Genomic DNA, 130,095 nt, shown 5'->3' on the forward strand with positions numbered 1-130,095 from the left:
CCAGACGATCCTCTTTGAGCAAGCACTTGGTGAGGGCGGGAAGGAAGAACACCCTTTTAACTGGAAGACACCTCTGGTTCAGGGAGGGGCAGCCGTCTATTGCGAACAGTTGGATGTGAGGAAAGAGGAAAAAAGAGACAAGGACAAAGCACGAGTGGAAAACCACGTTTTGATTTCACACAAGGCTTGAACCCCAGTCTGCTGGGTGAGGCTCATGTGTTTGACCCATTCATCCAACAGTACCTTGTCCCTCTTTTGCTTCTCCCACCACACACTAAGTATTTATTATGTCTTTCTCTCACAGTACAAAAGCTCTAAAGTCCTAACAAAGTGATGATCCTGGACTAATGTTATTTTGATTTAGGAATATTAGACACACAGTTATATCAGATAAGCCTAAAGAAAAGCACTAAGCTTAAATTTAAATCAGATACAGTATGTATAACCCAGTGTCCCATACAGATTGATCATAATTACCATAACAGGACTGGTTTCTGCCAGAATCAGGATAAGATAAAAACTGAAGAAACCTTTGGGGAATGATGTATACATGTGGAGAGAGATTATAATCCAAAGGGATTTTAACAGGTCCATTGCTGAAGTGGTAAATCCAGTACTGGAAGTTGAATAAAATGCACTGTGGTTGTGTGATTAAAAGTGGTGTCGTTGCAGTGCACAGTGCTGTACATACTCGAGCTCTGCCAGATGCTGGTCTTAACCTCAGACCCCCTGCAGATCTGAACAGAGGCGCCCAGCTACTGGCTAGACCATCTAATGGACAGGCTAAAGATTAAAGCACCCTGGGGTGCTGTCAGGCAGTGGATGGAGTGCGTTGACCGATATTAAAACTCATCAGCTACATTGGAGCTTAGCGTGGCCAGCCACCAAGCCAGCTTAGTTACTGGGCTAAAATAACTGCCTGTCACAAGGCACAGGGAAGCCTGTGCCCAAGGCGCATAGCAAGCAAACAAGCAGGTGGGCACTGTTCCAGCGGTGAAGGCAAAAAACCCTCACACTGTACTACTGTAAGAATTCAGGTGCTAGTAGCTGTTTACACCTAGCATTTATTCCCTCGTTCCCACTGTATTTTAGAATGTTTTAGTTTTGACAAGCTGCGTTAAGTGAAAACAGAGGTTTATTGTTGCTTTTATCTCCATAATTGTTAACGTCTCCTTTATCTCCTAGAGCCTATGCATGACAATGGCACCCAGACAATCAAGGCTGAAGTGGTTGAACCTATTGTTGAGGCCCAGGAGACATGCAGAGAAGAAGCCAACACCAGTTCCAGCTATTCACCCTCACCTAGAACAGTATACACCTGCAATGACGGCAAGGTATGTTTCTCTGAACTAAGAATTTCTGCGTATTTAATTGCATTTCCAGTTTTCCATTTTCGCTCCAACTAGTACACGAACAAAACCTTTATTATTAATTTGTGTAATTTCTTGTCTGTGCTGTTTCATGGCTGTATAAATCTGTCTTTTCATGCTGACATTAATTCTTTAAAGCAAAGTGAAAACAAGAGGATCTTGTGCACGAAAATTCAAACTGATGTCATAAAAGTGATTGCAAGGCTGTTAGCATAGTCCAGTTAATTTCATATTTTCTAATGTAGGAAAAAGAATTGCTCTTAAAGTTCACTCAGTAGTCAACAGGCCTGTTTTTTTTCAATTATTTTTACATATATTGAAGTGAACTTCTAATTTATAGTGTAGAGCAGAAAGGGTACTAGAACGCTGACTATGATGGTATCTTAATAACCAATTTTGAGAGCTTTGAATCATTTGGTCCCCTTTCATTTTTCCTTGTGGGTGGCTGTGAACAGTATCCTGATTTTACAGGAAGTGCTGTGTTTCCTCTTAACACCCGTGAACCTGGGAACATGCTGTCATAGTTGATCAGTCCTTTCCCCTAGCTGCCCTACCCTTGCAGGTAAACAAGGTTGAGAAGATTATTATTGTTCCTGCAAGCGCAGCCAGCATCATCGGTGTTTATTAGCCTGTTAGGGTTCTTTACTGCCCCCACTGCTGTAACTCAACCAGCGTCCTGTCGCTGATGACAGGAGGGGAATTGGTAGTACAAGCTCTGGGGCCTGCAGCCACTTCAAGCGTGAAGAACACTTGCAAATTAGAACTGTCCTACATGAGGGACCCCATATTAATTATTTGCACAAGAGGAATTTAAAGTGACTGGCAGGTTAACCCTACTGAGAGTGTGCTGGAAAGGGTGGGGAGGGGTGGTGGAAAAAGAAGAAAAAGAAGAGGCTTTTTCTATCTCGAGGGCAGCAAAAAGCTTGTCTGCTGGCCGGGGGCCTAAAGCACATTAGCTGCACAGGGAAAAGCCTTTTGGATGCTAGCCTAAAGACTTTACGGTGATAAGAGAGTAGAGAAGGGAACGAGAGTCACATATGCACCCCCTCCGGTGCAGTAGCTCACCTAGAAGACCAGGGCAGTCTGCCATGGCTGGCAATCAGCTTGAACTGTTTGGTCCGGGCTTACGCAATGTACAGTGACTGTGTAAAGAGCCACAGCCTAAGTTTGTAATGAAGGTAATCCACGCTACAAGAAGATAGTGGCCAGAGCTTGTTTACGTATCCTAGAGGGTGAAAGTGACCCTTCTTGGAAAGTTTGATTTAGTCTAAGCGGGAGGTGAAAGCTGAATGTGTCCTACCATAATTAGCATGTACTCTGTTTGTCTTCACACTACCAGAAGTTTACTAGTCTGTACAAAATCGCTGAGATTACACCATCGTTGACACAAGAAAAAGTAAAGCGCCATCAAGCTGCAAACACACACACACACACACAAACACACACATATTCTTCATTATATTTTGGGAAAATGATTAATGAAAAGCTTACGTTTTAAAAGTAAGCAGTCATTTAAAATCAATGAAAGGTTGAGGAAAGCTGTTCCAAAGTTTTTGGGCTACAACCTCAAAAGAGTGGTCCCCTCTGGATTTAAAATAAGAGCACAGAACAGTTAGGAGACCCCGATCAGATGATCGAAGAGGCCTACTGCTGTCAGTAGCTCAGGTATATATGCAGAGGCTTTGCCATGTTGGGCTTTATATCATATCAAATTTAAAAAAGGGGTGATGTGTAAGGGCCTGCTAATTTTTGTAAGCAGCCTAGCTACTGCATTTGGGATCAGTTGAAGGAGGCTGAGGAGGATGTATGTGTGTACTAAAAGTTCCAAATCATTGGATGGCAGTAAAGGTTTGATTTTTGTAATGTTTCTTGGATGAAAGAAACACGAGTAGATGAGCTCTGAGATGTGAGGTTTCAAACGCTGGTAAAAAATAATAGCAGGTCCTTAGCAGAGGGTTTGATATTGCCGGCGAGCGGCCCGATGTAATGACTGACCTCCTTAGAGAAGTTTTCAGGGCTGAATACAAGAGCCTGATGTCATGATGATGCCTAGCAACCATCTACCAACGGTCTAAAATAACCCATTTGTACCATTTACTCACCTATATCACATTATAAAAGCATTGTGTGATTTTTTTTTTGACTTCATGACAATGACTTCTCATCATATTATATCCACTGTCCACTGTTATTATGCATGATATATTATGACATCATGTTGCTTAGCAATCACCTACCAGTGGGCTAAAGGGACCCATTTATAGCATTTATGCACCTAAAATACATCAGTGACACCTTTCATTTCACAACAATAATATGTAACTTTTATAATTTTATAGTTATACAAATTTCATAGCTATGGGAAATTTGGGTGAGTTCAATTATATGTGCAAGTTTGTTATTTTTACAGAAAAATTATTTTTCTGCCCCAAATCATGAAAGACAGATTTTTTTTTAAGTTGTCTTCATGCTTTCCCGTTTGTCTTGTTTTTTCTCTTTTGGTCAAGAGCTATGAACATTTCTGTTCAACCATATCTGACTCAAAATCAAATTGCTGTCTCTTCCAAATTTGACCTGTAAAGAGTCACAGTTCGATCCTCAAAGTTTGATCCTCAGTTTGATCCTCAAAGATCTGGGTTTTTGCCCACTTTTTTCCCCACAAACAAACAGTTAAATAGATGTGAAGCTGTAATGTTCTTTATCTAAAACTAGTTGAGTGTCACAACAATAAATCCTGACACCGTGCTGGTGACAACTTACTGTTTGTTGTATAATGAGCTGTAGATGCAGAAGAAGAAGTTTCCAGTTATGCTTTTCACAAACCTTTGTTTTACGTCCCCAGGTACACCTTGGTGGTGGGATCTGGGTGGAAGAAGAGAAATGGCACCAGCTGCAGCGGACCCAGGGAGATTCTAAGTTCACAAAGAACCTGGCTGTAATGATCTGGGGCACAGAAACCCTCAAAAACCGCAGCGTCACTGGAGTGGCCACTAAAAAGAAAAAAGATGCCCTGCCTAAACCTCCACTGTCACCCAGCAAGCTGAAGATTGTCAGAGGTAAGACAAACTTTTCTTTTTTCTTTAAAATGTATATTTCAAACATTTGACAAACCCTTCTTTGGACGAGTTGCAAAAATGTTTTAGTAAAGGTAAATTCTTTAGCCTTAAGGCGAGGCCAAAATGAGCGTCTTTTAATTTGATGTGGTCTGATTACTCACACTCGCTCCTTCCCCAGAGTGTCTCTACGACAGAGTGTCTCAAGAGACAGCCGACAGTGCAGAGATAACGCAGAGATTGTCCAAAGTGAACAAATACATTTGTGAAAAGATAATGGACATCAACAAGTCCATCAAGAATGAGGAGCGGCGGGAGTCCAAGCTGCTCATCAGACAGACAGTCAAGATGGAGAACTTCACCTACGATGGCATATAGTGATCAACTGTCACGCCAGCGCCTTCTGCCCCCGCGTGGTCTGCAGGATATTGAGGGGACTTGATATGGGTGGTCGGGGGATGCTGTAACCATTTCAGGAGTGGTCGTATTTCTTTGGCACATCGGATTGGTTGTTATTTGAAATGTTAAAACAAAGAGGCCCCTTCGCCCGCCCCTCCGTAAAGAACCATCATCACATTTCTGTGAGCCCGCTTTTCTAATTGGCCGACAGACAGCTTTACCCAGTGGTTAGAAACTGAACATGTGAGCTAGCTTGATATAGGCTGGTGTGAGTGTTTTTATAAGCTTTACAGTGGCAGAAATGCAGATTCTTGAGGTTTGTGCATGTGTGTCAAAAGAGAAATTAGATGTGATTATTACTTTATTGTTCTGTGTCAGAACATAATTGTTGAGTCCTTGAACTTTTAAAAAGTAAGAGATTATTTCCCTGGGCGAACGAATGATGCTAGTTTGCATTGGAGCGTCGATGCGTGAGAGGTTGACTGTTATGGTGACTACTCAATAACTGCTGGGAGTTGGTGCGATTGGTACTTACTGCATAGAATGGGACATCAGGGTCTCAAATGCACAAGTCTTAATTAGTAACAGCCATATTTCATCTTGCAGCAGAGATTCTGTTGCTCCTAAAGAGATTAATTATGGGCGTGTGCTCCCACTTAACCGTATAACTTTATTATAAAGACAGCTTACTGAGATTAAATGGGACTCTGTCGAGTCTCTAGAATGCTGTATTTGTTTTTTATGTTTTTTTAATGTTGATCTTTATGAATATTTGCCATCCACGAGGGAGCACAGGAGACGTTTTGATTGGATATTTGTGTGTTACTTTAAGGAAACTTGACTGTTGAGTTGCAGTGGTACAGGCATGTTGACACCTAGAAAGGCCTTAAATGGATCTGGCAATCACCAGGCACTGATAGGCTCCTGGGTTTTCTAGTATGCTGTGATTGTAAATGTATTGTAAGCTGAAGTCACGATGCTTCATCTGCACTTTGCTGTGAGAATGTACGAGGTGGCCAGGTACTATTTTCTGTGTAGTTCACACCATTAAGTTTGGCTGAGCCGGACCGCTGCCCGGATGAAAATCGAGGCACAGTTCTGGTCATCGTCTTGTGGAAGCGGTGTTAGCTATGGGTAAAGCTGTCTGGAATACTATTTTGCTGCTGAAGCTGTCTGGCCCTGCTGAACCCCATAATAACCCCCTCTTGTTTAAGGCACGCCACTGGGGAATTAAAGTAAGGTTGCTCCAGTGACAACTTTCCCTGAGCTATGCCATCAGAACTTAGTCTCTTTCTTGTTCTTTCATGTTTTTATTCTCCTCTTCTGTTCTGTGTGTGTGTGTATATCTATGTATACACACACACTTTCTTTTTCTTTTTTTTGGATCCAAAATGGCTTGGGTGGCAATCTGCAGGCTGGAACTAAACGCTGCAGATTGAAATCTCAACTGTGACCTAGCTGTGGCTAACTGTGAATCTACTGCAGAGCTGCTCATCAAGCCTTTCTCCTCCTCACAGTCTAGATTCTCGTTTGTCTGTTGATTTATTTTTCTGTATCATATCGTCCGTCTCGGTTTTTGTTATTTCAGAAGTTCAGATCAGCCTTTTCTTAAGCTACTTTATTTCAGTGTACATAAGCAACTCTTTATTATTATTTTTTTCCACCAAACATTGATATTTCAATTTGTAGTCTTGTTACAGTTTCAAGCTTCTGGACGAGTTTGGTTTAGCAAATTGATGTTGTAATTCCACGTTACCTATCAATTTCTTGTGTTTCTTTGTACACTTTTTTAATTTTTTTTATATGAATTGTTGGCTTTAAGCTTGACGTTGTAATCGAACTTAGATCAGCTGAGTCTACAAACATATGTTTAAAAAAAAAAGTATCCCTCTCTCTTAGCCAAAGCGATCTCTGGAAAATGAGACAAGGCTTTTCTTAACACCCGATTTCAGCCGAGCCCGTACGTTATATTTACTATATCTGTTATTTGGCAAACCTCACTTAGGATCTACCTGATGATCACGCCATAGTAAGATAAAATTCTGTATTGTTAAACCATTGCGCTCCAACGGTTGAGATGCAGTAGTTAGATCAACACAAATCATTTACATTGAATGCACTTTAAATGGGCAAATTCTTCAATCTTAAAGAAATGTTTTTGTGGTATTTGTCCTTCTTTTTTTTTTATTATTAAACAAACAAACAAACATGTCCTCATAGATTAAGGCCTAACAATCATTGTATTATCATGAAGCACCTTAAGACATTTTTTTATGGTTTATTATGGCAAGAATGAGTTTTGGTACATTTTGATTCATTAGTCAGATTTGCCGCTAACATGCTTGATAGACTTTAGGGCTGCCCCACCCCCACCCCTCCAGAAGTCGGAACATTCTTGGTCGACCTGAAAAGGAAACACACACTTTACAGGAAGTGTCAGTCAGTCATTGGAAACTTTTTTTTTTCTCGCTTTTTTTCACACACAAAATCCAAAGCGTAGGAAGGTGACAGATAAATATTTGTCTGTCAGTCGTCAACCTCAAACATTGGTTTTTGTTTCAAATATGCAAGTAGGCGAATGTTGGCCACTTGGCATGGCCGCCGTCTTTAGACAGTCTGCTTACTAGTGATTGCAGCACAATCAGAATAATTACCTCTTTTGCTGCTGTTTGTAACAGGCAGTACGCTTTGTCCATGAGTTTGTATAATTTTTTTTTCTCTGATATGTAGCACGGTGTTAATGGTGTTACTTACAATGTTCTGTCTCAGCTTTCAAACCACTTTGTCGTGCTTGACAAAACACATGTTAAAATATGTTAAAATATATTTTGGATTAATTAGATCACTGTCACAAAAACTGTTCAACTAGGAAGATCTTTGGTCAGGGGCAGCCCTAATAGATTTAACAGGTTTCTTTAAAAAACTGCATTTCAGTAAGTTAAATTATCTCAGTAGTTGACTCTGCAACTCCGTCATGGCCTCAAAAGGAAACGGTTTAAAAAAAAAAAAAACTTAGTTAGAAAATTGATAACTACTACTATCTGCAAAATGTGATTCACCAGTATAAAAACTGACCAATGAAATGTGCAAGCTGACTGGAATATGTGCTTTAACCTGATGCTGGTAATGTATAAATATGACTCCTATAGAAATAATAGAGTATTTTTTACAAATGAGTGGTAATTGTGAGCCAAAGTATTGAATGCTGAGATCGAGCTAAAGACGGGGTTTAGAATCAGCAGGGTTTGCACAAACAAAACAAATTTTAAAAAAATGGCCCCGGCTCCAGTAACTGAGCGTAACGAGCCACCTTATAACGGCGATGTGTTATTGTTATACTGTTTGAGGGGGTTCCCTAGAAATTTCCCTTTTTCGGTGCCCTCTGATTTCTCGTTTTGTTTTTCCCTGTACAAAGGTTTATGTGCGCTAGGCTGTGCATTTTAAAAGAAAAGATTTCTGCTGTGCAAAGTACCTTTGCTAAAATTCTAAGACATTGTCGTGTATTGTATTTGTGTTTGTTTCTTTGTTGTTTATGCCAAAAGGGGAGGGGTGTGGTTAAAATGATGCTTAAAGAAAGACCATTAATAGAGCTATTACATCATCAAAAATGTTAAGGCCTGTTTCCTGGATGGCCATTAAGCCTAATCCTTTAACTAAAACCACCTTCAAAGGATGAAAGCTGTATGGAAGTACTGTATGTTTTTAACCCAGATTTGGCTTAATCTGTAAAGGCAAGGCCAATCTTTATCAAATGTACCGAGTCACTTGCAGAAGAGCGGTTTGGGTTTTTAGCAGCATATTAGTAACATACTGTACCGTTTTATTCACAAGCAGAGCCATTAATTTTGGCTTCGCGTCACGACACCAGACCAGTCGGTGCTTTCACCGTTACACTTAAGTAGTGATAGGCAGGAAACGCAACCTCGGTGGCTTTGCGATCGTCTTTTTATGCCACCTTTAGTTCTTTACTCTCCTGACATTCGTATGGACGATCCTGTCCTCCTCGCTGTTGTTTTGGCTTATGTTGTAAACACCTGTTTAAGCTGCAGAAGTGAAGAAGCTTTGTGTTGCTTTTTGACAGTTTGATTGAGGAAAAGGCGATCTGGTTTTAGCTTCAACGTGCGGAACAAGATAAATGGCTCGGTGCCACTGTTTTCAGAGCTAGGTGTACACGAGACACACGTTTGAGCCACAGATACAATGTCAGACTTGGTTTAAAATGAGAAAACGGGGAGGAACACATAGTTAGGCCTATATTTTTATTACAGTTATCAGAAAATTTGTATACAATCCACAAACCGGTTCTACTTCATCTAACTTCACCGTCCTACCTCATTGTTACTCTGGTGTTTGTTTGTCAGTGACTGTAAACTATGTGTGTATATTAAAAAAAAAATCTATAGGAAAAGGTATACCTGGTTACTCTCAACATGTACAGCATATTAAAAACTTGTAAAACACCTCAGTACACAAATATCATTCTTAGGAGGAAATCAGTTTTATTACCTGCTTAAAGATGCTGCTGTAAAGGGGTGTCTGTGTGAGGGGTCGTCTCCGAATATATATCTCCGCTCTTTGCTATGTTGTGCAGTTGATCAGTGGTTGTGTTCTGTCTCTGTATTGCATTCTGAGATTTTTACTGGTTGACGGTGCTACCAGCAAACAGTTCGAAAACTGATCTATCGGACCTCAAATGGTGCTGTTTTTCTATGTTTTTATCGTCATACGGCTATGTTTTATTCAGGTGTGTCAACCGCCACTATCCCCTCAGCTAACTCGAATTCTAAAGCCAAAATATTTCACAAAAATCGATAACCCTGCTTTTACTGTATCAACTATATGCTATCCATCCAAATATTGTAGATAGTGATTATATCCTCAGCTGTGAGTTTCAGAAGTACCTCAGAAGTTGCCGATTTCAAATGGATGCATCTGCTTTTAGCACCTGTTGTCTATCAATTTACATTGTTGCAGTGTATTTTCGGAAATATGCATTTTTACTGGTTAGATCAGGTTACACTATAGATGGTAGATGATTATTAGCTCACACTCAGATGTCGACGATGTGAAAGTTAGAGGAAGCCGCTGTTCACTGGTCGCATGCCACGCGGGAAATCTCAGTCGGACTGGGACGATGGAGTAGAAGAGGTCCTCAGCAAAAATCAAAACCGCACGTTAAGTTTGAGTCCATGTTAACCTCAGATTGTGTTATAGAAGAGTGATGGAATAACAAAATACCCACGTAGAGGAATGTGTCAACTTTTAAAATTTGGACCATGCCAAAAATGCGATCAGGGTATATTCATGAAGACTGTTTTTCGTCGACGTTCCTGTCCTCTTGAATAATTATCTGTGATTCCCCTGTTGCATCGCTTTTCCCTCACCGTCACTTAAATGTAACTTAAATGTTAAAATTATGCATTTAGTGTAAGAAAGTATTAACGATTGACTTACTGTGAGTAATTATACAAAGTGCATTATATTTTCTTTTACCCTGTACCAATGGAATCTTTTCTGCACCAAAGTGTTTTTTTCTGTTTTGTTTTTGTTTCTTTTATTGAGAGAAAAGGGTTGTGTCCCTTTTCAGTATGTTTCTGTGTTCTTACTGATGGTTATTGTTTTCATTTCCAACCGTGCTGGTGAACATGAAATGTGCTGGTACCTCTCTACTGTGGAAGAGCGTGTGTTCAGATACACAGCAGTCGGTTTCACGGAAGCACTTAAGCCATTCGTTGGACTGTTTTAATAATAGTTCAATTGTAAGCTTTGCTCTGGTCCAGGGTATTGACCCAGGGAGTTTGTGTGTAATTGAATTCCTATGCAGGTGTTGAGTTACTTACCTGGTACCACATCACTGTCGGGTACAGGGCCAACTGCGGAGATGGAAAACTGGGCCTTGAGATTGAGTCAAAGGGGACAAAGGCGACGTGACAAATCCATACAGACCTATTAATGACATTTTCATACTTGTATTAAGTGAGCTATACAGGGCTGCTTGGATATCTACCTGTCTGTACTAGGTATAAACGCATTGCAGTGATCATTAGGGAAAGACAGGGTTATTACTGTATGGAGTATTTCCAGTTGGTATGATAATGTGAAAAGAATTTCAAGACTTTTGGAGTTGACACTCCCTCATTATTATAGCCTCCCAGAGGCAACCCTACATTTTCAGAAAATGTTATAAGTATATGCGATAGAGAGTGTACATGTCTTTGCTAAACCGGCCACACCTCTGCTATGCGAGCAAGTCTTTGACGCTTAGCATCCTGTTCTGTGTTTTCTCTTGCTGCATTCAGGAACACCTGTTTAATGTATAGATAAACAGAAATAAAATTGAGACTTTTATTCTATCAGCACAAACCTCGTGTCTGTGGTTTTTTGGGTTGTTTTTTTTTTTGTTTGTTTGGTTGGTTGGGGGGTTTTTTTTGCTCATCTTCCTTTGAGGAAACTGTCAGATAAGACTGAAGAAATGCATCCCGATCCTTGTTACAGCCCTTTCTTCATTTTGTATTTATTTATTTTTTTCTTTTTTAATATGGAGAGTTTGTTTTTATCCATGCTAGCAGCATCACTACACCAGTTTGGTCCATGCACCCACATAAAATCTGGAAAACTGGAAAGCTCCTTGAGAGGCAGGCCACCTAGACCAAACAAGTTCAAGTATCTTGGAGTGTTATACACAAGCGATGGAAAGGCGGAGCGTGAGCTGGTGAATCAGCAGGAATGTGGGCATTATACTGGCCTGTTGACATGATGATGAGCCAAAAACCAAAGTTTTCAATTTACCCACTGATTTATGTTGCATCCCTCACCTATGGTCATGAAATCTGGGTGGTGACTGAAGGAGTCGGCCGAAATGAGTTTCCTCTGAAGGGTGGTTGGGCTCAAACCTCCGGAGGAATCTTGGAGTAGAGCTGCTGCTCCTGCTGGTTAAAAGGAGCTAGTTGAGGTGGTTCAGGCATCTGGTTAAGATCCCTCTTGGGGCGACTACCCTTGTAAGTGTTTTGGGTAGACCCAGAAACTGCTGGAGAGATTATATTTCCAGTCTGGCCTGGAAACACCTCAGAATTCGTCAGCAGGATCTGGAAAGTTTGGCTGGGGAGAAAGATGTGGCGAATACCCTGTGATCCCACTTAGGAGAAGAGAAATGGGGAGATAGATGTACTACAGGGTTGGTCCACTGTTGAACCTCAGAACTGCCTTACTTTTCATGGCATGGATTCAAGTTAGATGCTGGAGGGATTCCTCAGAAATTTTGGTCCATACTGACATGATCGCACCCTGTCTGCAGATTCATTGACGGCACATCCCTAATACGAGTCTCCCGCTCCACTACATGCCAAAGGTGCTCTATTCGATTGAGATCTGGTGGCTGAGGAGGCCATATGAGTACAAGTGTCATATCCACGAAACCAGTTTGAGATCAGCTAAGGTTTGTGACATGGTGCTTTATCCTGCTGGAAGCAAATGGGTTCTTTATTTTAGGTTTTTTGGGGGATTTTTTGCATGCAGGTGTCAGAACCTACAGCAATGAAACTGCAGTGAAACCCCTCTTCTTCTTCTTCCTCTTTCAACTGACCCTCTCAGGGATCACTACAATGGATCATCTGCCTCCATCTCTTCCTAGCATACTCCTCTGTCACATCAACCGTCTGCATCTCCACCTTAACTACATCCATAAACCTCTGAAATCTTGATGTAGCCACTTTGATGTCACCAATCAGTTTTGAGCTTCACAGCTAGAGTTTCAGTGTTGATATTATGTTTCCAGATAAAGGAAACTCCAATAGAGAAACATGTCAGTCGTAAAGGCCACTCCCCTAATTAAATTATCCAAATGGGTGAGTTCATCCCAGTCAAAATTATTGACTCAGCCCAAACCTTTTGGGTTTTAATGCTGGGAAGTTGGGAATTTTAACATGGAAGTCTGTAGGAATTAACTTTCATTTGCAGCCAGCCTCTAGCGACACCTGCAGTTGATGTCACTTCCACATTGGATTCATTTTTCAGCTCTGGAAGTTGCCTCTTGGCCACCGTGTTGTTCACTGGCACATTTTCAGAGGTTGGAGGTAAACTACTGAATCAAGGTTAAAAATTTCCCATATCTTGAGGTGTAAACTTAGATTGAGTCTTAAAGGTGTTATTTTTACGCTGCAGCAGCACATAATTGATGTCAAAAGAGTTTCTCCATTTTCAAATTGGGGGCTGTGTATGCGGAGTGATTCTCATAAAACCTGAATGACCCTTAGGCTAATGCAAATTCATCAGCACACAGAAACCTAGCCAACTTTTAATTTAAATGGAAAAAGGGACATTTTTAAATTTAAGTTGGTCATACAATAACAGAGATTTACATTTAAAACATGTCACCCACGAGTTTAACACGACTAAGACTGAGAGATTTCCAGACAGACAGAGGCGGCGGATGAAAGTGTGATGTGTAGCTTCACAGAGGTGTGTAACCGTTTAAGTTCTTTGTGCCTTTTCACATCATACCTAACATTAGTTTTCCATCCTCACAGGCTGTGTAATGGACTTCCGTCACCACACAGATCAATCCACTCGCCTGTACATCTTACACTTTTATTTTAAGTTTAGTGCGTGTGGGATTAACACACAATGTTTTCAATATCATAAACGACATAACAGGATGATACAGGCTGCCTTGTGCCACATGACATGCCGATGATTGGCAGCTCTGTCTCTAACGTGTCACATGCCCAAACCCTATTGCGTTACCAGCTGAGCTGTATAGACCGAGATAACACAGAAATGGGGTGTTGACACATCAGACTGATTGTAAGATGGCTCTTTTTTTTTTTCTTTTTTTTGCAGATGAATCTAAAACGAACATTGTCTCTGAATGTCCTCCTTTTGGTATAGTCCACAATAGAAACTGATAGGAAAAGTGCCTCCTTTCTTTATAGACAGACTCCTTCATTTCTCCCTGTCCCTCTCTCTTGTCTTGCACACTGAAGCATTTCCATACATTATTGCCTCTGTAAGCAAGTGTGTCACGCGCCCAGGCTTTTCCTACAGCCCAAGAGGACTTCTCAATGTCATTATCGCTAAAGCCTGCCACATGTCTATAATGTATTGCTGCCTTTCTTTATTGGCAGCGCGATGATTCAGTAGTGGTGATGATGGATTAGTGCCGGCTGGGTCGAGCTGGGCTGGGCTGAGTCCGTCCAGACTGGGCTGGGCTCTGCAGCCTGGCTCTCTGTCGCATAAACACCATGTCCTCCTCACACACTGCAGTATAGAGGGAGACATATTGTATTTATGTCACACACACAGTCTAATGAATATGGTCATTTCGGTGCTTTTATGGAGCTTCTTGGAACATTGTCTGATTCATCGTGTTCACCTTTTGCATTTAATGCAGACATGGCGCACGCAGCAGCTCTGCATAATAGGTGGCAGTAATGCATTCTCTTTATGACATTGTTAGTGTTTTGAATGGGGAAATATAACCGCATTTGCCTCGTGGAAGGGGAAGTTCAGAGAGGGTGCGCTGTGTGCATATGTTACCTCAGAGTAACAAGGTTTGTTTCCATGATCATAAACACGTACACACTGGGTTTAGAGGAAGGACGAATAGTGGCATGTTTTATTGCTGAATATGAAACACACTCCACAAAGCACATCCACGCAGACTGAACTAAATTTAACGGCACACTGGCCACCAACTAAAAGTCTAAACCCAACGCTCAGGACTTGATTATAGGATTTTGAGTCTCTCCACGCCGGCTTCCTGTTGTTCGCTGTCACGGCAGTTTGGCTTCAGCTGCAGCACGAGAAAATAAATGGACATTAGTCTTAATTTCTTACCGCTTGCAGCAGTATCTGACCATCACCACTGCTGCTGTAAATCTTTCCTGCGTCAGCAGACAGAAGAAATACATCCCGATCCTTGTTGCAGCTCATCACAAGCACGATGGAAATTTGAGCACACATGCAGCAGTTAACATTTTCAGTATTGTTGATCAGGCCCCATATTAATTTTGTCCATCAATGACTGATGCAATATATTGACTTTGATTCCCTTTGCACTAAACCGACTTATTTCGTTTATCCTGCAATATTTTCTCCCCAAAGGCATGGAAGGTTTTTCTCATTATGGGAAACAATTAAAAAAGTAACAAAGGAGCTGAATTTATGCTTTTCTGATTGATTCTCATTTGTGCTGTTGTTGTGACTGTAGGTGAAGGAGTTATTTGTGTTTTTCATTTAGAGCAGTTTGGTAGTTTTATCTGTGTACCACTTATTTACACCATGCAGAGTATTTAGATATATATATAGTCAAGTAAAATATGCAAGTGCCTTCATTGCCATCTCTGCTGCTTTGTTCATTTCAAAAGTTATTGCAGGCGTGACATCAAGTTGGTACTTTAGCAATTCTGCCTTTGGTCTTTGCACACATTGATGAAGCACCACCCATACCTTCACCCATCTGGGTGTTCATACATTGTCAGTTAGCTGTACGATAAGATACGCTGGAAGGTTTTGACTGTTAAACTCCTCTTTGCTGCCAGCGATGTTCGGAGGTCCTTATCGTTTTTAAGGAGCTTATTTTGCTGCTTCAATGATAAAAACTGGGAAAGTTTCGAGTCCATCAGCCCCTCCAGTAAGTGGATGCAAAACTCTGCTCTTCTACCCTACACACATTCATGCACATGCATACATACCTGTGAATGCACACACACACTGGCACATGCATACTTAAATACGGAGCATCCAAATGGCCTCTATTAATGCAGATGGCTCTCCCAATTAACAAGATTCAAAGCGATGATGAATTTTTCACTCTCTGAACAGTTAAGCTAATTATGGCCCAAATGAAGCAGGTTCCAGTGAATCGCCATGGCAGAGGCTGCCAATGGGAGACAATGTCACTGTCACAGTGCCACTCTGCAGCACCACCCTAATCGCTACAGCTGCTTAATATTCATCTCCCACTGCTCTCTCGTCACCTCCATCCTTCCTGACTCACCTCACCTCTCGTCTCGTGTATCCTCTCTTCATTTCTCCTCCCTCCTCTCATCTCGCCTCCAGCTTTCCTCCACTGCCCTCCTTACACGAGTCCCTACCATAACCCCTCTGCACCCACCCACCAACCCACCCACCACTTTGTGCCATAGATGTGTTGTTCATAATGGAAATCAACTAATTGCGCTAATAGCATTTTAATGATAATTTAATGTAGTAAATAAAACTTGTTACAAGCTAAGCAATTTTGCTGGATTTCAAGGGCAATCAATCTGTGTCCAATACAATCTGCTCACCTCCTTGATGATGGGTGTTGGATGTCAAGAGCATGTTTTCTCTCATGCAAGCTACAGATCAAACTACTCTTGTCTCGGCAGCTACAGATGCGCAAAATTCAGCGGAAAAGCACAAAAAGTGAGCCATATGTCTTAAAACCATCAGTAAAGCGTGTTCGTATTAGTTCCTACTTTCAAAAGAGTAAAGGAGCAAAAAAGTAAAAAAAAAAACTTCAAAGTCTTAGGGTTGTATTAATGTTTTTAACGTTGTGCTTAAATCGGTGCAGATATTACACATATCCTTTAAACTAGTGGCTCTAAAAACGATCTGATAACTGCTACGAGATAACTTCCACATACAGTATGGACCCCAGAGGTCTTTTTCCTCCCTCTGTTGCACTTTGTGTGTCATTTGACATTATCCCTTTTCATCATAAGGTCTTTTTTTGAAGCAAACTTTATGCCCGGTGGTTACTCGTGCCATTTTCTTATTTGTTGTCGATTCAGATTATAATAATCAATTCTCCTCAAGAAATTAACATACCTGAGTCGTTTCAAGTCTGCTTAGCTCTGTGAGTCATTGTTATCCATTAAAAGAGATTAGATTTGCCTTGTAATCAAAGATGAATGCTTCATTTTGCATTTGGATTCTTCTGCATATTTTTTTTTATCAAGCATACCCCCCAGACTAAACAAATTAAAAATGATGAGGAGCCTTAGCTAGAAAGAGAAAAGAATAAAGTGAGAAAGAAAAACAATTTATTTTCTCTTTTTATGTTCTACCAGTGGTCATTTAGCTAGCCTCTTTATTTAAATGGTAATGTGAAGCCGACTAAACAGGCACGACGAATCAGCCCGAGAAGAGAAGGAGACTTCAAAAAAAAGAAAAGAAAGCTGTGGTCTTTTCAGGCTCCAGGAGTTTATCTGGGTCTTTCCTCCTGTCGTCTGACTGAATGAGGAGCCGATTGAGCGACAAGGATAACTCTTCTCAGTGCTGGACTATAATTAATTAGGTGGGATAAATTATAGCATCTCTAGCGAACGCTGGCACACATGCACACGGAAGCACACTCGCAGCAAATGCACTCTGTGCACACCGTCGTGAAAACACACATACATGCTTAACCAAACGTGTTAGTATCGATGAACATTGGAACTGAAAAAAATGAAAGTGAAAATAAACACATTTGACAGTTATGATTCATTTCTATTCTCATCACGCCTACGGTTGTGTAGCATACTCCCTTTATGCTGCTTTAAAAAATAATTATATATGGATGAATATGTAATTTAGTCATAGAATGAAGCTATTATTCATAGCAAAGTGTGGAGGATGAGTTCAGTAGTCTCACAGCCTGAGGAAAGAAACTGTTTGGAAGTCTGGTGGTACTGCTTGCCAGATGGTAGCAGGTTAAACAGGCTGTGGTTGAGGTGGGTATTCTGTTTTGGTGTATTTCAGGCTGTGCCTCACTTTATCTAATCTGTCAGAGAAAAAGCACATTCTATCACTTTAACAAAGGTGAAATACACATGCTGCGAGTGCTCAGTGTGCAAAAGCCCTATTTAAGCATTATTATCGACCAATTTCTGAAACAAAAACTTGTTGTAATAAAAAGATGATCCCTCAACTTTCTTAATAAATGTGGATTATTATGTCTAAGTATTATTAAATGTGTTATTTTCATTAGAAGCAACAGTATTGTTGGTCTCTCGTTACCAGACAATGTGCCCTCTTTACCACCTGCACGCCCTAAAAGCCCCTCGATAGCAAACAAGCTTTTATTTATGTCTGTAATGGCAAAAGTAGAAGAAGTTCAGGCTCTGCTTTAGCAACATCACCACATAACTCCTGCAGATGGATTAAACAACCGTCGCTGCTGCTGCTGCTGCTGCTGCTGCTGTAAAATGTCTCCACTCGTCCATCAGCCTCTAACACCTCACATCGGTGCTTTGTGCCGCGCTGCTGTCTGATGGGATATGTGGCTGAGGAACAAACTGACACTTGTCTTCTCTGCTCACCGTCAACCCAGACCCCAAATTCGTGGCTATGAATTACAAACACACACCACGCAGACACGCGCAAACGCCCTGCCAGCAGGTGCTTTTAATGGCCTGGTGTTAATGAGAGTCTTGTTTAGAGCTGTCAGATGACCCTAGGCCACGCAGGCTGACACTGACTCCATGTTCACAGCTCTGGAGGTCACCGCACAGTTTACGCAAGAGTGTGCACGGATCAGCGCGTGTGTGTTAGTGCTACACAGGAAATCATTTATCAAACCTAATTGCTTTTCAAGTCAGTATAATAAAGTTATATTAAAATACCTTCGTTCTTTAAGTTTAATATTGAGTCATTACTGTTGATGTAATCATTTAAATCTTATCTATGGAGTCTGTTCTCATTGTTTGATCCGCAGGTACCTCAAGCTAACAAGAACAATCAAGACACAGGCTCAAAAAATAAAGAATAAATGATAAGAGTAAGAATAATATTTGCCAGCGTAAGTTTATAACATGATTTGATAAAAAGAAAATTGTACACTTTATAGAATCAGTTCATGTTTCTCAGAGTTTAACAGTAATTTCATCCAGATTTAGTACAGTATATTTATAACAGCCACAAAATTAAGTTGTAATGGTGCCTTTATGAATCCTCAAACAATGTTTTTCTGAAAAAATACAAGAAAAACTGCTCATTGGTAAGTATTCAGATCCTTTGCTTAAGCAGTGTCATAGAAATAAACGCTCTACATTAAAAGAGTATCACCAGTAAAACTGACTAATTATGAGTACAAAGGTAATAACTATCAAGAGTAAAGGCTCTCGTTATACAGCAAATGGCTGCTTTTCTACTATTATTGTTATTGAGGCATGAATGCTTAAGTAGATTTTTTATGTTAAGGCTGGTGTACGGTACACAAAGCTCCTTATGTAACTTATTTATGTTACACAATAAATGAAGTTATAGCAACATGTTGCATTTTATAAGCTCATTGCAGTTACAAGTAACTAACTACATCTGTTTAATGAATCTAGTGGCGCACGTGAAGCCAAAATGCAAAGTGGCATCTGCTCAGAAATTCCTAAATAAAAATCGATGATAAAAATTAAATATATATTCCATTGATTGTAAAATAGGTTTGTAAAAGTATTTTTTGTACTGTCTCTGCTGTCTTTTTTTAGCATTAATTCAACTTCATTAATTAATTTTTTATAAAATCAATAGAAAACAATCATGAAGAAGTAAAATTTGACGGGATGAAGACAAATACTACCCTCTGTTTTTGTGACTGTATGTATATGTATGTGTCTGCACGGCCCTAAAGAAAATATCAGTGTGGCTGAAGCACATGAATGCATGAAGATTTTAAAACGCTCTTTTTGCAGTTGCAGTGCTTTTCAAAGTTTCACCCTGATATAATCAATTTTCTCCTTTTTTTTCTGTCTCTGTGATATTTTCCTTCTGTATCTCCAGCCAGTGTTTTCCAACCTTTAGCACACTTGCTGTTATTCTTCCTTTATGTGTTGACAGTGAAAGTGTAATCTAGCTCTGTGTGGAGACCAATTCACAGATTGGGAAGCGCCTGTGTGGAAGCCCAGCTGTGTGTGTGTGTGTCTGTGTGTGCATATGTGTGTGTGTGTGTTTAAGTAAAGGAGACTCAAGCTGACAGTTTGCCAGCAGCCTTGCACCTGCACACAGCTAGGTGTTGATCTCAGATGGGGGGGTGAAGCGGGAAAGCAGGAGGGGAAGACAGGCGGAGGGAAAAGGAGAGGCGGGGATCCAGCGCGAGGTGTTGGGGATGGATTAGAAAAGACTAGTGAAGAACACAGGATAGGAACTGTGAGAGGTGGCGTAGCTGTGACATGTAATTCCTGTTTTTATGTCTCTTCTCTGTACACGAGCGCGCACATGCCACAAGTGGAGGGAAAATGTGTGGCTGTGACAGGCGGGGCAGGAAAGCCAATTGGATTGATGCATTCTTTCATAGGAAACTGCCAAGTCCCGAGCGCAGTCAGGGCCTCATTTGTCAGACTCAAGGAAATAGCATTACGGCGTGATGTTTCACTCTGTCTTTGGCACACACATCAACAAACCTCTGCTTCAGGATTGAAGAACTGTGCAGCTGATGTTACCGAAACCAGGCGCGAAATTTAATTGTGGGTTAAAGTGGCAGCAATGGGATGTAAGCGTCTATATGTCATCTCTCTACTCGCAATGTATTGGCAGATGCTGCGTGGTACTCAAGTGGTGCACTTGGAAGATCTTTGGCTTCTGTGATAGGTTTCTCTGTTTTACATTCACTGACTTGTTAACCTTTCAGCAGCGGCGGTGAGTTTGCCGCTGCCCACAGAGCAGATAAACTTAGACAAGCTCTCTGGAAGAAGCTCGGGAGTAAGACAGGGCAGCTCAGTGACACTGTCAGCGTGACGCACTGTTGGATAACCTAAACAGGAAGTCTGTGTCACTGATAAATCAACCCACTAGATCTTATAAAATCAAAAAAAAAAATTAAAAGTGCAAAGTGGAAAAAAATGAAAGTTTTTCAGGTACAAAATGATTTAATCCGGCGTCCTGTTCTGTTCCTACTGTAGTCGAGATCCTGCTAGTGACAGGAAGTGTGACAGAAATATAAACATACAGACGGGAGAGGGTTAATTTGAGCTGACATGTGTCCAGTGTTTGTGTGTCCCCGTATGCTTGTGGTGCCTTGTTTGCTCCCTCCATCATCACTGCTATCAAAAACCCATGAAAGGAAGATACCGCTTGTTGCTTTAGTGTAAAATAATAGATGCAAACTTGTTTCTTGTCTTTAACGGTTTGTTTTCTTCTTCTTGTTTAATGCATTGTGTTTCCCATGTGTCTGCATGGGGGGTGGGTTAACTGTTAAAAAGTAATCAGTAACCTCTTACCAAGTACAAAGTATCATGCCGTACAATTGGTCGGCGTCATAAAGTAAGTTTTATTCAACCAGAGAGATTACATTAATTCTCTCTGTCTTGCTCACTGTGTCATTCTGTCCGTCTGGTCATTGGGGTGTGTCCCAGCAGGCTTGCCGTAGACTGGCAGAGTGTTGATCTGAGTGTCAGTGGGACTGGGGGTCTCCTTTCCCAGCACTCTTCTCTTCCACCAGCTGACAGACAAGGTCAGGGACTCATCCCGCCTGTCTTTCTTGGCTCCTGACAGCCTTTCCTCGGGGAGACAAACCCCAGACAACCCTGCACTGCCTGGCACGCACCATCACCAATTAATATTGCATCACCATTTTCCAGCCCACTCCCTTTAGGATCCGCTTCTCGGGGTGCGATTGGGCCACCTGACTCGCTTGCTTCTTGACCTGACTCGGCCTCCGTGAGTAACGGGGAAAAAGCAGATTGGTCCACATGTTTTACTCATCTTTGCTGTTGATGATGATGTTAGAGCTAATGAATATTTAGGTATGTTTTAAATTAAAAAGGACTTATTTTCACACAAAGTGGATTTATTTTATCCTCACCTATTTCAGAGATGAAGGGTTTACTGTACCGATGCCCTTTACATTTTTTTTTTCAACTTTCTAGCAGCATTGCTCGAGGGATGGCAATGTCACACAGCGGTCAGTCCACCACTTTAGATCAGACCAAAATAGCTCAACAGCTCTTCATTAGAGTGCCAAGACATTTTATTCTGACAACACTGTGGCCAGCCAATGACCTTTACCAGTTTTGGTGATCCCCTGATTTTTTTCCTCAAGCACCAGCAAAAGGTTCACAAAAAATATCTCAAAAAGTTTTGAATGATTTCCTGTTAAAGGCCTTGATCTGGGTGAACTTTTAGCTTTTTATCAATCACCAACTTTTTCAAGTTTATGATGAAGTTCAGACAAAGCTAACAGCACTTTCATGTTTAATGCTAACTGCTGAATTTGTTTGCATTGCCATTGTGTGCCGCTTAGTTCAATTCGACTCTATTCAGTTCAGGTTTATTTATATAGTACCCGTTCACAACAAGTTACCTCAAGGCGCACTGTGGAGTAAAGATCCTGCAGTGATCTGGAGAAAACCCCAACAATCAAGCAACACCTCTCTATGAGCAAGCACTCAGCGACAGTGGGAAGGAAAAACTCAGTTTTAACAAGAAGAAACCAACCAGGCTTAGGGAGGGGCGATGTATTGGGGGAATCAAGAGAAAGAGTAAAGAGGGCACAGGGAGACAGGAGACAGAGATCTGATGACAAGCTGTAGTGGTATATAAAACTGTGAAAGGAGATGAGTGGAGAAGAAGTGATGAGGGCATCACATGAGCCTATAACAGCATAACTAAGGTGTGGTTCAAGGTCACCTGATCCAGCCTTACCTGTAAGGTTTACCAAGAAGGAAAGTTTAGCACATCTTCAAAGAGCCACAAGCTGTGGCTTACTGTAGACTCTTACTGTCCCAATACCTGTTTAACTATATCCTTAGTATGTACGTTACGTGTAGTGAATTTTTACTTTTAAATACTACATAAGAGAAATTGCAGAAATCTGTATCTACTGTTAATATACAGTAAGGGTTAAACCATTCTAATCACAAAATTTATAAAAACTAGTTAATTGTTTCATCTAAAAAAAAAAAAGTTACAACCTCAGGATTGAAAAATGTTTGTAAAAGTCATATCAGAAGAAATACCCTTCATCTCTAGGGGGACAATAAGGTTGTTTTTTTCAATAAATGTTCTCTCAAACAGTACACAGTTTGTACTGTTAGTAAAATATAGCACAGCATCCATCTTTGTCTGGCGTGTGATGCCTCGGACAGACCCATCAGAGGGAGATTATTTTATGGATTTCTTCACCGCGTTGCCACGTTTTATCATTCTGATTGTGGAGCTGCTGTTTCGGCCTTGTAGCTCCATTCTTCAAACTCTGAACTACTTGCGGTGAGAGACATAACGCCTCCTGCGACCTTAGCGGATGACTTATCCTCCTACCTTGGGGACTGAGTAATGTGCTTGTGGCTCTGAGAATAGCTACAGTGCTGTCCATCTGGGCTGGGGTCGGGAGCGGCGCGGCGTATTTGTCTGAATCACAGCTCCTGGCTTGCCCGTTTGACTCGTCCTCTCATACGTAGACACACATGGAGTTAGCTGACATACCGGCACACATGCTACTGATCAGTATAGCGTGATAGAAGAGCGCGGGGCCCATGTATGACACCTTGGCTGCTAAAGCACTCACCTGGCTTCTCCTCGATACTGATTTATACTGGCCCTGCAGGGGTGGCAAAAGCACACACGTGGACCGATTGTGCTCTAGATCACTTGTTCTGGGTGTGTTTCTTGAAAAACTTCAGCCAGGAGGGTGTGAAGGAGAGGGAAAGAACAGCAAAGGAAAGTCAGCCTGAAGTTATGGCTACTTCTCGTATCCCGTCACAGGAGACGGTGGGAAAGATTTTCAGCAGAGGAGCTGTCTATGTGTTTCTGATTTTATTCACAAAGCTGACTTCTTCTTCTCAGCTCGTGTCTGTGTGTGTCTGTGTGTGTGTGTGTGTGTGTGTGTGTGCGTACGCACGTGTGAGCGTTGCACAGATCGCTGATCTCTCTGAAGTCCTGTTTGTTCTCCAGGTTTGCCCCCACTACAAACATTTCCCTGATCAAAGCTGCTGAAAAGGCCTGCCACTTCAAACAAAGTACACACACGCACACACGCAAACACACGTGCGCGCATCCATTCCAACGCAGCCCTGCACGTTGTCATGGCAACCTCGTTAACTCTACACCCACCGTCACGCAGTTATTGCATCAGGCGAGCCAATCGGGAGTGGGAGGAGAAAGACGCGAACGGGCGTCACGAGCGCAGTTACAGTTTCAGCTGGTTTCATTTCACATGTGCAAGTTTGTTTTTTCGCCGTGGGTGTGAAGGCGGCCACGCAGCTGCTCTGAGCTGCACACATGTGTCGCGGGTTTCATTGAAAAAAATTCACTTCCACTATTCGGTTTCACCGCAGCAGCTTTTTTACCCTTTCAGCAGTTACACAACAGTCCAAACATTTTTTAAGACATTCTGTAAGACATTTAATTTCCAGAGATAAGCAGCGATGTTATCTGAGACATTTGATGTCAGCTTTATCGGGGAGTTGTATTAACAGCAGGTGATACGCTGCGTTTAAATCCTTTCAAGTTAACTTACAGAGAGATTAGTGAAATGGATAACTGTTAGATTTTTTTTTCTAAATCCTACAAACAAAACCAAAACTTGTCAGTTTGCCCTGTGGATAAAATTAAATCTGTTCTTTTATATTTACTATGCTGATATTTGGACTAGAATGCAGAGTTTACCATCAGTGTAATTCAAGTATGCTAATATATTCAGCCTGGGAAAGAAATTGGTTACTACTGTACAATCATCTTGTTTTGATTATTCTGTTTCAAATTGTTTATCTATGGACTGGATTCCCACATTAATGGAGGAGGCTGAATGCATTCGTTATCCATTTTTAATTAAAGGAAAGCAAATGAATAAAGGATTTTTTTTCATCCTTATGTGTAATTGTAGGAGTAGTAAATGGTGCATAATGGAACCCCGCACCTTTCCAGGCCCCTCCCGACCTGGATTGGAACACACTCAGTCCAGCTTGGATCATATTTTCTTTTAAAGATTTTGCTAAGCCTAAAAATGATCCATTGTGCGTCTTTATCCTGTCAGCAGGGATTCACGATCACTAATATTCTCATATGAGACTCTGACTACATTTCCCTGCATCAGCATCAGGCTCCATCAGATTATGTTTGAACAAGTGTCACATTTTTGGAGAAAACTTTAACGTTATTACACGTTAACTGCAGCAGTAGATAGCGTGGTGAATTCATTTGGCAGCTACTGGATTGACAGACGTGCCATCGCACCACATTGATTTTTCTCCCCTCCTTTTCATTAAACAACAGTGGCTTTTAAAGTAATTTGCGCTAAGGGCAACCAGTGGGAATGTTGATGCCAAATCAGGATCACAGCGATCAATGAGCCAGACTCATCAAACAACTGGCAAGATGGCAAATCCCAAACGACAGCTTTAAAAATGTTAAAGATTCATGCAAAATCTTTCCAGCATCCAAAAACGGACCGCTTTCAAGAGGTTGACAGGAGCGCGTGCGAGTATCTGTCTGAAAAGCGGAATGAAGAAATGCCTCTAACTGGAGCTGATATTCAGCTGAAAGCTTTGGAAATCACTAAAGAGCTGAACATACCCACAACCGAGTTCAAAGTCTGTGTAACCGATTGATGCGCCGAAATGGACTGTGCCTCCGTTGCGAGACTTCTTGCCCAGAACTTCCTCTAAGACTTCAGAGAGAAGCTACTGATTCTGATAGAAAGATGATTCTCTTTGAGATGTTAAAATGGAATTAGAAAAGCCTGCAGGCTATAGTTTGGCAAGTTTGCTGTTTTTATTTAAATAACTCGGTTGGAAAAATGCGATTATTATTATATATCAAGCAATATTTACTCATATTGATTTATTTTTATGCTTATATCTTGTTGTACACTTTACCTTCAGATTGTTTGGGGCAGCGGCATTCATAAATAGTAAAACTGCACTTTTTTTAAACATAGATTACAATTTAAACTGAGCAAACTCTGAGTAAACTGCTTTTTCTCCAGTGTTTTGGTGCCTTTGCCGTCCAAGCTGTCTTTACAAGCTGCAGATGTAACAATAGCCCGTTTGTCTGTGTGGACAGCTCGCTGTTTAAACCAGTGCAGCAGAGTGCATGTCACACAGTTTGTTTTTTATATGAGAGGAGTTCAGCCAACTAAGAAGAGCAGACTGCAGCTGTTAAAATGGAACACACAACTAACTGTCAAGGATAAAAAATGCCAGAAAGTGTACGAGCGGAAACAAAATACTGCTGTTGGGAACAAACGGAACATATTTATTTTTGCTCTCTTTTTTATTTTTGTGTGTGTGTGTGTGTGTGTGTGTGTGTGTGTGTGTGTGTGTGTGTGTGTGTGTGTTACTCATGTTGTGGGGACATAAATCTTTTTACTAAGTCAAACCCCGGGGAGCTGCCTCTCTCATGTGGACAAAAAACAACTCCCACAATGAAAATCATTAAATTTTAAAATGAACGCTTGGTTTAAAGGGACAGTGAGCCCAAGAATCACACATATATATATGAATGTTTTTACGTAGTGCTATTTTCCCCTTGAATTACTGGAAATATCTGCTTTAATAGATAAACACTTCCTTTGGTGGGTGTAGTTCGGTGGAAAGAAAAATTGACAGACAGATTGACAAAGGGGTGATTCTCCTTTTGCGGCACCATTTCATGTCCACATAATTCACTTACCCGGATTTTTTCTAAAATGTGCCAAATATTTACAACACAGTAATTAAATTATGTGTTTAAGTGTTTGCCATTATGTTAACATAAGTGAAATGCATTTCAAATATTATTTTTTTTATTTTACACACCTTTTTGGTGACACACGCTCAATTTCATTGTGTCCCACAGTGCCGTAATCAACTTCCTCCAGAAGTATATGTCATAAAATTATATATATATATATATATGTATATCAATTTGATAGACTATACTAAGCTTTATTTTATTATGCAATTGAATCTGATAAAACTTATTTACTTATTTACTTTTTTCTTCATACTGGACTTGTCCCAGTAGTAATTTTCCACCCTGTTAGAATGTGCTTCCTTGCCTTAAAAAAAAACTACAATTCCATAAAAGGCATTTACAGGAAGTGGCAACATTTGTTTTTGGAGGGAATTCAACTGTGGAAAATGAGGTAAGCTTTAACTGTCACTTCCACTTTACTTTTTTTCATCTTAAACATGTTATACCTGTATGGGTCAACCTCAAGGTTCCACCCTGTTAAGGTCAATTAAGGAAAATGTTAATTAAGTAGAATATTTTTAAAAACATATTGGATTTAGTTATTAAAGGTGTGTTAATTTATTGATGGTTAGCTGGCTAAATGTTGATCAGCTAAAGAGCTACAGCTAGATTAGCTAAAAAAAATTCCACCCTGTCGGGTTCCAACCTGTTAGGTTCCTATCAGGGTGGAAATTCTAAAGAGAGAGCAATAATTATTATTCTTATCATTAATTAATAACAAAGAGAGGGAAGATAGTCAGAACTGAGGGGATCAAACTACCAGAAGGCAACATTGCAGACATAGAGGACCGCTACAAGTACCTGGGGATCCCGCAGGCAAATGGGAACCATTAAGAGGCTGCTAGGAAAGCAGCAACCACCAAGTACCTGCAGAGGGTCAGGCAAGTCCTGAGGAGTCAGCTGAACGGTAAGAACAAGATCCGGGCTATCAACACCTACGCCCTGCCCGTGATCAGGTACCCTGCTGGGATCCTAAGCTGGCCAAAGGAGGAGACAGAAGCCACTGACATCAAGACCAGGAAGGTCCTGACCATCCATGGAGGGTTTCACCCCAAATCCAGCACCCTGAGGCTGTATGCTTAGTGGAAGAAAGGAGGCCGGGAACTAGTGAGTGTCAGCACCACAGTCCAGGATGGGACAACGAACATCCGCAAATACATCAGGAAGATGGCCCCAACTGACCGCGTGCTCAGTGAATACCTCAGGCAGCAGAAACCCAAGAAAGAGGAGGAAGAGGAGGAACCATCATGGAAGGACAGGCCCCTGCATGGTATGTACCACCAGCAGATAGCGGAGGTGGCTGACATCCAGAAATCCTACCAGAAGCTGGACAAAGCTGGACTGAAGGACAGCACAGAGGCACTAATCATGGCAGTACAGGAATAAGCTCTGAGCACAAGATCCATAGAGGCTGGGGTCTATCACACCAGGCAAGACCCCAGGTGCAGGATAGACCGCCTGCAGGGGTGAGAGAGGAATTTTTATGTGGTACTATGGTGTGTGTCATAATGTTTATATTCTGATGTACTTTTTAATTAACAAATATATATCAAACAAAGATGAACCATAGATATTTACTCTTTTAAAATCTAACCGTAGATTTTAAAATCGGAAACACTGATTTTCCACCCTGTTATAGTCTGTTCCATCCTGTTATGTTCCATTCCACCCTGTTTGGAAAAATGTTTTTTTAAATAATTGAATAGAATCATTAAGTCTTGTGAAAATGGTTGTGCCATGTTGAAAAGTCAGGAACATTAAATGCACAAATATGTATATGTTTTTAAAACTTCAAGTATTTTCCATGCTGTCGGAAAAAAATGGGTTAAAAATAAATAGTTTTTTGTATAACACAGACCTATAGCATTTGTTTCAGTTTCAAGAATAAAACATTATATTAACAAAAGGGCCATACTCTGTCTAAGAAAAAGTTACTATTGATCAATATTTACATATTTAACTATCCCTGGTCAATATGTAAACATCCCTAACAGGGTGGAACACATTCAGAGGCGATGTTTAATAAAAACTACCTGTAATTTCTATTTTATCCATCCCTGAGCTTGACCATAATGAATTGCATATTCAAACATGTCTGTATTGAAACAAATTATTAAAAAATATATTTTAAAAAAATCTTTTTTTTTCAAAAGTTATAAAGCTAAAATGTTGCCACAAAAAGAGAATCACCCAAAGGTTTGTGAATCAGTGCGGTCCAATTCATAAATGCAGACAGATTAACAACACTGACAAAAAGTGAAACGTCTAAACATCATTTAGTTGAATTGAAATTTTATATTGTCGCAATCGAAAATTCAGTTTTCTGGTTTGAAACTGTTTTTTTCACTTTACCTAAATTTAAAACTCACTTACCCTAGAAAAACCAACAGAAACAATTTGCCCCTAAGTAAATATCTTTAAGTCAAAGGTGATTGTGTCACGTGACTCACATTCCTGTGTCCCCCATTACCTCACTTCAGCAGTGAACATACGCCAAAGTTCCAGACCTATACTCTTAAACACACCTTTGATGCACTGCAGAAACTGTTCATGGAGATAGAACCAAAGACAACGACACGAGTCTGTAGTCTCAGTGTCAGCATTGGCTCAGCCAGAGAGACGTGCACACTGCATTTTTTTGTTTGTATTCAGAAACACTCGAGAGAAGTATAAAGAATTTCTGTTAGATTGTATTGGTATGGAACAGATTTAATTTGATTTGAGAGATTTTTCCCCTCCATTGTTCAAAGGGTTCTGTGTGTTATCTTCATTTTATTTAGGAAGCCATGAGTGAGCACACACAGTGTTAGAAATGTTCATGTTAATGGCTGTTACATTACCAATTTAAAGGTGAGCTGTTCAATTCGGCATATTTTTAAAGAAGTTTAAAAAGAGGGGTTTGTTGGGGGTTGGGAAAGGGAATCATTTTACTCAATTTTGTCTGGTTTGTTTTTGTTTGTTTGTCTTTTCGCCTTTAGCAAATGTTGTGTTGCTAAAAAAAGGTAACATAAAAAATTTGGTTCTTCAAAGGAGAATTTATCTTCATTTCTAACAAGTTGATTGTGAAAAAAATCTTGGTTTGAACTTCAAGAAATCAGCTTTTTTGTAAAACCACAGCTTTTGTTTTATTACGTTTTAAGGAATAACATAGATTTTTGTGAAGTTTTATTAAGTAAGTTGAATGAAGACATAATAAACCAATTTTCAATTACGTATAAGTAGAAATGGTATTTCATTACACTGACTAAAAAGTATAAGTTGAAAGAACTTAAAAAGTTGCATGTAACAAAATTAGAGTCAGGTTTTCCCAAAGCAGTTAGTTTGTTTCCATTTACATTTATAATTCTGAAAAAATAAACGTTTTTTAAATACAAATTTACATTTTCAATCAAATCAAAATTGTAGTCTGAGTAAAACTAATAAATTTAGCTGTAACAAATTAGACTGATTTTTTAAAAGTCGTTTCAAAGGAACAATTTTTTCAGCGAACATATTTCTGCACCAATAACCATAGCCTTCATGCTACATGTCTCTTTGCACTAGGGGACTCAGTTCAGCTGGTTGCTAACTGGTTGTATTCTGGTTACATGCTTATATAACAGCAAAGCTGCCAAACACCTGTGTCAGTTAAAACCTGTCCTGCAGCAACTGCGTCACTTTTTGTGGAGGAATTTCTGAACTTGAGTTTCAGATCAATTCTCGCTGCACTTTGAATGTAATTAGTTATCATAGATTGCATTTAATTGCCAATTTGATTCAGTCACAAAAGGATAGCAGACTGACTTTATCTTATCGTCATTTTATTGTGGTTTTGATCCACCAAAGTCATTTTGAAGACAGCATCTGTGGTCACAGACCAAGTCCCCCTTCAGATCTACATGGATAAAGGTGCAGACTAAAGGGATGATATTTTTTTATGGGCCATGTCTGTCATGTTTGGGTAAGGTTTAGGTTAGAGCATGGTGGTAGAGTATTTAGCACTGTCACCTCACCTCAAATACAGTCTGGGGCCTTTCTGTGTAGAGTTTGCATGCTCTGGCTTCTGTGTGGGTTCTCTCCTGGTTCCTGGTTCCTTCCACAGCCCACAAACATGCATGAGGGTTAGGTTATAGGGCCGCAGGGTTATAGGGCTGGTGATACTAAACTGAATTTGTTTTTCTCGATGGGTGTACCCCACCTCTCGCCCTATCCTAGCTGGGATAGGCTCCCCCACAACGAAGGATAAGTGGAAGAGAATGGATTGATGGTTGTCAGCCTCTGTGTGTTAGCCCTGCGACAGACTGGCGACCTGTCCAGGGTGAACGCTCTCAACCTCTGGGATAGACTGCAAATCTCCAGCATGGTGGGGTGGGAGAGTTACCCCTATTTACTTTCTCGGTGAGTTAGATGGCACATTTACTGCAATTTTACAGACTAACAGCTAAGGATCTCTCTACAAAGAGATTAGCTTAGCACAGAGGCTGGAAATGGGTGAAAACATCTGTGCAGGCCTTGACCAAAGCTCAAAAAGACACTTGTCAGCACCTCTCATGTGACACACTTTGTGATTTACAAGCATCAGTCACTCACGGTCTGATCATCAGAGTGAAGTTGGCAGGCTACCAGCAGAAATGTGGCACATAAGCATTCGGGGAAAGATAAACTCTTGTTAAACTGTTTTTTTTGTTTGTTTGTTTGTTTTTTTACCTTATGTCTAAATTTTATTTTGCCATGTTTATTATATTTTATTGCTGCTATTGTTCTCGTGTTATTGTAAGGTGACCTTGAGGGTCTGAAAGGCGCCTATAAATAAAATATATTATTATTAAACTTGCCTTTTCAAATACAAACCAAGCAAAAGAACAAATAAAATGCAGTTTGCAAATATCTGGCTTTTGGAGTCCCAGCGGTAGTACTAAAAAGACTAATTGCAAGCTGGTACTACTGTTAAATCTATGTGTTTGTGTATTTGCATGTTCCAACGCAACCATTCCAGCGTTGACATGCTAAAATATTAGCCTCCTAAAAGAACTGAGCAGCAATAGCAGCAAAATAAAAGTGCGTCTAAATATTATGATCATATGCAGAAACAGTGGTTTAATCTTAGACGTTTGCTGCATAAAGTGGAGTCTCTTTGTGTTCTTTCCTTTCATCTTTGGAACCGTCTCATTTAAATTGGTGACGCTAACTATGATAGAATATGGTTTTAATAAAGAAAAAGGGCATATTATCTCTTTGTCTGTTATTTTGTTATTGTTTTTCGTGTGTCCCAATGGCCTGTTGATTTGAGACAAGCACTAAGTGGCTGTTAATGGCACAAACATGGCTGTGCTTTTAAAATAGCAGACCGCCCATTAGACTGGTATTAACAAGGTAATGGCCTGTTACTAAACTGCTGAATGACATTGTCGCTGCCGCCAATCCGAGCTGATGGCCGCAATGCACACATGATCACACACACACACACACAAAGCCTGCATATATTTCTTCCATAAACAAAAAAGGAATGCGAGTGATTTGCATGCTGTGTGTGTATGTAAGCAAAGTTGGAGAGGAGTGAAAGTGATTTACAGTAACTTTGTGTTGCTGTCGAGACGTGAGGAGAAAAAGATGAGAGACAAGAAGACAGAATCTAAAAGAAAGCGAAGGAAAAAGACAAAAAGAATGAAAGACATAGCTGGAAGGTGTTATGGTAGTTATTAAAGCTGGGATGCACTACGGTTGTTTACCTCAGCCTGACTGTATTGTTGTGGCTCAGAAATTATTGATAGGTACGAAGAGACAGAGTAATAAAGAACTACACATCAGTCCTGTCTGTACATCTGACTGCCTGTCTGTTCTGCTTGTCAGATCGGTTTTAGTAACAGCTTCTCTTAAAAGCAACAGTGGCCCGAATGACATTTGAGAACAAACTCTGTCCTCATTGTCTCTTTAGAGCTCGAATGTAGGCGGAGATGTTCACGTATTGCATGTTGGCTTGCGCGTCGTATGTTGCATTCTCCGAATACACGGCCGTGTACAGTACACACACACTCTTACGCTGCGGTGCAGCGATAGGGCAGCGCAGTAGGGGGTATATCCCTGGGAAATCATTTCTCCCTCTCCTTTCTTCCTATTTGTAACTTGTCCTTTCAAGCAAGACGGCCCTTAAAGTTCAGTGGCGCATTCTTCAAAAAAGGCTATTACTGGCTGCCTCTGATTCTGTATCATGCCGTGCACAGACCAGCCATCCCTCCTTTTTATGTTCCTCTCCTCCTGTCATCATTTTCTGAAGCCAAGAGAGGAGAAGTCAGAGTTTCAGAAAGGCCCGCAACCAGTGCCTTTAAACCCTAAGCAGTCCCGCCTCTGACTTTGCGCCAGACGGCCATATCCTATCACTAAAAGGGCCTATTGCGTTTGATACATGAAAGAGCTCCCTCTTTGTCTCTCTCTTAGTGGATCTTTGTCTTGTCCTCTGTGACAACTGTCTATCGCACCCATGCTCAACACTTAGGGGCTTTCATAAAGCCGCGTGTGACTGCAAAGAGATACGGGCTGCTTCTAAACGGCATGAGAAAACCACGCTGTTGTTGGCCCTGAAGATCAGACAAAGAGTAAAATAGATCAAAGTGAAAACAAACAATGGTCATGAGGAAGGCTTTCTCAACCCTTTCTGGTCTATAAATGAATTTTTTTATCCCAGGATTTAAAAAAAAGGATGTCCTGTGTTTTAAAGGACATGATTTTGGAAAAAACAAATAGATTTCAAGCCAACAGATGCGATCAAATCTCCAGTGCAACACGGCACACACGTTAAAACCTCCAAACGCTGCCAGAAATTTTTACAGTGCATAAAATAGAAGAGTCATAGAGCGTCCACTTGAGTGCTCATTTGTTGCCAGAATGTGACCAGAGCTCACACTGGTGGCTCTCTGCTCTGTGGTCAATGATGACCAAAGGCCTGCATTTCACCACCACCTCTCAGTTAACATAATTAGAAAGCCCTTCAGCTCAGGCTTGAATACTGATGGCTGGCTAGCACCTTGTTTAGGACAGCACGTTTCCCCTCCGAAGCTCGTCTCCTCCCGTCAGCGTGTCTCACTCTGTCACTCCCATCGTCTGTGACCTCCACTGTCATCACGACTGCCCTTGAAGAGCAGAAATCTCTCCATTTCACAGGGACCAGCCATAAGGGGGCTTGATTGCAGCAAATTGATCCATAATCACACAGTGCTCAGTGCTTTTTATCCTGCCGCCTCTTCATCTCCACTTAAGAGGCGCGCCGTTGGCGTATTTACATGCTGTCTTCTCGAGGGTTTCCTCTGCTGCCACCACTCTGTCTCCCTCCACCCTTCATCCCTTTTATGATTCTCCCAATTTTCTTGTCTCTCCTTCACTTTGTCCCTCCCCCTTTCCCGTCTGGATGCGATGCCAGTCGGACTGACCGTTCCCGAGGCCCGTGCTGTCTCTCTGTAAAAGGCACACACACACATTCAGACACACCTCTGACCAATGCATCTCTGCTTTTGATTGGGATCGTCAGCTTCACACACACCCAAGATGGCCAAGAGGATGAAGGAAACAGAGAGGGAAACGAGTGCAGAGACGAGCAGACGACAGGATGAGTTCGTAAAGGGAGGATTCAGAGGTAGAGGCGGTTTAATCCAGCACATACTCTATCATACCATATGTCTTCGCATCCCCTTTTACCTTTGGCTCACTTGCCTTTGTCTTTCTGTCCCCCCGTCCAATTCAAAATTACTTTTCTCCAATTTACTGAGGGCTTTCAAACAGCAATTACGCTGTCATGTTGAGTAATACAATTTACAAGACGTAGCCCATAATTGAACAGTGAGCTCAATAAATAAAGCCAAAGGCAGCAATTAAAAATTTTGACCCACCATTGTAAATTTTCAGATAACACAGCAAAATAACATGTACGACAGTGGGACAGTTGAGCTTTTATGGAGGCAGCTAAGCTTTTGCTTCTCCCTTCCAGCTCAGCTGTCCCAGGAAGAATAGCAAACCATTATGAACCCTAAGAAGGGCTCCCTACTTAGTACGCAGTAACATTGATATTATGTACTTTATCAATGCTGCGCCACTCAGTTCTTGCTATGACTTCTTCACAAGCTTCTGACTCAGAGCCATCATATCGGTTGTGACATGAATCAGGTGCCAAAGAATTTCAGATCCGCTCTTCTCTACAAGACTTGGCCTGATTTACAGGAAAATGCCAACGAAGCCGTAGAGATGAACCCTGACAAAGAACCTGCCGGGCGACTTTTGACACATTTAGTAATTAGGAATTCATCCAAGTTGTTGTTATCGTTATGACCGCAGATTTCTTGATCTGAGGGTGAAGAACGATGTATTTTGTCTTTGTTTACAGATCATTAAACATGAAAATGTCAGCTAAGGTAAAAAAGCCTGACATCCCACTGTAACAGTTTTTAGGTGGCTTTTTCAGCCAAGGATCCCTCCCATAAGATGTCAGAGTGCAGCATGACTTTGACATATTTTCTGTCTTTAACTTCCCTGCTTTGATTTCTTCTTTAGTGGCATCATTAAGTGTAAGAGTGGATTTGGGAGTTTGTGCTTTCACAGATTACAAATAGCTTCGTATCGCTAGCCCAGCTACACTGGTAAACTAACTTGGGCAATCAGGAATTAATGCGAGTGTGTTTTTATGCAGCAGTTTATAGGCGATGCCCTTATGCAAGGATCTTATGTACTCGCTAAGCAAATTATAAAGTAGCTGAGTAAGGTTTCTTGTGTTTGTTTTCCTGGTTTTTGGCTTCTCTTTGTTTTCCTCTTTGCCTCTTGTCTGTTTGCTTCTCTGTCTCCCCCTCGCCGTCCTTTCTCCTTTTATCTTTCCAGTCGTCCTCTGTGTTTCCGTCCTCACACCTGTCTGTATAAATATCCTCCACTCTGTAGATTTCATTTCTTTGTCTGTTCAGAGAAAACACCAGGATTCCTTTTTTTTCATGACAATTAGTAACGTTCATACTGTTTTTCTCCTTTAGGCGTCTCTCCCCCCCCCCCCTTCTCACCTCTCTGAGAGTTTAGCTGTGTAATGTGTGGTGTGTGAAGCGACAGGGGATGCTTTATTAATGTGTGGGGAGGCCTTGGCGGTACCCCTGCCTCCCCACAATAATATGAGATGAATAAATCTGAGACACGCCACAGGCTCTCGAGCACCTACAGACGCAAACACACCCACATGCACATACACAGAACTTAAGTCGCGGACCTGGTCAATTCCTGGGGAAGAAAACAGCATCATAAAACTCTTATCACTTTAGAGCCCTCTGCTCTTCGGCACACACCACCATCTCTCTCTGTCTCCGTTTTTTCTTTTTCTTCCTCTCTCTCTGTCTCTCCGGTTGTCCTTGAGGTGGCAGAGGGGTGGTGTCAGCAGGTGGAGTGGGGTGGGGGTGAAGAAGCACAAAGCTTTGATGCTTGTTGGGACTCACTCAGCTGGGCAGTATACAGCACCGCAGCTCATCCCAAGGCTCTGTATAAATTCAACGCCAGTGACAATTTACAGCTCGCGCCCATCCTCAACGTGACACACCGAGCAGAGCGTCAAGCGTGTCTTGTTGCCATCTCACCAAAGAGAGGCTAATTTATTACAGTGTAAAATCCACAGAGCAGAGTTGGGGGGGGGGAAGGCAGAGAAATAGGGAGGCCTTGGTTTGGAGACTTGTTGTATAATATGCTTTTTTAAAAACTGTGTATAAGGAAAAGGGCTGCAGTATATGCTGGAGCACATTATCCCTCCCTGCAGTGTGCCAAAGTGTTTAGATATTCCATATTTCATCTGCTTTAATATAAAATCCAAGATGCTATTTAGTGCCCAGTAAAGTGGGGATAGTCATACAGCTTAGTGCCTTTTACGTCAGAAAGTTTGGACAACAATAATATTAAAACGCAAGCTAAGTCTACCTCTATCTCCTTGAATCAAATTTACTCTTAAAAAAGGGTAAATGTATTTAAATATATGCCATGTCTTCCAGAAGGTCTTGACAGGGCTTCCTTTGTACCCGTCGAAGAAGAATGATGAAGACGATCTCAGTTAATTACATCATGTCACAACTTATGAGACTGAACCCCAAGTTCCCGAGCCTGCTGTCACAGAAAGAGCTGACCAGCACAATCAGGGCTGACCTTCAGAATCCATTAGATTTATGTTGTTTTTCACTGGCACTTTCCTTCTCGCTGGTAATTTCCATATTTATCAGAGCTGATCATAGTTTGACATCCTTTAATTTTTTATTTCCTCCTGGCGAGCTGCGAGAGAATGAGCGGTAATGTGCAGTTCAGTGCGGCTCGTGACTTTGGCAGGTGAGAAATATGCTGAGGGAGCACTTTGATTTGGTAGCGTGGGCATAAATTTTGCCTCCGCTGCCTTCACTCACTCATTGTCAACTCCCCCTCCGCCCCCTGCTCAGCCGCCACCCTCTCACTGTAGCGTACGCCTCCATTCTCGTTCTCACCTAATTCTTAGATTTTTTTAGTCATGTTCTGAGCTGTTGTGACAGGCCAGTGGAGCCATGAAGTTAAAATTAAAGAGATTCATAATTGAGAAACATAACCTTTCAGGTGTAGGCACTCTGCCACGTCTCCATGGTGGGATGAAGAATTTACGTCACAAAAAAGGGCGCCTGATGGATCGCTAACATATGTAGGTGCTTATGTTTATATTGCGCGAAAATAAAACAACAGTCACGTCAAGGCGCTATATAGCAGAGATGAAACCCCAACAATACACTATGAACAAGCACTTGGTGACAGTGGGAAGGAAAAACTCCCTTTTAACAGGAAGATGCCTGCAGCAGAAGCAGGCTCAGGGAGGGGCGGGGCCATCTGCCACTACCGGCTGGGGTGAATAACAATAGTAATAACAATAATAAAACCACTCGTGACATAATATGTAAAATAATTGTTTACTTTTTCTTCTTCTTTGGGCTGCTCCTGTTAGGGGATAGAATCATCCACCTCCTTCTCATACTATCCTTTCCATCCCCTTATGTCACACCGACTCCCTGCATGCCTTCCTTCATCATATGTCCAAATCATCTCAACTTTGCCTCTCTAACGGTTTGTCCAAACCTCCGACATACTCATTTCTAACCACTGCATAATGGAAACATCTCTCATGCTGAAGACGCTTTGGCGCACCAGCCGTCTCATCCTTACACATGCTTATTTTTCTTATTTCCAGCACTATGTGATCATTTGCTATGGCTATGTATATTTTGGTTTGACAACGGCACTCCTAAGTGGCAAATTAGCAGAACCCCTCTTTTTTCCCCCTGCGTGTGGCTGATCTGTGAGTGCCAACATGAGACACAGAGGATAAAACTATCTGTGTGTTTATTTAGTATCACCATTTTTGGCCATGATTTTGAATTCAACCCAGAATAGTTATGAAATGTTTACTTAATCGGTCAATCAGCTGTCAGATTTTACAGATATTTGCACTCATTAATCCTTAAGTTAATGAGTTATGGTAAAATATAATGTCACCTGCTGGTTCCAGCTTGTCATATGTCTATATTATTTGATGATTTATATTTCTTTTATATCAGCTTTGTAATAAAACTATTAGTTTCAAAAAACCCATTTTGGCTTGTCAAACAACTGAAGTGAGAGTGATGCTAGTTTGACGTTTCCTACTCTTGAGGAAAGGCATTCATTGGTGAAGGAATGTTCTCTGTTTGTACTTCGATTCCTGAGAAACAAAAAGATTTTTCCAGGAAGGCGAATGAGATCATTTGTGATGCCTTAAGAAAGCTACCTTTCTTTCTCTTTCTCTTTTGCTTGTGTCTCCCAAGCTGCTCTTCCACTCTCGCTCCACAGCCACCCGGCTGCTGATCTCTACTGACACCTTGAGGTCAGGAGATGCTTCTGCACGACTATGCTCGACACTCAAACGAAACTTGACCCTAACCTTTGTGTTACCTTCGTGCGACACACACCTCAGCCCGATTTCCTTTTATGTATAACCTAGCTGTGGTGCTTGTATCCTCCAGGTTCCCTGCGGGTGTCAGTGTGCCTATGGAATAGCGGGACTTAATTTTGTGCTACAGTGCTTGGCTGCGCACAGTCAGATACAGAGGAATGCAGAGATACAGACACATAAACACAACAACTACTTGGGGAGCATTTGTGAGAGCCCTGAGGAGACATAGTCTCACACACACACACAAGCCAACACGCATACACACAGATACTCACAGAACGATGTGGGATAAACAGTACATCCATTGTAAGCTCCAGGAGCCTGCTGGAAGAGATTGTTTTGATGAAGCAGCAAGGGCACACTAGCACTGAGACTAAATGTAGCATGGCTATGATGGTTGAATTCCCAGACAGTCGGGACCTTGGCAGCTGCCTCCAGTTTGGCTCACAACTTTCTGGGTTCTTGGTTTTACTGTAGGGAAAATGGCTGTGTGCCTTTGCTGCTTTTTTCCCCTTTTCTGATTGCAGCTTTGCACTGTACAGTGAGTGTGTGTATCTGAGTGTGTGCGATGGCCGTGCTCTCGTATCTGGAGCCTACGCGGTGGCCCGGGGTCGAGGCCAAAGTAGAATTTGTAAGTGATGGAATTTCACAGACACCGAGCACCCAGCGGCCAGCGAAACCGCAAGCACTCACATTTACAACAAACGCCCTGCCCCGCTCCACGGAGACTCCTGAATGGCAAAGCCATTTGTCTCTGTGAAGGGCAGAGGGAGGAAAAAGCGAAATAAAATCAGAGGCAGAGTACTTAAATGGAACAATGCTTTTTTTGTTTACGACTCCAAACTACTCAGACAGACACGCGTGTGCTCCCACACGCAGAGAAGCACACACTCGTTGCTCTGAGGTTAAATTGGAATTAAAGAGAAGGAAAGGTGCATACCCTGTTGCTAATTAGCATTTTCTGTGCTCAGCAGAAGAGGTGGAAGAATCGATAAGATATTAAGTTTGTGTATCGCAATGAGGCACGCAATCGTTTTCTTCCATTAGCAACAGCAGATTAGAAGAGAAACACAGGCCAAGAAAACAGCAAAACTTTAACCTTTGTGGACTGAATGAATAGATCCTGTTTGGCTTTTTATGTTATTTAGCTTTTCTGTCGCTTAGTTTTCAATATGGGCAAGATAATCATGCTTGAGATGATTAAAATATAGTCATTCACACCACTGGTATGAAGTATGATGTTGATGTTTAACATCAAAAGGTTTAGTGGTCCTTGTGTATGCAAAAATACACCAGTAAAGCGGAAAAGCTCAAGAAAAGTCAAACACATCAGTGCAACACCATCTCCAAGGAGCAGGTGTGGAGCGTCGAGCCACAGAGAATTCCTTAGCAAGCCTGAAGTCTTAACTCAAAGAAGACCTCTATCAGGTCACACCTGTTGCAAGCAGAGCCTGACCCCTGTAGATGTATAATTCACCTTATCTGTTGAATATTGTGTGGCGTGTGTTGGTTTGATGATTGATTCATGTGTATCTGGCTGAAAATAGACTGTGAGGTCAGCCTGTGTTTTGACCCAACCTCTCACACCGGACTTTTATGGGTTACATGCATATCTAAGTTTAATACCAACTCTCAATTGTTATTTTGTGTCCGAGAATAAGTTTTTGGAGTTGCTCTACAGGTCTGCTAGAATTTTGTGCATTAACAGCACCACCTCTTTCTCCCTCTGGTACCCTGTCTTTACCTTTCTTCTCCTCCTCACCAACTCCTCTCACTACCCCTGTTTAGACCACATGAGTGCAGAACGGGAGAAGAAGCTGGTCTTTCTCACCGCCCGCGTTCACCCCGGAGAGTCTCCCGCCTCGTTTGTTTGTCAAGGTAAAGTTTTAATGTGAGGTCATTGATTCAAATGCAGAACCACTCACCTGTGTGCACAGCAGCGTATGTCAGCATGCACTGCACAATGCGGTACGTATACATTTTGCTGTTAGTAACCAGGATGTTTATGGCTACTGTTGACTCATATTTTACATCACTTTTTCAAAAATTCAAAATCATCGTTGCACGCCCTGAAAATGAAATAAAAGAATGAAGATTTATTTTATAATCCGTGGTTTCTCCTGATGATGTAACGGCACAAAATCCTTGTTTAAAGATCTTTCGTTTGTTTAATTTTTTAAAACTTTTTATTTCTATTAAAGAGCCCATTTACCAAATTATCACAAGACTCAGGAAACCAAATATCAAAAGTACCAAAATGTCTGGTCTCCAGCTGAGATTACATTATTATTACATTATACCTCATTAGCCTTTTTCAAACTGGAAAATTCTTTCCAAACATGTTAAATGTAGCACAATCACACTTGCAAAAAAAGTTGAGACACGGTGTAAAGTGTAAAAATTTAAATAAAGGTGGAACGCAAACATGTCAAATGTTGAAAACGAGAAATGCTGTTGTTGTCATCTCAATGGTCTGCTCCTTTTGTTGTATTTTTCATTTCATAAAACACTAAATACTTCCAGACAGACATGGACTGCACACAGGCTACCTGTGCTCAAGTGTGCAGTGGATAAAACATTAAACCAGATTAATTAACAGACTCGCTCATCGAACTAAAATATACAAAAAAAAGCTCAACATGTGATCAATAATGGCACATCTCTGATACTGTCTGGAAACTATACGTAATGAAAAGGGATGAGCAGTCCGTCCTTTCACACTTACAAATGAATTATAATTCTCACCTTGCACCTGAGTATAATATGCTTGAAACTTAACAGAACAGATACCTGAGCCTATATTTCTATATAACAACTCGAACTATAGTCCTGAAATACAATGGGGTTGCAGTGTCTTTGCTCCTGAGCTCTGGTAACTCAAAACTAATAAAGCATCTTGAAAAACTAGGAACCTTTGGGAAATTGTCTTTTAGCAGGATTTAATGGCTCTGTTGCTCCTTTCCATTGGCTCAGAGTGGTCAGGTTAGCTCCTTCTGGGTTCCTTTGTTTATAGGTAATGGGACTGAAAAGGAAAGTTAAAGCTCTATTCTATCTATCTATCTATCTATCTATCTATCTATCTATCTATCTATCTATCTATCTATCTATCTATCTATCTATCTATCTATCTATCTATCTATCTATCTATCTATCTATCTATCTATCTATCTCTCTATCTCTCTATCTATCTATCTCTCTATCTATCTATCTCTCTCAGTGTGCATATGCATCATCATGGATCAGATGAGCTGGCTTTTAGTCCGCCGTGTGCTGTCTCTTTTTCCAGCACCGTCAGCTCCATTCCATTTGTATCGATTTAGGCTTGACATCTCCTATTCCTCCCTCGATTCTGATGATGCCCCTCGCTGTCCTTCCTTCTCCTTTTGTTTCTCAAAACTCAATTAACTGCCAGCCTGCCTTTGGTTTTCTTTTCAAGTCTATTTTCCTCCGTGTGTGTCCGTGTGTGTGTGTGTGCCTGTGTTTCATAGGTGTGATTGACTTCCTGGTGAGCCAGCACCCTGTTGCTCAGATCCTGAGAGATCATGTGATCTTCAAGATAGTCCCCATGCTAAATCCCGACGGAGTCTACCTGGGCAATTACAGGTACACAAACATGCATGTTTTAATTCTTAATTTTAAACCGTCCCTACACTAAGTAGAACTCACACATTACATGGTTTTGTATCGCACTCTGTGGGGTTATATCCTCTTAACTCCACCTTTAGAGAGCTTAATGAATTCATATAGCTCACAGCAGTGCATTTGTTAGAAGATAGCATTTGGCTGTAGGGCTGTTCTCTTTGCCAGTCTCTCTGTCCATCCTCTCCTCCACTCTGTCTTTAACACTGCTGCTGCAGCTCTGTGGGCATCCTCCTCTCCTCTGTTTTCCTCTCCTCTCATTCCCTTCTTCATAATTGCCTTTTACTTAATAGGCTCAGCCCTCAGAATACTAATGCTCACCAAGATATGCAACACACTCCCACTGTGTTCATGAACGCCATCTAGTGGTGGTGCCTTGCTACTGTCCCCAAAATACATGTGCAGGGATTCTTTCGTTGCTTCCCACAGTGACAATCTCACTAATACCACTCAGTGCGACTGGTGATGGTTCAGGCTATATTTATTGGCTTGCTTTTGCACTGAGCGGTGATAACCAGAATATTGACTGTAGGTGAATAGTTATAGTCCTCATACGTGGACACAGACACACAGAACACATACACAGAAACCACACAGCTACCTCAGCAGGACGCAGTGGAGAGCAGACTGAAATGGATACATGCAGAGCAAATAATCAATTGCAGTTAACCTGGGATGAGTATTTTGTTCATGGCTGGCTGCGTTGCTCAGTTGCCCTGCAGTATCAGTAACTCCTGTGTCATTATCACTGGCTTTAGCAAATGTCAAAGATCCACATGTCACAAAGCACAGCAGATTAGGGTGCATCTTTAGATGTAAGCATCCCATTATGGCAATTTGACACTCCTGGTAACACTATAAGGTTGGGCGCCATAGCAGCCTAATGTTTGGGGCACGTGCCACATCATCCGTGGTTCAGCTCCCGGTCAACCGGACTTTGATTACAAGTTCATGCACTTCCCTCATTCCCAGTCTGCTTCTAATGTGTCTACCGTTTCTTACCAATAATGCATCATGTGTATTTGTTGCAAGGATTTTTTTCCCTCTTCAAACACTTGCCGAGCTGAATCTAGTAAGAATTTGTGACCTACATTTTTCTGTCCTGAATCAATCTCAGTTTACTATGTAGGGCATCATATTTAGCAGCTGCCCTTTGAATTTCGAGTGTGCAATAAATGCTAGTATACTCGTAGTAGAAAGATAGCCATCGTGATGCCACCCACTGGCTACAGAGCCCTCGAGCTGAGCGTTGGTGTTTTGCAACCAGACTGTGAAACCGAGGACACCACAAGCTGATTGGCTAATGAATTGTGACTGATAAATAGTTAGTTAGAGAATACACTTTACGATTCTCCTTTCTAACTTTAGTAGTTTTATTTAGTAAAAAGTGAAAAAGCCCTTAAAGTCATCAGAAAAGTGTTTACTGAGGTCACAGAGGCAAGGAGTCGAGGGCTGTTTTGTGTACAGTCAAAGCCTATTTGCAAACAGTGAAGTCGCCCCCTGCTGTCCATCAAAAAGAATGCACGTTTACACATTTTACAATTTACACTGATGCCGTTTCCATCTTTTATTCTGTGTTTGCATATTTGGAACTTTTTACAAAGAAACAAAAGTGCTGAAAAAAAGAAAAAAGATGACAATTTACAAACCTGAATTTTTTAAAAATTACTCAGTCATTTAAGTAAGGAAGTGATTTCAGGCACAGGGACACTTTTTTTATATCATTTTTATAACATGGCAGTCTCAGCATGTGATACTAAAACCATCTTTTAATTAGTGAAGAACTGTGTAAAAAAGACAACAGCTTACTTTGAAACTTTGAACATGTGCAACTTTGCACCGTTTGTGGCCACAAGGTGCCTTTAGTCATTTGTATTTTCCATTATCTGTGTGTGTGTGTGTGTGTGTGTGTGTGTGTGTGTGCGTGCGCACATGCTTGTGTGTACAGGTGTTCTCTGATGGGCTTCGACCTGAATCGACACTGGCAGGATCCCTCTCCGTGGGCCCACCCCACACTGCACGCTGTGAAACAACTCATAGTGCAGATGAACCAAGACCCGGTGAGTGTGTTCTCACACGCACACGAACAGACACAGTCCTCTGTTATGTGCTCAACAGTCCTTCTTCACAGTAGCGTCTACTGATCCCAAGAACAGTTTTCTTTTTCCCTGCTTGGTTCAGCATGTTTCTCCAGTCTGTGTTTAGGGTGTGTGCGCTGGGGAGCATGGAGAGGCCAGTCAGCACCTCCAGAATGTCAGCTAGGCTCTCCTGGCCATTCAAAACATATTACTGAAGCAAGACTGTGTGCTTTCAGTCTTTAAATCTACTGTAACTTTTTCCTTCTCTACTTTGAGACTTTCCGTAGGAGGAGCGCTACACAGGGAGGCTAGGGATTTTTCATCTTTGTTCCTGATGTTAATTATAAGCAGAGCGGCAGGTTGGTGGGATTACTGAAGGTCAGCGTGTGTCCTGGGAATACTCTGCCCTTTTGTACACTCCTCTAATCCTGATAAGAGAGGGAGCAGGCTGGGGCGGGATGCAGGGCAGGCCAGAGATGGGGTGCGGCGCGGGGCTGGCATCGGGCAGATTAACCTTTTCCCTCGACGCTGACACGCTGATCGATAGACTCTGTCATGGCAGGGTGATCCACTCATGCCTGTCATTCACACACACTCGCACACATACTCACACATACTCGCCTGAGCAAACAGACACAGAAAGTACACAAACAAACAGCCACAAAACTGCAGCACTGCTTAGAAACATGGATGAGTGAATGTAATGTGTTTTCATCCTGAAACGTGCGTTTTTATTCTCTGTCAGATGCATTAAAAAACAAAAGATACTATACCGAGTCTTTTTCGGCACATTTGCACACATTCATTCTCAAGCAGATACAATTAATGGAAGATTGTTTTATAATAAAATATGCTAATTGTAACAGCACTGCTGGGTAAATGAAGAGCCCAGTCAGTATCACAGAATTAGACCACATGTTTCCCGAGTCCACTCCTGCGGGTCAGAAGACTTCAATTCCTTCTCCTTTTCTATTGATAACCATCCCACCAGCACTTGTCGTGCTGTAGCCCCCTTCTCCCCGATGATTGCCTTCAGTCTTGCAGAGTTAATTTGGAAGCTTGGGCAACCTCTCCTCTTCTGTCTCTCTTTCGCCACAGCCAGTTAATCCCATCAGACACACTACTCATGTCTGGGGCTCCCAGATGCCAGTTTCGATGCCAACTCTGCAGCCAGGAGGCCCTGTGCTGCTGCCCTCCATTCATGCTCATCTCACTCAGCGGGCATAGAGTCTAATGAGGCTACCATGGTTGGAGGGCTCTGCTGGAGGACTCCATTAACAGGAGAGCAGCAGCAGCCACAGCAGAACAGTTGGGCTAAGCTAGCATACTGTATGTGGTCCATTTACTAGCTGGTAATTCTGTGTGGTTATTTGTTTAAAATACAAAAGCTAGAATAAGCTTGAAGACCTGGGAATCTGGATTATTCATAACACTACCACACAATTAAGCATTGATAACACTTAAACCATATTAAGGAAGCAGTTCAGAGACTGTTGAATTAATCAGTGACTGTTTGAGCCGCTGCTAAAGGAGCAATCACTAAAATATAACTGATTGCCCCTCTTAACATTACACAATCTTTGCTTGCTCTAAAGTATAAATTAAACATAAATATGCTGACCCACGCTCGCCCATTCTGTAGAGTATTCATCATCGTATAGCTTTAAAATGTCCGACTGGCTACATATTATATTATGCACCGCAGTACAGTCCCCCAAATTCAGCACGTCAGTCAAGCGGGTGGGTGGCAGCTGTCAGGGAATGCAGAGTCACAGCAAGTAAACTAAAAACAGCTTGAACAGCAGCCCCGGTTTGCCATTTTAATGTCGCTGCTTCATGTTAGCTGTCCAAAAAGGTGTTAAGAGTGTGGGTTTTTATAATGATGCCTTCACAGGGCAATTGCAGTAATGTTAACAGTGTCTGCTGGCTACAGATGACCTTTTAAATGGTAACGAGTTTTCCAACTCATAACAACAAACTCCAACATCAAAATTCAAAGAACTTAGGTTTGCTGGAATTGCAGATTCAACTTTCAACATGACATGAGAACATATAGTGAGCCCTATGAAAAACGAAGTATTCCATTACCATGGGACTTGAGGTAAGGAGCAACCAAGCGTTGCTAATGCACTTGATTAACTGATCAGCAGAGAGTGTAAGCACCTCGATAAAACCAGGAGTTTTAACAGTTTGCAGGTCTGGAGTGTTCAGGTGTGTGTTACCACAAACCCACACTGTTAGCCTTTGCAGTAATTTCCTTAGCTTAGTACTGCAAAATCAACAGTAAAAAACTCTAAAGGATGTTTGCAGTTTAGTACTGTAATTTGCAAGTAATTGTGGGAAAATTCCATGAGATTACATTATTTTTACGGTAACTCACCGTACTCATGGAAACAGCTGTAAAATACAGCAAATGTAACAATTGGTGATGTTCCTGAGATTATACTATTACACCATCTGGATTTCTCTTGTTTTCTACTGTAGATCTAAGAGTAATTACTTAAATCCTCATTCAGAGTGTATTACTATAAAATGCAATTCACTGTGAGAGTAGTATAACATATAAACTACAATATACAGCATCATTTTTAACTTAAGGAGTAAGTTGCAGCCACACTCAAATGGAATTTCTTGAATTGAACCTCATATATTAATAAATGTATTTGTTTATTCAAACAATGTGAAACATTATTACAGTCCACTTTGTATCAAACAACCAGTCTCACTCTTACAAAAAATAATATTTAAGTATAAGTATACTTTAAAAACTAGAAAACAAGCAAGTATACCTTTAGTTCACTTTGTATGTATTTTCTTGATTTTTTAGACCAAATTACATTTAAGCATACTTTAAGTACAGTTAGAAGTATACAGAAAAGTATAAGTATATTTAGTCTATACTTGTAGTATAGTAGTGCTAGTGATATACTATGTAGTTTGTAGTTTATTTGAAGTATACCTGAGGTTTACTAAGAAGTACAAGTAAATACCCAGCATGCATTGCAGTGCTTTAACTGTGAAATTAAAACAACTATGAAACAAATGATTGATGTTTTAAAACAAGAATCTGTCAAAAATTCTTGTGTAATGTCTTTTACCTTTTGAATAGAGTAAGTGGGGTAAATCATTAATTTAAAAAAGGAAATTGTTCAAACCGTGAGTGAAAAGGGTAAAAAGATAATAAACCTCAACTCTCAAAACACTTTCTCACCTGTTCACAACATAATTCTGCTACTTGAACTGTGAGTGTAGTTCTCTACAAATGAAGCCTTCTGATAGTTAGAACTGTTATCTTACTGTCTGGGGAATGAAGAGATTTGTTACATGTGAAAAATATGTTTCAATTGCATTTTAATTACTGTTTTTCAATCATTAGTAACTCAAATATAAACTAAAAAGTAAATTAATAGTACACTTGTAAGCTTAGTATTGTGATAGAGTCGAGTATATTTTAAGTATACTCTTATAGACTGGAAAGGACATTATGCTAGTACATTTATGGTGAACAAAAAGTACATCTAAAAGTTAATTTCAAGAATACTTTTATGTACTAAAACGGGGGCCAATGTAGTCCCAAGATTATTAGTATACGTACTAGGTAACGTATACTTGGGAAATATACTTGAAGTATACTTATTTTTTGTATGGCCAGCAACAAAAACTAATGGTTACATTTAGAGTAATGTTTACAAATGACTTCATTTAGCAGGGTGTTCCTTTTTTCTCTTCTTATTCTTTCTTATACTGGACCTTCATTTGTTTTGTATAAGGTGGTACTTTTTAAGACACCTCTGCCTAACTACAGTGAACTAACCAAAAGTTCACTGAAAAGAATATGCTGTGGTCGTCATTTTACACAAGTTCAGGTGTCACTTCCATGAAACCTACACCACTAACCAGCATCAGTCCTACAACTTCACTCTCAAATTTAATAAATTCTGGGACAAGCAGAAACTGTAGCGGTGCATTTTGTGGCAGGCCAGACTGCTATTAAATGCACTCTCCTACAGAAATAATTCCTTTGTAGCACCACTTCGTCTTGGTTCAGAAGAGATGTTCTGGATACACATGATAATGTAACACGGGTGTTTATGTTTGTTCATGTTTAGCGCGTTGGGTTGTGTTTTTAAAGCGTTTTTATGCGACAGGTGTGTGTAGCACTTGTTACACATCTCAATGGGAGAGCGATAGCCGACACCACACCTTCACCTGACGTACAACGTGACGTATGACGCACACGTTGGGTATTCACTTTCAAAACAACAATGGGGATAGGAAATATTGCTCGAGGTGGTTAATGCTCCTTTCGCTGGTTGCCAACCACTGTTAAATAACAACAAGAAGAAAATATTGATCTGCTTTTCTTAGTTTTGCACGTTTAAGACGCAATTCAGACTCAAACAAAGCTGCAAAGCAGGAGAACAACATGGCCATCAACTATTCTGTGCCACAGATCCAGTTCGCTGCAGCACAGAGTGATGATGAGATGGTGGAAGAACAACAGAGACAATTTACGGACCGTTAACATGTGCAACTTAGAAGTAGTCAGAGGTAACTGGATGGAGTTCAGTCAGGTTAAATGCACGGTTGATTGGATTATATCTGAAGATCGTATGCTATTCGTGACAACTCTGCTAGACTCCAAATTGCTCGTCCATGAGGGAGTATCTCAAAAGTAAATGAAACAACTAAACTTAACACTTTTTGCCTAAAACGGACTGACATGGGAAACATTAAAGTTGGATTGACACCAGCTAATCAGTCTGACGGTAAGTGTTTTTTCACTTATTCGAGAGAAGTCAGAAACGTGTTCTTACTGTTTGTTTTGACTTTTAAGCTACCCTGCCAGGTTATTTTCATTCAAATGCTAAGACAAAATATCAATATCTATGAATGTGGAGACTCCAAAGACTAGTTAGGTAACAGTTGCCGATGGATTTATGAGACTTGATGGAAACTTGGACGTTTGCAACAGGTGAATCGGTGAACTACCGAGGTTGCGCACAAATGCTTAAAGTTGTTAGCTGGTCAGTGTTTTCAGGTGTGCTTGTACTACCTGTACGGTGCGGAGTGCTGACTTAGTCAGGCTAAACCCATTAAAGCGTCGAGCTCAAATATCTTTTCATTTTTGTGCACTGCTCTCTTGTCTTTTGTCAGCACACATTTTCTGTTTATTGAAGCCTTTTGTGAATAATTTTGATCATGTAAAATCTGGGAATTGGTCCCTATTGACAATACTCTTATTTTTTTTTTATTTTTTTGCATTGCACATGTCATTTAGGAAAGGTAATTGATCATTGAACTTTTTGCAACTATGTGTATTTGTAAATTTTGTGGCTTCCGTGCACACAAATTTATATTGTTCAGTTTGCATGTTAAAAGCCACAAACATGTAGCTAACTACAGGCTTTCTTGTGGAACTGAGAACTGTCCTGCCACTTTCAGAACATTTTCTGCCTTTCATTCACATATGCCTACGAATCACAGAACAAGAAGGGAGACCACTGAGAGAAGTTCACGGGTGACCTCAGCTGTCAAGTTCCTGGATGTGGGTATGCTGCACAAAACTTTACAACTCTGTGCCCATCTCAGATTTCACATCAAAGACGGGAAAAAAGTATTATGTCCATTTGAAGATTGCTCTAAATACTTCAGTGTCCGAACATCATTTTCCAGCCGTATTTCTCGAAAACATAAGTAGACAGTTCAGCAGTCAAGGCAACAAGAAATTGGGGAATTTGCCATAATACAAGGACAGGACACAGTTAATCTATTAGAAGACAGTTGGCTTTGTGTAATTTAAAAATGCAGGCTAAAATGCTCTTGCCAACCAGCACTATGCAGAGCATCATAGAGGAATTTCAGGATCTTCTCAGCTGTGCAATGCACAATGTTCTTGCAATACTGTCTGACAAACTGTCTTCATGTAATATTCCACAAGCAGAAGTGGACAAAATCAATCAAGACCTTTTTTCATAGAGGACTATATATATCTGAGACACAGTAGGTTTCCTGACAAAGCTTTAAAAGCAAAACATCACTATTTGTTACATTATGCAGAGCTTATCCTTCACTTTGGACCACTCATTCATTTGTGGACCCTTAGGTTTGAGAGCAAGCACTCGTATTTCAAAGCATCTACAAGAACAGTGCATAACTTTGTCAACTTATGCAAGACTGAACGGCATCAGTTACTGCAGTCCTACCTCTCAGTGGGCCAAATGTTTCCACCTATAGTTCAAATCATTGGAGAAACAAGTGATTAGAATCCTCATCTTTACAACGCTCTCATTCAAGAAGCTGTGGCAAACTTTGGATGTGTCAGCAGTTGTCTACAGATTTTACTGAAAAGGGAGAAAGACTGGGTTGTGGACATTATTCACTACTAAGAAGCATCAAATCTAGAGTTGAACATGTTAATCGAGATAATACAACACATAGACTTCGTCAAACAAAGAGAACCAGGAATGAGGAAGACTGCTGTCCCAACAGTAATGCAACCTCACCTAAAAAAGTTAGATGCCTTGTTGATAGCTACGGTTGTATAAATTGGCAACCAGTTGAACTTCCTGAGGGGGAAACGCCAGCTTCTTTAGAGGAAAAGAAACACATCCTGTTAACAATTTTTAATTCACAAGGACCTGGAGCTGTGGAGAGACCTGATGTGGATGACTTCATGTGCCTCACATATATTTCTCAGCGCCAGCTTATCAACAGTTGTCCCTCACTTTCAATAGCTGAAATTCAGGAGCAGTGGCCATTCTTGTTTACTCGGAAAGGTCTTTCGAACCACTTTCACAAACTCACAGGCATCGATATCAGTGAGCGCTTAAGTCAGGCCCTCATAACCAAAGGCAGAAGGATTGTTAACTATTTCTCCAGCCAGAAGCTCAAATGGAACCTTGGTATAAGGACACTCATCCATCCATCCATCCATCCATCTTCATCCGCTTTATCCGAGGCCGGGTCACGGGGGCAGCAGCCTAAGCAGAGAAGCCCAGACCTCCCTCTCCCCAGCCACCTCCTCCAGCTTATCCGGGGGAATACCAAGGCGTTCCCAGGCCAGCCGAGAGATATAATCTCTCCAGCGTGTCCTGGGTCTGCCCCGGGGCCTCCTCCCGGTGGGACATGCCCGGAACACCTCATCCAGCAGATAGAAAGTGAGGGAGTTTTGACCAACAACAAGGTTGGCACAGCAGCCATACTTCTCATGATGAAGTATTACAAGGAAAATGAAGACTCCCTCTTTGTCTTAGCAGATGTAAGCTTCTTTAATACAGCTCTATGTTTAATGCTGTTGCTTGCTGTCCTGTTTTTTTGTTACATAAAATGTCTTGGTCCTTTTTCTGGCAGGAAACATCTACCAGGATATCCCTTGAAGCAGAGAGCAACCTGCCAATCACCCCAAGGCTGATCATGCTTGGTAAGAAGTCATTTTTGAAATAGAACTGATTAGACCATATTACAGTTTCTGTTTGGCAGACAGGTATCCAGTCTCTGTTTATTTAGCTCACATTTCTGTTATTTCCTTTATAAACCAAGGTTGTTGGACATGTGTCTCAGTGAATCCAGCAAGGTAACAATATCAAATTTCACATTACATATTATTGATCAACATGGTAGTCTAGCTACATTAACAGCAGAAATACTGAAGTCAATAATGTAAAGTTTAACAGCAGCACACACTATAAACTCCAAAATAACCATACAGTTGATGGAACTCAGTTGACGGTAATTTAATTGGGCTGACTCTTTGTTAGGTGTGTTTAATGTGCAGAATAATTACCAATTATGTACAATTCTAATATGTTAAGACGGACAACATAAGGCCATTAATAATTAACTGTACGTAGCTATTTGCTTTTTGATTATCTAGACAGTGTGAAGAAGTGAAGTATTGAAATTATTTTGTGTTGCATAATGACACTGTTGCCCCTATACATTTAAGGACAAAATTTAATGACCGCCACCTGCTGGAGGGTGAGTGCAGAGGGCCGTGTAATTGTTGAGCTGGACAAAGAGAACACCTTTGCTGATGCGATGTCAGTCTTCTTTGGTTCATTCTATGTATTGAACCTGGAATACCAGGAGTCAGCGTGTGCAACATTGGAACTGATTCAGAGCTATGTTTGAACAGTCAGCTAATTGTGATAGATGATGAAAGAATTATCCCTAAGTAGGTCATTTTTTCACATCACAACTCAATGTTACTGTATGTTACTATTTATTGTGGCATGTTTTAAGGGTTTTTGTAAGGATAAACCCTGAAGAGGGAACAAAATGTACCTCCAAGGTTGGGACAAGCAGAAAGACTGGGACCACTGTGAAGCGAAAGGTTGTTCGCATTAACCTTCATGTCACAACTTTCCTCCAGTGGCTTACTGAATTTGAGTGGAAAACTTCAAATTAGGTAACTGTTGTTGCCATTTTTAGTGAATTTCTTGTATAATTTAAGTGAACGATGTGTTGTTACCTGTGTCTCCACAGATGATCCATGGCCCATGCTTTCTGGACATTTACACAAGACGAACACCAATGAAGACAAGCTCTCTCACCATCTTGCAAGAAGCTGTCTCTGTCCAATAGGTTTTTTGAGTGCAACAGTTTTGATTTTTTTTTTTCTTCTTTTACCCGTTTGTTAAAAATTATTTCAGCTACTTGCACTTTAGTTGTCACATGTATTGGCTCACCCTACAAATCAATGAACTCAGTCCACAAAGCAAGGTCAGAGTTCAGTGCAGGTCAGTCAATTTCCTTCACACCACACACGCTCATCCATGTCGTTCTGGACCCTGCTTTGTGCATTGATTTGGTGGTGTGAGCCAGTATTTTGGACAAAGTGTATATAAAGGCAGAAGTGTGGGGCTTGATGTTATATTCATTTCAATTCAGTTTATTTGTATGGTGCCAACAAAATGAATGCAAGGCACTTCACATTGTAGGTTTAAGACCCTACAAAATATAACTAAGAAAACTCATCACTTGAGCATATGTTGGCCTTTATGATATGAATATGACATAATATCGTTATTGTTTGTACAACCATCTGAGGAAATACATGGGTTAAATGGTTTAGTAAAAACAAGTGCTTCCTCAATCAAAATATGTGTTCAGTTCTTTTCAGTTTTTGATTTTGGAAATGTGTATTTCTGCAGAGGAAAATCAGAACAGAAATAAAAAGTGGTGTAAAGCACATGAATTATATCTATCTATCTATCTCGATCAATGATCAATAGTGTGTATATATATATGTTTTTATATAAAAATATATATAAATAAATAAATGCTACATTTTTTATACAGTACAATTTTTTTGGAACCCTCAGTCTCTTACAGTATGTTACTGTTTCCTGAAATTGCGGTAAATTACGACGTGTTAAACAGTAAATGACCGCCTGTAGGAACACGGTATCCTCTAGCAGAGATGAATATTTTTGGTACTGATGATGCGTGATAACGGTAAGTTACTGGTAAATATATTGCAGTTTATTACCTTGCAGCGGGCTTACAGTGACATACCGTGAATAAACGGTAGTATTCCAATTTCTTAATCACAGTATGATGTTACTTTGTTGACGTAATTTACGACATAACGTAAAAAAACGTAAAAAAAAAAGCTACGGTGCGTTACCATAATTTGTCCAAGAGTATTATACCACAACAGCAAAAAACGGTATCATCCTGCAGAACGGTAAGCTACCGTAACACGGCGTCACGGTATGACGCTGGCAACAGTGACGCCAGTATGTTACCGTAAAGTGGAGACTAAAAGTCTAACAGTGCAGGACTAGACATCACAGCAAAGCTATATCAGACTCTACAGGCTTCAGGCTTCAGTTAGCATGTTAAATGTTAAGGTTTAATGTTTAGAAAGGTTGCCAGGAAAAAGCTCTTTAAAAAAAAAAAAAAAAAAAAACATGTGCAGCTTAGCTTTACAAAGTTGCATCTGAACAAATCACAAGAACTCTGGAGCAATATTTGTATGGACCAGACCAAACTGTAGATATTTGGAGGTAATGCACAGCGATGAAAAGCAAAAAGCAAACACAGCATGTCAGCACGGACACCTAATACCAGCTGTCAAGCACGGCGGTGGAGGAGTGGTGGACCCAGGCATGTTAAAGACATAGAGTCAGCCGTGAACACCGCTCTATACCAAAACATTATACAGAACTTACAGAACAAAATTCTGTAAGGTTTTTTTAGACAGACTTTTTTTTCTGTTTTTTTTTTCTTTTGAAATGACAGCAGATACATTGAAATCCAGGTTTGAGACACATATTGGACTTTTGAATATAAGATTTGAAGAGGTCAACAAATTATCTACATGATGTTAGAGCTGTATTAGCAAATCACCCAAATTAGACAAAATGTAAACAGAGATGTACACAGAAAAAAACCAAAAAAAACCAAAAAACAATTCGACTTAAAAATCAAATCCAGATATGCTAGCGGCAATAAGTCGGCACTTTAGGGCGTAGTTTATCATAAACAGTCTATACTTTTAAATCAGCATCATGACAGATAGCCAATAAATGTCACGATGGAAGAACGAAATGTCGTGAAACAAGTTGACAGTTCTGTCTCATCTCAGGTTGAAGTTGCTGTGAGCCATTACAGACATGAATCTGACCCCAAGGCTGTGTCACCACGACTTCTTTACTTCTTTAAACACCCACATTTCTATGCTTAAGGAATTATAATTCAAAGTCACACTGCCCTCTTTTGCACAAAGGAGCCTACCAGCATTCAGCTTCAAACTCCATCTACCGTTCTTGAGACGGATACCTTAGTCACTCCAAAGTGATTCCCAGTCATTGTGAATGCAGCAACACTCGCTTTCTGTTGGTAAAATAGCTTCCTTGTTCTGTTCAGGCAATGACTTCAATAACTGGCAGGAGGTTTCCAGACAAGTGCCATTTAAAATCAAAGCTTGTAGCAGAAGCAATCTACACTGCATTACCACTGATGACTGAAAACTTTATTTGACTGATATTTATGGAGAAATTCAACACTGCTCGGAGCGCACCCGTGTTTATGTAAAATCTGACCTAAACAAGAACTGATGTTTTGAAAATCAGTGACGTAGGTCCCATCAACCAGCTCACAGTTTCTGGTAACTGTTTTTATTGATCTATAAATGCAGAAAAACTGAACAGCAACAGTTTAGTGGGAAGGAAATAAATTAATTGCACCCAAAGAAATAGTGCCCGCATAAAAATGATGATTAAATATTCCTCCTGTAGAGGAAACTAAATCAAAGTCTACAGGTGTTTGCAGATATAGCGAAGCAGTGAATGTTTCATTTTAAAATAATCTATTTATCAAGCATAAACAAATACACTGTTTACCCCAGTTTGTACTTCCTCAGCATTTAAAAAAGAACTAAGGGTCGTCAGCCCATTTTTTCTGTGTGACCTCCAGGAGATGTGTGTTTACTGACACCAGTTTTACTATGCTCTAGTCACAGAAAACAGTGTTTGGAGAGGGCAGCACCAACACAATTCGAAGCTGTCGAAGACGGAGACCAGGTCTGCGATCGCTCGCAGTTAGTTATTATCTTCAAAGACAATTACAGTAGCATGCAGTAAAAGATTCAATTCACTCAGTTTTATTTATACAGCGCCAAATCACAACAACAGTCGCCTCAAGGCGGTTTATATTGTAAGGTAGACCCTACAATAATACATACAGAGAAAAACCCAACAATCATATGACTCCTTATGAGCAAGCACTTTGGCGACAGTGGGAAGGAAAAACTCCCTTTTAACAGGAAGAAACCTCCGGCAGAACCAGGCTCAGGGAGGGGCGTCCACGACCATTTGGGGATGGAGTCTGCTATCACTTTGCAATTAAATGGGATCAAGTTGAAAATTTCATGCATTTTTTTGCAATAACCTGGTGATTAACTTTTGTCAAGAACAGAAATATTTTCCCAAAATACAGACAGAGTTGCTGCAGGATAGCAATTTAGCTGCAAAATGACATGCATACTCACCAACCTCGGTTTCATATAGGAATATAAGGAGAGCTGACTTCCCTATTGCAAAAACACACATTACAGAAGACTGACTCAAATTAACTGTTATAAACGAGATGGTTATTATTTGAAGCCCTTCACTAATCTGTCTGAGAGTGACTGCAGACAGTCCCAGTTAGACCACAGTTATTTGGAGACAGGTTCCACCAGGCGACTTGTGCAATTGCATTACGAGTGAATGTGGTTGCCTCCATGTTAAGGGTGTTGCACAGTCAACCTCTGGGCGACCGGTTGTTTACTGCAGCTATTTGCAGCAGGGATTAGCAACCACTTTTTCGTTGTTTCAAGGAGGTTGCCATCTAATTTTCGCTCTAGTGTGACTGAGCCATTTGTGACCAACAAATGTAGGCAACATCTCGACCCTGTAACTAATGTTACTCTGTTTATTATATTAAACAGTGTAACAGTGTGAACTATATTCAAGATTTGAGGTATTTTTCCAGCACTATTTGCATGCTCAATCGGCTTAAGTAGATAAAATGTAACTTTTCTGTAAGGAGCCAGTCACTTGTTGATATTAGAAGCTAGCTTTGCACACTGAGGCACTGAGGCAAGGCACTCGGAAAGGATTCAAACAACACCATCTGAGTCTTTAACACAGAAATCACTCCACTGGCTGTTGTTGTCAACAAACCTGGGAAGGATCTCATTTTTTCGAGGTTACGCTACAATCTATTCACACATTGGCAATCAAAATGTGACACATTATTTTCAGTTAATTTGTTGACAGGTGATTAATTAGAAACCTGTCTCTCTATCCAGTGTAGAGGATTGTAATAAGATAGTTTAGCTTTCTGCCCAAAGGTTCTCAAAGGCTTTGCTCAGTTTTTTTTTTTGTTTTTTTGTTTGGTTGTTGTTGGGTTTTTTTAGTTCAGTATTGATTTAAATTACTGCCTGAGATTTTAAATGTCACTACTGATCACACTGAGAATCAGACACCTGCACTTCTTTGGTGCACTTTACATGATTGAATCAAAATAACTCTCACCAGATTCCTGAAGTAAAATCAAAGGGATGAGGTCTCACAAGCTGGATGTACCTGACTGGTTGTTACTGGGGTAAAACTCAAACCTCACATCAGTAAATTTAAGCCAACAATAAACGTCGATCATAATCACTCCAAAAGGTGCACGTCGTCCTTCACTGTCATCACCGTTGTGCTCTTATTTATGCTGCTTTGCTAATTTCAAACTGTCTCGCTGGGCATAATGATGGAGTTTCACACAGTGCAGTGGGGACAGTGTGGATCTTTCGTGTGCTCGCGGTGTCTTTGGGAAGTGCCCTTTATTGTAGCACAGGGAATATTGTTACCAATTAATCAGTCAAAGACTCCCATTTGTTTTAGGAGTTTGTTTGGTTAGTATTTATAAGGTAGCAGGAAAGAGGTCCCTACTTAGACGTGGAGATCACTTGCCTGTTTTATTTTTATTTTTTCAAAGTTCACTTGGCATCAGCTGTAAACGTGCGTACATAGGTGGACTGTAGTGTAGTGGGGTGCTAGGAGCCTCGGGTTCACCCTTTGGTGATAAAATTTGCATCGCTCAAACACAAGCAAACCCTCGCATACTCGTGGGTGCAGAATGTGTAGGACCACATTAAGATGCTCATGTTGTATTCTTGTAATAGTGTAAGGGTTTGTTCCTATTTAAGCCACAGGAGCAGATGATGAGCTGGTGATACATCACTGCTTCCAGTCGTAATTGCTCATATGCATCTGTGCGTGTGTGTTTTGTTTTTTTGACGTAGTAAATGTAATCGAGTAAAGCCCCTGTGCGAATGACACCTAAGCATTTGCTTATAAGCTGCTTGTAAACTTTCCCTCCATCCATCTCAAGGCATATTTGCTCAGACTGTTTCAGAAAATTCCATCATTTACCATCTGCAGCTGAACATTGGTCAGCAGGGAAAATGGCTGAAAGAGTCAGTGATGCAAGGAGCTATAATCTGTTCCCAAGCTACCCTGTTGTTTGTTTTGAAAATAGAGAAATGGAGAGGGAGGGGGGGAAAAAGAGAAGAGACCAAAGAAACAAATGGACCCATCTCCTCCCTAAAGCGTTGCTTTTCCAGCTCATTTATCAAAAGCAGAAGAAGAATTCTTTTTGATTGGCTGATTACCAGAAGCATTCATCACTGGCCGATGTATCCCCACCAATCTGATGTTGCCATTTTGGATAATTTGTTAAGGATGACAGAGAGGTCATTGTTGCTTTGGCTTATTTTTGACCTTTTTAATATTAGAAAATTAATTTTCTCCCCGAAACAAACGTATTAGGTCCTGTCACAGCACCCAGATTGATTTTGCACCTTGAAATCCTCCCTAATGCCCTCCTTCTACACTGACTGCTCCACACTCTCTCTTTCCACGTCTGTCTCTTTTGTTCAACGGTCAGAATCGCCTTATGTGTGAAGTTAGAGACCTGTGTGTGCGGTTTGCACATCTATTTGTCTTTCTCTTCGCCTCTCTGTCTTCTCCCTCCCCTCTCTCTGTGTGCGTTAAAACGTCCTCTGGTGTCAGCCAACCATTTCTGATCCATTTCTGAGATTTACGGCCAATTTTTCCCCATCATCCCTGCGTCGTTTCTATTCCTCCAACATCCCACTCTTTATTCTCCCTCCGTTGGAAGCTGAATTGTCTGCTTTTCACAGGAAGATACAGATGAAGCTCTCATACTCTGGCAATTTTTATGTGATTTTTCGCAACTTAGTTCAAAGGATTTTACCTTATCTTAATTTTTAACATAATATTTCAGATTATTCTTTCAGCGGCTCCCCTCTTGCTCTTCTCTACTCTCTTTTCTTATCACATTTTCCTCTCTGTACCTATTACGCTCCTTCGCTTCCCCTTCCTGTGCTTTCCTGGCAAGCCCTCCCAACAGATGTGACAGCTTATGTGGCACTAAAAGGGCTGAAGCAGAGAGCTGCCTGTGCCCGTTCAGCCTGATTACAAGTCACCTCTGTGTTCATAAACAGACAAATACCACCATCAATTCGAGAGCATGATGCAGACTGAGAGGGCGAGGGAGGAGAAAATCAGATAGATGGAGACAGACGGTGGCAGAGTTTTGTGTCATTTACTCTCATCCATGAAGCAGGTCATGCCATCTGCCATGTTCTGTCACTTCTACATCATTAGTGGGTCACTAACCATGTGCCCCTGTGACCTGAATCAGCTCCTCTAACTAATGAAATAAGGGTTAGACTTTTACACTGTTTAAGTGTCATTATGTTGAATCCTTTCATGCGGGAAACTTTCCCCAGCAAGAATATTTGGCGCTAACTTGGTTCCATAATAGAACGGTGCCTTCTTCATAAAAAATATGCTGTTAGGAATTGATTTTGCGTCCTGACTTGGGTTTGGAAATGACCATTTTCCAGAAAGACCTATCAAGTAAACTGGTTTATTCGATAAGGTCCTGTGTTGGAATCCAGCATCTAGCTGAGCCTGTGTCTGCGTGGTTTCTCTCTCGTTCACAGTCGAAAGGCATGTAGTTTGTGGGGTTAGGTTAACTTATGATTCGACATCGCCCATAGGTCAGAATGGTTGTCTGTGTTAGCCCTGTGGCAGACTGACCACCTTTCCAGACTTACCTCGCTTGGATAAGCGGAAAAGAATGGATGGGTGGACGTATCCAGATATAAGTAAGCACAGGAGGCCTCTACATTTTAAAGTAGTATGCAAGACACCACAAACAGAGACTGCTGGTGATGGTTTCCTATAGTGTTTTTTTTTTAAACATCTCTCATTGGTTTGTGGACTCCCATTTTACATAACAGATGCAGCCAAGAGGTCCATTTCAATGTTTCCAGATGACACCTAGCAGAAAGTTAGCAGTCTGGTCAAAATCCAACAATCAAAGTATCCAAGCTCCTGATAAATCCGCCGTTTGTTAAAATCTCAGAAGATGGAAATTAGGCTTCAGTCACAGAGGCCTAGAGATTGGTTGTTGACCCCTAGCAACCTCCAGAAAAAATGTCTAATCTCACACCGTTTGAGGAAAGGTTGCTGGAGGCTGCTGGCTGTCATTGAGTGAAATTGGTGGCAAAGAAGATGCTGCGTGACAGATCTCCTTGTGATTCCTTTGGTTGCTAGCAGATTACAGCGGTCGTCTGTAGCCTGCATGGAGGATGCTGACTTGTCAACACTTGCAAACTTCCTTAAAAGTGGTGGTGAAAATGCCGCACAAGTCAGAAGCAGAGATGGGTTGCCTTCAAACTGAGCTGTGGCTTTTGAAAAAAGCTGGTTGCAGCGCTAAGACTCAGTTTTTACTTTGAAGGCGAATCATCTCTGTTTCTGCTCAGTGAGCAATTAGCATCTTCCATCCAAACTACAGGCAACTCGGCAATCTGTTCTCAACAAGGACAATCTGAAAGAGGTTTTCAGTGCTGTGCTGCATACTCGTTTGTGACCAATTTCTCACAGCGACAACTACTAGCAACTTGCTAACCGGTTTGGCTAGAACAAAATCATTTTTTGCACCATTTTATTTAAGATATTTATTTCACTTGCTGGGCCCACGTCCTCATTTGAGGCTTGACAGAGTTTTAGTAGGTAAAGGCGAATGGCTTGGGCATGAATTGAACTGTGGTTTGGGGAAGGCCTCGAAGGGGACTGGCGGCGGCTCCCGGGCCTGGCAGATCCCCATGTACTAAATAGACGTGAAGACGTTAAAGAATTGGAGGAACATATATAGATGAGAACCGGGAGGAGCGTGTTTGGAGGCGTGGTCCTGCTCCTGAAATTCAGATACTTTATCTCCAGTTGCTTGTATAATGCTTACTTGTGCTGTATAGTTTAACAAGAGGAGTGGCTTCTGCTGGAGCCAGACTCAGGTCTCTTCTTTAGCTTTATTTTTCCGCCCCTGAGCTCACGTTTAAAGTTCCTTCATTGTTTTTGAATGAATCAGCTGTGAACCTGTCAAAGAGGCTAGCAACGTCCCTTTCTTTGTAACTGCCAGTGCTTCATATGCTGCCATATTGCAGACGGAAAAATGCACAACAGTCCTCCCACAGGTGTTATACTGGATACTTAATGTTGGATAAAATGCATTATACTAGTAGACTTGACTTTTTTTCTCCTGAACAAGCAGCAGTTCCCCTTCTCCCCAAAAGGTACGCTGCTGATGCCAAGAGCTTTATTCAGGAGCTTGTAATCCTGCTTCAATCAGCTCCTTTTTCTTTTCCGTGTAAAGATAAGCCCAGCATTTACGGCCCTCATCGCACCCCCGCACCCTGCTCTAATTAATATGCAGCAGATAAGTACTTGTCTGACAAAATTCATTCATTTGACCTTCTAGGTTTTACACTAAACTGTTTGCCGCCACTGCAAATTCACCGCAAGTTGAGAGTTCCCTGGAGTTTCTGCGGCTTTTGTTTCTCTCTGAGAGGTTTCATTTGGACACTCGCTCACTCTGTTTCTCTCTCTCGCACTCTCAAATTGTCTTCTGACTTTCTTTCAACAGTCTCTGTTTCTTAATTGCCCCTAATTGCTTAATTACAATTTCAAATGAACAATTTTGGAGGTCAGAGCGGGTTGTTAATTGAAGCATCAATCACACTGGTGGGGCCTTCAGAACCGTCTCAGTTTGATTGGCAGGGCATTAGCTGAACATTGTATTAAGCATGGACATGACATTGTGGGGGTGCCATGGCTGTTACTGCCTCTTTTTTAGTGTCCTTCACAATATAGTGTGAAGGAGACCTTTGTAGCATGTGGCAGCCATGTGGGTTTAGATCAGAGGATTGAAATGATAGAACTGAAGGTGATAGATCGATAGACAAGAGAACTAACTCCCCCTGCTAACAAACAGAAAGACAGACAAACAGAACCGATTACAGCTTCACTCCCTTTTGGGGAGAATAATATGTACACTATAAATCTAAGGAAAACAGCTGCATGAAGGTATAATACAAAAATATGTGTGGGATCATATGCCTGACAGGTGTGTTCACCTGTCACAGAATGAAGAGTTATTACACAGCTTTATAGCGCTTATAGATTAATCAGGATTATCTGGTTGTCTCACTTGGTGAACATGAATATGTGAGTCAGGTAACTCAGCTGCTCTCTTTGCAGTTTTCCTGAAGCTCAGTTTTTTCTTCCACGAGTCTGTGGGCTCGCTCTCAGTCTCCAGAATAAATTGGCAAGAGGAATCTAGAAAAGGCAGTCATGGTATGGTTTGTTTTTTACTCCAAAATTATGTTGCTGCAGATTAATAATCCCTACATGCATTTGCATTTGTTGTTGAGGTCATGGGGAGAAAGGAGCCATCGCAGCTAGAGTGAGCCAATTCATTCCAAGGTTAACACACAAAAACAGACATCTATCCACACCGACGTCGATGTATATACAGCCGGCTGTCATCAGATAAGCTAACGTGTGTGTTTGGGGAAGAGGCAGGATAGCAATAACCCAACAACATTTAAGATGAATTCTTAGTTGATAAGATAATATTTTGTCTTCTGGCCTCCAGAGACGTTGCCTAGAGTCAGCTGGGAGGCTGTTCAGAGTGTTATTTATAATTGTTTTTGCGTTTCCACATACATTTGATTAAAGTGTACACACCTTAGATTCACTGTGATTCCACACAAACATGTAACACCCGTTTAACCTCTAATCTGCACCCAATCTACCATTTACCTGCTTGCCCGCCCTCCTCCAATCTAGCCGTTTCTACCTCCTCCTTTTATTCCTCTCACTCCTCCCCCTCCACATATGGGGAGAGCCAGGAGATTCTTAGGCTGGTTTCCCCGGCTTTGCCTGGCTTTCTTTCCTGCTCTCTCCCTTTCAGTACTTTCTCCATCTTCCTCCTGATTTGCTTTTGAATTCTTTAACCTCTTTTATTTTTACTCTTTATTTTACTTTAAACATACATATGCATGTACATATACTTAATACACGTCTCCCTCCGCCTCCCTCCCACCACCACCACCGCTGCTCAGTTGGCTGCATTTACCTTCGTTCCCTCTTGCTCTTTTTTTTGTTTGTTTTGTTTTGTTTTTCTCTTGTTTCTCCCTTCCTCTCCCCACGCTCCCCCTACCCCACCCAACCCTACCCTCTCCTGCTGCTGTTCCTCTCCTCTGGGGCTCCATCCATCAGGTTGTCGGGGGCTGCTAGCGGCCGACTCCCAGCCACCATATTTCACCGCCAGCCAGCCAAGCAGCTGACAGCACAGCCACCGCCAGGAAATTGCTTTGGCTGTGAGCGGAATTTCAAACACAGGCACACTGCGTCGCTTGGGCCGCCCAAGCACTGCTTCCCTCTCTCTCTCTCTCTCCTGCCAATCTAGCTACACACATCTCTATGTCTCTCTCTATCTCTTTCTGTCTTTCTCTCATTTTCGCCCTCTCTCTGTTCATCTTTATATACTTATTCTCTCCTTTTCTCTCTCTTTCCACCCCCATCTCTGTGCTTTTCTGTTTTCCCACCACTGCCCGACTGTCTCTTCGCACACTCACACATACGCACAGCCATGCGCAGCGTTTTCCTTCTCTGCCTTTTGTCCATCTTTGCTGTTCCCTTCTCCTTTTGGGTTTTCCTCCCTCTGTCCTTCCCTTCTTCCAACCCTCATTCACTCCATACCCTCTTCTCTCTTTTTCCATCCTCTCATTCTTCTATCCCTCCTCCTCTTTACGACCCACAGGGAACAAGGTGTGGTAGGGAATCGTTAATGAGCCGAGTGGGAAGGAGGGAGGGAAAGAGATAAAGAAGGAAAAGAAGCAGAATGAAAGGATAAAAATAGGAAAAGGGGAACAATGTGATAAGATAGAGGAGGCAGAGAGGAGGGATGGCGCTGGCGGGTGTTGCTCTGGAGTTAAGGGTCTGGAGGTGTGTGTGGGGGGGTGGGGGGGTTGTGTGAGGGCTTGTGTGCTTGCCCTTGTCAGAACCAGTGTAAGATTGCTGAAGTGAGAAGGTTTTAGCCAAGTGAGGTCATATTTGCCAGTCCTCTCACCACACCTTGTTTGGGTTTAGGATTCCAGTGCAGGAATTATAATCTCAGTGTGAGATAAAAGCAGGTCTGTGTTTATTTTGAATTATATATAGTTAAATTATGCAGCATGTTGTCATTTATTGAGAGAAATGCAAAAACCAGATAAACAGCTACTGCCAGATAATACTATAAATACTACCATCCACATTTTGAATGCTGCTTTGGCAATTAGTGTGTACTAGTGTGTGTTAATAACTTGAAATGGCAGAAGAAAGAAAATCTGCAAGTCAATCACAGCTGTAGAAAACAAAGGTTTGAATGTGGAAAGAAGAAAAAATAGAATACTTTTACAATAATTATATACTTTAATGTTTCCAGGAGCCATCTAACTATTGTTCTCAGTTTGTAGGTTTTATATTACGAGACAATAACACCCATTAGCAGCGCTTTCAGAAATAGAGTGAATTTATTCTTTGTGTCACACTCAATTATTTTTCTGTGTGAACTTCATGTTGTCACGTGTTTTAATTAAACGCCATTTGAATTAGTGTGACTGCACTTCTTTAAATTGGCTGTTCTGATCTGCACTCTGATTGTTGACTCAAAAAAAAATCAAATCTTGTGACGTTGCACACAATAATGTTAAATCTTTCAAACTGGAAGGTTGTGATTCTCACAGCTGGTAGGTAGTGTCGGTGTTTGGCCAGTGCTTTGTGGGAGAAGGCATCTGGAGTAATACTCATGTATTATGATGGTCCAGCATCTTGTCATGTTATAGCGAGGGTTGTAGCTGGAGGTCAGAAAATATGCCATTTATTTGTATCATAAGATAAAAGTCTCTCTCTCGAACTCTGTGTGTGTGTGTGTGTGTGTGTGTGTGTGTGTGTGTGTGTGTGTAGACTGAGTGATAACAGAGTCAAGCTGGAGAAACAGATCTTATCAAATCCATTTTACACAGAGTGTACTAGAGAGAAAAGACATTACACTCTCAATATGAAGTCGGTATTAACCTGATAAATACGTTGGGTCTACGTGATGAATCTGCGACGTCCACCTGAGCGTGTTTGTGTATTTTCACGATATTGCTCTCGGCTCACCCGGCCATGTACGTACTGAAACCGTGCCCTTCAGAAGGACAGCCTGATGGAAGTTATGTGTGGGTGGTTGGCTCCTTTCAGGTATGAGCGTATTTTCGGTGTCTGGAGGGTTTTGTTGTCATCCCATGGGTGAAAGCCTCTCTGCGGCGAAGTATCCCCAGAGCCGAGAGAGGACTTTCCTTACTCCCAGTGGAGAATCTCTGATGTGGAGTGTTGCTCGCTGACAGAAAAGTATCCTGGCTAACCTGATGTTTTTTATCATCTGTCTGTTTCCCTGTCCCTCTGTTCTCTTTCTCTTTTCCTCCATCAGAGAGTCAGTTTGGAGTTCTACATTGATGTTCATGCCCACTCCACTATGCTGAACGGTTTTATGTATGGCAACGTGTTTGAGGACGAGGAGCGCGTCCAGAGACAGGCTGTCTTCCCCCGACTGCTGTGCCAAAACGCGCCAGACTTCTCCTTTGTAAGTGATACAGACAGACACACGCAAACACCAGATAAGTGGGCTCGGGACCAAAATTACACCAGCTTCGGCCTTCGGGTTAGCTTGAAATGAGAACATGAAATAGTCATATCTCAGCAAATTCTGGCAAGGCGGTGTTCACCGAGGCACTTAATTGCCAACTGCTGCAACCTTAGTGGCAGTCAGTTGAGAACTTGCAATGGGTACCTTTCTGTTTTTACTGCATGCCTTTGAGGTAAGATGTTGATTTTAAATAAAAGCACCTGCTTGGTTTTAGGTGAGAGGAAAACACAGACTACACACTTATTAATTAAGAGTGTGCTTTGTGCCCAGCAGTCACGAGCGAAAATATGAAAATATCCTCTGTATTTTTGCCTGCGTGGAGGATTTACTGGCAGGGGAAATCCACAAGAATTGCAGTAATTTTTTAAATGTTGTGTTATACGAGGTTTCAGTGCCTCAAGCAAAACAGACTTTCGTTTTAATCAGAAACGGTCAGAAATCTATTTAGATTTCAGTCAAATGGGATAATGCAAATTTGCTGCCTTTACTGAATGGAGGCTGACCGTACTCAGACCACAGAAGCCCACTCTGAGCATAGATCATATAAACGCATGCATTCCAGAAACGATTTTCACCTTGTCCAAGGATTAGAGGAAGGGTGAAGGGAAGGGGAGCAAAAAGAGGGAACGCTGAAGCATAAGGATTACGAGAACAACAGCTGGAATGCGTTTTTTGCGTAGCGTTTGGGTTTGTTGGAGTCCTAAAGAAGTAAAATCTGAAAAGAATTCTCAATTGTGTAAAAATGCATATACTTATAATGGTGAATGTGCATTTATGTTGTATCCAAGCACAGAACACAAGCAGAAGGTCATGACGAAGCACAGGACTGTAAGTAGGCCAGGAGACTCTGTGTGAGTGACGCAGGTGTTCTGCTAAAGCGCCCTCCTAGGTGGCTAAAACTGAGTTTATTTTGGACAGGAAGGATTGTGCAAACCGAAGGGGGTGAGGAGGAGAAACAAAGGACAACAGCAAAAAAGAACAGAAGGGCACGTGGGTGGAAATATTCACTCAGTGGCTGTGATGCTCCTCCACCCTGCTACACGTGCAGAACCTAATAACACCTTTTCATACACGTACATTATCCGCCAAGCTGATTCCTCTCAGCCCCGGGTCCCTTCCACTGACCTTCGTTCTCTCGGTGACAGTGACATTTCATAGCAGATCCACTTACACACATCATAAAGAATAACCTTTATTACCCATTGACACATAGGGAAGCCAGACAGGCAGATGTTCAGCCACACACATATGGAAATGTCACTTATTGTCAGCGTCTATACTCTATGCCGCATTACGAAGGACAAGTAAAACGCTATTTCTGGAGAACTTCTCTCTTTTCTCTGTATTGCTTGTGTGACAGCTGGCCCAGGGGTCATCTCCCTCACTGTGCTTTTGTCCCTGTGCCCATTCAGCACTACCTAAAACCCAGTGCAGCAGCAGCAGCAGCACAACACAATCATGGCAAAGTCCCACTGGTGGCAGCCAAGTCTGCATTTCAGCAAGGCAACTCTCAGTGCACCAGAGTGGAGTGACAGTGAATGGAAACTTTTTTTTCTATGCACTCCTCCCAAGACGGCATCATAGCCGTGTAGTATAGCTGACAAGCTCAGACCTAAAAATAAATGTAATTTTTTCCCCCTGCTTTAGCCATTTACAGCCAATCTTTGAAATGACATTGTACAAAACTACTTTAAAGAACTTCCGAGGCACAAACACTGAAGAGACTAATCATAGCAGCTTTTTTTTTTTATTTCTTTCATTGGTTACTTTAGAGTTGATATGACTCAACCAAGATATCTATGTAAGAAATGGTCTAACCCAACTTCTGTTCTACGTGGACATACCGCATTGACTAAGTAAAGAAATCACTAATAATAAAAGTAGTGATATTAGTGGGGCCTCCACTAGCTGGAATGGTATCCAGTATAAAACTCTGCCAAATCAGACATCTACCCACTGTGGCGACCCCTTGTAGCAAGGGAGCAGCTGAAAGTAGGAATATCATTGTCCAGTAGACACAATTCTTTGGATTCTTTGGTTTCTTTAAAAGTTGTTCTCTCCTGCTTAGCTGAATGAATAACAGAATGCCAGCCTGATAGTGATCCACCTATCATCTCACATTTGCGGAACTGCGACCTGGCCAGCGAATGGAGGCGCTGGCCCAAATGGTGGCACGCAGAGGGAGCAGGCGGCAGTGTTTCGGTCCGAGTGCCGGATGCAGCTAATACAAAATCTGTCAGCTCGGCTCGGGTCCTGGTCGACACCGTCGTCGGTGCTCCCAGTGACGTCCCTCGACTGCATGAGAGTGGCTGATGTCCGGTTTGCTCCGGCGCACCGGTGCCAACCCCCAGGGTGAGGCCAGCCAGGACACAGCCTACCTCCGCACCCGTACCCACTCTGCAGGTGGGAGCAGCTGGTGCCCGGCAGGTGCCTTCACCCGTTCCTGTTCCCCGGAGGAGGGCAGCCGAACAACCTCTGTTTCCACATCCTGCTCCTGTCTAAATAAATAAATAAATCTGGGTAAATTCCCAGATGATTAAACATGCAACTATTTTGCTGGTAATGCCTGAAATGAGTAAAGAAAATCAACAGCCTATTTATGCAAGATAATTCATAATTCTATTACGGGGGGTTATATTGGTTGGGTCTGATTATTGGGGGGGTCATAACCACCCTAACCCCCCTGGAAATTACGCCCCTGTCCCGCTCAGCCACCTGCTCTGCCGGAGCTGGGGGTCGGGGCGCCGGAGGGACGTGCTCAGCGTGCCAGGGATTCTGCACAGCTGGAGCCAGGGGTCAGAGCGCGGGAGGGACCTGCCCTGGCCGAGTCGGGGGTCTGCGCACCAGCTGGATCTGCCCGCTTCCACCAGAGGCCAGCGTGCGGTGCACGCCGGCTGCCTGCCAAGCCGCCTGTGAGCCTTGGCTCACATCCGCGACTGCTGCACCGCCACCGCTTGCCACGTGGTCAGCCTGCAGACCAGCTCCGTCGCCTCTGCTGGACACGCGGTCGGCCCCCGGATCTAACACATCCCTGCCACTAGACCATGGGCTGGGGATGCCGTCAGTCGTGGCTGATTCCCTCTCCTACTCGCGGAGGGGGGAGTAGGGGCCGTGGTCTGTGGCACCGCTGCGATGAGGCTGACACCGACTGAAGCGGCGTTAGCAATTACGCCTCACCTGGATTTCAAGAAGAATGAACTAGCTCCTGTTGTTGTTGGTGGTGTTTGTATGGGGCTGACAGCTGAAAAGCAGCAGCTGTGAGTTGTAGAGATATCAACCGGGAAATAAAGTGTTTGAAAGTGCGAATATGTGGTCAGGTCTGTCATGGGTTTGTCAAAGCCATTTAACCATTTCACATGATTTTTATTTGATTTTCATTAATGGAAGGCTAACCTGGTGCACAGGGTGTTAACTAGTAATACTTTTTATGTGGCCGGAAAAGTTGTGTTTAAAACACCATAGCACAATGTGCCACAGTTCAGGCTGTTTGTGCTGAATGTTCTCCCTCAGACTCCTATTAGTATTATTGACACTCTGTAGGAGATTTAATGTGCACAACCTTGTGACTGTTGGAAAAAAAGCACACTCCTCTGCTCCTGACCTGATGCCCTGCCTTGGTTTTGGACTCTTCAGCATTCATTTCACCCCCAGAGATGATTTTCGACATGAAGGTGTCATGGTCCTGGGTCTATTTTCGGGTTTTTGGACTTTCCAGTTTAGTTTATGTCAGTATTACGAGATTCCAGGTGTGCTTAGTGTTTGTGTTACTTCTTGTATTTGTTCCTGTTATTGAATTTAGTCTTGTTCTTGGTTCCTAGTTGCCTTAGTTTTTTTCCTCCCTCTGTGTTCCCCTCATCTTGTGTCAAATCCCTTGCATTAAGTTCATTCATGTGTCTGTGTCTTTACTTCCTGTTTTACTTTGGGTGTTTGTGTTCTTTGTGCTTTGCTTTTAGTTTTGCTTCCTGCGTCTTGTCTCCCGTGATTTAGTTCACCTGTGTCTCGTTCTCCCCAGCTCTTCCACTCCCATAACCAGGGGTGCACATAAGTGGTCCGCAGGTGCGCATTCGCTGTCAAAATAAAAGACGCGCACAAGATAAGAAGTTGCAACGTGCGTTTGCATACATAAGATTTTCTGGAGGAGGACAGACATTTGTTTAGAACTCTTAAAGATGTCGAAGAAACAAGCTCCTTTAAGCAATTACTTTGGTGTTCCTCCACCTCCAGAGAAATGTCAGAAGGTGTTTGAACCGCAAAAGAAGCGCGTATTGTCAGAAAAGTGGTTTCTCACTTGACAAAAACAGTGTCTTTTATATGTACGCAAATGCACGTTGCAACTTCTTATCTGGTGCGCGTCTTTTATTTTGACAGCGAATGCGCACCTGCGGACCACTTATGTGCACCCCTGCTCATTATCCCTTTTCTGTGTAAATATAGTTCCCGTCTTCCCCTTTGTCTTTGTCAGAGCGTCACTTCACTTTCTTCTCCTGTCTTCCAGCTCTAGTGCTCCTGGACACTAGATTTACTTCTCAGTTAAGGTTTGCTCTTGTACCCCATTTTGTATTTTCACCACCACTTTAATAAACGGCTTGATTTTAGTTAAACAAACTCTGCCTCTGCGTGTCTGCAAGAGAAGTTGCATTCATGTTTTGTGGACATTTAGGAACTGAGGTGAAATTTAAGATGTAGAAATAGTTAACTTGCAAGCACTTGCTTATTTCTTCATAAAGCAGACTTGGTAAAACATCAGTGTTTATTTTCTGACTCATTAAAGGTTTGGGGTGTGCGATTCTTCAACTGAATGTAAGGAATTAACTGTGATGAAGTTGTGCCAGAGATAGCAGATATGTTTTGTGCTGCAGAGCTATCTACTGAATTACGCTAACCAGCTAGCCTCATCTCATCTTCTCATCTCATACCACTTTGAGATAATGTTGAGATAGTAAATCACTAACATCCAGTCTGTCCTCGCTCCAAGAGAGGAAGAAATTGTGCTGCCCAGAGAGCTGCATAACTAGGATTGTTTTTAGCCCAACACTGGTTGCGTGCTTCAAACACTTCCTCAAACAGTCACACCAGGCAATGCAGGGAACTTGAATCCTCTGCATGGTTTCTCTAGCCAGTCATTGTGCTGTGTGTTGTGATTTTTTTTTGATAATTTCTAAGCTGTAGCCGTGTCTGGTTAAAACAGAACCTCTAAGGATCCATTAGAAACTACAGAGATGTACTACGCTTTTCAGAAACTGGTGACAGCAAACCAAAAACCAGCACATTGGACTGGAAGAAGGTGACTGTCCCTTCAGGCTTTTGAAAATAGTGTGACTACTTGGTCTCATGTCATACACCTCTTCTTTCCAGATGAGGTTTTCTAGGACTTTGGGAAACATTTTGTAGTAGAATTCTGTAGTTTTTATACTATTTGTTGCATTACAGACTTAATGCAACAAATGCTATAACAATCTCCAGACTCCAGCATCTCTGCCGACATAAAGACTTGAATCTAAACCTTTAATGAATCTCAGTTTTTTTCCATCTGTTTCTCTAGTCCAACACTTCCTTTAACCGTGACGTGGTGAAGGCCGGTACCGGTAGGCGTTTCCTTGGCGGTCTTCTCGACGACACGTCCTACTGCTACACTCTCGAGGTGTCCTTCTACAGCTACATGACAGCTGGCAGCACCGCTCCTGTTCCCTACACTGAGGAGACATGTATCCTTCACCGTGTGTGATCTCTCCGTGTGGAAGCTAAAGAAAAAAAATCTGTTTTCTCTTTAAAGTGAAGAGAACAGCAATAATGTTCTCTCTTTATTTCTCCCCTCTCCTCATCCAAAACACACCAAACAAACACTGTTTCCGCAGCAACAATCTCCCACTGAAATCAAGCCAACTGATCTTGTAATCACTGGAGTCATTATTTTAATGTTTGTGTTGTGAGTGTTACCGCATGTGTGTGTGTGTGTGTGTGTGTGTGTCAGGTCATGTGTACTCACTAGAAAAGCATGTTGATCTTTTGTTGCCTCTTGTTGCGACAGATGTGCAGTGACAGAATAGGGATGTGATAGCTGTGTCTATTGATTTCATTTACAAAAGAGAGAGGAGAAAGGGGCTCGCGTTGGCATATGTAGCACTGCACTTGTGTGTGCGCAGACGAAGCGGCGGTTGCTGTAAAACAGCGAAACAAACGGGATCTCTGTCGGCTACAATCATGAGCACAGCCATACATTTATCACGGAGACTGAAGGTCACAGGTGTCTTAATGGAGGCGGACGGGAGGAAGTTTTCCTTCGGCTGACCTTCTCAGGGCTGAAGAGCTCCTGAAACCTGGCCGATGGCGGTCTGATCTTACCGATAGAGTGAGTGAGAAGAGGGAGAAAGAGAGATTTAGAGAGTGAGATAAGGACCCTACATATGAAAAGTATGTGCTCCCCTACACATACTCCACAGGCGAAGGGGTGGGTGGATATAGATGCAGCCCCAGTGCCCTCTAGTGCCAATAACTAGCAAAATCTGCCTCGCCAAAAGAAGAGGCAAGTTACGATTCATTAACACATGGAAAGTTAGATATAGGAAGATCAGTTATACATATGCATCACTACTAGTCTTTATGGTAATGTTGTTTTTTTGTTTTTAAGTGACAGACGAGAGGCTGAATAAAAACAAGTCTTCTCTTCCTGCTTATAGAGGCTAAAAAATGCATATTGTGATGTTGCATGTGTGTTTTCCACAAAGGTTTATGACTTTAATGCTTTTGATAGAAACATCTCAGCTCGTTGCATTGCACACATGGAAGAACCAGCATGTGTATGCACACAGGGCAGCCGCAGAAAAAACATATGGTAATACACGGAAGAGACAAGTGTCTGGCTGTTATGCTAAACAAAATGCACATAACAAATTCCACTCTGTGTTTTCGTTTGAGGTGGTGGCGGCGCTGGGTTCAGAGCCTGTTCTGTTTGTGTGTGTCTGTGTGCCTTTATTCTGAAGGTCAAATTATGAGAGAACCCACGTCTGTTGGGAGGATTTCTTTCTTTGTTTTCCAAATGTGTGTGTGTGTGTGATGTAGGTTGTGAAAAGGGAGGGTTCCAAAGAGGAGGAGCTCCACAGGGTGGGTACGCAGCACAGGGACCTGGTGTAGAGTGGAGATTGAGGTCAGGCGGGTTGAAGAAACCGAGCATGTAAGTTTTTATGCCCCAGCAGTCAGCTCGATGGAGCGTGCAAATCATCAACAGAGACCTTTAGCATCTGCCCCCCCACCCACCACTCCTCCCCTTTCTTGTTTCTCACCTGACACAAACATACACACACACACACACACACATGCACAATCCCCTAAACTAATACATGACAAATAAATAATAACCTAGGCCCCTAACTCCTACCACCTTCCAAAAGTGCTGCCCTCGCCCTTTCATTTTTCCTGACTCTCCTCCACTGCTGTGACTTGTAGCCACCAAAATTGAAATCTTAACCTTTCTCACAGCCGAGACTTTGGTCACAGTTTGAAGGTGCTCAGAAAACAGCGTAATTCAATGTGTGTGTGTGTCTGTCTGAGTTTGTTTTTTGATTCCTCCTCTCCTTTCGTGTGTCTCCTCTATTCTGTCCTTTCCTCTCATCTCATCACCCAGAACATAACAGCTCATTATATCATCTAGTCAAGCTGAGAATCCTCTTCTCTGAAACAGCAGGGACAACCTCTATTGTGTGTCTGTCTTCTCTTTGTCCTCTAATCATTTAACACCTGTGAGCCAGTTTCCACGTGTGCATGCTCGTACCTCCTATATTTTCTTTATGCTTGCATGCTCTTCTTGCAGCCAGTTCCATCGAAGTAAATACCACACAGCAAACTCACAGTAAAAATATTTTAGCCTTGTTTATTGTCTGCACTTTCTTTTTTTTAAAAAGTAAAACTTCATTTTTTGCAGTTTTTTTGAGGGACCTTCCAGTTCACACCGTGGAAGTTCATCTGGAAGGGAAAGGGGATGAAGGTTGAGATAAACTGGGATCGTGTTCAAAACTCTGCTTGACGCTTTCTGTTGTGGGTTTGTGTGCGTGTGTAACATAGCTAGTGTGTCTTTCTTTTTGTGTAAGCTTTGGGAGCCTACTTACCTTGTGTGTGCGCTTGTGTTCTTTTTCTGTTTTATCTGAGCAACAGTGATCTCTTTGACTTTGAAGAATAAGTTTAAAATTTCTAAAGCCATTAAGAATTTGCTTCCCTGGAAGACTTTGCAGTTGTTTTTCCTGTTTTGAAGGGAGTGTCATTGCTTCTTCTGTCATAATACAGTCAGGGTTTTTTTTTTTTATTGTTGTTGTTTTTTAAAGGAGCAATGCACTTTTCTTTTATGTTCTCTTTCTGCAAGTTTTTTTCCTTCAGTGGAGAGAGATATGCAAAGAAAATGGCATTCGTCTCATCAAAGGTGGTCACTCCTGATTTAATCAAGCAACACTGTTTGGGTATTTATTCACAGCAGTAGGTTAGATGCACTGATACAGCATGGATTGACAGCCAAGACAGCTGACTTTGACTGGCAATAAAGGTACATATGTGCACGCTCTCAAACACACATGCATACGCACATAGACAAACAGGTGCTCCTCTTTATCTTCATGCGTATGTGATGTCTGTCTGCCAAAGCAACAGCACTCGACAGGCACCTCACCATAACAGTGGGACTCCATGAATACCAGAGCTGCCAATGGAACACAGTATGCATCAGTGAACCTGACACCCAATGGACAGGCTGTGACAAGTATGCAAATGATATAGCTTGGAGGCAAATATGCTTCACTACCACACATCATCCACATCACATCACACAGACACGCGCAAATGGATAGGTGCTCACATATGCAAGCCAGCGCACATAGACACCCGCATCTACACACACAGTTGATTGCACAAATGTGGTTGCCATGCTCAGATGAACAGGTGTCCTCATATGAGTACTCACAAAGATGCACAAACACATATGTACATCACCGGTGGTGTTGTGGTAGGTTTTTTTCTTTTTTCTTTTACATATGTTGATAAGGCTGGAAAGCCTAAGAAAGTTTGCAAATATTATTTGCACTAGAAAAGGCAACATTTCTGCTGAAATGTGGTGCTGCAAATGTGTAGTTGAAAACTTTTGAAGTACTAAAAGAAATTCAGTTTCAGTTCAGGTTCAAATACTGAGAGGAATCGAGGGCTTCAAAATACAGTGGAGCTGGACAAGTCAGCTTAGGTGCAGCTAAAGTGCTTGAGATAAAGGCACTGACATTAAATTTCAAATGTAAGAGCAACAGAAATCAGTCGAAATGAACTGAGAAGCCACAGAATCCACTGTTAATATGTGTTTGAAAATTTCTTAAGCCTTTGATTTAAGTCCTGAAAGTAAATAAGGAGAATGCTAAAGAAAGGAGACAAAGAATACTAGACTTGGCCATATATTTGTTTTGGAAAATAATTAAACATGACCTTTTACTTTATTTAGTAGCCCAACATACCGACACTATGTGACAAATCGTCGGTATGTTATGTTTCAGCCACCCCACCCGTCGGAAACATGAGAACCGTTTGGAACCGTTTACTTTCTCATCATGAATCACTTTGGAAAACACTATCTAATACCGGGAGCGTCATGCTATTGAATTCCATCCACAATCCGGCGGTATCATAGGGACGTGGAAGGTTACCTTTTGGGTTACTATGAGATGCCTCAGGATGTGACAAATCGTCGGTATGTTACGCATTAGGAATGAGAACGGTTAGCTTGTGCTCCGAAAGTTGCAGCTGAACTTTCCTCCACACTGACTAGAAGAAATCTTAGTCTTTTCCACTACTGAAAACATGAAGTGCTGAGTTTGGGTCAGAAGGTTAACATGACCAGTCCAAAAGCTTTTAAGCTTTAATTACTCTTGAACCATTCTGACCTTTTCTGTCTTGACAATTCACTGTTAGAATTCACAGGCCCAAACATAGATGCTACCACCACCGTCTTTCATACGATTCCTACACTGGAATGCTGTGTTTTCCTTTCTCGTAGCAAAATGCTTCTCATTTAAGCCACAAAGTTGTATTTTGGTTTCCACCCATCCACATATTGTTTAAGCAGTCTCTGAACTATTCATGTTATCTGTAGCAAGGTGCAAATGTCCTTTTTCACAGAATTGTGGCATTCAGCTTTCAGCCCTCTCATGCACACGATTGTTGTGTAGCGCTCTGCTGAAGGTGGACCTATTCACATGAACATGGACCAGTATGAAAGGCCCCTTTAAACACTTACAGATCACCCATAGTGGCCTCACAGACTGCTCCAGACCGTGTTCTTCAGGTGTTTTTTATAGACTGATCAGAATGTCTTGAATTTGCTCCATTTGTACAAAACCTATCCAGCTGTGGATTTGTGGTTATATAGAAGCTATATAGATATGGTTCAGTGCTTACTCAACTACTTCTTTTCAAAGTCTCATTTGTTTGCACAGTGTTTCAATTCCATAAACCTGTGCTGTAAATATCACAGCTGATTGTCAAACCTTTAAGTGAAAATAATTGATTGTAATTTCAAATTGAAACTAACCACTAATCCACATACATTTCCACCCAACAGATAAATCATATTTTCCTCAATAAATAAATTGCCAAGTCCAGTATATTTTATCTCTTCTGTTCAGTCGGGCCCCTTTTTTTATGTAGCTTTTGTGAGCACCAGTCTGAGCATCACTGTATCTAGTTGTTTTTATTGTTTTCATTTTTATTTATTATCAGTTCTGTCATAAGATTGTACCACTATAAAAACAAATACATAAAGGATTAATGACAGCAATAAGAAAGAACATAAAGACACACTTTGAGCTATAAACCACAGGTACCAGATGAGATATGTGTGGATATTTTTAGTCACATTTTGTTTTTATAGTACTTTTCTTTTATGAACTTTGAAAACAGAAGCAGTCTTTCTTAACTAACAATAAAACTGAAAAAATAATAATAACTGGCTCATAGAAATAGCATCCATTATCTCATTTCAGCGCTGTATGATTCAAAAGATTTTGATATTAGTGAAAACAGGAGCCTTTTTTCACACTCATTTCATTACTCGGGCTTCGGCGCTTGTCTCCTTGGCAGTGTCAGGTCCTCCTGTCAGGGATTTAAATCAGCTCCTGTTTGTCCCTTTGGGTAACAGGACGTGAGGTCTTTCAGCCTACTGATTTGCTACTGGGGACAAAAATGTCCCTTTCTGTATTGCTGTTGTTGACTACCCTCCTGATTAGCATTGATAATTAGCTCTCTACGTGTCAGTGCAGTGACAGGACCTGTCAGTGGCCCGTATTGATGACTTGAATGTCCCCTTGCTTGTCTCCTCGTTAACTCTTGTCCAATCTCGACAGCATTCTCCGCGTGTCTTGTTCATTTTACCACTAGGGGCTTTGCTGTCTGCTCATCACCTTGTCTGTCTGTCTGTCTGGCAGGACCAGGCACGAGAGACATAGCAGTGAAAGCCACTAAATGCGGTGCTGACAGCAAACAGCTGCAGTAAACAAGTCATGACGCTCCCCATCCCCTTTGTCTCACGCGTCCCATATCTCATCAGCGTCTTTGCCGACATGCCCTTCAGCCATGACAGTGACCGCCTATTGATTAGACAAGACCATTATGTGTACCAAGATGTTAAAGAATACACCTCGCACACCTCAGCGACTCATCCTGACAGGCTGCACACACACTCGGACACCCTCTCTACGTCCTTGCCAATAATGGATAATGATTATCCAATGATAATGATAATGTTCTGAGCTCCAGTTAATGAGAGAATATTAATAATATTTTGAGTATTAGTCCTTGTGTTATTCAACAGAGACTCCCTCAGAGTGCACCGAAGCAGCTAAAGCAGCTTTTCTAAATATTTCCACCACCATCCACCGCTTTAATCCTTGCTACAGCCCGCCGACTGTTTCCTGGCTCACACACGCATGACTTCCTGCTGGAGCAGCAGTCTCATTCCAGACCCTACGGTTTCCCCCGGCAAAGGGCCAGGCAACAGTCAGGGCATCCTCTCGGTCTCCGACCATTTACCCTGTGGAAGAAGTTCTCCTTCAGAGGCTGACCGTCCATCACAAAACCTCCTGTAATAGACCGTGAGTCGTGACAAGCCAAGCTGAGAGGCCATCTGTGCACGGTGGGGTCCGAGTGATATTTTTGTCGCCGAGCGTGCTTGGCCAGAGAGCTCAGGACTGGCACCAAGCTCTGCTGAGGAAAGAGAACTGAGGAAAACACCGAAAACTTTCCAGAGGTCAGAGGGAATACGCAGAGTGGGTTTTGCACTTGTTTATCAGTGTCTGTTTACATCTTTGACTAAGGACGTGTTTGTGTGCAGATTAATAACTATGTATTTACATATCTGCTATTCTTAGCCATAATATAAGCTTGAAATATTAGTCTGCGGGTTTGCTGGTAAGCTCATAACTTTGGTCCAACCAAGCAAGTATATATAGCAGCTGACATAGACAGTGGGATGTCCACCTTTGCTCTGTGGTTTTACAGGCATCAGCATCTTGGTTTTTGGAATTTGGAAGATCAAGGGGTTGATTTGGCTGAGAAACCCATTACACTGCACAAATAAGTAGACACACACTGCTCTATCATTGGTCTAAATTATATCGTCATTTACAAGATTAAAACAGTGCTATATTTCGATTAACTTAAAAGTAGAGACAAAGTACATAAACTCATCACAAAAGTGCTTACAGAAGCTATAATCAAGCAGTTGGTACGGTTGTTTTTCACCAGACTACACAATTGCTCTTCTTTTTTTCAGCTCTTTGCCATTAGAAATTTAACTTGGAAGTTTTTACATCAACATGATGAATTTATTCCAGATGGTTTCTTGGCTTTACCGAGGCCCAATTTAAGATGAAGAAGCATTATTTTAAACTATTAATCCTAAAAAAGGTTAAAAGTTTTAAACATTTTCTGCTCGATCATGTCCAATTTGCTGAAGATTTTTATGGCCCAAGGTTTGGGCGTAAATAATGTTTGCTGAGAAATCTTAACTTCATATATCAAGTACTTTTAAAAGTCTCTCTTTTTTTAATGGTTGGTTAGCCCACGTCCAGCATGGTGAAATTTGAAGCCATGTTTGATCTTGAATATCTCGAAAACTATTAAAGATAAAAGGCTGAAATTTGGACCTTTCTCACCATCAAAACGAATCAGGATTTCTTATTTGGGACAGGTACAGGTATTGGCTAGGTAAAATATTAAAATAAATCAGTTTTTCAAAGTTCCATATTTGAGCACACACTAATAAAAACACTTCATATTGAAAAAGACAATTAGTGACAATTTCTTAATGGCATATAGTTGAATTTCATAATAACTAAAAATAAAAAATGGGGAATTCTTTTGAATGTGAAATTCAGAGGAAAATGCTATTTTCATCCAAATTTCATGCTGGATTGAGCAAACATAACAAGCTGTACAACAAAAACCTAAATGTCAATAGAAAGTCTAATCTCAATACAACACTTTTCAGATGGTACTTTTAATTAAATATTTAATTTAGTTAAATATATTTATATTTTTCATTTTCAAGACTAGCTCTACCTAGACCTAGTTGAGACCTACTGCCTTGGAGCAGGCATATAATTCAGGTGAAGTTTAAAATATACGATAATATTTTCAAAAAGATATATCTTGTTAAGTCTGCTTATCCTTTTCAGGGTCGCGGTGGGGGTTACACCCTGGAGAGGTTGCCAGTCTGTCGCAGGGATAACACATAGACACACACAACCATTCGCACCTATAGGCAATTTAGAGTTTCCAGTTAACCTAACTGCATGTCTTTGGACTGTGGGAGGAAGCCAGAGTACCCAGAGAGAACAAACACGGAGAGAACATGCAAACTCCACACAGAAAGACCCCGGCCTGATGGTGGAATTGAACTCAGGACGGGGTCTTTCTGTGAGGCAACAGTGCTAACCACCGTGCCGCCATGCTGCTCTATCTTGAAAAGTATTTGATATATTACACATATATTCACAGTAATCGTTATGTATGTCCAAACTTTGGATCATAGATTTTTTAAGGAAATCGGAGATGGTCGAGAAGAAGCCCCATGGTGATTTGAGATGTTAAGACCGAGAAGAGACTAAACTTTCAAAAGGAAAATTTGCCCTTTTTCTCAGATATGTGTTTCCCCCCCAGAATGAACTGTTAGAACTCCGCATCTCAGTAATCACAGATTAACTCTTAATTTCTGCCATCATCATGTCAAAATTATACTCTCTTGATCTTACTACAAACTGGCAAAACAACATAACCTCTTTTGTCCATCTGTAGTTGCATTTCAACCTAATCAGTATCATCAGGTAGCAGCGCCGAGACAGACTGCCAGGACCCTGCCCACACACATGCACACACACATTCACAGCAAGTCTGGCCTGATGCAGGACTCACAGACAAACAGCCAGATGGGGTATTAACATAGAGTGTGGAGTCGTGTGGAGAGTGTTGCCATCAGCCTGCCGGGTGAAGAATGAAGTCGTGTGCAGACTCCTCAACACTCACATCAATGCATCATCAAAGACCAAGGTGACGGGCTCTTTCCGTATTTACAGGCCTAACTTACCAGGTATACTGCTGGGATTTTGTGTCTTTGTGTTGCTTGAAGTATGATAAACTACAAAGCCAGAAGGGTACACCAAGACAGCCTGTTCAAACCGTGGATGGATAGTTTACAAGTTAACAGCTTTGGCCAACTGCTTGTCACTTTTATGACGATCATAATTTATGTGGCTTAAAAAGTTCGACGGGAAAAATAAAAATGACCAAATCATCCATCCCATTTTTCCCCTCATCATGCTAAATCTTTTTCTTTTTTTTTTCTTTTTGTATGCCAGTGGTTTCAATCACATAAATAGATAGTCTAGCAGATGACAGGTCATATCTGAGTATCTACAAGGTAATGACAAGGAAAAGTGACAGATTACGTCTCTGTGTTGTTCCATCATGCACGAGCCTTTTGAAGAATGGAGCTAGGTAGACGTGAGTGCCACATGATAGGGAAAACCTCCATAAATATGTTTTGTTCTAAGTTCTGCATGGATGGATGTCTCGTGAGGATGAATATGTTTATATATAGTGTGAAAGGGTGGCTAGATTGATTGGCAGCTGGCACCGATTTTGGTGTTTTTACAGTTCACTCCCTTCAGTGACTACATGAAATGTACGTCTGTTAGTAACATTGTTCTTATTTATCTGAATTTTCTCTGTCCGCACTCTTGGTGATTGGGAACGTTGTCGGCATTCGGTCATTCACTATTTCTCCATTATCTGAACCTGATTGACATCATTACTTGTCTTCCTAGCCTAATGATCACAGGCTTAGCAACAGCACACATGGACGCCTAGCTATCTTATAAAAGCAGTCGAGTTATTGATATTGTTCCTAATGTAGTGAGAGACAATTAAGCGAGGGAATGATGTGTGCAGTCACCTCTGAATTTAAATGAGGCCTCAGTGTATATGTAATTGCTTTTGTCTGAGTCATACCACCATCATGCGTTTGGCTGGGACAGTTCTGCAGTGCGTTGTAACTTGAGGACTAGATGCTTCTCACCAGTTATGTACTATACCTCAGTGGGTGTGTTAGTGATGACAAATGGGATTCTAATCTAAAATTTGAATGCACCGTGCAAGAATTAATTAAATCACAAATATATTTCAGTCTTAAAATGTATCCATCCATCTTGTTTTTTGATGCATATCTGGGTCCAAGTTGTGGGAAGCACACGGATGCCCAGACCTTGGTCTTCCTGACCACCTCGTTCAGCTCTTCTGGTGGGACACCAAAGCGATCCCAACCAAGTCAATCCACATCAACTCTCGAGCTTCTCCTGGGTCTGCCCTGCGTCCTCCCCCTAAGTGGACATACCTGAAACACCTCACCTATTAGGTGTCCATGCCGAAATCAGCTCCTCACACCACCTCTAAGGGAAAGCCCAGACACACTAACGAGAAGTTAATTTCTCTTGGTTATTTATTCATTCTTTCCGTCCCTACCCAAAAGATAGGATGGCAAAGATAGGAAGTTGTTGACTGGTTGTGCAGTCTTGCAATTGTCCTCAAATGTCCTTAAAAGGTCAAATAGCAGCTTCAGTGTTTGACGACCAGGACGGAAACCACGCTGTTCTTCTAATGGGTCTAAGTCTCAATCACCCAGGCATAAACCTTCTCGGGGTGACTGGAAAGGTTTAGGTAACTGTGACCTCATAAAGCATGACCAAAGCATTCATATGCCAAGGTTAACAGTGAAGTCTGGACAGAAATATGATTTATGCTTGACTCGTTCATAAGACATACAGTTGGATGTGGTGTATGGAAGCTTCTGTTTGGTGCTTTGCGTGTATGTTGCGGTATCATAATGTAAAAATGAAGTGAGAGAAAATCAAAATATAAAGCTTCAGACCGTAAAATAAAAACAATCAGAACAAAGTTGCTGTCATCATTCACTGAGCTGAGGGCCATGGCACAATTAGCTAATGATTCTTGTCAGTTTCATATTACATATACCCATTTGACCCATTCATAAAAATGAGGATATTTCCAGTTTTATGCCTCACTCCACACTTTCCTCTTGGTCATTTGCACCCTTCCTATAATGATTCATTGTTACCAAGGCTCATTCAAAGGCACTTTGCTTTAACGCCATGTCCTCAGACATGAAGTTGGGCAGGAATGTGGCTCGAACCTTCCTGGATTACTACAAACTCAATAACTTAATTAAGGACAACAGACCAACTCCTATTCAAAGGTAAAACTGTATGGAACTAGAATGAGATATTCATGAAAGCAAATCTATCTGTGGCTATTGTCAAATCTACTTTTGTTTTTCTCTTCTCTGAATTTCACGCTGTCACTGATGTTCGTCTGTTTTTGTCTCCAGTTCTGGGGTGATGTCCCAGACAGGCAATGGTGTTGGCAGAGACACAGCAGACAGAGAGAAGGAGAAGAGCGAAAGTGTCGGGCACTAGACAGCCAGCCAGACGGACACAGGCAGAGCATGTATAAAATGCAGAGCACTGTGGCAGGAGGATCCTTCACACTTCATTGTGTTTATAAGCTCCACATCTCCCTGGCTATAAAGACTTATTTTCACAGATTTGTAACAGTGGGATGACTGGTACTTGTAGGACTAAACCCAGAAGAGGCTTCCTCCAGGGTTATAAAGCATGGACTGTTGAATACCAAGAGGAGACAGACTGGTTATTCATCTACATTTCCATCCAAGGCCTTCATTTGGCAGCTTATTTTTTTGTTGAGAAGAAAAAAGTGCATGAGCTCCTATTGTTTTTTCCCCTTTTCCCCCCCAATTTAAATGTTGTCTCTGATTGTATTATAATTAGTCATTAAACATTAAAGCACTTAATTATTATTTGTACTTGTTGCTTTATTAAAACAATAATATTGAGGAGAGCTATACAGTTTATGAAGAATAACTTCAAAGCTTTTTTTTTTTTTTAATCTGTGTTCATAGTGCTATGGTGACTTGAGGTTTTAGGAAACACGAACACAAATCCAGGCTGAAGTGCGGCGATGTGAGCACACGTGCAGTGATTGTGTGTGCGAGACCACATGCTTTTGATTCGCCACTTCTCTGTCACGTGACCCCACATCCGCTCCGTGACTGTTGCTGTTTGGCAGCTATGACAACGAACTTTGAAAGTTAGATGAATGGCCTCGGTGAAGAAGAAGCTTTCCTCCTCTATAGGGTATCAACATTGTCTGAAATGCACGGTGTACTTGGACATTCAGGCAGTAAGTGCGTCTTTATGCTCCTGCTTTGCTACGAAATTCAAAATGTGACCTGATGCCGTAGCTTATTAACGTTTGCTAGCTAGCGAGCTTACATCCTCTTTCGGCAAACCTTCCGTTACGGTTCCCTAAATACACAGTTAGCTTACCAGCTAACCCTAACTGATAGACCAGGGTTATCTGACACGTCTCATTAACTTAGTAATTCCTCCCTGTCGTTACCAGTAACGTTAATACTGATGCTGCCGTAATTATTCTAATTGAGTCACTGCAATTAGTGCAAACAGTTAGAGATGATAAGAATAAACCATTAATAGAAATATTGATGTCCACTAATGACCCCGAGGTTCTGCTGTAAAAGTTGATTGTTGTGGTTTGATGTCCATTAGGTGTTTTTAAGTAATTGAAAGTAATTCGTTTTTTCATAATTTATCTGTGCACGATAAGCGTCATTTCCTGTGTCAGTAAACTTTGGGTTGATCTTAAAGCCCACTTTATGCGTGAGGATGATTTCCGTCCCGTTTATTGCTTCAAGTTCATAAACGTCAACACAACTGAGTGTCACAAAAGTAGGTGTCAATATGAAATACTTAGCATAGAATAAGAAATTGGGAAAATGAAACGGAAGGTTTACAAGACAAGAGGCCGAGATGGAGGTTGCAGAGTTGAAGATGCTAAAAGATCTTCACGACGAGGGACAGCATTAGAAATGAGTACATCAGAGTGACAGCTAGTGTTGGGCGATATAGAGACAGAGTTAGACAGGCAAGGCTGAGATGGTCTGGACAAGTGGAGTGGAGCAATAGTGGACAAAGTATGTTGAATATGAAGCTGCCAGGCAGCAGGAAAAGGGGGAAAGACCACAGAGAGGAGGAGAATTAAAGGAGGACATGCAGAGGGTTGGTGCGACAGAGAAGGATGCTGCGGATAGGGTGAGATGGAGGCAGATGATCTGTTGTGGTGACCCCGAAACAAAACAAGCTGTAGAAGAAGATATGATAGGATATAGGCCGAACTTTGAACCTACATAGTTTCTGTGTATCTATTAAGTTAGATATAGCAAAATTTGACACTAATGTTTCCCACATTGTTACACAAAAACATTTTCTTTGACCTTAAATTGCCAAGATTCGGTTACCCTAACAGCAGTAACAGTAGGAAGTCTTGATGTGAGGGATTGCACATGGATTGCATATTTTAGTAATTGTTTATTAACTGCTGTTGTCTTTGGGATATTTGCAAGTGTGCTTCTCTTGATGAATGCACTCTTCCAAACATGTTTACAAACCATAATAAACGAACACAGTAGAATTCTTGCCATGTTATACTGTTCATAACCAGGTCACATGCCCGGGAGTGCTACTGTCTAAGAAGTATGATATCTACCTCCGTGTCTGCATCATGGGCCAGTACAGGAAGACTGCCTGTGTGCCTCCGGTCTTCCCTTTGCTTTTCCAGCACAAAATGGTTTTTGTCAAGGTGAGAATAAAGCAATTTATTATAGAAATAAAGGACGCCTCCTTGATTTGGGCACAAGATTTCCATCTGCCTGTGGGAGTTTTAGACTTGGCAAGAAAAGTGTACATATGATCATTAAAATAAAAGGAAATTCAAACAGACATATAGATTTACCCTACATTAGTTATAGTGTACATGAACAAAAATATGAAAACATACAGTATTAAAGCCTTATCATACAGTTTTTGCTCAGTAGATTTAAGACTGTCAGAATCATCTTATCATTATAACTTTGCATTAAATCTTAATGAAGTTTGTGCTGAGATAAATTTGAGTTTTTAATGCACAGCTTAACCTGTGATAATTAACACAAGCGGGTCACATGGGCGGGAGTACATAAGTTCTCATTGCTAAGTGGTTTTCACACATTAACTCCAAGGATGGAAAGTAGGACATCATACAAAATTTGTCCTTGCTCACATGTAGCATACACCTGTTTACCTCTGCTCTTATCTTTGCTCTGCCACCACACAATGTGTTTTTTTTTGTTTTTTTTGTCAAGGTCAGGGTAAAGCTATTTACTACAGAAATAAAGGACGCCTCCCTGTGTGAGACACAGGATTTCCATCTGTCTGTGGCTGTTTTGTTTATACAGGATGCAGGAATTCTAGTGGCTTTATGTCTATATATTTGCTTTACTTTTATCTACATTTGATTCATCTTAAGAGGTGTCCATAAATGTTTTAGGTGTTTTTTAAAAACTTTTTTCTTAATAAAATTGTTACCTTTATGTTTATGCCTTTTGTTCTTTCTTATGTGGGCCAGCATTCATCCATAGTTAGTATTCAGGTGGTAAAGGATTATGAGCCACTGTACCTAATAACCAGCAACCCTCCAGTATGAACATTAGTGTCCTAACTCTTAGTAAGAGGGGCCTTGTTTTCCCTGGGGAGAATGGTACACTTAGATACTGGCCTGTCCGCCAGATCTTGTTATAAGTATTGATTTGCTTTGTCTGTACTCTTTGTGTTTTCCCAGATATTCCCTGGCGTTGTTGACCCTGCTGATGTAGCTGACCTCCTCGAAGGTAAACGGCCTACTGGGATTTGCTTCCTCATCTCTTAGTCCCGAATCCTATCCTATGAAAGCTTATTGGCTATTAGCTGAGATACCGATCATTAGCTCACAGTCTGTTTATACTTTCCTTCCTCTTAGCTGACACAACATCTTTTGAGCTGATTCAGTTGGTGCCTCCAGGTATGCTTTCTGATGATGCCAAATGGGCCTCTTAAGTCCCCACTGTATCTAGTTATTACACTGCAAAACAGGATATTTAACTTGGACTGTGTGTGTGTGCGCATGTTCGTGTTTTTTGTGTGTGTACATGGGTTACAGAGGGTGAGGTACTTGCCACAATGGAGGAAAGCAGCAGAGATTTCCTGTATCAAGGTCCCAGGTGGAGCTCAAGAGTCGCAGAGCGAGAAATACTGATGAAAAGATCATCCTCTTTTCCTGTAAGCGTTTTCTGTTTATGCCAACATCCTAACGTTTATCACAATTATGTGTTAGAAAGCTCTAAAGAGGCCATATAGGTGTTTTTTTTTTTTTAAGTTATGCATTGAGTGTGAGCATTAAGGCCCATTTATAAGTGACTTACTGCTACTTACACAAAAATCAAAACGTAACTTTAAAAGCGTCTTTGCAGCAATTTTATGATCGATCTCATATATAGTCAGTGAAAGAAAATATTTCAGTCAGAGGTTTTTTCTGTGTTGTACACTAACAAAAAAGATGTTTGAATTCTATACATGCATGCATATATGAATCCCTTATCATACACTTTGCCCTTTTTTGTTTTCTGTTTAATGGTTAAAATCATCTTTTTAGAAAAGTTCAGGGCTGCAGTGTATTTGTGAAAACTGCTTAATAAAAATCAACAGCACGCCGAGTATGGACAATAAAGGTGCAAGGAAAGTAAATGCAAACACAAGAGAATCCGATTGGAGGCATTCCAAATAATTCAAAGATAAAAAATAAAGGTTGTTTAATATCCTGTCAGTGAACTAAATGCACATGTCAGGTAAACATGAGCCACTGACAGCAGTACGTTTCAAGTTATTTTACAACAGGCTGGTAGTGAGCCTTTACTATTAAATACTCAAATGACAATAAACGGGATAAATGTTCTCTTTAGGCATACAGCTTTATCTAACCTTGTTTTTCATCTTTGGTAAAGAAGCAGGAAGCAGAGTTGTTCTTCAAACAGAGATTTACAACCCAAAAGTCTCCAAAAGAGCTTGTATGCTGTCCAAAATGTAAATAAAAACCAGGCTGCAATATTTTGGACGGGATTTAGACACAATTCTGTGGTGGAAATCGCTGTGTGGGCCTGAGAAAACTCTAAAAGAGCACAGTTTGTCACCATATCAACAAATGCAAATGTAAAAAATCCACCATGCAAAGAAAAAAACAGATGCAAACGAGATCCAGGAATGCTGCTGCTGCATCTGGGTTCAAGCTCGTTTAAGATGGACTGAGGTTAAATTTAAAAAGCATCTCACGGTCTGATGAATAAAAATGTAAAATTCCTTTTGCAAACGTGAACGCTGTGACCTCTGAGCTTGAAAAGAGAGGACGTCTTTTTTTTTTTTTTTGTGGACATGTGTGAAGTTTGTTACATAACATCCATCCTTAAATTTTCAAGTAGTAGTCAAAGTCAAGGATTTTAACTTTTGTCTCTCACTGAAGTTTGAAATGTTCCATTTGGCAGTTAGATGCAGGAGTGTATATTTCATGCCTGTGAAAGGTCCTGATAGTAATTTCAAATAGCACAATACTGAATTAGTTAAAGGAAGGAGGATATTCCTGTCAGCATAATCCACGTGTCACAAAGACCGCACACCGTGTTCACTACGGGATCCAGTTTGAGTGGCACCAATATTGCTCGTGTCATTCATTGTTGCTCGCTCTAAGTGAGTCTCCTCCTAATCTCAGTGGCTCTCGCGTCGGTGCACTTGACAGGCAGCTACAGCACCAAGATAACCAGTTCAAAAGAACTGTCTTGTCTTAAACTGAAGTATTGTCTTCAGAAAAGATGGCATTTTCCTCGTGCAGCTGTTGACTGTCTTTGCTATACAGACATGAAAAAGGAGCTGAGGACTTCCTGTCTTTTCAGTCATTTTTCATCTTTTTTTCTTTCTTTTTGCTCCCCCCTCTTTCCTTTTTATATCATCCGAGTCTTCTCTATACCTCTTTCCTTCCATACTTCATCTCTCCATGTCTGCGGGTTGCTTTTCTATCCTCCCCTTGTCCTCCAAGGCACTAACTGGCAATATTTAAATGTCTTTAAACCCCCCCCCTCACCATTGCTTTTATGTGTTTGTGTTTGAGGCCCTACATAGCAATTTAGATGTCTCTCTCCAAATGCCGTATTATTTAAACATCACTGGAGCCTTTCTCTTCTGTGAGATTTGTTTTTCTCAACCCAGGCGCAGATTGAAGATTTGCAGTTGTAAATTGGTGTTCCAGGCAGCTCTGTTATTTGTCTTTTTGTCTTCATCTCCCTGTAAAAACTCCTGTGTTTCGTCTATTGTCCCTCTCCCTCTAGGGAATCTCCCCTAAAGTAGTGTTTTCCACGACATCAGTCATAGAAGACAGTGATGGGAGAGACAACCGGACAGCCTCACCTGTAAGCGTCTTTTTTTTTATTACATCTTTGAGGTGTTTGCAAACCCGTCGTCGCACACTGTGTCCAGTTTTAAATTAATTGTACCTTTGCTACATGCTCGGCATCGCCGTGCCAGCGTTGACCACAACTCGAACAGCGAACATTGATCTCTGGAGGGCTCTAATAGGAGGTATCGCTTGCCGCCACATACGACTGTTTCCACTATACATATCCAACTTCTATTGTTGCCATGGCTACTGCATTTATCCATCCATACTGGCAGTGTTTCAAGGATATCTGTTCTCTGAATGTAATTACAGGGAGGCAGATTGGTGATGCTGATAATGAGGCTTGTCTCACATGTCTGAGTAGCAGGGAGTTAGAACAGAATCAGCCGGTTAGGTTTGTTTTGGGGTTTTTTTTTACTGTAACCATGCAGATGATGGGTCACCTATAAATCTTCTTTGTGGATTTTTAAGGTTTACTGTGCTAAGGTCAGTGCAATGACATTTTAAAGTCTTTTTTCCCCCTGTTAATCATCAAAAAAGGAAACTAGGAATGAAGTTTGCCACGGTTTTCTCATCTTAACTTTACAGCGGTTTGATTTCTTTGAATGTGGGGATTCGATGGGTTGTTACTGACATCTGAAGACAATTTCATATCAATAGGACCTGGCGTCATTGTTGACGTGTTCAGTACTTATTTTGTTATGTAGGACAATAAGTTATATATTGAATCAGTCTAAAAACTAGTACTAGCCTTAAGCTGCAGCCACAGGTATAACAGCTGATTCGTGGCCCTGTGTCGTACATGTGCAGAGTGTGTGCGCAGGTTATTTCAGGAGATGAACGCCGAGAGGGTGGAATAATGATGAAAAAGGTATTACCAAAATATTTCACCAGCTTTCTTGTTACGAACATGTTATCCATCACACAGAGGTTCACATTCCTCCTCTCCCCCCCCAAAAAAGAAGAAAGAAATGCTACGGTGAATTTCCCCGGTGCGGTAACCTAAGCTAAGCTATTTGTTTAAATGGGATGTCGGTGACAGTGAAGCAGATTGTCAGCATGTTCCTCCTGGCCCCTCGGGGGGGATGTCTGGATCAGAGCACCACTGTGGCTGTCAGACAGTAGAATTTCTCCATTTTCTCTCTCCTAATGGCTCTTCAGCATCCAGGCAGCTCCCTGACTACCTGCCCACCCAGCTGACAAATCATGTCTTGTTCTAACAGAGATCTGGAAAAATAGTGACTTTCAAAAAAATCTCTAAAAGTGTTCTGATGAATACGCTTTTCCTGTGTTTTCTCACGATGAGTCCTGAATCCTCTTTAAACCCTTTTATTCTGACTTACAGGTGTTATGCTAATGTCAGTTTGTCACTTTATGTCACACCAAAAAATAATTTAGCCACTCCTGCGGTTTGTGTAAGCGAGTGGAATGTTGTTAAGTTTGGTACACACATGAAAGTGAGGATGAATAACTTTTGCAGATATGTCCTATAACGTTCCAACTAGCGCCATCTTCTGGTCACACTATAATTGGTGAAAAAACCCCCCCAAAAACCCAACTTTTTGTTTAGTCACTTAATGTTGGCCTGAACTGTGCTTTTATTTAGCACGGCATGCTGAAATGACTATTGTCAGTATTAAACCTTGCTTATTGCCAGCTTGATCAGGTTGTCATTGTTGGATTTGCAGTATGTAGTCATCTCAGCTTGATGAGTGTATTGATAATTAGCTCGATGCGCCACTGTGCAGCTTTACAAAGCCTCTTGCATGTTTTCTGTGGACTGTATCCCGAGCTTTGTTGAACTGTGTCTTTATCACACAAACCCAGCAGTGGAAATCACAGCTAATCACATCGGATAAGACTTCTCCACTCAGCCGGCGACAGGAAAAAAAATGATTCGCTCTCGGTGACCATCCACCAGTGAAGACGAAGAAGAAGGAGAAAAGAGGAGCTAAAGGAAGTCAGAGATGGTGGGGGATTAGAGGACGAGGCCATACTTGTCTTAATTCTATTAAATCCGATCATTTTCAAATGGCACCAGCCACAATGAGAATTTATTCATCATTCGGTTTCTCTTAAAAATAGTTTTAATGTTGTGTGATTTCCTTAATTAGCATTTAGATTATCTTTGTTTTACAGCCAGGTAGTGCCTCTTTATCATATTAGACTGGAGATGGCCATCAAATGCAATTAACATTTTATCTTAACTTATTTATCCCCGGCTGGCATTACCTGCAGGAAGTGGGATATTGCATGGGAGAATGATGTTAGTGGCCATTAGAGTTATTGAAGTAATTCTGCAGAGGTTGTCTCCATGGCAGTGCTGACTGCGAGAGCTGTTGTTGTAACACTTAAGCTGAATGATTTAGCTAATGGTTTAATGGTTTTGTCCAGGGAGAGCAAGTCTGTGTCAAGAGTGAGAGCAGCTGCCTTAATGGCTAAAATGGCCGATGCGTCTGCGAAGGAACAAACTGTGCGGTTTGCAGAGAAACCGCTCAAATCCTGTGTGTCTCCTTAAAATTCAAATGTGAAGCTAGTTCAAAATATTACAACAACATAACATTTTTTTTCCTCTCTCATGTTCTGTCCCTTCACCCCAGTCTGGCTGTCTTTCTCCAGCGAGGCCATCCTTAACCCTTTCCAGACGGAGTTCAGCAAAAAAGCCTACCAGCGGGCATTTTTCCAAAGCAGATGGTGGGAAGTGTGTCTCTTTGAAAAGTGGGAAGGACAAGCTGAGTGTTGATGCTAAAATTACAAACTCTGCACCGTCATCAACATCCAGGCAATCCCCGCCAGGCCGCAGTCCTCCAAAAAACAAGAAGGGAAAAAAATGCGACCTATCCGGAGTTTCTGCCGAGCGCGGCTACCAGCAGCCCACCGTTTCCTCAAGGACGCGAGCCCTGTCCCCTTACACCCACCGAAGGATGTGCCAGCTTTCCGAGGATGCCAGGCAGAGGCTCAGCCACCTCCAGCTGGGGCCTCACTACTTTAGGAAAGAAACCGAGAGCCCGACGCCCTTCTTGGTTTGTAGCATTAAGGGAAGAAAAAAAAAACAACAACTTAGCATAATGGTTCATTTATTGCCAAAAATACACATGTTCAGTGCACAGGGGTTATAAGATTAATGGATTCCTCTGCTGATGTAGTTCAAACCTCAGTGGGAGCGCCCCAAAATTTTGCTTAATCTAGTGAGCGGATTAAGTGGAGGGCATATTAAGAGAGCATCTTAATCTTTTTACCTGAGCCGTTAATGGATTTTGACGTCACGTACATGTTTCACTGTGTATGCGTGTAATATGGCCTATTATCCTCACCGAGGGGCTCGAGCACACTTTTAATAGCGCGCATCCTGCATTTAGGCCGGGACGCTTTTATTTGTTAACACTTTAATTATTGCCGTATTACTGCTGTTGGAGGTTTTCGCATGAAAGGGAGTGATTTTGTGATCGCACAGCCTTAGGGAGCGCGTGCGATCGATGGACAAGAACAACACAGCCTTTAGTCCTCCGCCCCTCCCTCCCACTGCTCCCCTCTGTTATTTCCGCTTCTTCATTTACATCAAATCTAATCCCGAGATATGAATATCAGACTCCACTTGCACGCTGTCATTAAAGAAATTATTAGGTGCTGCGTTTGTTTTTGTCACACACATGAATGGAATTAACTAGAATACAATGGGCGTTTTATTAAGGACAGGAGCGTGCTTTTGCGCCTCTGAATTTCCTGGGGGAATCTCCTTTCGACAATTAACTCTGGTAATTGAGAGTCAAGCTGCAATTAACAAATAGATACCTAATGAAGTAGCCCCATTAGCCCCATGGTGAATGCATTATCAGTGCACATTTCAGAGCCTCAGCTCCTGGGTTGTGTGCAAAGGGAAGCTCAGCCCTACAAAGAATCAAATGTGTTTTTCTGGGTAGGTTTTTCTTTTGGATTTTTATTCAGAGAATGACTAGGAGATAACAGTGGGAAGAAAAAAGTGATTGTGATTAATGTACACTGATGTTTATTTCATTTATCCACTGTGAGAGGAGAGACGCGTCTGAATTTGTTGTGCAAAGTGTTGTGTTGTGGTTAAGGTTTTAAAAAGGGGTAAAAACTCCCAAAAGTCCTCATTGTTTACTGGTGTTGTTTTATTGCACATACAAAGTAAGTTAATTATGTTGTATAAAAGGAAATGAGCTTTTATTGTTGTGTCGTGCCAGGTCTCTCGCTGCAGCGACGTCTCTGGGATGGGAACGTTTCCCTCCTGTGTACTAAATACTAGCGTCCATCGGCGCTCCGTGAGCTTCTCGGCTGACCCCACAGGTAAACCTTCTAAACATATAAACTCAATCCATGTATTGTATCACATTCATAGCTATCACATAGTGTATTTGCTGCAGGGTTGGTTTGTTTTCAAGCGTTTTTGGACAAAGCCCTGAGTGTGCTGAATGCTTTGTCCAAATGCAGCCATCTGGATTTGGTCTCATAAAAAGTGTGTTTACTTTCTTTTTTGGTCTGATGCCTTTAATAACATCCTAACGATAACATCGTGTAACAGTCTTGCAGATTGATTTCTGCTTTGGTTTGTTTAGCTCGTTAGGGGATATCAGCAAGTATGACGATCACTGATCAAATGCTCCCAGAATTCTTATTTCATTCAGTCCTTTCAAATGAAAGCTACAACAAGTAGACACAGATGTAAATGCTCATCAGGCCCAACATTAAATCCTGCTGCCAAAACAGTTTTTACCTGTCGGGTTATGAACACAGCACCTCTTGAAGTGTCCCATTGGGGTTAGGGTTGTTATTCAGGTCTGCATATTATGACCGGGCCTGTGCCACTGCATCCCGTGGGAGTGACTGATATCTCTGGAGTTTCGATGCCATCACCCTGAGTCACATTCCTCCTTCTCTTCTTGGCCAGCTTTTGTGTAACGGTGGGGCCATAAACAGTGTAAATAATGGATGTAGCTTCTGGGTCTGAAAAATGAAGCCAAAGGTGAAGAACCTGCATTCCTTTTAATGACCAGTAGGGGGGCAGCTTCTTTGGTGGCAATAACACTTGCGGTGGTATAAAAGTGACCTCAGTGAGGATTTTTCTGGGCTCAATCACTACTTGGAGAAAATAAGATCCTGTTCATTTTTGTAAATTATCATTGGTAATGACTGAGGGATAAATTCAGTTTATTAATCAGATTAAGCCGTTATTTAACCTGCTTTAAAAATAAAGATGGCAATGGTGAAAATGTTCATCTTTAGGCTACATAACAGGTTTTTTGGTTCCAGCCATCTTTTCCCATCTTTTCCGTAAATAAGTGGGATCCAAAATCCTGCCGAGGGTGGCCGTTGCCACCTGGACTTCAGCTATTTTGTCCGTGTTAAAGTAGCACCCATATGAATGCTCGGACTCAACGTTTCCCATCATTGCATATGACCAAAGCTATTCTCTTCAGCTTCAGTGGTTTGATTTGATTGGCTCGTGTGTGCATATGCCTGTTTGTACAGCTGTTCTGTGCTGGGAAAGTTTCATTTATACTTGTTTGTGTTGAAGAAATAAGCGGTGCTTCTTATTTAAAGGAAATACTGTAGACTTACTCCGAATTGTATATTTTCCTAAAAACTTGCCTTTTCCTTTTAGATTCTTCTCTCCTTGGGAGTTACAGGCCAAGAACAGCAAGAGTAAGTCCAATTATAATATCAGTAACTGTAAAATGCAATGAGTCAGGAATACTTCTGGTGCTACAGGACATCAGCACAACAGTGTTCTGTAGTCCTCTCATTCTGCAGGTTAGGTTTGGCGGTCCGTGCAGCTGTGATTTTAGTCATTTTATATGAGTATCAGCGACAGACAAGCACACATCAGGCTGCTACACAGTTTTCATTTTATTATATATACTTTATTTATATTTAATATTCATTGTTTATACATATAAATTAGCCCTGTTGTTCTTACGTTTGACGCTGTGGTCAATTTCAAACCTAAACAATCATCATAGAAATTATATTGATGAAGTTGTCAGCCTGTAAAGTGGTCTAATTTTTAGATTTGAATATAAAATGATCAATAAATAATGTAGATTTAATTCCTGAGGTGTGCCGTTTGAATTCCTTGGTTGGGAAATGTTTCAGAACACATGTTTAAGGTTTGGTCACCAATAGCTTCTAAATCCTTTTGCCCTCTGAAATCTTCTAGGTGGAATCGGGATTTGTGAGGGAGGACTCTCCTCCAAAGACTCCATCCCGACATGAACCCCAAATTAAAGGCCTTCTTAGAAGTTCTGCCTCAGCTCCCTCCAACCTGACTGTACAAAACTCCAGAAATCGCAGCAGCCATTCCCTCAGAGAAAGGTAATCCTCTTTTCTTAAAAATATTTAAAATGACTGGATGTGTCAAAATTAAAACCATATTGTTCCTCATTTTAAAAGAATCTAATGGCCAGAGAACAACAAAATCTGATTTATTTTTTCATCATCATTCTCTGGACAAACTGAAGGCAGGTGTCATGTCTCCATTCATTACCAAAAAGTCACATAAAACCTGTCAGAAACTATTTGAATGGCATATCTGAGAAACGAGTAGGGGTTCATTCACGCTAAAGCTGACTGTGTATAAATGTAGTCTACTTTGAAGCACACGGACAGATTAGAAAGCTTCCAGCATCACCAACCTCTGCAGTTTTTTGTTGATTCACATGGTGATGACAGAAAAAAGCAAATACGCAGTTAATGCGGTGCATGTTTGTAACCCGGTGAAGGATGAAATCTTAAGGTGTTTATCAGGAAAACACTGTGAGGATCACCTCTGAGCCCCAGAGTAAAGTTTTTCTGGCCACGAAAAACAAATCTGATTGTGTTCATACTCGAGGTACACACAGGAGTGAACATACTCCTCCTTTTTTTGTGGTGTTTGCCCTGAATTTATCCTGATCCATCTGTGTAAATCATTTGTTTGCTCAAAAGATCTTAAAAGCAAAACATGCACCTGTAGGAGTCTCCAATTACAGTGTGCAGCAAATATATGGAAATCCCGTGAGATGTTAGTCATACGCCGCTACTGCTGGTCTGTGAGGTGTGTGAGTGTCTGTGTGTGTTTGTACACGCACATCCAATCTTTAATTTTGATCACACTCGACAGGCAGGATGAATTCCCCTCCACCTTTTAAATTACAGAAGCTGATGTCTTGTCATGTTTGTTCATTACTGAGAGAGGAGGCAGAGAGAAGGGAAAACAAAGAGGAAAATGGTATTGATTTGTGTTTCAGCTCGAGACTGATGCATTTGACCCGATGCACACTTTAATACATTCAGAGAGACCTTGTCATTGATCACAGCAGCTGCGAGTTGACAACGCCGATGGGACCGATGCTCCGTTTTGTTTGTTTGTTTGTTTCTGCTTCCCTTTTCCGTCCGCTCAGTCCATAAGTAAACAGTGGAATCAATGGACAATCTTAAACTGCAAAGTAAATTGCAGGAAATGAATGATACTTTTCCCTCAATTGGAAACGCGACAGGATTTGCTGGGTGGGAGATTAGAGTGGGCCTTTGTAGATTCCCCGCAACAGGGAGAGGGGCACGTCTTACCACCAATCTTTGATCTATAAAGAAAATGACAGATGCCAGTGGCAGCGTTTGCCCCCTAAGCCCCGGAGTCTCAGTCTATTCATGTCTCTGGATGATTTGTCCTTGATGACTTTTTGAAGCAGGTAGTGTGTTTATCTGATTACAGATGAAAAGCTTCCTTTCCGACACCAGTCAGTCTGTCAGTCATCACCCCTCCGCCACTGACAAATAAACGTGGACGAGAGGCGATGCTGGGATTTATTTTTGTTAGTGGGATCTCCAGTTTCGTAACTGCCCGCGGTCAACGTGCAGACACATTTACACAGTGCCGATGGAGTCTGTTTATGCCGCCAGTTTAACGCGTAGCTGGTCGAGGCGATTGGGAAATTACTTTTTGCTCCACAAAAATGTAAATGCGGAGGAATGAAAGTCAAAATGAGGGTTTAGATGGAGTTTTAAATGTTGTTTATGAAGGTTATGCACTTCCAGGGTGTTGGCTCTGTCAGCCACTCGTCTTACCTTGGGTTACAGCACAGACTAGTGGACAAAAGAAGGTCTTGTAAGGAGAACAGTGTTTTTGTTAATGTATTTATTAATGAAGAATCTGTGTTGATCACACACAATGTTATTTAAGGATTTATTAGAATAAACATTTTTATCTTGGGGACCCTTAAAACAAAGTCTATATTTATGCTTAGCTTTGAGGAATAAACTTTGAGGGTTGAAGACAAAGATCAAATTAAGACAAAACTGTTGCAGCAATTTTTCTGTTTTTTGTTTAGTAAAGCCTGATGATAACCTGACACAACGACCAAGATACCTGTTAGTGAAAGTTTTCCATCTGCCACTTCTTTGTGTTCCAGACTCAGAGCCAGTCAGACCAGTCCACCACACTGGGAGAAAATCCATAGCAGAGTCCAGAGGATTCTTCAGACTCACAAAACAAACTGGGACCAAAGAACGAGCTTTGACCTTTAACCCTCTGATCCGACTTAGAAGAGACCAAATTATGGAAGTTGCCGTACTCAGAGTTTTAATTATTAGAGCAGTAACTTATAATGCACATATCACAGTCATATTTAAAAACAGAGGTTCTGCAGGCTACCAGTTTTGTACATACAGACACTAACACGTTAACCTGTCACAGATACACACAAGTATCTTAATTAAGCTCCATTTCTTGTTCATTTAAATTGCAAACCTTCCCAGCACGTGCTGATTAGCTTTTGTTGGTGCAGAGGTTACGTCCAAAAGCATCGAAGCGCCACTTCACTCCCACCTATCAGCTGGGCTTTTTTTTTTTTTTCTAAAGAAAAAACCTGATGGTGTAACCAAAGTGAGACATCGCCTAATTTCTCTAAAGCTGTGTGTGAAATTGGCTCAGGTATAAAGAAGCTACAGTTTATGTGCGTGTGTGTGTGCGCGTGGGAAGTGACATAGTGGATGTAAGCTGCAGCTGTTAAGGGCTCATCTCTTACAACACAAAGAAGAGACAAGACGGTAGCCAAGAGCCACTGTTGGGATCCAAGAGCTACAAGAGACTGCAGAGATTTGAGAGGGAGAGTGAGGAGGAACAAAGGTAATCCTGAATGAAAGCACAGCAGACACAAAGAGATTTAGCTTTAATGAAAAAATTAAGGCATTCGCTTTCACAGCCTTACACCGAAACATCTGAAGTGTGTGTAATGTTTCTGAGCTACTGACACGGAGGTCATGTGACACAGAGGTATTTTATTCTGCTGTCAGAGCGTGGAGGCTCTTTTCCCCTTGTGAATCCTTAGCTGGAACTACAGCAGATAAAGATGCAGTTTTGGTTCTTCGGCAGCTGTTTTTGTGAGTGGTTGTTGTTAACATGATGCAACATACAGCTGCACGACTTTACAGAGGCTTGTAAGTGGAGGGATTTAACCATGCTAGGGTAACTTCAGGGTTAACCCTGATTTTTCAGTATTACAGAGGCCGTCGACATCAGGTCACACTGTAAAACACACAGGAGCAATAAGTTTAATACCAAAATTTCAGCAAAGAACATTTTGACAACCCGTTTATGTTTCAGATCACGAGCTCTTAGAAAATTAATGAATCACACCATGATTTTTATTTTTTTTTTAATTGTTCATGCTCTGTATTTTAGTGGGACTGATTGCTGTGCAGTAAAGCATTTACACTTGAATTGATAAAACTAAAAGTTCAGTTGTAAACATAAGCAAGTACACCATATTTAATGAGGACTATACAAGGATGTTTTAAAATATTGTTCTTACTGAATCAACTTGTCTGGGACTGTGTGTTTTATACAGCCAGCCTCTTGATGTATACACGTGTAAACAGTCTATCCGAAGAGTCGTGAATGAGTGTTTAATTTCCAAAACATTAAAAATGCTTTACGCTTCAAAAAGCCATTTTGTATTGAGCTTCATTTCTAAATGAGAGAAATGCCCCTCAGTCACTGTTCATCACATCAAGTCTTCAGATTTACTTCTTATGGAATTTCTTCTTCTTCTTGTTCTTCTTGCCAGCTTCCTGTGCTGCTTTCTCTGCCATAACATGCTGGTACCTCTTTTTGTTTTTCCTGGGAAGAGAAGGAAATTGTGTATTTAATGTTTGTCTTTTTGTATCCACTAGCAACAAACCGTAAACTGTGGCCTGTAAATTAATTTTATTTCTCTGCCGTAGCAAAAGTAAAGATCACTAAATGTATGAGTCAGATAATTCTACGCCTCAGAAATGAAGAACTTGAACAGACGTGTTGTAAATGTCTGTAATTATTTGTGACGGACAGAAATATTTAGTCCTGTGTTTCATGCTTATCTTGGTAAACGTGAATAGAACCTCACAGGTCAAATGCCTTTTTTGAACGAGGTGACTTCTTAACAGCTAATGGAAGCGCTACGCTACTGGTGGTGTGGTTCCCTTGAAGGTGGACACTGCCCCACCCTGAAATCATGTGTCATTCTATGGGCTCAAATTGTGGTCATAAATATTTTGTACTTGTAAATCAGGATTTGTATGTGTAAAAAGAATTTGTGTGTGCGTAAAAAAGATTTGTGTGTGGACTTAATACGGGTGAAACTCTGCACTCAAGTTTCAAGTTACAAGTAGTGGTGTAGTGGTGGCATTGTGGTTCCTTTTATGCTGTTAATCATATATAATTTAAAGTGACTGAAAAAATATCATTTCTGTTAATTTTTTGAGCCTACATGCCCAGTGGAGGTAGAGAGTGGAAGGGGAGATGTCTCATAATAAAACCACACCCACTGCAGGTGCCCACTTACTGTCTGAACTCTGCATCAGCAAGCAGCTCCTCCACAATGGTTCTCTTCCTCTCCTTCTTAGGGATACGGGAATGATAGAAGTCAGCAGCGTTGTCCACCACTGTGCCAACCTGCAACACACACACATAGGAAAACATCACACTCAGTACACACACTGATATTGATAGTGTATTCCCTGAGTGCTCTGGACTTTAAAAACAAAGTTAACCAACTTTTACAAAATCAATATTGATAACCACAAGTGTAAAGAACTAAGAAGCAGGAGGACAGTTCCACCGACCTGAAAGTATTTGGGAAAGCCATCTCTGTCGTTCTTCTTGTAGAACCTCTTAGGATCCAAGGATGATCTCATCTTCAGCACTTGGAGGTCTCCTTTCAGCTCTTGAGTGATCTCCGGTGCCTTCATGTTAAACCAACCATCTCCTGTTGACTTCTCCCTCTCTGCCTGGGGAAAGAAAAGTGATGCAGACTGCTAAGAAACAAAATTTGTGATGACTACCGTTTACTCTTTTAGGTATGCGTCATAGGTGACTGCACAAATGCAGAGAATAAATCTGGAATCGACCAATCAAAGCAATTTTTTTTAAACTTACTCTGCGTTTCAGCTTTTGGGCATGTTTGGATTCACTGTATGGCGGCACAGCATCCTTCTTTTCAAAGTCTGGTCCAATCACACTCTTCTTCATCACCTGCGGACATCAACACAAACCACAACTCTGAAAAACAACTGAACTGTCAGAACACTCCACTGCTCCAAGATAAAAAGGTCAAAGTCAGTGAGAACTGTAGAGAAACCTTTAATAGTGCCACCTCATCGCCCTTGCATAGCTTTGGAGTTCATTATTCATTCTGCACCACAGATCACCTTCAAAAAGAGGGGGGAAAGAAAAAAATCAATCGCTTATTTACCTCATCTTGGATCTTCTTTTCCTTTAGTTTTTGCAGTGAGCTGGAGACAGGTTTTGATTTGCTGCCATCAAAACTGATGTATAAACCCCCGAGCTCCTTCACTTTGAGGCCGGGGTCAATACGGCTGGACAACTCATTCCTGAAATTAATAGGCAAAGGAAAAAAAATTCCTCAGGAGGAGCAGTCGTGTCTCATTTCTCACCTCTGCACAGGTATAATAAAATCTAACGATGTGTCTGAACACCGTGGCTCCACTGTCTGCATGCTAACCTCATGAAAAGGCTAAACCCAAAACGAGCTGATGCAAACATATTCAGCTGTGCTGCAGATACACTGCTGTCCTCAAATAATAAAGCACCTGAAAGTGCCGCCTCGTACGAGGACACGATTGTTTATAATAAATGTTATATATTGACAGTCCCACATACACAGTGCATGCTGCCAGATAGCATAAAACACCAAATGTGTCTCAATGTGCAGCTGCAAACAGTCCCTAACATTATTGTACCTAAAGGTTTTTTAAACACCACAGACCTCTGAGGTTTTAGGACATTATTTAGGCTTGATTTAAAAAAAAAAGTTAATCTTGGTTTGTGCTGAATTTCTTCATCAGTGCTATCGTTATCAATGATACCTGGCAACAGTAATATAATGTAGTAGAGGTATTGGTGCGGATTTTTCCCCAAGCTAATAATTTCTCGTTTCAAGTCTTTATGCTAAGCTACCCAGCGTTACATTTACTGTGTGGAATCGATCTTCTCATCAGAGAAGACGGTAAAAAAAGTATTGCTCAAAATTGGTTCTGCCGGAGGTTTCTTCATCTTAAAAGGGAGTTTTTCCTTCCCACTGTCGCCAAAGTTCTTGCTCATGGAGGGTCCTGTGATTGTTGGGGGTTTTTTCTCACACTTACAATATAAAGCGCCTTGAGGTGATTGTTATTGTGATTTGGTGCTGTATAAATAACACTGAAATGAAACTTTCAAACCATTTAATGCAATAAAGTTTACCTACACATCTACATTTTTTAAGTCTGATAATCATCTAAATCGGTCGTGTCCAACTCCAGGCCTCAGGGCCGGTGTCCTGCAGGTTTTAGATGTGTCCTTAACCCAACGCAGCTGATTCAAATGGCTAAATGACCTCCTCAACATGTCTTGAAGTTCTCCTGAGGCCTGGTAATGAACTAATCATTTGATTCAGGCGTGTTGATCCAGGGTGAGATCTAAAACCTGCAGGACACCGGCCCTGAGGCCTGGAGTTGGACACCCCTGAGCTAAATGGTTACCAAAATATTCTAATGTATTTGGTATTTTGATTATTATCAAACTATGAAATTACCCCTCTTGCCCTGTAGGTGGAGGCATTGCTTTCCTTGAATAGACCACTCCCATCTGGATAAAAACGTTTCATGACAGGATAAAGATGAGCACTACAAAACCATTTGCCTTGATTCAAGTGACCATTGCGGTGGGCCCAAACCACAGATTCCAAGGGTTCAGGTTTTTCCTTTAATCTGTCACATGCCTCTACACTTGTATGAATCGGTGTGACACCTAATTCCTCTAATGTACTTACACATGAGGGTTTCTGCTCGAGAACAGGACTTTAGCATCGTTGTCATCGTCCTCATCCTCATCGCCGGCCTCATCCACAAACTCCTCGTCTTGCTCCTCCTCCTCAGCTCCTTTCTGCGTGCTTGCCTCTTCGTCCCATTGCTCCTCTTTGTAGTACAGTTCATCTGCGTCTTGTCCCGGCCGCTTGTCAATCATAAACAGTCCCTCAATTGATGCAGCTCCAGCTTCTGACTTGCTGCAAATTCCCCCTCTCCTCTCCTTCCCCCTGTATCCTGAAACCTCCTCTTCAGAAACTTCCCTCTCCTCCTCTTCCTCCTCCTCTTCCTCCTCCTCATCACTGCTGTCCAGTAGACTCACTGCTGTCCTCTTCTCCACAATGACGTCTTTGGGTTCAGAGTCAGAACCTGCTGTAACCTTGTGCTGCTGATATGATGTTACCTGAATGGACTCAACCACCTGCTGAGATGTGCCGACTTCCATTTCCTCCCCCACACTAGGCCGGTTTTCTACGACGACATCATCATCCACAGACTCATCTGGCAGAGGTGGGAGGAGGTCCACAGCTTTCTGCGTCTCCTTGGCCTCCTCTGTTGTTTCCAAGGCCCTCTCACGTGTTGTTTCTGTAACTGATTGGCAAGGCTTTAACCGCTCTGGTGATGGGACTATTTCCTGCATCACTTCCATCTCTAAAGTGTCCTCGTCTTTATTTCCAGCAGACGGCTCCTCCTGCTGGCTTTTGCTGACCACTGCAGGCTCGCTCACAGGTTCTGAGGGAGATGCATGGGAATCTTCTTTAGAGGCGAAATCCGTTTCCTTTTTTCTACCCGCTTTCGTGGACGACAGATCGGTACTATTCACACCCTCGTGATCTTCTACCGTTTGGCTCTCATCTTCCTCCACCACCGTTTCATCTGCATCCTCAGCGATCAGTGTGCTTTCTAATTTAGAATCGTTTAATGTGCTGCCCTCCTCGGCAGATTCTGACGCATTTTCTACGACGACACTGCAGTCCTTGGCTGAGCGCCTGGAGGCCGGAGCGCCCCGGCTGCTGTTCCCCGAGCCTGTGCGGCTGCTGCAGGGGGTCCCTCTGGCTCGTGTGGAGCTGGGGGTCTCCACCTGGGAATGCACATCCATAGCGTCGGAGTCTGAATCCATGGCTCTGAGAGTTGTCGACCTGGTCCTCCCACTTCTGCGATTGGTCAAACTGTAAGTAGACCCGGACTCAAACCCTTCAGAGTCACAAGACGCAGGCTCACTATGCTCTGCAGGGGCTGCGACCTTTCCTCTCGCTGCCCTGGTCTGTCGACGTGTTGGAGCTGGAGACTGAGAGCTTCCCGACGGCTCGTCTAGATGCATAGGAATGGGACTAGTTTTTCTTCTGGATCTCGTAGCTCTGCGAGTAGTGGACTTGGACACATCAGCTCCTGACACACTGGAAATGCAGCTGTCAGCGTCGGAGAGCTCAGACTCCCCAGTTTGGGGTTTGGCAGACGATCTGGTACGAGCTTTTCTCTGACTTCTGGTGGCTCTCTGGGAATCGGACACCACGGAGCTGCAGGACCCGGTCTCCAGCTCCAGGACAGCTTTGACATCTTCCACTTCGACACGAGCAGCTTCTGAGCTTTCTGCCTTCTTTCTTGCGCTCCTTAGGCCACGTTTTGATGCAGACACCGCAGATGAGCACGACTCCACCTCAGATATCTCCTCCTCTTCCTTGTTAACTTTGCGGGTCTGTCTCCTCCCCCTGGTGCGCGTCACTGGCGGTTCAATGTCGGACACCAATGAGCAGCAGGACTCTGCCTCTGACACATCCGCCTCATGGACGGAGCCCACCGGGGTGGAAGGCTGCTCCGGACTGTGAAGCCTTGAAGCTCTGCTGCATCTTTTTTTTGTGATGGTCGAGGGAGAATCTGAATTTTGTGCAGCACTTTGCTCAAGCTGACTGCAGGACTCCAGAATGGCATCGTGGGTAGGACTTTCTGCTTGCTTAGTAGTCCTCCTGGTTCTCCGAGCAGTGGAAGGAGTGGCCTGTGTGAAAGAAGCAAGACACAGTTAGTGGTAGGGCTAGTTTACAGCAACATGGATGAGAAGATAAGCAGAAGATAAGTCTGGTGACATTTTACTGTCAAGAACTCAGAGAGCTTGACATCCTGCAACAAATGCACTGGTTTCCAATACTAATGTGTCACAAAAAATCCTGTATAATGAATGGCATGTACAATTTACACCTGGAGAGGCTTTTAATGGCTTCCCTCTACATCTGATCGCTTGGTCTCAAACCGGCCAGTACGTAGCCTGAGATCCTCAGACAGAAACCTTTCATCTGTTCCCGAAGCATGGCTGAAAATGCCTCACAGTCAAAGCCCCGAAGCTTTAGAACGAGCTGCCTAAAAAAGCCAAGTATGCAGAGTCCATAACCTTCTTTAAATCCACTCCAAACACTTTATGCTGGATTAAAATCGAAGCTTTGTTATTTCTTGTTCAGGTGTTTCATGCATTTCCTTTTTCCAAACATAATGCTTCTCTTTTCACTCAGAAAGTCCTGGTCAGCAGGGAGCACTTCAACAAGAAATCGAACCTCATTCCGGCTTCTAGCTTGTTCATCTGATCTTTAGCGGACTGCAGGTGGGGGAAGAGCTGTCCTTTTTACAGAGCCGTGGTTTTCACCTTGCAGCCTTGCCCCACACACACAGAGGCCTTTAATTGCTCAGTTGCCAATCCAAGTTCCTTTCTGCCCTCACAGACTGCAAGCCCTGCTCTTACAGCAATCTCTGTTGATCAATCACCCCCGAGCAGCGCAGCAGTGAATCGTCTCCTTATGCTTGCCTTCCTGATCAGCTTTTTCTGAAGTCCACAGCAGAGTTATCATCCTTTAACTTTTATTTTTAGTTTTACATTTTTGTTTTCAATTTGATTTTCAGTTTCCACACTAATTTTATGAGTGATATTTTTCAGATTGTCATCCTCCTCCTTTTGTCTGCTTCCTTTTAGATATCAACACATTGGGTTGTCTTTCTCTAGCATCCGCCTCTGTCACACCACCTCTCTGCATGTCCTCCTTCACTACATCCATGAATCTTCTCTGTTGTCTCCTTTTCCCTCCGGCCTGCCAGATCATTCCCAATAAAAAAAATACACTGAATTCTTTTTCTGATGCAGCCCTGAAGGGAATTTAACCAGCAACCTGTCACTATGTGTATAACACTACACTATTAGGCCAAATATGTGTTTTAGGTTATTTAATATTAAAGGATGATTTACTCATAAATATACACTGATTAGTGAGTTTATTAATTTTTTAAAAGAAATTCATGAGTTTCCATAAACTTAGAATTAATCAATCAAAAATATGCATGACGAGGTGCTGGTTAGTGAAAGCCACCATGTTTCCTTACTATCGTGAATACAGTGACTGAGGTGTACAGTGACATCACCCTTCTTACTAATCATGTTTGGCGATGAGTCAGGCCTCTAACACATGAAAACATGTATAAAAATGCTGATTTACTCCTGATGTTGTTACAATTACTTATTCCAGTAGATTAGGCATGTGGCCCCTGGTGTCTTAAGACAATAACAGCTAAATTATGCAAGTTAATGTTAGGCTCCAGTGTCACGTTTCCCTCTGACAAACAGTTTGTTACAGTCTCACACTGTGTGACAGTTTATTCGCTAAGTGTCCAAGTCCAACAGAGTTAGATCCACTTCAACGAAAGTTTCAGAGTCTTACAGCCTCCTCTAGAAAAAACAGACACGGACACCAGCCGAGGTAAACAGCAGACTGACAGCCTACACGCCAGAGCTGTTTGTCCTACAGCGGCCACCGTAGACGGGATTATTACACACTTACACCGGGAGGGATAAACAAAACATAACTCAGCTGACCGCAAGCCTCGGTCTACTGACATCTAGTGGTGAAATTGTGCACACTAAACCTTTAAGAATTTCAAAACAGTAAAAATAATACAAACACACTTGCAATAAACATATACAACGATGGCTAAAACTGACAATTCATTTTAGTTTTTAGCTCACAGTTAACTAAAAAATGTTTTCACACCTACTTTTTAAATTCTCTACAATAAACTTGGCCCAGTGTATTTGTGCATTAACTCATCTCCACCATTATGTGGCGTTAGAAAACCTAATAGCTATATTAAGCTAACAGCTAATAAATAAGCAGTTAATAGCTTCAGATTACCACCTTTTTCTTGAGGTTCGCGTAGTTTTGTTATACAGAAATATAACTGGAGTCGACTATATTAATGTGGGGCTTCTCGTGATCTACTTTTAGCACTTTATGTGGAAATCTGTTGATTTTTAGGTCATATTTACACAATAACATGAGATATTTACTCAAGCAGCACTTTATGAGAGTTAGACAGAAAACACGAGTAGGAGAAGAAACTAAAACTAACAGATGCTGCTGTTTATTCCGCATGTCTCTGTTTTCTGCGCGGATCCCTCACAACATGAACACAAGCTGGTACAGGGTGAAGTCCACGTGAAGCTGGGGAAGATCCACACATCAGCTCTCACACACGTGCCAGGCGTATAACTCACTACCCGGACCTCCAGGTGACACCTGAACATCTGCAGCTTCCAATAATCTCCCTCTGTGACACGTACCTGGACCTCAGAGCGCTGCTCCGGGTCTGTTTTAGCTGGGGAGCTCACACGCACTCCTCTTCTGGTGGCCACCATCTTGCACTCTCACAACTCTACTCACTTCCGGCATGAAGGCTAGACCCGACTAGTCAAATGAACGGAAATGAGGCACAGGCCTAACAGCAGATCACAGAGTAGCCGACTAACTCTCGAGTTGTAGTTTATTTATTATAATTATTATAATAAAATATAATTAATAAAATATAATATTATAACTTAATATAATAATATAATATTATTATAATATTATAATGATTATAATATAATTAATAAATTCTAATTAATGTAATAAAAATATAATTATTGTTATTGTTGTATTGGAAGAAGTCCTCAGTGAGAGTTAACTAGGGTGACCAAGAGGACACTTGGCCCAGTCATGAAGAACTTTAATAATACTGTTTGCGTAAAGAAAACTTCAGCATATTTAAACGATTCCTTCTCTGTGAGGTTATTGAATGGTGAAATAAAAAATGTCATATAGGCTTTTACAAGTCAACAAGTGCAAAAAAAGAGGACGGTTGGTCACCCTAAGTTAACATACAATCCTTAATTTTAAGATATCCTTTGATAAACTGCAAAGTATCACCAATTGGGCCAATCTGTGGGTCAGTTTGAAGCAACTATTAACGTTTCCCGGTGGTTTTAGACCGCAAAGAAACAGTTAATTATTAGAAATAAAAGCCTAATGCTCAAAATCAGGCGCAAAACAACCTAAATTGCATGCTCTGTTTTGATAAAGGAGCAGAAAATGACAAAATAACCAAAATTGTGTCATAAAACATAAAATTTGGGGGGGTGGATACTATCTGTACAAATAACTATGTTCTTAATTAAAACAACACAAACTTACATATTAAGTCAGGGGTGTCAAACATAAAGCCCGGTGGACAAAATCGGCCCGACAAAAACTCAAATCCGGGCAGCTGGACAAATTCGAAATAATTCTTATAAATAAATAAAATATTGCTTCATATTTTCTGTGAATTAACAGAAACTTTGTTTTATACTTACAGCAGTCAGGCAAATAAGCTGCCAAAGTTTTTATGCAATTTTGCACATTTATTTCTTACACTTATCTCTTTCTTTACTACAGCAGCTGATATTACTGAGCTTTTTCTTATATTTAGACATTTCAGCTAAATGTGTAGCTAAACTTCTCACTGACAGAAAGGCCAGTTTTACTGGTCTGGCCCACTTTAGATCCCTGTATTAAGTCTTGTATCAGCAAAGGAGGTCTAGCTGCACAGGAAAATTAGGAAAGTACACAGTAAAAAATGGAGTGTCAATATTTCAGAGTAAACCTATTTTAACCTAGATAGAGTATTTACAACTCTATGAGGAGTAAACCAGCTCTAACATCAGAGTTAAAAGTCAGTGTAAAGTTTGTTAGACACTCAGTGAAGACTTAACTCCATACAGTGTTGATTAGTACCAGTCCGCAGGCGTGTGCGGTCTCAGACCTCTGATGCGCATGGAATTTTCTCCGGAGAGTTGCCGCAGTCAGGTAAGTGAAGTTAACATTCCCATACTGGTAACATTGTTTAAAAGGTATTTTTAAACTAAATAGCTCTTTATAGTTACACTGATGTCAGTGAGGACATGTTAGCAGCATTTACCCATAGGTTTAATGATATTGTCCAGTAGCTACATGCTAGCAGTTGCTAAAAGTTCAGATGTTCGTTATCTTCTCACTGAGTTAATATGAACCTAAAACATTTTAACTATGTATTTCTTCTGAATGCTGTCTAAATAATATCATTGTCACATGTCTAATGGTACAGTTTGAACAACTAAATTAGCTTTTATTAGTAAGCTAATAATCGCTAATTAGCTTACATAAGCGAAGTAACTTTTTCATAAAGTTAACTTTACTGGTTTATATTATTTAAGCAAATGCCAAAGGCATACACTAATTTAGAGTTTTGCTCATTATTTAGTAAGAAATATGTATTTTGTATAAATTAACTGATAGCAATGTTAATGATATGTTAAGTAATATTAAGTAATGTTTCTATTTTATAGAAAGGTTTAAGAGTATGCAAAAACCAAATCTCTGAGAGATGCAACCAGAAGACGGATGAGAAACATACTTGAGGCTGAGATGACAGAAACACATGGGTAAGAATATAAAATGTAGGATATAAAGAAACATTTTTAACATTGTATTATTTTTAATTGTGATGTTCAATGCCAATTATTGAATTTATACATTAAGACATCTCCCCCTAAAAGTGTAAGAGTGATGTATGCGCAGGGGATTGTTGCTCTGTCTCCATATCTGGAAGACCCATATTCACAACATGGATATGTAAAAAAGGGGACTTTTCAACATTAAATACATAATTGCCCTCAGAAATGTTGATAACATAGTCCTTCTGCATTTATTTAATTACATAGGAACATTACTACGATCCAGAGAGCGGTTCAGGATACCTTGAATGGTCTTCAACCGCCATGCAAAGAAAAGCTGCGGAGGAAAGAAGCGTCTCAGTTTGCAAATCTCCCAAAAGTAAGTTCACTTATCATTTAAATGATACTGATGTAATTTGTAGGCAGGATTCAATCAAATTGTTTTTTCTTAAGTTGGTGGGCCAGGCCATGGTCGATCCAGACCACTCACCACTCAGACAGTGTTATCAGATGAGGATGTAAGAGCAGCTATTGCTCTTTTGAGACAGTCTGCTGATGAAGACATCCGTGAAAAGATGAAAGCTACCTTCATTTATCGGCATTCAATGGTCAACGATGAAAAGAATGCAGCAGATGTCTTCATAGGCCTGATGCGGTTTCTGGACACACCAGGACTGGTAAGACATCTTCATTTGTTGAATCACTGAAATATTCCATGCAGCTTGTAGTGTCAATGATTACACCTCGCTATGTTCTGTATTTTTGCATTACAGACAGAACAAGATTTCCGACTCCTGTTTTGTGAGGTCACTGCCAGCAAATCCTTGGAGAGGTGGCCCATCAATCTCAAAGCAAAGGTTGGTAAAGGAAAGTCATGGACTTGTCTCCACCTCAGAGCTCTTGGAGTTAATGTGCAATGCTGAGTCAGGTACTGAAGTTGAGAATGGTATGATTGTGACTCATTTTATTTGCCATTGTTGGTTATATAGGTAATTCTGTCAATTGAATGTATTTTTGAAATAATTCTTTGTTTATTCGTCTGTAGGCTGGGACAGGGACATGTCTACTATCTTGCTGCTGCTACATCTGCTACCACCATTTGCACAAGGGTGAAAGAGACCAGGAAAGATGTCTGCATCTCAAGCTGTTGATAACCTCATCAAATTCCCAAAGGTATGTTGTTTAAAATATACGTTCCATCACCTCTATTTTCATGGACAGTGAGGTGAGCTAATCTACTGTCAGAGGATAGTCACATAATACTGTTGTTTAATGTGTTGTTGTAGGCTGGAACCAGTGTACAGCAGCATCTAGACAACAGCAGTCAGCCCTACCTTCTTGCTCAGGGATCCACAAGAAGCAGCATTCACACCTTCATTGTGATTGACAAGCATACACTTCCATGTAAAGCGACAGGTTCAGTAGTGATGAACTCTTTAGGGCCCATTATGTCTTTGGTACATCATACAGTTCATCGCTGACCAACTTTTTTCACTTTTCTGCAAACAACTATGACATTGGGGAAACGCCATATTGCTTTCTCTAGTGAGCATCATAGAACTGTATGCTAATGTGAATTGTAAGGGCTTGTTACGTTAATTAAATGACACTGAAATGAGAAACATAATAAATGCTGTTACTTTAACCTATATGTTTGTTGTTATTTCCATAATATAGGATAGATCACAGTTATTTAGTAATATAGCATCATAAGATGAATATGAAAAAATAACACTACAGAGAAATAAAAATGATATATTATTACACATCAGAGTGTTATTATTAAACTAAATTTGGAGTAAAAATAGCTCTATAAAGTGTAATCAAATTACTCTGAACAGTGTGAATAACCCTCAGTGTTAAATATTTTTACACATTTTGTTGTTAATTTTGACACTAAATTGAGTACAATTAACACTGAAAAGTTAACACTGGTCATAGAGTAAATTTAACTCTAATTTTGAGTGGGACCAAATGTTATCTGAAGCAGAGTTAAAATCAACTCTCTAAGTGTAAAATTGACACTTGGTTTTTTACTGTGTATACACTTGGTACACCTTGCTAGTGGCTTAGACCCCATTTGGCCTTCAGAGCTGCCTTAATTCCTCAGGGTCCAGTTGGCAGATTTGCTGGATGCACATCCATGATGCTGATCTCCTGTTCCCACCAAGGGGCTCTGTTGTATTGGACCAAGGAGATCCTTTCAGTTCACTGATTATCACATGGAAGAAAGCAGCTTGAAGTTGAGTTTTGTGACATCAGAGGGTGGGTGGACCGAGGCCATAAAGGGATGTACGCGGTCTGCAACAACGCAGGCAGGCTGTGGTGTTTAAACCATGCTAACTGAATCATAAACTGCTTGCTGCCGTAACATTAAAAAAGCCTGTTTTTTTTTTTTTTTTAAATTGAATCAATTAAAATGAAGACTGACACCAAATACTCTGCAGGAGGAAATTATTCACCAATGTTAATCATTTTATTTTATTAAAATTTACACAGTCGTTTTAAACCCCTCACCCCAACGTCGATTCCAGGTCTTCATTTTATCAACACCCAATTCATGATATACAGACACTTAATGTTAAACATGTTTTACAGTACGACTAAATTCCGAGGAGTTACTGGACCCTGTCTGCGATTCATAAATACAAACGTGTTCCTCTAAAAAGTTTTTTCACATCTCTTCGGCACGGAGATTCCAGTGCTTTTAAACGACACATTTAAAAGTCATTTACTTTTAAAATACTCTCCCTCTAATTAATCTCATGAGCAAGGTTGGGAGGTGAGGGTAAACATTTTGATGTCATCTTAAAAAAAAAAAGTACATGGTTAAAAAAAAAGGAAAAAAAAAAAAAGCATAACAGAACATATGTGCTCACATGTCTGTCTGCTTTACAGGTTAAAGTCTAATTCAGACTCCCATCATACCACCACCCGAGTACCCACCCGTCACACACATATTAGCAGTTTTATAACCGAAGGAATGTAAATATTATATAGCATGAAAAATCCCGCTCCCCACACGTTATAATTTCCCCCTTTCCACATAGAGTATGAAATTATTCTTTAGTAAACGCTTCTCTTGCTTTAGCACTCATTTCATTCAGACTGGTATTTAAAGCATGAGTCACACAGACGTGGTGAACACAAAGCAGGGTTGATAACAGGAGGAGCAGATATGAGGCACTTGATATCAGAGTATGGTTGAGAGACCTTCGTCATGGAGGTTTAACGAGCAGCATCTTTAAAGCGGCCTCTGGTGCGTTGATCTACACCTGATCCGTCAGTTTACTAGTCACGGTGAGTCACCACGTGTTAATCTCAATTTATCAGTCTTTTGTCTCAAAGCTGACAGTGGAGTTGATCTTTGCACGTTCAAGTCCGACTTTAAATCTCACGGAGACAGTGGTAATGAACACCCGCGTGTCTTTAACCGAATGAGTCACAGATGAGGAAGATGCAACCCGTCCATACAGTTAAACAATGACTTCATGATTCGTGATGATTGGCAGCACCCGTTATTCAGAGCTGTAACTTTGCATGTGAGTGAATAAAAATGGAGGAAAATGGCTTCATCCCGCTCTCTCTCTCTCTAGTTTGGGTGCTAGGTGCTTGTCTTCTTTGCACTGACAAGGTAGCCCTTAGACTTTATGATGCCCCTGCTCTTGACAATAACGTTGTAGCGCAGGACCCACTCCAGCCTCCAGTCACCGATGTTCAGGTCCTGCGCTCCCGCCCGCACCGCCTCCTGGAACGTGTCTGCAGATATCAGCTCTGGAAAAAAAGAAATCAGTGCAAAGAAGGAGCAGTTTAAAACTCAATAAATGAATAACAGTCACAGTTTACTGTAATCTACAGCATGCAGCTTACACTGCGCAAAGTGGGAAGTCGCAAGCATCCCACTAAAGCCACTGAGCAGCCCAAGGACAAAGGACATGGAGAGAAAACAGCAAAGCAGGGAGACAGAGCAGGGGGAAGACATGCAATACATGGCCTGAGACTGCGTTAAAAAGCCATGCCTCTGATTAGCCTTACCAGGTCACCTTATCAGCCCTGTGAGGTATACCTGCATCCCTGCTATGCGTTTTTAATCTTACGGGAATGATTTAGCTGCTCAGTAAATTTTCAGTGCTTTATGTTGTTTAAATATTTGAATTAAGACAAAACTTGAATTGGATTAAATGCTACATTTATATAAACATTAGCTGCATGCCAGTTTTAGTTAGTAACAATAAAAAAAAAAAAAACTACATGTCCATTCCTCAATAACTTTACCTTTGGTATCATTGTGCGTCAGCAGCTGGATATCAAACTCCTTAGCAAACGCTGTCAGGTCTGGAGGCATCACGCAGCAGGAGGCCAGGTTGACCTGGTTACTGCTGGGCTTTATCTGCTCCAAGAAAAGGAAGATGATGAGTGAATTGTAGCAGATAACAGATCGTTTTTCACGTGTGCCATCCTAATCAGAAGTCAGCATCATTTTTGACTGGAGATGACAGATTAAAGCTCGCACGTACAAAGCTTCCCACTGACCTGAGCCCACTTATAGAGCTGTTCCAGCAGATCTTTGTCCAGGTCAGAGGTGCCAATAGCAGCGATCTGCTTGCTTCTAACCAGAGCCTCCAGCTCCTCCCAGACTGGCTGAAGGTGGGCCAAACTTTGGCTGTCGCCGTCCGAGGGCCCGGGTGGAGCAATGATAACAGAGTCAAGCTGGGACACTGCCAGCGTCTGGCAGGCTAAGGATAACAGACAAATAAGGGTGTAGGTTTTAAGTGTTCAATTGCAGACAGCTGAAGAAGCTTTTTGTTTTTTTACTTTTGTTGAAGAAATTTTAAGCTCACCCATCTCCACTGCATCTTTGATGGAAGACTGACCAGACTCACGCAGGAACAGCTTGACTGTGAAAACAACAAAGCATGAATAGGTGGTCCTCCGCTGACTGCAATTCTATCACTACCAACTCTATTCTGCAGTCAGCCAGATATTAGGTGGAGACGCTCTGAATTAATCCATTAGTTATCTAAATCAGGAATTTAATTTGGATATTATCTGATTGACAGGGAGGACGTGTTGATTAAAAAAAAAAAAAAGAAAAAAAAGGTGTGTTGACATCACAGTTCATGTCGACTAAAACGTCAGCCATGACCCTCGGCTTAAATCACCAAGCTGGGTGATAAGGTACCTACAGGTCAGCGAGTAACTGGCTGATCCAGCTCTCTGCTGGGACAGCAGGCAGGTTTGAAAACCAACACTGACCTGAAACCTTCAACTCCTCTCTCTCTTCAGGTGTGATTGCGTCTGTTGCCTCTGGTATGGAGAACTCCAGTGTGTCAGTCAAGTCCTGCATTAGACAGTAAAGAAAAGCGGTCTGATCACAGCCCTCATCTGACATGAGAAATGTGGCACGGCAAGTGTCACCTGGTTTTTATTATGTGTGTATGTTGTACATATGTATAAATATGACAGAGGGACAGGTGACACTGGTGAGGAGCTTTCTCACCTGCTGAACAGTGAACTTGAAAGATTTTATTGGTGGCCATAAGCAAGAAGAGACTTGCATTTGGATATATTTAAGACCTCTTACTTCAGCTCTTTCAAACCTCCCACTCAGTCCGGTGGGCCTCGTGATATAAGCCGAGGCAGATTAGCTGATCCAAGCAAAAAAATACCCACAGCGGGAGTGAGTTCAGCAGGAGAGGTGGTTGACTACAACAGTTCCTAAAGGCTCCTTTATTTCATTTCAGTATTTTGAGACCATGATAAATGGGTAAAAAAAACTGCATCCAGTGCCTTCCAATTTATTTTAAAGTTAATGGGAAAAAACTCCTCCATAAAAGGTTACGTCCCACCCACCCCAGTCCCTTAAGCTAACAGACAGATGCACATTTGGTATGGCGCCTTTGGCAGGCAGCACTGCATGAACATTCACCATGACAGCCTAGAGCCTAGAGAATTTCTTTGATGTCCATCTACATCTACTGCGTTATTTTACTTTGCCAAGCACTGAAATCCATCTGACTGACAGTGAGAAGAACTTTATGGTGCAACACATTCACCTACTGCAGGTCTGACTATCGCAGCATAACTCCTGTGTATTACCTAAAGGCACGAACTCTCTGACAAACTGTTTTTTTATATATTGGAGTTAATTACTAAGGCTGAAACATTAGAAAGCTGAAATAGTTTTCCCACCTTGGATGAGAGCTTTGTTGTGGAAATCCAGTTGCTCAGCGAGGCCTGAATGCAGTCTCGAAGCTGAAACATCAAAACAGACTTAAGGTTGGGCCAACGACCATGAGACATGCAGACAGCTGGAGCTCATCAGCAGACTCCCAAACAGCTGGAATATGCTGCTCCAAAAACATGACAAGTAATGACATCAGCTGGACCGACTTTAAAGGTATCCAATATCGGTCCAGTTTAAGGCGCACTGAATGCTTTGTTTAAATAAAGAAAAGTTAACCTATTAACACAAAGATATTTGTGGCATGTGCTGCATCAGTTGTTTTGAATTGGAGGAGTGAGACAGGTTCATTAGTGTTGTGAGACTTTGAAAGACAAACTGTGACTGGTTTAACAGGAATTGTAGCTGCTGAATTTTATTTTTTATTTTTATTTAACCTTTATTTAACCAGGAATGTCCCATTGAGATTAAAAACCTCTTTTTCAAGGGAGTCCTGGCCAAGAGGCAGCAAATTTCCAAACAAATACATACAAACAAACAAGATTAAAAATTACACAAAACAATTACACATTATTGAGGCAGTCTGTAGGGCTTTGAGTTTAGTTTTAAAAACATTTAAAGACAACAGTTCAGTCAGTTTCCAGTCTTTAATAACCTTAGCTTTGACACTGCGCTCATATCAGTCAGATATTACAAATGGCAAAAGGCTCACAACATATTTAAGGTGGTCACATGGTTGCAAAGTTGGCCACACATGAACACACATGTAGTAATTTGTCCTACAGAAGTAAATGACATAACTGAACACTGCCCAGAGGTTGTGCAAGGCATGGGCTGCAAAAGATTGTGTCGAAAAAATTATTTCCTAAAGCTCGATTTTGCTGCCTATACCATTTTGTGAGAAGTTAGCCACATGTGTCGTGTTCCAAAACAGATTTTTAGTAATGACCTTAAAAACCTACCCTGTGATAAGTCATTTTTTTCCTGTTGTGGCAGTAAAAGTTGCCTTTGATTACAGATATTATATAGAGTCCGCCACCAAAGCACCTTAAACACAATTCTGACTACAGAAGACAAACGCAAGATCACACTTCACGAAGAAACACACATACAGGACAGAGGAAGTCCTATTACACTATTAAACATGCACCGCTCTGCACACCATTTGCAAAAAACAACAACCTGCCCACTATGCTATGGCTGATAAAAAAAAAAATACAAGTCCCACTTTAGGGTAAGTTACACTTATAGTCCCAAACTATAGCCAAGAAAACTGCAAGTCATGTCTTTATTTTTAAGGATGAAATGAATGAATGCTGTGCTGAATCAGGAACAAGTGGAAACCAAACCCTCCCAGCAGTCCTGCCTTTATATAACACTGTAAACAACTCAGTTCACCAACTATTCAACTTTCAACTACTAAATCAAAATGCTGACAAAGGATTTTATTAAACGAAATGTTTAAACAGTTACAGCTTCAACAAAAGCAAAGATTAGTAGTTTATGTTTAGACAGTTATGTAACTATTAGGCTCTGGAGCTCTGACATGTTCTATTCATTGTTTAGCCGTGAATGACTCATAAACCAATCAACCCCTGTATCAATATATCTATTACTGATACAAGAGCATTTTATTAGAGTAGAGCTCACTGTGAGTGCTGGTTTTGTTGTCATATTTCAGGCTGTCAGTGGATCACATTACCTGCGGGTAATACACCTGTTTGAAGCCGTCAGGTCTGTATTTACAGTGGTTTTCACAGCCTCGTGTCTGTAAACTTTTCACCTTAGGCTGGATCGTAAAGTTAGTTACACTATAAACTTTTAACACACTAGTAAAATTAAAGTGAAACTGATGAGCTACACCACTTTAGCCCACATATGCGTCTAAATATGGACGGATGGGATATGAAATGCATATTTTTGAATGTATTTCAGTCATATTTCTCTCCATATAAGCTCTATGTGTAACCTTACCCAGGCCTATCAGTTACCACTCGTCGGTATCAATATCAGGTTGAATAATTAGCTAGGCGCTAAGCTAACGGGCTACATGACACTGCCGTTTCCAACCGTCTCGTTATGTTTTACCTCCTCGCTGGGAGAGCCCGGACACTTCTTTTTCAGCCGACTTCGGTTGACCAGATTCCCGGTGTGGAGCCTGAAGGTCTTCGCGTGGCTCAGCAGCATCTTCGCCTCAGTGTTGGTGTTGGTAATGTTTTGAGAATCCATGTGCTCTCGGACGCTAAGCTAACAAGCGGCTAAAGAGTGTTTAGTTGGCTGCGGTGAAATGTGACAGCCGTAGTGTTGTCACTCCGTCACTGACTGCTGGACAAGCACACTGCAGCACAGACCCCCACCGGCACTGTCAAAATGATGTGGTCAGGATGACTTGCATTCAGCGCTGACTAGCTGCTTTGGTTGTTACTCGTAAGCCGGTGTGTCACGCCCACATAGCGGCGGCGGTGATGTCGGAGAACTGGTCCGGATAACAACAAGGAGTGACATTCAGCGCACCGCACTGGATTCATGGAGCGGATTCTTGCACCGAACAAGTCCCACCACTAGATGGCGGTGTCTTGACATTACTAACAAGGTTATTGACACAGTATTGACATTTACCCATTTGCCTTCAGAGCCCGGCTTAATTCTTTGTGGCGTGAATTCAGCGAGGTGCTGGAAACAGTTCTAAGACATTTTGGTGCATATTCACATGATAACATCACACAGTTGCTGCAGATTTGTTGGCTGAACATCCACAGCGAGAATCTTCTGTTCCACCAAATCCCAAAAATGCTCTATTGCAGCGGTCCCCAACCCCCGGGCCTCGGACCGGTACCGGTCCGTGAGTCGTTTGGTACCGGGCCGCGAGAGTTGAGGCTCAGGTGTGAAATGTATGGTTTTCAGGGTTTTTATCGGTTTTCAACGTTATTTTGTTATCGTTTTATCGTTAACTCGGTTTTCCTGGGTCTTTTCATGTGTGTTATGAATAAATCTTCTTTTTTTCGGTACCGGCACTAGTTTTATTTTGTTGTATTCATCCGCGACACCTCATTGCCGGTCCGTGAAAATATTGTCGGGCATAAACCGGTCCGTGGCGCAAAAAAGGTTGGGGACCGCTGCTCTATTGGATTGAGATCTAGTGACTGTGGAGGTCATGTGAGTCACTGCCATGTTCAAGAAACCAGTTTGAGATGACCTAAACTTTGTAACATGGAGTGTTATCCTTCTGGAGGCAGCCATCAGAAGATGGGTACACTGCAGTCATGAAGGGATGGACATTCTCAGCAACAACACTCAGGTAAGCTGTGGTGTATAAACAATGCACCAACAAAAGAGTGCCAATTTGCACAGGTGAGCCTGTGCAAACTGAAGCCTCAGTTTCTCGTTCTTAGTTGACAGAGGTGGAACCCGTTGTGATCATCTGCTCATGTTGCCTATCTGCTTCCAGGTTTGACATGCCGTGCATTTAGAGATGCTCTTCTGCATACCTTCGTTTTAATGAGTGGTTATCTGAGTTGCTTTCCCATCAGCCCGAAGCGGTTTAGTTATTGTCCTTTGACCTCTTGCATCAAGAAAGCATCTTCCCCCAGAGAACTTTACTTGATATTTCCTATTTTGGGGACCATTCTCTGTAAAACCCTAGAGATGGTTGTGTGGAAAAATCCCATTAGTTTAATAAATACTCATAAAGCAACGATGCCAAAGTCACTTAAATCATCTTGGTTCCCCATTCTCATGCTCAGTTTGGCAGGTCATCTCATCAACATTCTTAAATGTACTGATTTGCTGCTGTCTGATTGACTGATTATATATATGCATTAAAGAGATGTACCTAATTAACTGACACTACTGTGTATAATGTTGCTAATGCTTTATTTAAACTTGCATGCATTTAATTCCAATTTATTTTCTAATACTTTTGCCTTTTTATAGGTAACAGCTATAGTTCATAGTTTCTATGATTTTGTATTTTCTAATTAGTTTTTAATTAAGTTTAGTTTAGATTTTTTTGTTTTCACTTGTTTTTTGTTTTATTTATCCTTTATTTAACCACTCAAATCAAATTCTCTAAAGATTTAAAAGTCTCTTTTCCAAGAACACCCCGACCAAGAAAGACAGAAGTACAGCCAACAGAGTTGCATAACCTAGAACACACACACCCACACCCACACACAGGCAACAAAAAATATGCAAGGTAACAACACTAAAATACAGCCGACAAGCAAATACAACACAAAAACAACCAAAGTTTGTAAACTTCAGTGGCTATGAACTCTGAAACATCAATAAACATCATCGCATTGGGCCAAAGAAAGAAGTGAATCACATTCAGACAAAACCTCTACAGTCAAAATCATTCAGTCATCTTGAATTCATTTAGTGAGATCAGTTCCTTAAGTGTTTTGTTAATTTTGGAGCTGATTCCAGAAGGAAACACTTGCAATTGCATTCGAATGCTCCTAATGTTTTTTCTAAATTCCTTGTGAATCTTTGGGACAGACAGAAGGTATAGGTCTGGGGACCTAAGACAATAACTTCCCACATTTTTCTGTAATTAGGATCTGATCTAGCAAGAATAGCCTTATAAATAAGAACACAGCAGTGGTTGAGTCTATGAAATGACAAATCAGACCATCCGACCTAAGCATACAACAGACAGTGGTGCGTCAGAGTTTTAAGGTTTGTAATAAATCTCCCTACTCCATGATAGACAGAATGTAAACATTCTGAAGATGCATGCAAATGCATATAAATAACATGACCATAATCCAACACTGACACAACGGTGGAAGCAACGGTCTATTTCTTGCCTCAAAAGACAGACAGGACGTCCCTGTAAAGTAAAAATCATGTTCAGGTTTAAGATGAGGTTTTCTCACCAGCTGCTGAGTGTGAGGTGTAAAACAGAGAGTCACTAGTTATAATTCCTAAGCACTTATCACTGGCCCTGAACTGTAGTGATGCACGAACCGTTCAGTGGTTTGGATTTTGCACTTCAAACATCATCAGTTTGGTTTGGTCAGCATTTAAAGCAAATATTAAATCACCCAGGCTTCGTTTCCAGCTAGCAGATTTGCTCATTTCCTGTTCAGTTTTTTTAGCTTAACTGTCGGCCTGTTTAGCATGTTTTAATATGAAGGGTTTTTGTCAGGGAAGAGTTCTCAAGAGTGCAGAATAGGTCTTACACAACACTTTGTGAAAACAGTCAACTTACTGTCATTCCAAGCCTCAATAAACATGTGCCTCAACAAGCACTTTGTGCTGTCACTTTTAACCAAACTGCCAAAGACTGTTTTCATTTTGGTAGCTTCGAAAGTACACTTTATCTCTTCAGTTAGTTTTTTTCACAAGTCTTTTTTTTAAGTTAACGAAAGTAATAACTATAATAACATTGTTCCCAGTTGGCTGTATCATCTCTTGTACTTCTTGGCACGGGAGAGCATTATTACACAAGAAGGTTGTCCTGTCTTTATCATACATGAAAACTGTCATTATATGAGTCTGAACTGCTTTTGCTTTGCATGTTAAGATTTAAGTTAGAAACAGGCCGTATAAACAAAATGTAAAAACAAATTAGCTCCACTTTATTCCGCTGCTGAATAACGTCCATGCATTTGTTCCATCTAGTCCCGACTCTTGTCATTTCTGATTATCAGGTTGTTCTAAAAGCTTAGCTTAGTTATGCTGCTTCAGGTTCGGGCTGCTGGAGGGAATTCCCATGATGCACTGAGCATTTCTTCTCCTCTCATCTCTTTTCACCTGTGATACGTTTGTGCCAATTCTGCACGTCGTTGCTTTCTGTATGCTTTCTCCTGTAGTTTGCATTGTCCAATCCTCGACGAGGTTCTGCTGGACACCTCTTCCTGCTAAAGTGCAGTTCTTCTTCCCCACGCTTGAAAAGTGCTGCTCATAGAATATCATCTGATTGTTGGTTTTCTCTCTAGGATGCTAACATACTTAAAATGCCTTGGCATGAATAGTGTTGTAAGTGTATCCATGTTTTGCTACATTTGGCACATTTGGTAGGTTTCCTGTAATTCCTTCTTTACTTTAGTCTTTTACTATGACATCCAGCGATAAAATCCTAAGCATGGGAAATACAATACTATGAGACATGGTATAAATATCCAACAGTTAGAATAAAAACTTAATTAAATAAAAATCTGCACCTTAGTCCTACACTGTTAAACTCCTAAAATCCCAGCAATGAGAAGGGTCACTGTGCAGTTTGTGCTTTTAGTTATGATATTCTGTCATGTTGCAGATCATTTATCTGCACTTTACTCAAGAAGCACTTTGAATGCACCCAGAGTAAAAAACTAAGTTCTGCAAATTCTCACTTCTGCCTTTGTGTTTTCACTCTGAGGCTGCTTTTCATGGCATGGTTTGTTCTGGTAAGCTTTTCCTTCGTTACTGACATGCCGACATGTCACAGAAGGAAAAGCCTAAGGATAAAAAATAACGTTGAGTTCCACTTTGGCCCTTGAGATTCGTAGTCCTTGAAAAGATCATGGTGATTTTTCGAGATGTCAGTGTTGGCCTCTTGAGTAAAGTACAAGCATGTACTTTACTGTGATATACAGGAAATTAGAACGTGTGTGTGTTTGTTTTTTTAAGAAGTCAGGAGAAAGCCCTGTTTCCTGTCTGAAAATGACACAGTCCTCAAGCACAAAGCGAGGTCAATGAAGCTAAATCCTTTTCCAGTTTTGGTGTAGAAGTCTGGCCAGAGTGTAGACACTAATATCATCTAACTCTGACTGTGAGCCAAGCGTTTTCAGACCTTTTTAACCTGGTACCCCCACCTGACCTCATAAATGTTCTTGCTGAAAGCCAGGAAATTCCCGTGAGCAGGGTTCCAGGGCCCACGAGATGCAAGGGCTTTTATAGCTGCATATTTGGAGGTGACTGATTCACAATCAGATATTTGCTGAATACAGATATATGGTATCTAAGAAAGCAGCCCCCGGGTTTCTCCCACTGTCCAAAGGCATGTTTGTTAGGTTTAGGTAAGGTGTGAATGGTTGTCTGCCTCTCTGGACTGTCGCCATCCGATAGATGCATATTGAGAATCTTGTTTGTATCAGCCATGTTTCAGAGGATGCAAGAGGGACTCATTCTTCAAAAATGTGTACCAAAAATGGACAGTGTGTTCGTATCTTCTTTGTTTGTGCTGGGAACTAAACCAAGTTTTAGCCACTCGGTGGTATTTACATGATTGCTTCTTGGCTCCAACATTTAAACCAAGAGCACAAATATTTACCACTAGAATATTATCCCTGGCAGTCTGATCTAGGCCTTCCTGGAAAGTAATATGAAGATTGACAAAAAGCAGAAAAGTGCAATGTATCAAAGGGAACCTGCTATGCTTTTCCCGTTTTGTTTTTTGTTTTTTGCATGTATATACTGGTTTAGTAGTGGATGCTTATGTTATACTTGGCCAAAGTTTCATATAATCAAGTCAACTTGTGTACAAGTAATCACTGTGAGCCTGGAGCTCCAGTTAGAAGGGGGTTTTCTGATCTTGGCTCTCTGTGTTGTTGTTCAGAATGGACTTCCGTAGTATGGTCATTTATGAAACAGTGAGAGCACAGGAGCCCCAACACCTGCTGTTCAAATCGTCTGTTTGCAAGGGGCAGCCAATCAGAAGTACGGTGGCTTAAAGGGAGGGTGGCCTGAAAGAGACAGGTGGTAAAATGGCTTTAGACAGAAAAGCCCAGCATGAGATAAAGGATCTGGACCGGATGGGGTAAATTTATGACAACTTCTCATGTAGCAAAAAAAAAAAAAAAAAAAATCTCTTCTCAGGAATGGTATAAACCAGGGGTCGGCAACCTGCGGCTCCGGAGCCGCATGCGGCTCTTTAGTCCTTATACTGCGGCTCCGCGTGGTTTGGGCAAATAAATTAGAAGTATTTAGGTGAAGTGTATTTTATTTATGTTAGTTCTTTTTAACTCGTAGTTCTAAATTGGAAGATTATTGTGATATTGAAATATAAAAATAAAATTATATTCTATTATTTTTTCATCGCTCAAAATAAGCGTCACACTCGTGGAAGCCGGTATACCCGCCGAAACGCCGTGAATTTATCGAGACTTTCAACCCCAGATAGGCCAATTATGGATCTTCGGATCCACATTATGTCAGCAGCTGTTCTCCACCGTGAACTATGTTAAAGACAAACACCGCTCACGCCTGACAGATGACAGCTTACAGTCCTGCGTAAACTGACTTCGTATAGCCCCGATTTGCGGACTCTGTGCGCAGAGGTTCAGGAGCAGAAGTCCCATTGTAAACAAATTACGGCAGACCCGACGATGTTTCCATGGGCATGCTTTTCAGCATCTCTTTATTGAGCACTTTTCACACACGGTTGCTGTACGCATACAGCCGGCTGTAGCTTTTCAGCTCACAGCCCGACATACACCACCACCAACACAACAGCACAGATAGCGCAGACGTAAAGGCAGCGAGGCGTGATTGCGGGTGTCGCTCAGGTGCGTCCGCCTCCCCTGCAGCGGCGCTGCAAACCACGCCCGCCGCACGCATTAACCAGGTAAAATACATAATTAGGCAGAATTTTGCAAATATCTATTTTTCATTTTTCAGCAGCATAGAGCTTTTTTCCAATTATTTTTTAAGAGTTAGGTCAAGGCTCCAACAGCCCAAAGGCGATATAAGGGTGGCGGCTGACAACAGTTTTTATTTGCTACATGGATCATTTTAGTTCAGGTTGGTGTCTTTCCTTTTGTTATATTTCTTTAAGAGTTCAAAATGTGTTGATTACATAAATATAATTTAATTTTCTCTGTAGCACTTCATGGATTTCATAAGCAGCACACCTTAGTTGTTCACACAAAGCATAAAGATAAAAAAACAATATATACAGTGTTATCTTCATTTTAGATGTCAAAAAGTATTTGCGGCTCCCAGTGTTTTCTTTTGCGTGGAAACCGGGTCCAAGTGGCTCTTTGGGTGTAAAAGGTTGCAGACCCCTGGTATAAACAGTAAATGGTTGCAGATCTAAAGGGAACTGATATTAGAAGACAGGCAATAATCCAACTTTGGGCCGCTGTCATACATCTGGAAAGCTTTAGTGCTGTGAGACTGGATCAGTGTTTGTGTGAAGAACTGTAAATCCCGAAGCCAAACCTCTCTCCCTGGTCTCGGTCTCTAAACATATCATTTTGAAGGCGATCATTTTCATGTAAGACCCCCTGCATGACTCCGTCCTAAACATGCAGTGCAGCCAGTGTAAGACTGAAATAGATAAACTCCAATTTTATCTTAATTTTTGTCAGGCACACCTTGTCTGCGAGGAAGTTTGGCGATTCGCGAGATGCATTATCATGAAAGGCATTGTTGTATATGGGGTGTGAGTCAGTTGCTTAACACCAACTGTCATTGCAGAATATCTGGGTGGTACTGACATGTGTGTTGATGAGCGTGAGATTTCCTGTGCCCACTCCAAAACAAGTGGCATTCAGGGATGAAGTTGGAGCGCTGACAATTCAGAGTGGGTGTGGCACAAGATAATTTGTGGGAGGGCAGGGCATGATGTGCAATATAAGAGTGCAGGCTGCTATGGACCAACAGTTTTCCTTCTAGGTCATCTTTTGAAAGACTGGATGTGATCAGGTACGTTTCTCTGAAGGCTGATAAAACAAGCAGCTTGCGCTGATCTTTCACAATCCGGATTTTATAGAAATGTTTTTATGTGTTCCACATGTATTGAGGTTAAGCCAGTCTGAGAGATAACAAAAGAGTGGGGGTTCCAGCTGTAACTCAGCAGAAACACTCCCGCTTTTTTACTAAACATCACTCAGAGTGCTTGAAGAGGAACAGCTGTCTGCAGCTGGAAGCCTGACAGGGGTCAAAGACACGACCGTATTCTTTCACAAGAGCTTGAGGGGAGGGATGTGCTTTGGAAAACAACTGAATGTTTGCCCAACATTTACAAAGCAGTGGGAGTGATAGAGTCTAGTTCCAGCTTTCAGTTTGACTTTGCTCTTTGTCTCCTTGTGTTTCTGTGCAGTGAACAACACATCAAGAACAGCAGCAACAGCAGCAGCAACAGCAGCAGGAACAGCAGCAGCCATGAAGTTTCACGCGCTTGTCTTCATTTTGCTCTTCGCCTGCATGTACCTGAGTCTCGCACAAGGTAAGTGCAACAAAATGGTCTGGTTTCACGTCACAAACTGCAACATTTTCGTTTAAATTTGGAGTTTTTACAGAATGCACAGAAATGCAACCATGCAGATCTTTACAGTAGCTGATAAGCATTATCTGTGATAAGTGGATCAGTAAAAATATGCACCCATAGTTGGGTTGAAGTGAGCATTTCTATGTGCTGTCTTGTTTTAACCACATTTCCCCATGCCACATTCCTTTAAAACGTTTTAGTGAACAAGATAAATGATTCCGCTCCAAGCCCTTTATCACAACGCTCAATCAGTCATCTTGACTTCATAGATCACTTTGATATGCAGCAAAAGAATAAGTAAAGTTAAAGATAAAACAAATTCATAAAGCAATGGATGTTTATGTCTAACAAAACTGTTGTTTTTGGATGCAGCTGTAACATTAGAGGAATACAGACATTAAATAATCAATACTTTTGATCCACTAATATGTGTAGATCTTTTTCAGTAGTTGTGTACTGCACGAATGTAAAAGGATCTTAATACTTTTTTAGCCAAAATATAAAAGCAGTCATTAAATTTCCAGCGTTTTTAGACTTTAGCGCAGCTCTGTTTTTCATGTAAGACCACCGTTGTCAGGTTTTAGGGCATTTGGAGTCTTTTCTCAACCAATTTTCAATGCTGTGTTTTTTCTGAATTCACTGAATGGCCGTGTTTTCCCCTTGATGGGTTCTTGGACCCCACTGTGCCACTGCATATAACAAATCCTGGAAGGACTCCTCAACTAAACAAAAGCTGGCTTTTTCTTTCTTCTTTTTTCTTAGCGCATGCTGTGAAATCAGTTGCAGCCTCTGCCAAATATGACAGTTCAGTTTAGATCAAAATAAATTTGAGTAGCTTTACTGAAATTTAATAAAAATTAAATATATATAAATTACAGTATGAGCTATTTATACAAGGCTGTTTCATCCAGCAGAAAATGCATACAGCAGCATCAGTGCAAGCAGCGATGGTAAAGATAAGGTGATAAGACCGTGAAAGGCAGTGAGATGGTGTGCACTCGCTGATGCCAAACGCTCAGTTTGTGTTCCCGAAATAGATCTGTGCTACTTTTATTGGGCAACATGGAAATTCTCCCGGACACTGCTGGCAGAGGTCCAGATCTGTTAAAATCCTCAAAAGACCCAGTTATATAATTTCTTAATTGTGGATGTATGGATTCTTAGACGTTATATTTTCCTTTTTTGTTCTAGTAAAAAGTCCAAAAAATAACACGTATTCGATCATATCGGGACTAAAAAGAGAAAGTTATGTTTCGTTTCTTTCATAGGCTTTGGGCAACGAAACACACACACACACACACACACACACACACACACACACACACACACACACACACACACACACACACACACACACACACACACACAAAGTGATTGCTCAACTTCCCCAAGAGCGACATTTTCAAGTGCAGTGGTTTATAAATCTGTAACTTTCTTTACAGGCTCGTACGGGAACTGCTGCCTCGGCTATGTCAAAGACATTAGAAAGAAGTCAAACATCGTCAGTTACGCCATGCAGGAATCAGACGGTGATTGCAACATCAGAGCAGTTTTGTGAGTTTCGAGTGTTAAGTCCTTAACTTTTGATGCTTGCTGACCATTTGCTGTTCACACATTGTTAAATTTACCATAATAAATGAGCAAAAGTCCTGTTTACTGAGGAAGTGACTGATCCACATATGTGTGTCAACAACATGAGAACTCTAAATAATGATATCCATGTGTATGTTTAGGTTTACGATGAAGAGAAGGGCAAAACCTGTGTGCGCCAACCCAAATGATGATTGGGTCCAGAAGGAGATACGGAGGCTGAAAAAAATTGAGCAATAGGTAAAAAGATACAAAACATACTCTCACAATGACATACGCTCTCAATGACAATGCACATTAATCATCATAAACCCTGTGTCTTTGTAGATCACCAAAAGGAGCAAAAACAGAAGGAGAGAGAGAGAACAGCGGTCTTTTCAGGCCCCTGTCAAGCATTGTATATCATCTTTAATGAGATGGATTGTGTTTCAGTAGATTAGGCATTTCCTGTTGCTGACAGAGAATGTAAATCATGTACACAGTTCTCTGATACAGAAACAAACTGTATTCTTAAAGTTATATCCAGTATAACGAAAAGTCATTTATATGAACCATCTATGATAGTGTTCCCTTCTCTGTGATGTGTAGCGCCTGCTAGGAATGAGCCTCTCTTTGGCAGCTTTGAAATGTGAATAAGTGTATTTTGTATGTCAGAAAAGAACGTGTGTAAAAAAAAAACACTTTAAGACTAAGCTGAGTTTGTTTTGTTTTTATATATACGTATATATCTACAACAGAGTTCCTAATTTTTGTATCAGTGCTCTAATTGTACTTTGTGTTTTTCTACTGCAAATAAAGTCCAAATGCAAACAAAAACTCTGGTTTCCATAAAAGTGAATAATTAATTATTATTGCATCCAGCTGCTTTAAATCATTTTGGTTTGTTCTAGTGTTTTCTGGAAGATTCCAGTAAAAGGAGGCTGACTCGCCTTTGGTCCAGTAATCTCAAACATATTTTTTACCCTCAGCTTGAGCTGATAATTGACTACACGATCCATCTGTCAAAGTTATACAAGAAGCTATTTGTTCTACTGTACACTAAATCCAGTGTTCACTAGCTTGATGAGAACATTGTTAAGATAAAAGTGAATGCGTTACCTCAACCGTTCAATCCAGATGGGATTAAAGCACAAACTTAAAATACTTCACATCGGTCTTAAAACAATAGTACATGCTGCCAATGAAAAGTGTGTTTCCATTCTTAGCGAGATTTCTGCATTACTCACAGTCATCCCATGAGGATGTATTTAATTACCAGTCACAACTCAAGGAAACCTGCTGAAATTCAGTTGGGGAAAATAGTGATAGTTTTTGGTTTTAAATAAAAGTCCTTAAGTGAAAAACTCAAAACTAGACTTGATTAAAAGCGATTTAGTAAATACAAAACTATAAAAATCAAATGAAGTATAGCTTTTATATATGTATTGAAAAGTCAAATGCAATAGAAATGAAAGTATCAGAAAATGCAGAAAAGTGCATTATTTTATATGATAGTAGGTCACCTTATTAGTACAGCTCCTAATGCATATAATAATCATGTAGATGTGGTCGAGATGACCCAAAGTTCAAACTGAGCATCAGAATGAGGAAGACTTAAGTGATTTTGAATGTGGCATTGTTGTTGGTGCTGCTCATGCTGGTCTGAGTATTTCAGAAATTGCTAATGTGCTGGGATTTTCCCACACAACTGTGTGTGGGGTTTACGGAAAATGATGTGAACAAGAGAAAAATATCCAGTATGCAGCAGTTCTCCTGGGAAAAATGTCTTGTTGATGCCAGAGGTCAGAGGAGAATGGTTAGACTGTTTCAAATGGAGAGAAAGGTAACAGCAACTTAAATAATCACTTGTTACTGCCAAGGTATGCCGAAGAGCATCTCTGAATGCACAGCATGTCTAACCTTGAAGCAGATGGGCTACATCAGCAGCAGACGACCACACCTGGTGCCACCTTCTTCAGTTAGGATGTTGGAAAACTGTTGTCTGGTCTGGTGAGTCTCAATTTCTGCTGTGACGTTCAGATGGCAGGGTCAGAAAAAATCCTGCATGGACCAATCCTGCTGGTGGTGCTACTGTAATGGTATGGGGGATGTTTTCTTTCTATTGGCCGTGTAGTACCAGTGCTGTGGTGTTGGTACCATTGGGCTTACCTGAGTTTTGTTGTAGACCATGTCCATCCTTTTATGACCACAGTGTACCCATCTTCTGATCGCAGCTTCGAGTAGGATAAACCTCCATGTCACAAATCTCAAATCGTGTCAAACGGGTTTCTTTAACATGACAATGAGTCTGTTGTACTCAAAGGAACACCACAGACACCACACCTCAGTCCAATAAAGCTTCTTTAGGATGTTTTGAAATGGAAGATTTGCGTCATTGAGGTTCAGCCGATAAATCTGAAGCAACTCTGCGATGCTATCGTGTCAATATGGGCTAAAATCTCTGAGGCATGCTTCCACCACTGTGTTGAATCTGTGCAATATAGAAAGGAGGCCTAACTTGGTACTAACAAGGTGTACCTAATAAAGTGACCAGTGAGTTTAGCATGTTAGGAAAGAATCTATTCAAGACCTCCTTAAAAGGAGAAACTATTATATCACCAAAACTGGCCTCATTGTGCATTTTATCACCTCATTTTGTTTTACAGCAGCCTTTTTTTTAAAAAATTTATTTAGGACAAGCTTTCTTTTTTAGAGGAATGTTGCTTTAAAGTTTATAGATAAAACACCCACACAGAAGTCTACAGACTGAAACTTCTTTACATTTTTATGCACCATGTGTGAACAATAAATTTTACACAAAACATATAAAATTCTGGCACAGGTCTCTTCAGCAACAAAGGATCACAACATGTGTCAATGGAGGCCACGGTCGACAGGGAATTTGAATAATTAATCTTGCAGTACAACCAAAAAGCAGACAGTGGTCTTTTATGGGTCCAGGAGGTCTGGGGCCCAAATGTTTTCCAACAGTTTGTGATCCAGCCTTGCAGCTCCTGCAACATCTGGCAGCCCGGAACAACGTTCATCCCTCACACATCGAGACGTCAGTCATTTAGAAGAACATGATGGACGTATTGGGAAATGTCTTCAGACGTCAGCACCAACTTCAGGGTATCGTGGTTTTCTAAGGGTAAAGACATGGTCTATCTAAACCACATGTCCCTGAGTGAAAACACAGCCAAGAATCTTTTTAATCAGCTCCTTAATCCTCCCAAACCCGCACCCCAAATCCCCAACCCACATTTTTGTTTCCTTTCCTTTTGTTCAACTGTTTACTTTCAATATCTGAGAAACAGCTTGTGCGATAGTGTGTGTAGACATATTCGACATGAAGACATGACATTATACTCCATGAAAAAGGGAGACTGATCAATAAACCTCACGAGCAGGCAGAAACATTTTTCTTCAAAAACGTA

General features: G+C 41.3%; 7 protein-coding genes across 14 annotated transcripts in view; 5 read left to right on the forward strand and 2 right to left on the reverse strand.

Annotated features, from left to right (window-relative positions):
* LOC116315026 (BEN domain-containing protein 5-like) overlaps positions 1-11,185 on the forward strand; it is a 349,188-nt gene extending 338,003 nt beyond the window's left edge. For all 4 annotated transcript variants that reach the window (XM_039607494.1, XM_031725754.2, XM_039607496.1 and 1 more), the window contains 3 exons: positions 1,186-1,334; positions 4,213-4,426; positions 4,605-11,185. In XM_039607494.1, the coding sequence (XP_039463428.1) occupies positions 1,186-1,334; positions 4,213-4,426; positions 4,605-4,801 (560 nt within the window). In that variant the 3' untranslated portion in view covers positions 4,802-11,185. The remainder of the gene's footprint in view (positions 1-1,185; positions 1,335-4,212; positions 4,427-4,604) is intronic.
* Positions 11,186-26,820: 15,635 nt separating this feature from the next.
* On the forward strand, positions 26,821-83,084 carry LOC116309222 (cytosolic carboxypeptidase 6-like). Its single transcript, XM_039607503.1, has 8 exons — positions 26,821-26,840; positions 40,164-40,253; positions 41,864-41,978; positions 43,963-44,074; positions 65,468-65,620; positions 71,226-71,388; positions 82,376-82,469; positions 82,602-83,084. Exons 2-8 carry the CDS (start codon positions 40,169-40,171, stop codon positions 82,687-82,689), a joined length of 810 nt encoding a protein of 269 aa, XP_039463437.1. The 5' UTR covers positions 26,821-26,840; positions 40,164-40,168; the 3' UTR covers positions 82,690-83,084.
* A 253-nt stretch (positions 83,085-83,337) lies between these two features.
* On the forward strand, positions 83,338-98,546 carry spata6 (spermatogenesis associated 6). 2 transcript variants are annotated; one of them, XM_031725757.2, is made up of 11 exons: positions 83,338-83,473; positions 84,812-84,949; positions 85,967-86,015; positions 86,144-86,185; positions 86,324-86,442; positions 88,536-88,616; positions 91,204-91,626; positions 92,809-92,911; positions 94,227-94,267; positions 94,782-94,936; positions 97,012-98,546. In XM_031725757.2, exons 1-11 carry the CDS (start codon positions 83,390-83,392, stop codon positions 97,124-97,126), a joined length of 1,350 nt encoding a protein of 449 aa, XP_031581617.1. In that variant the 5' UTR covers positions 83,338-83,389; the 3' UTR covers positions 97,127-98,546. The 2 variants fall into 2 exon arrangements, with proteins under 2 accessions (XP_031581617.1, XP_031581618.1); XM_031725758.2 differs by lacking the exon at positions 88,536-88,616.
* On the reverse strand, positions 98,139-106,660 carry dnttip2 (deoxynucleotidyltransferase, terminal, interacting protein 2). The gene is made up of 7 exons (XM_031725756.2): positions 106,536-106,660; positions 101,908-103,934; positions 100,333-100,471; positions 100,017-100,112; positions 99,704-99,868; positions 99,424-99,533; positions 98,139-98,720 (listed from the first exon to the last, which is right to left on the reverse strand). The coding sequence occupies exons 1-7, from the start codon at positions 106,608-106,610 to the stop codon at positions 98,624-98,626; spliced, it is 2,709 nt and encodes a 902-aa protein (XP_031581616.1). The 5' UTR covers positions 106,611-106,660; the 3' UTR covers positions 98,139-98,623.
* A 1,109-nt stretch (positions 106,661-107,769) lies between these two features.
* LOC116309237 lies at positions 107,770-110,338 on the forward strand. Of its 4 annotated transcripts, none has more exons than XM_039607330.1 (8): positions 107,770-108,078; positions 108,597-108,692; positions 108,807-108,882; positions 108,972-109,083; positions 109,158-109,381; positions 109,478-109,561; positions 109,750-109,877; positions 109,991-110,338. In XM_039607330.1, the coding sequence occupies exons 2-8, from the start codon at positions 108,652-108,654 to the stop codon at positions 110,016-110,018; spliced, it is 693 nt and encodes a 230-aa protein (XP_039463264.1). In that variant the 5' UTR covers positions 107,770-108,078; positions 108,597-108,651; the 3' UTR covers positions 110,019-110,338. The 4 variants fall into 4 exon arrangements, with proteins under 4 accessions (XP_039463264.1, XP_039463265.1, XP_039463266.1 ...); XM_039607331.1 differs by having other exon boundaries at positions 108,601-108,692; XM_039607332.1 differs by having other exon boundaries at positions 107,771-108,078; positions 108,790-108,882.
* An 828-nt stretch (positions 110,339-111,166) lies between these two features.
* On the reverse strand, positions 111,167-117,332 carry gclm (glutamate-cysteine ligase, modifier subunit). The gene is made up of 7 exons (XM_031725780.2): positions 116,977-117,332; positions 114,897-114,959; positions 113,961-114,045; positions 113,546-113,602; positions 113,238-113,440; positions 112,980-113,094; positions 111,167-112,478 (listed from the first exon to the last, which is right to left on the reverse strand). Exons 1-7 carry the CDS (start codon positions 117,115-117,117, stop codon positions 112,309-112,311), a joined length of 834 nt encoding a protein of 277 aa, XP_031581640.1. The 5' UTR covers positions 117,118-117,332; the 3' UTR covers positions 111,167-112,308.
* Positions 117,333-124,481: 7,149 nt separating this feature from the next.
* ccl25b (chemokine (C-C motif) ligand 25b) lies at positions 124,482-127,495 on the forward strand. Its single transcript, XM_031725770.2, has 5 exons — positions 124,482-124,524; positions 124,922-125,047; positions 126,532-126,643; positions 126,823-126,919; positions 127,007-127,495. The coding sequence occupies exons 2-4, from the start codon at positions 124,984-124,986 to the stop codon at positions 126,917-126,919; spliced, it is 273 nt and encodes a 90-aa protein (XP_031581630.1). The 5' UTR covers positions 124,482-124,524; positions 124,922-124,983; the 3' UTR covers positions 127,007-127,495.
* The last annotated feature ends 2,600 nt before the right edge of the window (positions 127,496-130,095 follow it).

Source organism: Oreochromis aureus, linkage group 23 (genome assembly GCF_013358895.1).
Source record: "Oreochromis aureus strain Israel breed Guangdong linkage group 23, ZZ_aureus, whole genome shotgun sequence".
NCBI classification, from domain to species: domain Eukaryota; kingdom Metazoa; phylum Chordata; class Actinopteri; order Cichliformes; family Cichlidae; genus Oreochromis; species Oreochromis aureus.

Excerpts from the sequence above, each read along its gene's own strand:
- LOC116309222 (XM_039607503.1), top strand. The coding sequence starts at position 40,169 with ATGAGTGCAGAACGGGAGAAGAAGCTGGTCTTTCTCACCGCCCGCGTT. Across the intron at positions 40,254-41,863 it reads CGCCTCGTTTGTTTGTCAAG|GTGTGATTGACTTCCTGGTG; the intron begins GTAAAGTTTTAA and ends TGTGTTTCATAG. Across the intron at positions 65,621-71,225 it reads ACGCGCCAGACTTCTCCTTT|TCCAACACTTCCTTTAACCG; the intron begins GTAAGTGATACA and ends CTGTTTCTCTAG.
- LOC116309237 (XM_039607330.1), top strand. The coding sequence starts at position 108,652 with ATGAGAAACATACTTGAGGCTGAGATGACAGAAACACATGG. Across the intron at positions 109,382-109,477 it reads TTCTGGACACACCAGGACTG|ACAGAACAAGATTTCCGACT; the intron begins GTAAGACATCTT and ends TTTGCATTACAG. Across the intron at positions 109,878-109,990 it reads ACCTCATCAAATTCCCAAAG|GCTGGAACCAGTGTACAGCA; the intron begins GTATGTTGTTTA and ends GTGTTGTTGTAG.
- ccl25b (XM_031725770.2), top strand. The coding sequence starts at position 124,984 with ATGAAGTTTCACGCGCTTGTCTTCATTTTGCTCTTCGCCTGCATGTAC. Across the intron at positions 125,048-126,531 it reads GTACCTGAGTCTCGCACAAG|GCTCGTACGGGAACTGCTGC; the intron begins GTAAGTGCAACA and ends CTTTCTTTACAG. Across the intron at positions 126,644-126,822 it reads TGCAACATCAGAGCAGTTTT|GTTTACGATGAAGAGAAGGG; the intron begins GTGAGTTTCGAG and ends GTGTATGTTTAG.
- dnttip2 (XM_031725756.2), bottom strand. The coding sequence starts at position 106,610 with ATGGTGGCCACCAGAAGAGGAGTGCGTGTGAGCTCCCCAGCTAAAACA. Across the intron at positions 103,935-106,535 it reads AGCAGCGCTCTGAGGTCCAG|GCCACTCCTTCCACTGCTCG; the intron begins GTACGTGTCACA and ends TCTTTCACACAG. Across the intron at positions 98,721-99,423 it reads GCTGATGCAGAGTTCAGACA|GAAAAACAAAAAGAGGTACC; the intron begins GTAAGTGGGCAC and ends TTCTCTTCCCAG.
- gclm (XM_031725780.2), bottom strand. The coding sequence starts at position 117,117 with ATGGATTCTCAAAACATTACCAACACCAACACTGAGGCGAAGATGCTG. Across the intron at positions 113,441-113,545 it reads CAAAGATGCAGTGGAGATGG|CCTGCCAGACGCTGGCAGTG; the intron begins GTGAGCTTAAAA and ends TGTTATCCTTAG. Across the intron at positions 113,095-113,237 it reads AGCTCTATAAGTGGGCTCAG|ATAAAGCCCAGCAGTAACCA; the intron begins GTCAGTGGGAAG and ends TTCTTGGAGCAG.
- spata6 (XM_031725757.2), top strand. The coding sequence starts at position 83,390 with ATGGCCTCGGTGAAGAAGAAGCTTTCCTCCTCTATAGGGTATCAACAT. Across the intron at positions 83,474-84,811 it reads TGTACTTGGACATTCAGGCA|GTCACATGCCCGGGAGTGCT; the intron begins GTAAGTGCGTCT and ends GTTCATAACCAG. Across the intron at positions 86,016-86,143 it reads TGTAGCTGACCTCCTCGAAG|CTGACACAACATCTTTTGAG; the intron begins GTAAACGGCCTA and ends CCTTCCTCTTAG.